The sequence below is a fragment of the Mesoplodon mirus genome, assembly GCF_964341445.2.
Source record: "Mesoplodon mirus genome assembly, chromosome: X".
Taxonomy (NCBI): Eukaryota; Metazoa; Chordata; class Mammalia; order Artiodactyla; family Ziphiidae; genus Mesoplodon; species Mesoplodon mirus.
In genome coordinates this window covers 47,227,699-47,371,877 of record NC_138981.1, presented here as the reverse complement: position 1 = coordinate 47,371,877, position 144,179 = coordinate 47,227,699, and the positions used below count along the sequence as shown (strand labels likewise).

Here is a 144,179-nt window from a genome sequence, read left to right as displayed (position 1 = left end):
CAGAAGTCTCTGAGACTGTCCTCAATTCTTTTGATTCTTTGTTCTTTATTCTGCTCTGCAGTAGTTATTTCCACTTTTTAATCTTCCAGGTCACTTATCCGGTCTTCTGCTTCAGTTATTCTGCCTTCTAGAGAATTTTAAATTTAATTTATGGTGTTGTTCATCACTGTTTGTTTGTTCTTTAGTTCTTATAGGTCCTTGTTAAAGATTTCTTTTATTTTCTCCATTCTATTTCCAAGATTTTGTATCACTTTTACTCTCATTATTCTGAATTCTTTTTTAGGTAAACTGCCTATTTCCTCTTCATTTGTTAGGTCTGGTTGGTTTTTGCCTTGCTCCTTCTTCTGCTGTGTGTTTCTCTGTTTTCTCATTTTGCTTAACTTACTGTGTTTGGGGTCTCCTTTTTGAAAGCTGAAGGTTCGTAGTTTCCGTTGTTTTTGCTGTCTTCCCCCAGTGGCTAAGGTTGGTTCAGTGGGTTGTGTAGGCTTCTGGGTGGAGGGAACTGGTGCCTGTATTCTGGTGGATGAGGCTGGATCTTGTCTTTCTGGTGGGCAGGACGGCATCCATTGGTGTGTTTTGTGCTGTCTGTGACCTTACTATGATTTTAGGCAGCCTCTCTGCTAATGGGTGGGGTTGTGTTCTTGTCTTACTGGTTGTTTGGCTTAGGGTGTCCAGCACTGTAGCTTGCTGGTTGTTGAGTGGAGCTGGGTCTTAGCATTGAGATGGAGATCTCCGGGAGAGCTCTTGCCATTTGATGTTATGTGGAACCGGGAAGTCTCTCTTAGATCAATGTCCTGAACTTGGCTCTCCCACCTCAGAGGCACAGGCCTGACACCTGCCAGACCACCAAGTCCCTGTCAGCTACAGGGCTTTTTGGAAGTCTGAGGTCTTTTTCCAGGGGTAAGTAAGTGTTCTGTAGGAGTCGTGCCACATGTAGATGTATTTTGATGTATTTGTGGGGAGGAAGGTGATCTCCATGTCTTACTCCTCCACCATCTTGAAGGTCTTCACCATATTAAAATTTTAAGAAACCAAGAAAAAATGTTTGACAGCAACATTTCCCCCTAAATCATTTGGAGCATCCAGTGTCTCAATTTGTCAGGTTCTTGTTTAGCAGTTCTTTGCCTTCACCTTAGATTGAGCTGATCTATTTATGATCTAGGGTTGGTGGAAGGGGTTAGCAAGAAGCTCTCTGGAATTCTAACAGCTGAATTTCTGCCAAAAAGGGTGTACTGTACACCCTCAGTAGCAACTGAAATAAACTGCCCTGTCCTCCAGGACTCTTTTCAGTACCTCACAAACTTGATATTTGGATTGTCCTGACTTGCTCTGCCCAAAATGGTAGCTATTCAAACTTCAGTCAGCCATGTTATTTAATTAAGCCAGTTACTGTACTTGAAAAGTATTTAAAATTATATCTCCACTTAGGCTTTGGAGTTTTCCATGGAGAAAAGAAACACTCTGAAGCCAGGTCCTGAAGCACTGCTCATGGTCTTCTTTGCTCTCGGGGCGGAGGGGAAGGGGAGATTCAGCAGTTGGGTCTTGATTTCTTATCTTGTCTAATAATCTCTGTCTTTTATTGGAGTGTTTACTCTATTGTTTGCTTTTTTGTTTTTAATTTTGCTCTGCCTGTACTTCATTGCAGCAGGCAGGATCTTCATTGCATCATGCAGGATCTAGTTCACTGACCAAGGATCAAAACTGGGCCCTTTGCAATAGGAGCACAGAGTTGTTGTTTTTTTTTACATTTTTATTGGAGTATAATTGCTTTACAATGGTGTGTTAGTTTCTGCTTTATAGCAAAGTGAATCAGTTATACATATACATATGTTCCCATATCTCTTCCCTCTTGCGTCTCCCTCCCTCCCACCCTCCCTATCCCACCCCTCCCGGCGGTCACAAAGCACCGAGCTGATCTCCCTGTGCTATGCGGCCGCTTCCCACTAGCTATCTACCTTACATTTGGTAGTGTATATATGGACATGCCTATTTCTCGCTTTGTCACATCTTACCCTTCCTTCTCCCCATATCCTCAAATCCATTCACTAGTAGGTCTGTGTTTTTATTCCTGTTTTACCCCTAGGTTCTTCATGACATTTTTTTTTACTTAAACTCCATATATATCTGTTAGCATACAGTATTTGTCTTTCTCTTTCTGACTTACTTCACTCTGTATGACAGACTCTAGGTCTATCCACCTCATTACAAATAACTCAGTTTCGTTTCTTTTTATGGCTGAGTAATATTCCATTGTATATATGTGCCACATCTTCTTTATCCATTCATCTGATGATGGACACTTAGGTTGTTTCCATCTCCGGGCTGTAGTAAATAGAGCTGCAATGGATATTTTGGTACAAGACTCTTTTTGAATTATGGTTTTCTCAGGGTATATGCCCAGTAGTGGGATTGCTGGGTCATATGGTAGTTCTATTTGTAGTTTTTTAAGGAACCTCCATACTGTTCTCCATAGTGGCTGTACCAATTCACATTCCCACCAGCAGTGCAAGAGTGTTCCCTTTTCTCCACACCCTCTTCAGGATTTATTGTTTGTAGATTTTTTGATGATGGCCATTCTGACTGGTGTGAGATGATATCTCATTGTAGTTTTGATTTGCATTTCTCTAATGATTAATGATGCTGAGCATTCTTTCATATGTTTGTTGGCAGTCTGTATATCTTCTTTGGAGAAATGTCTGTTTAGGTCTTCTGCCCATTTTTGGATTGGGTTGTTTGTGTTTTTGTTATTGAGCTGCATGAGCTGCTTATAAATTTTGGAGATTAATCCTTTGTCAGCTGCTTCATTTGCAAATATTTTCTACCATTCTGAGGATTGTCTTTTGGTCTTGTTTATGGTTTCCTTTGCTGTGAAAAAGCTTTGAGGTTTCATTAGGTGCCACTTGTTTATTTTTGTTTTTATTTCCGTTTCTCTAGGAGGTGGTCCAAAAGGATCTTGCTGTGATTTATGTTGTAGAGTGTTCTGCCTATGTTTTCCTCTAAGAGTTTGATAGTGTCTGGCCTTACATTTAGGTCCTTAATCCATTTTGAGCTTATTTTTCTGTATGGTGTTAGGAAGTCATCTAATCTTATACTTTTACATGTACTTGTCCAATTTTCCCAGCACCACTTATTGAGGAGGCAATCCTTTCTTCACTGTACATTCCTGCCTCCTTTATCAAAGATAAGGTGACCATATGTGCCTGGGTTTATCTCTGGGCTTTCTATCCTGTTCCATTGATCTATATTTCTGCTTTTGTGCCAGTACCATACTGTCTTGATTACTGTAGCTTTATAGTATAGTCTGAAGTCAGGGAGCCTCATGCCTCCAGCTCCGTTTTTCGTTCTCAAAATTGCTTTGGCTATTCGGGGTCTTTTGTGTTTCCATACAAATTGTGAAATTTTTTGTTCTATTTCTGTGAAAAATGCCAGTGGTAGCTTAATAGGGATTGCATTGAATCTGCAGATTGCTTTGGGTAGTAGAATCATTTTCACAAAGTTAATTCTTCCAATCCAAGTGCATGGTATATCTTTCCATCTATTTGTATCATCTTTAATTTCTTTCATCAGTGTCATAATTTTCCACATACAGATCTTTTGTCTCCTTAGGTAGGTTTATTCCTAGATATTTTATTCTTTTTGTTGCAGTGGTAAATGGTTGTGTTTTCCTGATTTCACTTTCAGATTATTCATCATTAGTGTATAGGAATGCCAGAGATTTCTGTGCATTAATTTTGTATCCTGCTACTTTACCAAATTCATTCATTAGCTCTAGTAGTTTTCTGGTAGCATGTTTAGGATTCTCTATGTATAGTATCATGTCATCTGCAAACAGTGACAGCTTTACTTCTTCTTTTCCGAATTGGATTCTTTTATTTCCTTTTCTTCTCTGATTGCTGTGGCTAAGTCTTTCAAAGCTATGTTAAATAAGAGTGGTGAGAGTGGGCAACCTTGTCTTGTACCTGATCTTCGTGGAAATGGTTTCAGTTTTTCACCATTGAGGACGATGTTGGCTGTGGGTGTGTCATATGTGGCCTTTATTATGTTGAGGAAAGTTCCCTCTATGCCTACTTTCTGCAGGGTTTTTATCATAAATGGGTGTTGAATTTTTTCGAAAGCTTTCTCTGCATCTATTGAGATGATCATATGGTTTTTCTCCTTCAGTTTGTTAATATGGTGTATCACATTGATTGATTTGCGTATACTGAAGAAACCTTGCTTTCCTAGAATCAACCCCCTTGATCGTGGTGTATGATCCTTTTAATGTGCTGTTGGATTCCCTTTGCTAATATTTTGTTGAGGATTTTTGCATTTATGTTCATCCGTGATATTGGCCTTTAGTTTTCTTTCTTTGTGACATCCTTGTCTGGTTTCGGTATCAAGGTGATGGTGGCCTCGTAGAATGAGTTTGGAAGTTTTCCTCCCTCTTCTATATTTTGGAAGAGTTTGAGAAGGATAGGTGTTAGCTCTTCTCTAAATGTTTGATAGAATTCTCCTGTGAATCCATCTAGTCCTGGGCTTTTGTGTGTTGGAAGACTTTTTATCACAGTTTCAATTTCAGTGCTTGTGATTGGTCTGTTCATATTTTATATTTCTTCCTGATTCAGTCTTGGCAGTTTGTGCATTTCTAAGAATTTGTCCGTTTCTTCCAGGTTGTCCATTTTATTGGCATAGAGTTGCTTGCAGTAATCTCTCATGATCTTTTGTATTTCTGTAGTGTCAGTTGTTACTTCTCCTTTTTCATTTCTAATTCTATTGATTTGAGTCTTCTCCCTTTTTTTCTTGATGAATCTGGCTAATGGTTTATCAATTTTGTTTATCTTCTCAAAGAACCAGATTTTCGTTTTATTGATCTTCACTGTTGTTTCTTTCATTTCTTTTTCATTTATTTCTGATCTGATCTTCATGATTTCTTTTATTCCGCTAACTTTGGTGTATTTTTGTTCTTCTTTCTCTAATTGCTTTATGTGCAAGGTTTGGTTGTTTATTCGAGATGTTTCCTGTTTCTTAAGGTAGGATTGTACTGCTATAAACTTCCCTCTTAGAACTGCTTTTGCTGCATCCCACAGGTTTTGCGTCATCGTGTCACCATTGTCATTTGTTTCTAGGTATTTTTTATTTCCTCTTTGATTTCTTCAGTGATCACTTCGTTATTGAGTTGTGTATTGTTTAGCCTCCATGTGTTTGTATTTTTTACAGATCTTTTCCTGTAATTGTTATGTAGTCTCATAGAGTTGTGGTCAGAAAAGATACTTGATACAGTTTCAATTTTCCTAAATTGGCCAAGCCTTGATTTTTGACCCATGATATGATCTATCCTTGAGAATGTTCTATGAGCACTTGAGAAAAATGTGTATTCTCTTGTTTATGAATGGAATGTGCTATAAATATCAATTAAGTCCATCTTGTTTAATGTATCATTTAAAGCTTGTTTTTCCATATTTATTTTCATTTTGGATGAACTGTCCATTGGTGAAAGTGGGGTGTTAAAGTCCCCTACTACGAATGTGTTACTGTCCATTTCCACTTTTATGGCTGTTAGTATTTGCCTTATGTATTGAGGTGTTCCTATGTTGGGTGCATAAATATTTACAATTGTTATATCTTCTTCTTGGATCGATCCCTTGATCATTATGTAGTGTCCTTCTTTGTCTGTCCTAATAGTCTTTATTTTAAAGTCTATTTTTTTGTGATATGAGAATTGCTATTCCAGCTTTCTTTTGGTTTCCAATTGCATGGAATATCTGTTTCCATCCCCTTACTTTCAGTCTGTATGTGTCTCTAGTTCTGAAGTGGGTCTCATGTAGACAGCATATATATGGATCTTGTTTTTGTATCCATTCAGCCAATCTGTATCTTTGCTGGGAGCATTTAGTCCATTTATATTTAAGATAATTATCAATATATACATTCCTATTCCCATTTTCTTAATTGTTTTGAGTTTGTTATTGTAGGTCTTTTCTTTCTCTTATGTTTCTTGCCTAGAGAAGTTCCTTTAGCATTTGTTGTAAAGCTGGTTTGGTGGTGCTGAACTCTCTCAGCTTTTGCTTGTCTGTAAACGTTTTAATTTCTCCATCAAATCTGAATGAGATCCTTGCTGGGTAGAGTAATCTTGGTTGCAGGTTTTTCTCCTTCATCATTTTAAATATGTCCTGCTAGTCCCTTCTGGCTTGCAGAGTTTCTGCTGAAAGTTCAGCTGTTAACCTTATGGGGATTTCCTTGTGTGTTATTTGTCATTTTTCCTTTGCTGCTTTTAATATGTTTTCTATGTAGTTAATTTTTGACAGTTTGATTAATATGTGTCTTGGCGTATTTCTCCTTGGATTTGTCCTGTATGGGACTCTGTGCTTCCTTGACTTGATTAACTATTTCCTTTCCCATATTAGGGAAGTTTTCAACTATAATCTCTTCAAATATTTTCTCAGTTCCTTTCTTTTTCTCTTCTTCTTTTGGAATCCCTATAATTCAAATGTTGCTGTGTTTAATGTTGTCACAGATGTCTCTGGGACAGTCCTCAGGTCTTTTCATTCTGTTTTCTTTATTCTGCTCTGCAGTAGTTATTTCCACTATTTTATATTCCAAGTCCCTTATCCGTTCTTCTGCCTGAGTTATTCTGCTATTGATCCCATCTAGAGTATTTTTAATTTCAGTTATTGTGTTGTTCATCATTGCTTGTTGCATCTTTAGTTCTTCTAGGTCCTTGCTAACTGTTTCTTGCAATTTGTCTATTCTATTTCCAAGATTTTGGATCATCTTTACTATCATTAATCTGAATTCTTTTTCAGGTAGAGTGCCTATTTCCTCTTCATTTGTTAGGTCTGGTGGGCTTTTATCTTGCTCCTTCCTCTGCTGTGTGTTTTTCTGTTTTCTCATTTTGTTTATCTTACTGTGTTTGGGGTCTCCTTTTTGCAGGCTGCTGGTTCGTAGTTCTCGTTGTTTTTGTTGTCTGTCCCCAGTGGCTAAGGTTGGTTCAGTGGGTTGTGTAGGCTTCCTGGTTGAGGGGACTAGTGCCTGTGTTCTGGTGGATGAGGCTGGATCTTCTCTTTCTGGTTGGCAGGTCCACGTGTGGTGGTGTGTTTTAGGGTGTCTGTGGACTTATTATATTTTTAGGCAGCCTCTCTGCTAATGGGTGGGTTTGTGTTCCTGTCTTGCTAGTTGTTTGGCATAGGGTGTCTGGCACTGTAGCTTGCTGTTCGGTGAGTGGAGCTGGGTGCTGGTTTTGAGATGGAGATGTCTGCGAGATTTTTGCCATTTGATATTATGTGGAGCTGGGAGGTGTCTTGTGGACCAGTGTCCTGAAGTTGGCTCTCCCACCTCAGAGGCACAGAACTGACTCCTGGCTGCAGCACCAAGAACCTTTCATCCACAAGGCTCAGAATAAAAGGGAGAAAATGTAGAAAGAAATAATTAGTAGAATTAGAGAGAAAGAAAGAAAGAAAGAAGGAAGAAAGAAGGAAGAAAAAAGGGAGGGAGGGAGTGAAGGAGGGAGGGAAGGATGACGGAAGGAAGAAAGGAGGTATATGAAAGAAAGAAAAAGTAAAATAAAATAAAGTAAGATAAAATAAAATAAAGTTATTGAAATAAAAAATAATTATTAAGAAAAAATATTTAAGAAAAGAAAAAAAATGAACAGATAGAACCCTACGACAAATGGTGGAAGCAAAGCTATACAGGCAAAATCTTCCACAGAAGCATACACATACACACTCACAAAAAGAGGAAAGGGGGAAAAAATCATAAATCTTGCTCTCAAAGTCCACCTCCTCAATTTGGGATGATTCATTGCCTATTCATGTATTCCACAGATGCAGGGTACATCAAGTTGATTGTGAAGCTTTAATCTGCTGCTTCTGAGGCTGCTGAGTGAGATTTCCCTTTCTCTTCTTTGTTCTCACAGCTCCCGTGGCTCAACTTTGGATTTGGCCCCGCCTCTGCATGTAGGTAGCCTGAGGACATCTGTTCTTCGCTCAGACAGGACGGGGTTAAAGGAGCAGCTGCTTCAGGAGCTCTGGCTCACTCAGGCCGGGGGGAGGGAGGGGTACAGAATGCAGGGCGAGCCTGCAGCGGCAGAGGCCGGCGTGACCTTGCACCAGCCTGAGGTGCACAGTGCGTTCCCCCGGGGAAGTTGTCCCTGGATCCCGGGACCCTGGCAGTGGCAGGCTGCACAGGCTCCCCGGAAGAGGGGTGTGGATAGTGACCTGTGCTTGCACACAGGCTTCTTGGTGGCGGCAGCAGCAGCTTTAGCATCTAATGCCCGTCTCTGGGGTCAGGAGCACAGAGTCTTAACTACTGGACCACCAGGGAAGTCCCTAGTCTATTTTTATTTAATGTAATTTTGCACGTGGTTGAATCTATAATTTGCTAATTGTTTTCTCTTTGTCTTATTTGTATATTATTCCTCTATATCACATTCCTAATTCATTAAGGATAATCAATATTTTTGTATTTTATTTAATACCTCTATTTTATTTAAATATATAGATAAATCTATAACTTTTCACATGAGTTTTAGTAGTTGCTCAAGGATTACAGTATGCATCTTTAACTTATCACAGTCTGTTAGAGTTAATATTTACCACATCTCATAAATGTAATAAATTTAAAACATTATAATTCTATTCTCCCCTCTCCATTGTGTGATCATGGTCATATATTTTATTTCAACAATTATTATAGACCCCATAATTAATTTTTTGCTTTAAATAATTAGTATTTTTATAATTATTGGAAAATAAAAGATAGTCTTGATGGGATTAAAAACTGAAGCATTAGTGGTTGTGCAGAACAATAGGTCACCAAAAACTAGGGGTTCAAGTAACCCTGAGGCAGCCTTGGGGCCTCTCCTGTCATTCAATTACAGATTAAAAAGTAGCTTAGATTATCTAAGAGCCAGGTGCAATGGAGATGGAAAGAGATGAGGACATGGACTCACTCCTCATCTATTACATACACTGTTCTGCAGGGAACTGATGTCACCTGCCTGGTACCTTGACTTATTTTTGTTTACTCCTTTGTATACCAACACCACTCACAGAGGATTTAGGAGCTTCAAGGAAACACAAAAGATTAGAAATACAGCAAGGCCAGAAGAAATTCACATGAGAACTGTCAAAGGGAATGTTGTTTGCCATTTCAATAAACAAAGGATGTTTCCTATCATTTCAGTTCTACAAGGATCAAGTCATCAGTCACTGCAGCTGCCTCCTCACCAGTGACTGTAGGCCTTGAGGGGAATTCAGGATCTGGCCCTAGATATTCAAGATGCATATCTAAGGAATAACGTCAATGAGCCCAGGCTTTTGCATCTTCTCATACATAGAAAAGTGTTAAAATCATTAATTTGAGATGTCTGTTTTTGTGATTAGCAGTAATCTTTTGATGTTTGACTACATGGGATTTGTTTGTTTGTTTGTTTGTTTTTAGCAAAATATCCTATATATTCTGGTTCCTCACTTACCTCTTTGGGGAAGTTCCTCAGAGATATCTAAGAGGCTGTCTCCCAGGCTATAGTCCTCAGTAAGGTCCACAAATAAAACTTAACTCATAGCTTTTAGGTTGTGGGTTTTCTTCAATGGATAGAATAGAAGAATCAGCCTGGGAGGCTTTTATCTTGGAAGGTTCCTGATAAAGTCTTCCATTATTGGGGATGTTCCAATGTATACAGTTTCTCCAAAGTGAGAACATTTAAGACAAGAGATATAATGTTTCTGAAGAGAAGGTTTACTTACACAATAAAGTAAGGAAAAGTTCTATTGCTATGAAATAAAATTCATATTTTATGGCAAGACAAGAAAAATTTACACATAAAAAAATGTTCTCTGCCCTTTGGCCTCCTCTCTCCCCTCTACTGTTCACTGTGTATCTGCATTATGCATCGACCAAACTTTCCCCAACGGCAGAAATATCTGTTCAGCCTTAAAGAGCAACATTCTCCTAGTACCAAGAAGTCAACTCCTTAAAAGATAACATTCTTTTCTGATCTTGTAAGGGGTCACAATGACCCACCACTTTGTACTTGCAGATCTGGATTGTGTAAACTGTCAATAATATGTCATTTGATGTACAGTTGTTCATCTCAAAAAAAAACCTTATATAACTGTGCTTTGACTTCTAATGGGCAGAACAGTTTTCAGAGCTTTCTGAGAGGCTTTTCCTAGGTTATAATCCTCAATTTAGCTCAAATAAAATTTTCCATTTCTTTCTTAGATTGATTGATTAATCAATCATGTGTACATGATTGATCAATTCGTTGACGTGTACTTGATACAGCTGGCAGGATATCAGAGACACCCACCAGAGCACACCAAGCATGGGTCCATTGAGCCATCGGCTTCTTGGTATTCCTCAGGTGTTCTGGTGAGTTCTGATATCCAGACTGCATCGTCTTAGTGATGATCCTGAAAATTTTATTCCAGCTGCTTTACTCAAGACTTGGAGTCTTAAGGGACATTGGTATATTTACTATTCAGGGAACTAGAGAGATCTGGGCAAGAGGCCCAGGGAAACATAGATGGCTGGGTTTTTGTTAAATTATACTTAAATTTAAAAAAATGAGTTGATATATGCTCTGAACAAAACTTTTGCTAGTGAAATGAGAGACTGAATTATTCAGCTCTGAAGAATAAAGGAGACCCACTACAACAATTAGGTAAATACTGCTCGTCCAGTGAGCACAACAGAGGCTGATAACCTAGTGCTCTGAGCACTTGTGGTGGTTTTAGATTGTTGCAGGGAAAAACCAAGACACGTTAAAGAGTTGAACCAACCCAAGGGTAACTCCTTGGGGTGCTAGACTCAGAAGCAGAACATATTTGATCCACCACTCTGCCTTCAGAAAGTTGTTCAGATCATATCTTATATCTCATATTTGAATTAGGCTATGAAGTTAATCATGGAAAACTGTTCCTCAAAGACGAAATAGCTCCTGTGCAAACAGCCACCTGTGGGAATACCAGCTGGGTTTGTGTATACTTGCAAGTCCCTAATTGGGAATTAAAGGAAATCAGTCACGGAAATGGTCAAGATGGTGTTCTTTTGGCACTCCAAAACTGATTTTTTGTGTGTAAAGCCAGCAGCCTTCTGGATCTGTGCTTGCAGGGTCTATTGGAAACAACATTGGTAAGTTTTCCTCTTTTCTAAAATTAGATTAGCAGGGAAAATATTTGTAGGGCTAGCTCCTTGGATCCTTTGAATTAGAAAACTTTTAAATTGTTAAAATTTTAGAGATCTCTCATCTTAAACTATTGTATCTATTTTAATTGATATGCAGAAGTCCCAAAAGGCTTCAAAATTTCCTAAATAACCTCATTGAAAGATTTGCTGTAGAAGGCTAATTAAAGATTAGTCATATAAAAGGTACCTGAAACTTGAACTACTGCTCCCCTCTATCCTCCTTTATTTGAGTATTCTAGTAATCTTCCGCCTGAATTGCCTTTCCACTCTGAATACATTATTAGATGGTTACCTTTAGAAATGGGAGCATCTGAAGCTGTAGGTGAGCCTCTTCAGATCAAAGGCTGAACTGAGGACCGTAATTAAAGAATTTCTTAAGCCCAGGGAGGATCCACAAAAATGTTTGTAAATGGATTACCAAGATGGGAGGGCACTGGTCTGACTAACCTGACCATAGCTGATACTTGGAGCCTGAGAGGAATATTGGGCGGGGGGGAGGCTTCTGCCCTAAGCTAAATGAGGGAAAGTAAAACATTCCAACATAGGCAAATGGGTATGTCAGTCCTTTGATATCATTGAGGTGGCCACCCAATTCTTCAAGGAAAAAACCAACTGTCCTTGTTTTATAAATCTAGGCTTTACAGGATGATTTCTGTGGCTCCAGAAATAATCAAAATCCACCAATCCTTTTACCACTCCCCAAACCTCCCCTATTTATCTTAAGAGGCTTGTAAATATTGAGGGAAAAAAATTCTGGCCTTAAGGGAACAAAGTTCTCTTAGAAGGAACTTGCCTTTCTTCTATGCCTTTGAGATGCAAATATTCTACCTAGTATTCTCCAGAAAACTTTATGTCTGCCATCTTTTTAAAATGCAAATTTCAGGAAAGGGGATAAGTAATTTGGCACTTGACTTGTCAAAGACAAATAGAAATCATAAGGGTCTTCATAAATATTAGTAAAAATGGTTTAGCCATCTAGACAGGTGATCTTGATTTGTTCCATCTGCCAGAAACCCAATTTGAATCCAACTTCTTTTGTAACTGACGGGGTTTATATTATTGAACCTGATTCATGGCTGAAATTTTGGAATGGGAACTATGGGGTGTCTGTGTGTTTGTATGTATCTATATATGTGTGTTGTAGATGTGTGGTATTTGCAAAATTAATTTGTAAAACTCTATGAATTGGCTTAAAGAAAATTAACTGCTCTAAAAAAATGGTACTGATGAACCTAGTTGCAGGGCAGGAATAATGAGATAGACATAGAAAATGGACTTGAGGACATGGGGTTGGAGGCGAAGTGAGAGTAGCATCGACATACATACACTATCGAATGTAAAATATTTGGCTGGTGGGAAGCAGCAGCATAGCACAGGGAGATCAGCTCGATGCTTTGCAATGACCTAGAGGAGTGGGACAGGGAGGATGGGAGGCTCAACAGGGAGGGGATATGGGGACATGTGTATGCATATGGCTGATTCACTTTGCTGTGCAACAGAAACTAACACAGTATTGTGAAGCAACTATACTCCAATAAAGATCTGTTTTTAAAAAATAAGCACTTATATAAATACTCAGAAATATGGGAGAAACTGGCCAGAATGAATATTGGGTTCACGTGATCTGGGAAATATTCAGTATTGAATTAATCTCTGGTATTAAATTTAGCCTAAGCTTGTTGATTTAATTAATACAGACATGTCTTTAGAGTCATCAACTTTAAGTATAATACTTTTATTGTACCTAGGTTTACTAGAAATCAAATGACTTTATTATTCCTGTTACAAAGATTGTCAGCAAGAAAAGAATGATATGATGAAATTTTAAGTAAGTAAAATAGAGGTAAATGACATAAGAGCTTTTAGGGAAACTCTTTAGGAATAATTATGCTTGGGGAATGTCTATCTAAAATAGTCTCTCCGGATTTTAGTAACTTGAAACTTTAGAGTTTTGCTAAATTAAGCTAAATGATGGGAATCCACTGAATATCCAGATCATTTCCAAATAGGATACTGGAACATTAATTACTGAACATAGGCTTTCTTTTACAGAGAAGATATTTAGGACTATTAATGTTTTGTGCCATACTAAGACATTTTCTGCAAGAAAGCACCTGTTTTCTAGAAACCATAAATAGTATTTATAAGCTTGCCAAGCTACAGAATGCTAATGTGAAGTACAGTTAACAAGTACTTACTTCCTAGTTTTTGCTAGAAACTAGGTTTTAAGATTAATAATTATAATATATGTAACTAAAGCTACTAAGTAATAAAGGAAACATTTCAGTATGCAAGGAAAACAAGAAGCGTGTTTTCAGTGAAAGAATGTATGAGGAATGGAAATGCATTTTGCTAAAGGGGAGAAAAAGGGTGGTTTTATAGTAGAGTTGATAGTTTCTGAATGGAAAAGAAAGTGAGGGACAGAATAATATAGATATGGAAAGTTATGGAAGGTTTTTAGAGGAGGGAAACAGAGAAGAGTTTTATGCATGGGCAGGATTGGCTAAAATTAGGTTGAATTTAATTAAGTAAATAAATCTCATTATTAAGAGTAGGCTGATGCAAGCCTGGAGTTTGTTTTTCTCTCTCTGCTGGGAAAACAGCCTCCTTAAAATATTGAGCTGCTTTTGGTAGTAGATTGTGTGATGCTCTTCACCTTTAAGTGATTTATTACAACCTTTGAGATCTTTTATTGTCACATTGATTAAGTGAATGGGTATTATTTCACAGTGACCTGATATTATTTGACCAGGTGTTTTAAAACTTTTTGATATTTTTTACAAACTTTCCAAAGATCAAATTCTGAGTGAAGTTCATTTGACCTCTAGCTAACTTTGAGGTTTTCCAAAGGGTCCACGGAACACCTCAAAATATTTGTTTTCTCTCCATCTCAGAGAGAGAAATATTAAACCAGTTAGGCTTATTTGTCATGTCATTATCAATACATGGGAAGCATTTTCAAATGAGTGGTGATAAAACTTAGGTTGTATCATATGGGTAAATGTTATTAATATAGATAGTCTAGAAATTATATGGAACTCCTAAAAATCTGGTATGTCCTGGTAAATTGTTATCAGTCATAATTCTAGTAATTATCTTAAATTGTTGTATGTCACATCAGTAACAAAATTTATTTGTCAATCGCATTGTAATTGACAAAGGTCTTTAACCTTGCATTTTTAAGTCTTTTGTTATTTATAGACAGTTATTGTTGTACTCTGATGCTTTTTTCAAAAAATGCTTCATCTTCAAGAAGATTCATAGAAAGGACTTTTTGATAAGTATAGGTTTCTGATAACTCAGATCATACAGCTGAACTGTATAAGAAATTAAAGAATTCTAATGGAAAACCTGATAGCTTTATAAAACTGTTAACAGAAGATTAAGACCAAGGATTAGCCACATAGGACTGAGCAAACTGATGAGTATGGTTATAATTTTGGGGTTTTGTCTGAAATATTATTAGATTTTAATCTGTGTTTTCCAGATATAAGGAAACCTTTCCCCTGCAGCTAATTATGACTTGTAGGAATTTGGTAAATTATACCTTTGTAAGTAAAATTGAGCATTTATTTTTTCTTTTTACCTGATCCCTCCAGAGTTTGGAAACTCTTAGGTTTCCCATTGCTTTATCAGGTAAATAAGGAAGGCCACCTCCTAACATGTGCATGAGTCTAAAGGTGTTTTGGGGGCCACAAGAAGAGAGGAATTCACCCAAACCTAGAGATATCACAGGTGGAATCTGTGACACACCCTTGGCGTGGCCTTCCTGGGCTTGAGAGGTCTTAAAAGTTCAATCTGAGATTCCTTATGAAGGGTTCCAGCACAGACAATTTAAAAGAGCCTATGTGATCAATTAACCAGATTTATTTTGCAAACAAATTAGTCTTAATTTGGTTATATTTGGTAGAAACTAGTGTAATTTTAGACAGAAAAAGATTATGTTTCTGTGGATATAAATTCTAATTTTGTTAATTGAGGTCTGTATTTACTGCCTAATACTTCCCAGATAGGCCCTTGTTGTTATGCTATTATTGTAAAATTTAATTAAATTATTAAAGGGACATTCTATGTTTGTTTCCGAAGTTTATCACAGTAATCTATCTTTAGATGAAGATCAGATTCACCATGACCTGCAACCAGGAGATTATGCGTACTGGAAACAACATCAAATAAAGGACTTTTTACAGACACATTGGAAGGGACCATATCAGGCCTCACCTGGATGGACTGCAACTCCTGCTTCTGACACCTTACTATGACTAAATAAGGTCAGCGCTACCAGAGTGGGACAAGAAAACAACAAACATCTGAAGTAGACAGATGACCCAAGATACTGGACCAGGCTTATATACTGATTACTTTGACAATTTGCTCACACTTTTGCTTATGAACCAAATGTATTGCTTCCTTGGGCTCAAACATTTCCAAGTTTCAAAAATCAATCCAATTGCTGGGTTTGTGGCCAATTACCTATGTCCAGTACTCCCAGGTTACCTTGGTAGATTTTTCCTCTCCAAGGAGAAATCTCTTAGGAAATTTATTTTAAAAGAAAGAAACTTTAGCAGTGTGCAAGCTAATGTTACCACCAATATCACAAAGTGAGACCCCCTTACCCAGCCAATTAATGATGCCTGCTCTGAACCTATTCATAAATACTTCCTTTTCGCTAAATGTTAAATATTGAGTAGCTCTTAATGGGGCCCAATGGATTTGTGCAAGAAATCTGTGGCCTTAGCTTCCCCCAGATTGGTTAGGGAGATGCACAATTGGTTTCCCTTGGGTCCAGGGTCATGTTTTTAAATTTTTATTTTATTTTATTTTATTTTTACCCTTTAAATATTGCTGAATCCAAGGTTAACACACCAAAATCAATACCAGTCTGTAGTAGGCTTAATAAGGGCCCCCAGTTATATCAGGTCCTAATCCCTGGAATCTAATAAAGGTTGCCTTATTGGAAAAAATGATCTTTGCAGATGCAATTAAGTTAAGGATCTTGTGATGAGGGGACGATCCTGAATTATCCAGGTGGATCTTTTTTTTTTAATGTTTACTTTTTATTTATTTATTTTTCCTTATTAGTCATCCATTTTATACACATCAGTGTATACATGTCAATGCCAATCTCCCAATTCATCACACCACAACCCCCACCCCCGCCACTTTCCCCTCCTTGGTGTCCACATTTTTTCTCTACTTCTGTGTCTCAATTTCTACTCTGCAAACCAGTTCATCTGTACCATTTTCTAGGTTCCACATATATGCGTTAATATACGATATTTGGTTTTCTCTTTCTGACTTACTTCACTCTGTATGACAGTCTCTAGATGTATCCACGTCTCTACAAGTGACTCAATTTCTTACTTTGTATGGCTGAGTAATATTCCATTGTATATATGTACCACATCTTCTTTATCCATGCATCTGTCGATGGGCATTTAGGTTGCTTCCATGACCTGACTATTGCAAATAGTGCTGCAGTGAACGTCAGGGTACATGTGCCTTTTTGAATTATGGTTTTCTCTGGGTATATGCCCAGTAGTGGGATTGCTGGGTCATATGGTAATTCTATTTTTAGCTCTTTAAGGAACCTCCATACTGTTCTCCATAGTGGCTGTATCTATTTACATTCCCACCAACAGTGCAAGAGGGTTCCCTTTTCTCCACACCCTCTCCAGCATTTGTTGTTTGTAGATTTTCTGATGATGCCCATTCTAACTGGTGTGAGGTGATACCTCATTGTAGTTTTGATTTGCATTTCTCTAATAATTAGTGATGTTGAGCAGCTTTTTATATGCTTCTTGGCCATCTCTATGTCTTCTTTGGGAAAATGTCTATTTAGGTCTTCTGCCCATTTTTGGAATGGGTTGCTTGTTTTTTTTAATATTGAGCTGCCTGAGCTGTGTATATATTCTGGAGATTAATCCTTCTGAGGGTTACCTTTTGTCTTGTTTATGGTTTCCTTTGCTCTGCAAAAGCTTTTACGTTTCATTAGGTCCCATTTGTTTATTTTTGTTTTTATTTCCATTACTCTAGGAGGTGGATCGAAAAATATCTTGCTGTGATTTATGTCAAAGAGTGTTCTTCCTATGTTTTCCTCTAAGAGTTTTATAGTGTCCAGTCTTACATTTAGGTCTCTAATCCATTTTGAGTTTATTTTTGTGTATGATGTTAGGGAGTGTTCTAATTTCATTCCTTTCCATGTAGCTGTCCAGTTTTCCCAGCACCACTTATTGAAGAGACTGTCTTTTCTCCATTGTATATCCTTGCCTCCTTTGTCATAGATTAGTTGACCATAGGTGTGTGGGTTTATCTCTGGGCTTTCTATCCTGTTCCATGGAGCTCTATTTCTGTTTTTGTGCCAGTACCATATTGTCTTGATTACTGTAGCTTTGTAGTATAGTCTGGAGTCAGGAAGCCTGATTCCTCCAGCTCCATATTTTTCTCTCACTACTGCTTTGGCTATTCGGGGTCTTTTGTGTTTCCATACAAATTGTGAAATTTTTTGTTCTATTTCTGTGAAAAATGCCAGTGGTAGCTTAATAGGGATTGCATTGAATCTGCAGATTGCTTTGGGTAGTAGAATCATTTTCACAAAGTTAATTCTTCCAATCCAAGTGCATGGTATATCTTTCCATCTATTTGTATCATCTTTAATTTCTTTCATCAGTGTCATAATTTTCCACATACAGGTCTTTTTTCTCCTTAGGTAGGTTTATTCCTAGATATTTTATTCTTTTTGTTGCAGTGGTAAATGGTTGTGTTTTCCTGATTTCACTTTCAGATTATTCATCATTAGTGTATAGGAATGCCAGAGATTTCTGTGCATTAATTTTGTATCCTGCTACTTTACCAAATTCATTGATTAGCTCTAGTAGTTTTCTGGTAGCATCTTTAGGATTCTCTATGTCTAGTATCACGTCATCTGCAAACAGTGACAGTTTTACTTCTTCTTTTCCAATTTGTATCCTTTTTATTTCTTTTTCTTCTCTGATTGCCGTGTCTAGGACTTCCAAAACTATGTTGAATAATAGTGGTGAGAGTGGACATCCTGTCTTGTTCCTGATCTTAGAGGAACTGCTTTCAGTTTTTCACCATTGAGAATGATGTTTGCTGTGGGTTTGTCATATATGGCCTTTATTATGTTGAAATAACTTCCCTCTATGCCCACTTTCTGGACAGTTTTTAACGTAAATGAGTGTTGAATTTTGTCAAAAGCCTTTTCTGCATCTATTGAGATGAACATATGGTTTTTCTTCTTCAATTTGTTAATATCGTGTATCACATTGATTGATTTGCGTATATTGAAGAATCCTTGCATCTCTGGGGTAAATCCCACTTGATCATGGTGTATGATCCTTGTAATGTATTGTTGGATTCTGTTTGCTAGTATTTTGTTAAGTAGTTTTGCATCTATATTCATCAGTGATATTGGTCTGTAATTTTCTTTCTTTGTGACATCTTTTTCTGGTTTTGGTATCAGGGTGATTGTGGCCTCATAGAATGAGTTTGGGAGTATTCCTCCCTCTGGTATATTTTGGAAGAGTTTGAGAAGGATAGGTTTTACCTCTTCTCTAAATGTTTGACAGAATTCACCTGTGAAACCATCTGGTTCTGGACTTTCGTTTGTTGGAAGATTTTTAATCACAGTTTCAATTTCATTACTTGTGAGTTGTCTGTTTATATTTTCTATTTCTTCCTGGTTCGGTCTTGGAAGGTTATACCTTTCTAAGAATTTGTCCATTTCTTCCAGGTTGTCCATTTTATTGGCATAGAGTTGCTTGTAGTAGTCTCTTAGGATGCTTTGTGTTTGTGCTGTGTCTGTTGTAACTTGTTTTTCATTTCTAATTTTATTAATTTGAGTCCTCCCCTTTTTCTTGATGAGTCTGGCTAATGGTTTATCAATTTTGTTTATCTTCTCAAAGAACCAGCTTTTAGTTTTATTGATCTTTGCTACTGTTTTCTTTGTTTCTATTTGATTTATTTCTGCTCTGATCTTTATTATTTCTTTCCTTCTGCTAACTTTGGGTTTTGTTTATTCTTCTTTCTCTACTTCCTTTAGGTGTAACGTTAGATTTTTTATTTGAGATTTTTCTTGTTTCTTGAGGTAGGCTTGTATAACTCTAAACTTCTGTCTTAGAACTGCTTTTGCTGCATCCCATAGGTTTTGAATCATCATGTTTTCATTGTCATTTGCTTCTAGGTATTTTTTAATTTTTTCTTTGATTTCTTCAGTGATCTCTTGGTTATTTAGTAACGTATTGTTTAGCTTCCCTGTGTTTGTGTTTTTTATGTTTTTTTCCCTGTAATTGATTTCTAATCTCATAGCGTGTGGTAAGAAAAGATGCTTGATATGATTTCAATTTTCTTAAGTTTACTGAGGCTTGATTTGTGACCCAAGATGTGATCTACCCTGGAGAATGTTCTGTGCACACTTGAGAAGAAAGTGTAATCTCCTGTTTTTGGATGGAATGTCCTGTAAATATCACTTAGATCTATCTTGTCTATTGTGTCATTTAGACGTGTTTCCTTATTAATTTTCTGTTTGGATGATCTGTCCATTGGTGTAAGTGAGGTATAAATTCCCCCACTCTTATTGTATTACTGTCAATTTCCCCTTTAAGATCTGTTAGCAGTTGCCTTATGTATTGAGGTGCTCCTATGATAGGTGCATATATATTTATAATTGTTATATCATCTTCTTGGATTGATCCCTTGATCATTATGTAGTGTCTTTCCTTGTCTCTTGTAACATTCTTTATTTTAAAGTCTATTTTATCTGATATGAGTATTGCTACTCCAGCTTTCTTTTCATTTCTATTTGCATGGAATATCTTTTTCCATCCCCTCACTTTTAGTCTGTATGTGTCCCTAGGTCTGAAGTGGGTCTCTTGTAGACAGCATATATATGGGTCTTGTTTTTGTATCCATTCAGCCAGTCTATGTCTTTTGGTTGGAGCATTTAATGCATTCACGTTTAAGGTAATTATCAATATATATGTTCCTATTTCCATTTTCTTAATTGTTTTTGGATTGGTTTTGTATGCCGTTTTATTCTCTTGTGTTTCCCACTTAGAGAAGTTCCTTTATCATTTGTTGTAGAGCTGGTTTGGTGTTGCTGAATTCTCTTAGCTTTTGCTTGTCTGTAAAGCTTTTGATTTCTCCATTGAATCTGAATGAGATCCTTGCTGTGTAGAGTAATCTTGGTTGTAGGTTATTCCCTTTCATCTCTTTAAGTATATCATGCCACTCCCTTATGGCTTGTAGAGTTTCTGCTGACAAATCAGCTGTTAACCTTACGGGCATTCCCTTATGTTATTTGTAATTTCTCCCTTGCTGCTTTCAATAATTTTTCTTTGTTTTTAATTTTTGCCAATTTGATTACTATGTGTCTTGGCATGTTTCTCCTTGGGTTTATCCTGTATGGGACTCACTGCACTTCTTGGACTTGGGTGGCTATTTCCTTTCCCATGTTAGGGAGCTTTTCGACTATAATCTCTTCAAATATTTTCTTGGGTCCTTTCTCTCTCTCTCTCTTCTCCATCTGGGACCTCTATTATGAGAATGTTGTTGCATTTAATGTTGTCCCAGATGTCTCTTAGACTGTCTTCATTTCTTTTCATTCTGTTTTGTGTATTCTGTTCCGCAGCAGTGAATTCCACCATTCTGCCTTCCAGGTCACTTATCTGTTCTTCTGTCTCAGTTATTCTGTGATTGATTCCTTCTAGTGTATTTTTCTTTTCAGTTATTGTATTGTTCATCTCTGTTTGTTTGTTCTTTAATTCTTCTAGATCTTTGTTAAACATTTCTTGCATCTTCTTGATCTTTGCCTCCATTCTTTTTCTGAGGTCTTGGATCATCTTCACTATCATTATTCTGAATTCTTTTTCTGGAAGATTGCCCATCTCCATGTCATTTAGTTGTTTTTCTGGGGTTTTATCTTGTTCCTTTTTCTGGTACATCGCCCTCTGCTTTTTCATCTTGCCTATCTTTCTTTCTTTGAAAGTGGATTTTTTCCCCACAGGCTGCAAGATTGTAGTTCTTCTTGCTTCTCCTGTCTGCTCTCTCCCCAAGGTCACTTTTTAGTGATCTTGGAAACAGCCCCTGCCAAACTGCCTTTATGTGGGCACCTTGGGTTTGATCAGTTTTCCAATGCTATGATCAGTTGATCTCAATATCTGTTCCTCCACTTGGAAAAAAAGATTATTACTCACATAGAGGGTTTAACAAAATTCACTCAGCAAGATTTAAATGATAGTAAGCCAGTAGCTTGCACAATTCAGAAGTCTCCATGATGTGAAAACCATTCCTACAGAATCGCATGGCTCTCAATATTTTAACGGCTTCCCAAGGGGAACCTTTGCTGTAATATGTACTTAATGTTATGTCTTTATACCTAATGAGTTTTCAAGTGTAATCAATCTTATGACCAATGAGAAGAGTCAAATTATTGTTCTGAACAATCCTTTTCCCAGTTTAGGGGAAATACTAGGAAAATTATTTGGTTTAGTAGGATCTTGGCTTAAGTCTTTGCTGATGACATTGTTGGTCCTACTAGCAATTTTAATTAGTTTTTGGAACTTTTAAGGTGATAGTTTCTTGCCTTTAGTGCTGTGTGTCACCTGCTTGTACTAAGATAATTATGTCTTAATGACTTGAAACTATAGATCAGATCTATAGCTCTCTAGAAGATAATGGGCACACACAATGCACATGCATGGAAAATTGTCCTATGTATCTTACTGGATAACCTAGAATTGACTGTCAGTTCTTGCCAAGCATTCTGCTAATATAATCCACCCCAAAAGGGAGACCTTGGGTATTAGGACCCAGCATTGAGAGTCATGATTGTCCTAGAGGATGCAAGCAACCACCCTGGCATTGGGGGATCAAATATTTGATTTCTTAATGCTTTCTATAGAAAGATTAATAATCAAAAGTAGGAAATCATGGAATAAAATTCATATTTTATGGAAAAACAAGAAAAATTTAAACATAAAAAAATTTCTCTGCCCTTTGGCCTCTTCTCTTCCCTCTACTGTGCTTTGTATATCTGCACTGTGCATCCACCAAACCTCCCCCATCAGCAGAAATATCTGCTCAACCATAAAAAGCAACATTCTCCAAACATCAACAAGATAACTGCTTAAAAGATTACATTCTTTCTTGATCTTGTAAGAGGTCACAATTACCCACCACTTTGTACTTGCAGATCTGGATTGTGTAAACTCTCAATAATACATCATTTAATGTACAACCCTCTGTCTCAAAAATACATACACAGTTGTGCTTTGACTTCTAATGGGTGGAAGAGTTTTCAGAGCTTTTTGAGAGGCTGTTCCCAAGTTATAACCCTCAATTTGGCTCAAATAAAATTATCCATTTCTTTCTTAGAGTGACTGATTAATTTTTTCATAAACATTGCTTAGCCCTAAACCCTGCCCAGAGCAGCACTACTTAGAGGGCTACCTTTCCTTCCTGACTCAAGAACAGCATCATTCTTCCCCACATGTTCCAGAGCAAATAACCATGGAGCACTGACAATTTAGCATAGACAAGCACCAAACTGTAGCAGCTGCAGGGAAGACAGAGCCATAAAGTATAAGGCATGGCCCAGGACACTTAGGGGAGAAAGCATCAGTGACTTAGAGAAGGACAGGGAGTTCTGTGTTGCTGTGGGTGCCAAGTAAGAGGGGGTGGTGACTCTCAGGAGAATGGTGAGAGAGGTGGGGCTGCTAGCGCAGTTTGGTTAAAACATAGAGTGTTAAAAGTCACATGCCAAGGAGTTTTAACTTTATCCTGCAGGTGATCATTGAAAGAATTTTAACAGCAGTGTATTTTTACAAACCTCATGCTAATAGCAATTGTAGGGAATGGGCAAGAATGGTGGATGCCTCATCTCTCACATAGTGAGTAGCAAAAACTGCTGCATTTGTTATTGCTAAATTCTCTCTTAAGAATCTTTTGAATATTTCAGGATGAAGTATCCATATCCCTTTCTGAGACACTGGGATGTTATCTAGACCTTTCTATTAGCAAAAGACTCACACTGGTATTCTTAATTCATTAGATAAAAATAAATCTACTAAATAGGGAACTTACATTCAAGAGCCATGAACATGTTAGTTCTCTGGTGTATATAAATATTATCAACTATGGCAATTAAACACCAACGCAATCTTGGTGCAAAGCTGTAAGATTGTGTTATATATTTCTTAAGTTATATGTTGGTTATAATTCAGTATGAGCCAGTATTATTTTTTTACTGGAGTATAGTTGCTTTACAATGTTGTAAAGTTTAGTTAGTTAGTTTCTACTCTACAACGAAGTGGATCAACTACATGTATACGTATATCCCCTTCCTCTTGGACCTCCCTCCCACTCCTCTCCATCCCACCCATCTAGGTCATCATAGAGCACTGAGCTGAGCTCCCTGTTGCTGTACAGCAGGTTCCCACTAGTTATTTTACACATGGTAGTGCATATATGTCAATCAATTAACACAGGATAATAAGAAGTCTTTTAGCCAAGATTTTCAGTATGCAGATAAACTGAAATGTAAAAGTGCCTCCCATTCTGAAACCACTTTACTGTGTCGAGCTTAGCTTCATCATGACATGTTCCATTCCTTTTCCTGAACATGTGTTAGGGAACACTTAGTTGATGATCATTCCACTAGGGCTGAATTTGAGTGATGGCACCATGTGATATGGGTGTGATCTCAGTGGTGGATTTATTTTGGGACACAGGGGAATGCAACTTTACCAGAGCCTATGGGAACAGAGAATTGATTTTCTAGTGGTGGGGAAACTGTTGTGTAACAGCAGTTTAGGGTGGATTATAGGGACTATACAGTAGACTCCACCTGCTCATGAGAAGGCTTATTTGAAACCTGATCACCAAAGAAAATTTTATCTTATGATAAAATAAGCATATGATAAAATATGACTATATTAATAGCTGGTATCGGCCTGTAAGTGTGAGATTTTTGTTCAAGGGAAATATATATGTGAAAGTGGTAGTGATGCTGCAGGACAAAATTTAAAATATATAATAGTGATAGCTGAAATGCATTTCTCATTATGTGTTATCTATTTCAAGGCAGTTGTAAAATGTGAGGTACATAAAGCAATAATTAGTTAGCTATGTGGACATAGTTACTGAAGATGAGCTGATGTGTCTAATTTTCACTGTAATTAAGACAACTGAGAAAGAGCAGAAACTAGTAAGTTGGCCTGGGATATGTTTTGCCAGTTTGAACAACTTAAATGTCAAGGTCAAACTACTGAGAGATGAAATGGTGTCCAAATAAGGACAATCTGCTTATTGTGAAAACAGTTTAAGAACAAGAAATCTGGAGGCCTTGACCAGTCTTCCTATCAACAGTCCTCCCACTCAGGTTATTGGTAGGCCTGTCTTTATATTACCATCAGCCCTAGGAAGGCAGAAGGGTACTGAAGACATCCTGATATGAACCCAGAAAATGAAAGCAGGTGACAAAAAGGCCAAATAGAATAGAATCACCAAAGGCATGAATGGGTAAGAAGCAGAAGAGCAGGGAGAAAATAATGACTCTGCAAATCATTGAAACAACTAAGAATTGCAGAAACTTACGTTGTCTTTTTATACATGGAGTCCACCAGCCATATCTGCAAACACCAAGTGCTGGCCTCTGGATGAGAGCATGGCAACACCTGAGGGCATGTCTATTTGAATGGGTACCTGTGACATTTCAATGTGGGTTATGATTTTTGGGTGGATGTTTTCATGATCTGCAATAGAGTGTGAGGTTTCTAGTGAGAATCTGACTACATGAGGCTAGTATTTGTCCAGGGGACACAAGAATGCCTCACTCCCACCCTACATTGCCACTGTGCCCTCTCCCAGGCCTTTACCTACAGGAGACATACACACAAGAACCTGGAATATCAGTCACTAGGCCAGTTCCCAGTACCCTTCAATGTAGAGCCTTCTGCACAGCTAGAAAATTAAGTAAGAACTCAAACCACATGATTCTTTCATTAAATCACATTTTATAACAGACTGTAGAGTAATGTGTGACAACTTTTAAAAGTAGCAACCAATATAAAATAGCATATAATATGTCAAACACTAAGAAAATTTGGTAAAGTGCAGCATGGATGAAATGTATGAATATAATGGAGTGCTAATTGTGTCTTCTGGACATCAATGCTGGAGCTGGGCAGAAAAGACAGGGATCAAAGAGGGCAGAATTAATCAAGAAAATCAGTGGGAAAAAGGGTAACTGCCTAGAAAGGGAACATAATGTGCAGATAGGTAACTGAGCATGGCCATTCACAGGGGAGTTAAAAAAAAGAGTCTTCTGGTCGAATTGGGTTGAAGCACTGCACTGCTTGGGCTCACAAATGAAGCAGAATCTCTTTGGCTCTAATTCTGCATCTTACCACCATCTGCTCCCTAATGTGCAAGGTTGACAGAGCCCCAAATCTCCAGTGAGAAGAAAGGAGGAGAGAGTGATGTGGCAGCACCCAGTCTTTGCCAGTAGGCACTGGCTCAGCTTACCTACTGCTTAGTGTCACGAGAGAGAGAAGGGCATAGACATGTCCTCCATGTATAGGTGTCCCCTCGCAGTGCACGGTGATACTGCTCACAGTGCTCCGGAATCTAGCGCATCACATCAGTATTCCCTCTAAGCGAGGAGTGAGGAAAGGGCTTGAGAGAAGTGGAGTTTTCCTGAGCTAGGGAGCAGTTGTAAGAGAAATTCACCCCAACCCAGGGACATAGATCACTAATGCTTGGATAGAAAATAATCCGATCATAAACATATTAGGATATGCATAAAAATTGATTGTGCTGTTAAAATTTCAAATGTACCAAACCTGGAAACTGTTAAAATGTGGATCTATTTACAAAAACAAATGTGAATTCTCAAAAGTAGAGACAAAGTGGGACACTACATAATGATAAAGTGTCAATCACCTGGAAGAAATTGTGATCTTAAATATGTGTGTATCAAACAGAGCTTCAAAATATATGAAGGAAAAACTGATATAAATGAAAAGAGAAGTAGACAAATCCAAAAATATAAAACTTCAACAGCACACTCTCAGCAATTGATAAAACTATGAGACAGAATATCTGTAAGGATATAGAAGAACTGAATAATATAATCAACAAAAATAATGTAATTGATGCATATACAGAGAACTTTCCACTTAACAGCAGCAGAAAAAACGTTCTTTTCAATTACCCGTGGAATTTTCAACAAGATAGCTCATACCTTGGAGACAAACCTCAGCAACATTAAAAGAATTGACCTTATACAGAGTATGTTCACCAACCATAAAGGAATAAAATAATAATCAATAAAAGAAAAAGCAACAGAAAATGTATGCACACTTAGAAATCAAACAATATACTTCTACATAATCTGTGGATAAAAGAAGTCTCAAAGGAAATTTTTTAAATACACAGAAGTAAAAGAAAATAAAAATGCAGCATATCAACATTGTGTGGGATACAACTAAAGTGATGATGAGAGGGAAATTTATAGCACTAAATGCTTACATTAAAAAGAGTGACGGTCTAAAATCAGTGACCTAAGTTTCTATTTCCAGAAACTACAAAAAGAAGAACAAATTTAACACAAATAAGTGGAAGGAAGGAAAAATAAAGAAGAAAGTAGAAAACAGTAACAGTGAAAAGAGGGAAATTATACAGAAAATCAATGCAACAAGAAGTTGATTCATTGAAAATATCAATAAAATTGACAAAACTTTAGCAAAACTGACACATATAAAAGGAGAGAATATATAAATTTCTTATATCAAGAATAAAATAAGGGATAACACTATAGATCCTGCAAGCTTTATAAGGATAAGAGGGAATGTGACAACTTAACACTTATAAAATCCACAACTTAGAAGAAATAGATCAATTCCTCAAAACTACAAGATGTCAAAATTAAACCAAGATTACAGAGATATATAACTATTAAAGAACATTATTTGTAATGTAAAAGCTCCTGAAGAAGAAAACTATAAGCCCAGAGGGCTTCACATAAGAACATAACCAAATATTTAAACAATTAATATTGATTTTATACAATCTCTTACAGAAAATGGAAGAAACAGTTCCAAACTAATTTTATGAAGCCAGTATTACTCTGGTACTAAATTCAGGCAAAAATGGTACAAAAACAGAAAACTCTACATAAATAACTTTCATGAGAGTAGATGTAAAAATTTTCCATGAAATAGTAGCAAGTCAATTTCAGAGATGTATAAAGAGAATTCTACATTATAACCAAGTAGGATTTATCTCAAGTATGCAAGGTTGGTGCAGCATTCTGAAATCAATCAATAAAACCCATCATATCAAAAACCTAAAGAAGATAGAGTGATGTCAGGAAGAAGATTAACTAAGAAGCTCTAGGCATTCAGTCTTCCACAGAAACACTGAATAAACCAAAATATATGAACCACAATAACTTTGAGAACTCTAGGAACCAGGTGAGAAGCAGCAGCAACCAAACAAACATCTAAATAAGGAAAAGCCACAATTAAGATGGTAAGAAATTTCATGACATTTTGTTCACTCTTGCCCCACCTCCTCCTTAGATCAGCACAGCATGGTCAGGAAGAAACTTCCCAATTCCCAATTCCTCCCTCAGGAGGGAAGGAAAAGAGGTGTAACTTACTTGCAGTGGTCTCTGTTCAGAGATGTCGAAGAGACTAGTTTTTGTGTCCTGTGACTCAGGGCACTAATATGTATTATGACATGGCTTGGATAGTAATTTGGGAGACAGAGAGCAGTGGTGTATGCAACAGAGCTCAGGGGACCTGCAGACCCACAGGCACCAGGGAGTAGATGTTACGAGCAGAGGAATACAATAGAAAACCAAGGCTTCTGATTCTGAAAAGAAGCAGGGGTGAGACTCTTAAGGAAATGAAGCCATTTAAAAGCAGCTGTATACACTGAGAACTGGAATAAAAATAAAACATAAGCCAAGTGAAGGAACATATCAAAAAAGGCTTATCCCGGACTTCAGACTATACTACAAAGCTACAGTAATCAAGACAGTATGATACTGGCACAAAAACAGAAATAGAGATCAACGGAAGAGGATAGAAAGCCCAGAGATAAGCCCATGCACATATGGTCACCTTATCTTTGATAAAGGAGGCAAGAATATACAGTGGAGAAAAGACAGCATCTTCAATAAGTGCTGCTGGGAAAACTGGACAGCTACATGTAAAAGAATGAAATTAGAACACTCCCTAACACCATACAAAAAAATAAACTCAAAATGGATTAAAGACCTAAATGTAAGGCCAGACACTATCAAACTCTTGGAGGAAAATATAGGCAGAACACTCTATGACATAAATCACAGCAAGATCCTTTTTGACCCAATTCCTAGAGAAATGGATATAAAAAAAATAAACAAATGGGACCTAATGAAACTTAAAAGCTCTTGCACAGCAAAGGAAACCATAAACAAGACCAAAATACAACCTTCAGAATGGGAGAAAATATATGCAAATGAAGCAACTGACAAAGGATTAACCTCCAAAATTTACAAGCAGCTCATGCAGCTCAATATCTAAAAAACAAAAAACCCAGTCCAAAAATGGGCAGAAGACCTAAATAGACATTTCTCAAAAGAAGATATACAGATTGCCAACAAACACATGAAAGAATGCTCAGCATCATTAATCATTGGAGAAATGCAAATCAAAACTAATATGAGGGCCTCCCTGGTGGCGCGGTGGTTGGGAGTCCGCCTGCCGGTGCGGGGGATGCGGGTTCGTGCCCCGGTCTGGGAGGATCCCATATGCCGCGGAGCAGCTGGGCCCGTGAGCCATGGCCGCTGGGCCTGCGCATCCGGAGCCTGTGCTCCGCAACGGGAGGGGCCACAGCAGTGAGAGGCCCGCATACCGCAAAGAAGGAAAAAAAAAAAAAAAAACTAATATGAGATATCATCTCACACCAGTCAGAATGGCCATCATCAAAAAATCTACAAACAATAAATCCTGAAGAGGGTGTGGAGAAAAGGGAACCCTCATACACTGTTGGTGGGAATGTAACTTGATACAGCCACTATGGAGAACAGTATGGACATTCCTTAAAAAACTAAAAATAGAACTACCATTCGACCCAGCAATCCCACTACTGGGCATATACCTTGAGAAAACCATAATTCAAAAAGAGTCAGGTACCACAATGTTCATTGCAGCACTATTTACAATAGCCAGGGCATGGAAGCAACCTAAGGTGTCCATCGACAGATGAATGGATAAAGAAGATGTGGCACATATATACAATGGAATATTACTCAGCCATACAAAGAAACGAAATTGAGTTATTTGTAGTGAGGTGGATGGACCTAGAGTCTGTGATACAGCATGAAGTAAGTCGGAAAGAGAAAAACAAATACCGTATGCTAACACATATATATGGAATCTAAAAAAAAAAGGTCATGAAGAACCTAGGGTCAAGATGGGAATAAAGACACAGTCTTACTAGAGAATGGACCTGAGGACATGGGGAGGGGGAAAGGTAAGCTGGGACAAAGTGAGACAGTGATAGTGTAGACATATATACACTACCAAATGTAAAATAGATAGCTAGTGGGAAGCAGCTGGATAGCACAGGGAGATCAGCTCAGTGCTTTGTGACCAGCTAGAAGGGTGGGATATGGAAGGTGGAAGGGAGGGAGACTCAAGAGGCAAGAGATATGGGGACATATGTATATGTATAACTGATTCACTTTGTTATAAAGCATAAACTAACACACCATTGTAAAGCAATTATACTCCAATAAGAATGTTTAAGAAAAAAAAGGCTTAAAAGAACAATGAGCCTTTAAGATGGACTGGTCAGTGAAGCTCTTCCCCTCCACAAAGCTAGTCCATAAATATTTGGAGCAGCGGCTATTTTTTCAAATGCCAAAATCTCAACAAAATATCACAAAGCATTCAAAGAAACAGAAAAAGTTGGCGCATTCAAAGAAACAGAAAAAGTTGGCCCATTCAAAGGAACAAAGTCTCTAGAAATCAACCTAAAGAAATGCAGGCCTCTGACTTACTTGACAAAAAGTTTAAAACAACTGTTTAAAATATACTCAATGAGGTAAAAGAGAACTCAGACAGATAACTAAACAAAATCAGGAAAATGACAGCAACAAAATGAGAATATCTATAAGGAGGTTAAAATTATTAAGAAGTATGAAACAGAAAATTTAAAAGGAAAAGAAGAATACAATAACTGTGTTGAAAAATCCACTAGAGGGGTTCAACAGCAGATTTCATCAGGTAGGAAAAAAAATCAGTGAAGACAGGTCATTTGAAACTATTGAGTCAGAAGAGCAAAAGAAAAAAGAGTGACGAAAAGCAAATAGAGCCTAAAAAACTTATAAGAAACTATTGAATGGATCAGTATATGCTTTATGTGAATCCCAGCAGGAGAAGAGAGAGAAAAAGGAGCTGTGAGCTTTTTTAAAAAATAATTTGTTAAAAACTTTCCAAATCTCAGGAAGGAAAGGGATATCCAAATACAAGAAGCTAAGTGAACTCTAAGTAAGATAAACTCAAAAAGACCCAACTGAGTCATATTATAATTAAACAGTCAAAATTCAAAGACAAAGAGAGAATCTTAAAAACAGCAAGAAAAAACTGACTCATCACATACAATGAAGTCTCTGTAAGATTATCAATGGAAATCTCAGCAGAAGCCTTGCAGACTAGAAGGAAGTGAGTTAATACATTCAAAGTGCTGAAAGGAAAAAACTATCAACCAAGAATACTATATACAGCAAATCCATCCTTCAAAAATGAAGGACAAATTAAGGCTTTCTCACATAAACAAAAACTGAGGGAGTTCATTACCACTAGAAATGACCTACAAGAAATGCTGAAAGGAGTCCTTTAAAGTAGAAATGAAAGGAGGCTAGACAGTAACCTGAAGCCATACAAAAATATAAAGTGCTCCATCAAGGATATATATATATATATATATATATATATATATACACACACACACACACACAAATACAAAAATGCATATATATGCAAATATAAAAATCTGTAATGCTGTAATTTTCATTCATAACTCCAGTATTAATTCTTTTATAAGATTTAAAAGATAAAAGTATAAAAAGCAACTATATATCTATGTTAATGGGTTCCCAACATGTACAGATGTAAATTTTGAAATGAAAAACATAAAGTGGGGGTGGAGCTGTAAAAGAGTAGAGTTTTTTATACCACTGAAGTTAAGTTGTTATCAGTTTAAATAGATAGTTATAACTTTAAGATGTTTATATAAGCCCTACGGTAATCACAAAGAAAATATCTGTAGAATATACACAAACGGAAATGAAGGTAATGCAAGCATGTCAGTACAAAAACAGAAACTAGTCAAGTGGTTGCCAGGGTACAAAGGAGAGGGGGAATGGGAAATGACTGCTGATGGCTTTCTTTTTGGGATGATGAAAATATTTTGGAAAAGTTAGTGGTGATGAATACATAACTTTGTGAATATACTGAAAACTACTCAACTGTACACTATAAAATGATGAAATCTATTATATGTGAGTATAACTCAGTGAAATATATCTAAATCTGCAACTATCATATGATTCAGAAATTCCACTATTGGGCATTTATCCAAGAGAATTGGAAATTTAGTATAATGCAAAAACCTGTACATGCATGTTCATAGAAACTTTATTCATAGTAGCTAAAAACTGGACATGACTCTGATGTCCTTCAATGGGTGAATGGGTAAACAAATGGTGGTACATCCATACCATGGAATACTACTCAGCAATAAAAATGAGCTAACAATTTAATAAGCAATGTCATGCATGAATCTTAAAAGCATTATGCTGAAAGAAAAAAAAGCATTATGCTGAATTTTTTAGAAGCAAATCTAAAAATCTTACTTTATGAGCATCTACAGTCACCTCAAAATTAAAAGGTTAATTTAAAAAATTCACTGATACATATTTCTTTTCATGTGTGAAATGAAAGTATAGATTAATATGTGGATAGCTAGAGAGAAAGATAACTTGACAGAAATGAATTTGACAACAATAGGCTTATAGCCTACATAGCTTACATTCTATTTAGAATCAAATGTATTAAAGTAACATTTTAAGACTATAATAAAATAAATGGAAGTGAAACAAGAAAGAGAAGAACTTTGTTTAAATATTTTTTAACTTGGGAGATATTAGATCCTGAAAGAACCCTCTAATTTTTTAAAACAATAGATTTTCAGAAACATTATGGGTTTGGAGTCATTGGATATGAATTTGTATGCGAGCGTTCAAAGTTTCTCAACTTATTGTGCATAAAAATCTTGGACTTGGGCTATAGAACATTGTGCATACTTTGACAGCATTTTGCACCTTCTGGTTTGCCCCTCTGATTATTGCTATTATATATTTAGACCAGTATTGAATAGCTCCCATCTGCTTTATTTGGGGCTACAACTCAGGTGGTATAACATTTTTAATTTATTTTATTTTTAAAATCGTCATACATTGAAATTGATCTCTTCCCTTTGTCCTATGAATTTTAAAACACGCACTCATTTATGTAACCACTGCCACAGTCAGAATAGAGAGAACCATGCCATCATTTCCAAAACTCCCTTGTGCCATTTCTTCATAGCAGAATTTCTCAATCTTGGCACTATTGATATATTGGGCTGGATACTTCTTTGTTGTGGAGAGTTTTTCTGTGCACTGTAGGATGCTTAGAAGCATCCTTGGCCTATGCCCACGAGGTGCGAGTAACAGCCATCACCTCCCCCATGCACCCGGTTGTGACAATCAAAATTGTATGGAGTCATTGCCAAATAAATGTTCCCTTGGGAGGAGAAAAATAATCTCCTGTAGTTATGTACCACTGCCTTATAGTCACACCCTCTCCCCAGTCCTTGTCCTGACAATAATCACAATGTGTTCTACATTACATTTATCTTTTTGAGAATATCATCTAAATAGAACAATATGTTATGTAACTCTTTGAGATTGACTTCCTTGACTAAGCATACTTTTGAGATTCATCCAAGTTATCACATCTATCCATAGTTCACTCTTTTTACTGCTGAGGTATGTTCCATTTATTGGCTGTATCCAGATTTTTTTTTTTTTTTTTTTTTTTTTGCGGTACACGGGCCTCTCACTGTTGTGGCCTCTCTTGTTGTGGAGCACAGGCTCCGGATGCGCAGGCTCAGCGGCCACGGCTCACGGGCCCAGCCGCTCCACGGCATGTGGGATCTTCCCGGACCAGGGCATGAACCCGTGTCCCCTGCATCGGCAGGCGGACTCCCAACCACTGCGCCACCAGGGAAGCCCAGCTTTATCCAGATTTTTAATCCATTTACCTGTTGAAGGACATTTGTCTGTTTTTCAGAATTGTGAAGATTTTGAATAGAGCAAGTAGAAACATTCATATACAGGTTTATGTTTAATTGTAAATTTGTTTGTCAAGGGTAAATACCCACGAGTGATTGCTGGGTCATATAGCAAATGTATGTTTAACTTTGTAAAAATCCTCCAAACCATATCCTAAATTGTTTTTACTACTTTGCATTCCTATCAGCAATGTATGAGATTTCCACTTGCTCCACAGTCTCTCTAGCACCTGGTAGTTTCATTAACTTAAAAAAATTTTTTTAGTTTGAAATAATTATAGATTCACAGGAAGTTGAAAAAATAGTACAGGTACTGTGTACCTCTTACCCAATTTCCCCAATTACATTTTACACACCCATGGTATAATAGAATACCAGGAAATTGACACATAAAATGTGTGTACAGTTATATGCCATTTTATCACATGTATAAATTCTTGTAACAACCATGGCAGTCGAGATACAAAACTATTCCATCACCACAGAAATCTCTATCATACAGTGTATGAGAGAACCATTTTCTCCACATCCTTGACATTTAGGCAAGTAGTAGTAGTTCATCACGGTTTTAATTTGCATTTACCTAACGATGTTGTATATCTTTTCACATTCTTATTTGTCTTTGTTGAAGTGTCTGTTCAAGTCTCTTGCCCATTTTCAAATGTTCTTGTTTGTTTTAGTATCGAATTTTGAGGGTTTAAAAAATATATTCTGGATACAAGCCCTTTGTTAAATATGTGATTTGTATATTTTCTCTCAGTCTGTAGCCTGTCTTTTAATTCTCTTAACAGTGACTTTTGCAAAGCAAATATTTAAAATTTTAATGAAATTCAATTTATCAAATGATGCTTTTGCTGTTATATCTAGGAACTCTTTGCCTAATTCAAGCAACAATTTATTCTATGTTCTCTCCTTTTTATAATATTACATTGATATTTAGATTTATAATCTATATTAACCTAAATATTGTATAAGGTGAGTGGTTTAATTCAAGGTTCATTTTTTTTTTTTTGCACATGGATGTCTAATTGCTCCAACAACATTTGTTGAAAATACTGTCCTCTCTTATTTATTTGTTTTGCACTGTTGTTAAAATGCCGGGGCTTCCCTGGTGACACAGTGGTTGAGAGTCCGCCTGCCGATACAGGGGACACGGGTTCATGCCCCAGTCCAGGAGGATCCCACATGCCGCAGAGCGGCTGGGCCTGTGAGCCATGGCCACTGAGCCTGCGCGTCCGGAGCCTGTGCTCCGCAACGGGAGAAGCCGCAACAGTTAGAGGCCCGCGTACCGCAAAAACAAAACAAAACAAAACAAAAATCAAATGCCCATATTTGTGTGGATCTGTTTCTCAGTTTATCAAATCTCTATTCTGTTCCATTGGTCTATATGTCTATATATTTGCCAGTACCACACTGTCTTTATTACTATACTAAGTGGTTCTTGATGAGAGATAATATTGCTCCTAAGAGACATTTAGCAATAGCTGGAGATATTTTGGTTGTCACGATTGGAGGTGGTGGTGGGGTTGCCAAATGTCAGTTGGCCTAAATGTCAATGGTACTGAGATTGAGAAACACTTCATAGTCATTCTTAAAATCAGATTGTCTTATTCCTCAAACTTTATTCTTTGTTCAAAATTATTTTTGATATTCTAATGCCTTTCCATATTAATTTAGAATCTGCTTGTCTATATCTACAAAATATCCTGCTGAGATTTTTATAGGAATTGCCTTAAACCTATAGACTGACATGAGAAGAAATGCTATCTTTATCATATTGAGTCTTTGTTGGCATATAACTGTTCATAGTATTCTCTTATGAGTTTTTGTATCTCTGTAGTATCAGTTGTTATTTCTTCTCTTTCCTTTCTTATTTTGTTTATTTGGGTGCTCTCTTTTCTTCTTGGTGATCCTGGCTAGAAGTTTGTTGATTTTGTTTATCCTTTCAAAAAAATAACTCTTGGCAGTTGGGGTGGTGGTGGTGTGATGAATTGGGAGATTGGGATTGACATATATACACTAATATGTATAAAATGGATAACTAATAAGAACCTGCTGTATAAAAAATTAATTATATTAAATTTAAAAAATACCCTTAAATCCATTGTAGTTGAAGAACCCCTCCTGTTCAATATAAACCTTTGGAAATGTGTTGAAATTTCTCTAATAGACAAGTTGTTTGCAATTGTTATGTATATGCATCATGGAAGAATATGTGTTTTGCATTTGTTGGATGCAAGATTTAGAGACATCCATTAGTACAAAATTTAAAACAAGTTTATAAAATGTTTATTAAAAATACCTCTTGGTTTCATCAATCTTTTCTATTTTTTAAATTTCTATTGTATTTATTTTGTCTCTGAGCTTTATTATTTCCTTCCTTCTGCTGACTTTGGGGTTTGTTTGTTCTTCTTTTTCTAATTCTTTTAGGTGGTAGTTTAGGCTTTTTATTTGAGATTTTTCTTGTTTCTTGAGGAAGGCCTATATCTCTGTGAACTTCCCTTTTAGAACTGCTTTTGCTGCATACCAGAGATTTTGGAAAGTTGTGTTTCAATTTTCATTTGTCCTGAGGTACTTTCTGATTTCTTCTTTGATTTCATCATTGACTGTTGGTTTTTTAGTAGCGTGTATTTTAGTCTCCATATGTTTGTTCGTTTCCCATTTTTCTTTCTGTAATTGATTTCTAGTTTTATACTGTCATGGTCAGAAATAATGCTTGATATAATTTCTATCCTCTTAAATTTGTTGAGGCTTCTTTTGAGACCTAGTATGTGATCTATCTCGGAGAACATTCCATGTACGTTTGAAAAGATTATGTATTCTGCCTTTTGTTTTTAGATGTAATGTCTTATAGATATAAATTAAGTCCAAATGGTCTATTGTATCATTTAAGACCACTGTTGCCTTATGGATTTTCTGTCTGGGCGATCTGTCCATTAGTGTCAGTGGGATGTTCAATTTTCCTACTATTATTGTCAGTTTCTCCCTTTATATCTGTTAGTATTTGCTTTATATATTTAGGTGCTCCTGTATTGGGTGTGTATATGTTAACAAGTGTAATATTCTCTTCTTGTATTTATCCCTTTATCATTATATAATGCCCATCTTTGTCTTTCATTATAGCCTTTGTTTTAAAGTCTATTTTGTCTGAGTATTGCTACCTCTGCTTCCTTGTCATTTGTTTGCATAAAATATGTTTTTTCCATCCACTTTTAGTCTGTGTGTCTTTCACTTGAAGTGAGTCTCTTGTAGGCAGCATATTGAAGGGTCTTGTTTTCTTATCCAATCAGCCCACTCTATGTCTTTTTTTTTTTGCGGTTCGCGGGCCTCTCACCGCTGTGGCCTCTCCCGTTGCGGAGCACAGGCTCCGGACGCACAGACTCAGCAGCCATGGCTCACGGGCCCAGCCGCTCTGTGGCATGTGGGATCCTCCCGGACCGGGCCACGAACCCCTGTCCCCTGCATCGGCAAGTGGACTCTCAACCACTGCGCCACCAGGGAAGCCCCCACTCTATGTCTTTTGATCAGAGTATTTAGTCCACTGACATTTAAAGTAGTTATTGATAGTTATGTACTTACTGCCATTTTATTACTTGTTTTCCAGTTGTTTTTGTAGTTCCTCTCTGTTCATTTCTTCATCTTTTTCTCCTCCAATTGTGGTTTAATGCTTTTCTTTTGTAGTATTCTTGAGTTTCTTTCTTTGTGGTTATTGTGTATCTATTGTAAGTTTTTGATTTGTGGTTACCATGTGGTTCACATATGTTGACCCATAATTATAGGTACTTGCTTTAAACTGATAGCATTTAAGTTCACAGTCTAAAAGATCTACACTTCTTACTCCCCTCCACCACATTTTGTGTTTTTGATGTCATATTTTACATCTTCATGCTTATACCTTTACTTTTTGTTATAGTTATATTTACTTTTGCAATTTTTTTGTCTTTTAATCTATGTTCTGGTTTAAGTGATCTTCTATTCTTACTATATATTTGCCTTTCCTACTGGGATTTTCCCTTTTCTATAGATTCTTTTCCATTTAGAGAAGATCCTGCAATATTTATTTTAGGGTAGGTTTAGTATTGCTGAATTCTTTAATTGTTGCTTGTCTGAGAAGTTCTTTATCTCTCCTTCTATTCTAACTGATCATCTTGCTAGGTAGAGTATCCTAGGTTGCAAGTTTTTCCATTTCAGGACTTTGAATATATCATGCCACTCCCTTCTGGCCTGCAAAGTTTCTTCAGAGAAATCAGCTGATAGCCTTATGGGGATTCCCTTGTATATGACTCTTTGTTCTTCTATTGCTACCTTCAGAACCTCTCTTTATCTTTAAATTTTGCCATTCTAATTATGATATGTCTTGGTGTAGGTTTGTTTTGGTTCACATTTTTTTTTGGAACCCTCTGTGCTTCCTGTATCTGTTTCCTTCTTTAAGTTTGGGAAGTTTTCAGCCATAATTTCTTCAAATACATTTTTTTTGTGGTACATGGGCCTCTCACTGTTGTGGCCTCTCCTGTTGTGGAGCACAGGCTCCAGACGCACAGGCTCAGTGGCCATGGCTCACAGGCCCAGCTGCTCCGTGGCATGTGGGATCTTCCCGGACCGGGGCACGAACCCGTGTCTCCTGCATCAGCAGGTGGACTCTCAACTACTGCACCACCACAGAAGCCCTCAAATACATTTTTGATCCCCTTCTCTCTTCTCCTTTGGAACTGTTATGATGCAAATGTTGGCACATTTTATGTTATCCCATAGATGTCATATGTTGCTTTCATTTTTTTAAATTTGTCTTTCTGTCTGCTGTTCTGATTGGGTGATTTCCATTATTCTATCTTCCAGATCACTTATGCATTCTTCTGTGTCATTTAGTTTGCCATTCATTGCTTCTAGTGTGCTTTTTATCTCAGAAATTGAATTATCTATTTTTGATTGGGTCTTCTTTATAGTTTCTAGTTGTTTGTTAAAATGACCTGTGCTCAGATCAATTCTCTTTCTTAATTCACTTAGCATTTTTATTATCAGTGTTTTCAATTTATTGTCTGGTAGACAGATTATCTCTATTTCACTATTTTTTTCAAGGATTTTCTCTCGCTCTTTAAATTGAGAGTAGTTCCTCTGACATTTTATTCTACTTAACTTTCTCTGTCTCTAAGAATTTAGCTGAAAGAGTTATCTATTGTGGTCTTGAAGGGTTGTTCTTAGGTGGACATGTCCCTATGTAGACTGCATATGCCCAAAGGTGTGAGGGATGGATTTGATGTGGACACCAGTCATGTCTTTCCTCATCATGTCCTGGCCACCATCACTTTGGTAGGGGGTGTGGCTTTTGATGGAGGAGCTAGAGTCTGTGCAGGGTGTGAGGCATGATTTCCTCTCTGCTCAGTGGCCATTACCACCCTGTCAGGGGCAGGGTCTTCTCCCAAATTGCTAGAGTGGAAGCATTGAAGATCAGGCTCAAACTGGCTCTGTTTCCCTTGTGTGTTTTTTCTTCTTCCTGCACTGTGGTCTTTGCTCCAAAGGAGGGGAATTCTTACTGAGGTCTGATGGTCTGCCTGTGTAGGCATCTGTAGCTATGCTCAGACACAGCTTTCTCCCCTGTTGTGGTCATCCTAGCTGTAGTGTTAGGTTGCGGCATGGAGTGGCCTTGACTGGAGCACTTGCTTGGCTGGGGCTGGGGAATGGGCATGGTGATTTTGGGAATTCAAGTGGCAGTCAGAAGTCTGGGCTGCTTCTGTAATGCTGTCTGAGCTAGTGCCAACAATGGCCACTGATGCCTCACTTGGACCACACCTTGGTCTCCCAGGTTACCTCTGTTCCTAGATTATTTTCCCAGGTCCTGGCCACAGTAGATTCAGTTCCAAGTTATGGCATGGAGTGAGTTTGGATTGAGAAGTGCAGTAAGGTGGCAGCCACTAGGACACACCTCTCTCCATCCTGTCTGGTGGCAAGCCAGCACCTACACACTCCTCATAAGTGGAGTCTATGCATCTCCAGCTTTTCTACCTGTCCCAGTGATTCTACAAACAGCGAAGAGGGCTTGTCTCCTATGCATAGGTCCCCAGAACTGGGGCACCCAGCCTGTGGCTTAACCCACTCACTCTCCAGGGTGAATGTCCACCTGTGAAATCTCCCTTTTCTTCTTAGTCCCCTCCCAGGGGCATAGGTCCTGACTCAATGCTTTTCTTTTCATCCTACTCAATTACGTGTGTATCTTTCTTATAGCCTTGGTTGTATAAGAGTTATTTTTCCAGTTTCCAGTTAGTTTCTCATAAGAATTGTTACACATATAAATGTATTTTTGATGTGTTCATGGAGGAAGGTGAGTCCCACATCCTCTTACTCTGTCATCTTAATCCCCCTCTTAGTGTCCAGTTTTTAAGTCTGCAACTCAAATCACCTAGCTCTGAGAGCCAAAAGAGCTCAGCATTTATGAGTCTCATAGGATCATAGCAAAGAAAAAAGCAGTTGTTAAATGGGCATATGAACACATCCTGCAGCTATCGCCTCCCCAAACTCAGTGCAGATGGAGCAGGAAAAAAATGCCAATCTCCTAGTTTTTCCCTGGACGAGTTATGACTGCGTCTTTTCCCAGCTGCAGCCTGAGGATGCAGCTTCTTCTCAGCCTGTATCTGAGAGCTGACTGAGATCCTCCCTGAAGCCTGAAAGAAGCTCGTGAGCATATCTGCTACCTTGTCTCTCCAGCTCATTCCAACAAAACTAAGTCACTAGCTTTTTCCTGGAAGGAGCTTGTGCACACAGCAAGCATCCCAACTTTTATAGCTTCCACCCAATGGATGAGTCTTCCTAGCTTTGATAGCCAATGGGTCTTGGCACTTGTTAGTGCCACAGGATGATATTAATCATATTAAACAAAGAATCCGTTTTTAAGTGGGTGCATAAGCACTTCCTGAAGCTATATTCCCAGGCTCAACAGAGAGGGAACAGCAAAAGCACCCATTTCCCAAGTTCTCCCTGGAAGAAGTTTGACTGCATACTTTCCCAGCTGTTGCCTGAAGGTCTGGCTTCTAATCAGCCTGCATGTGAGAGCTGACTGTGATCCTCCCAGGAGCCAGAAAGAGCTGGTGGCCATGTTCCCCACTTTCTCCCACTGGCTCACTCCAACAGTACAATCAAATATCCAGCTCCTTTTTGGAAGGAAGTTTTCCATAAATCTAGCACCCTAACTGTTATGGCTGCCACCTGGGGAATGAGCTCCCAAATTACTTAGTTCTGGGAGATGATGTGGCTTGGCATTCATGAATCCCCTAGGAATACACACAAAAAAGAGGTGGTTCTATAAGAGTGCATAAGCACTCCAATGTCTATTCCCTCTGGCTCAAGACTAAGTGAGTAGGTACAAACACCTAGCTCTTGGTTTCTCCCCGACAGAGGTTCTGACATTCCCACCTGCATCCTAAAAGTTGAACTTCTAATTAGTCTGCATCAGGAAGCTGAAGGCATTACCAAGCATTTCGGACACTGAAAGGTCTTGGTAATCTTAATCTACTGGGAGCCACTAAGAACAAAGATGGCAGCTTGGACAAACAGAAAGGTTTGAAAAGCAACCAGGAGCTCAGGCTGGGCTGACTGATGAAGTTCATCACCTACATGAGGCCAGTGTGTCAAAACTAGGCGATATCTCTGTTTCACCTAATGTGCAAAAACCAACAGTCAAGTAATATAAAGAAGTGTGAGAATAATTTCCAAACAAAAGAACAAGATAAATCTCCAGAAACCAACCTTAATGAAATGGAAATAAGCAATTTACTTGACAGAGAGTTCAAAATAATGGTCATAAATATACTCACCAGGTCAGGAGAACAACGCATGAACAAAGTGAGAATTTCAACAGAGAGAAAATATTAAAAAGTACCAAACAGAAATCATAGAGTTGAAAACAGTAACTAAACTGAAATTTCAACTGAAGGATTCAACATCAGGTTAGATCAAGTGGAAGAAAGGATCAGAGAACTAAAAGACAGGCCAGGAGAAATCTTCCAATCAGAGGAGCAAAAAGAAAAAAGAATGAAAATAGTGAAGATAGTTTAAGGGACTTATGAGACACTATCAAGTGGATCAATATATGAATTATAAGTGTCTCAGAAGAGAAGAGAGAGAGAGAAAGGGTTATGAAGCTTATTCAAACCTGGGGAAAGAAACAAAAATCCAGATGCAGGAAACCCAAATGATAACAAAAATATAAATAAAAAGAGACCTGGGCTTCCCTGGTGGCACAGTGATTGAGAGTCCGTCTGCTGATGCAGGGGACACGGGTTTGTGCCCCGGTCCGGGAAGATCCCACATGCCATGGAGCGGCTGGGCCCGTGAGCCATGGCCGCTGAGCCTGCGTGTCCGGAGCCTGTGCTCTGCAACGGGAGAGGCCACAACAGTGAGAGGCCCGCGTACAGAAAAAAAAAAAAAAAAAAAAAAGAGACCCATGCTGAGACATATTGAAATTGTCCAAAGTTAAAGACACAGGTAATCTTAGAAGCAACTAAAGAAAACTGACTTGTTATATACAAGGGAACCCCCTAAAGGACACCAGTGGATTTTTCAGCAGAAACCTTGTAGGTCAAAAGGGAGTATTGAAAGAAAAAGAAATGCCAAACAAGAATACGTTACCCGGCAAAGCTGTCTTTGGAATTCAAAAAGAGATAAAAATTTTGCCAAACAAAGGATGAAATAGTTCACCATAACTAGACCAGCCTTATAAGAAAGGATAAAGGGAGTTTTTCAAGCTGAAATGAAAGGAAGTTAATTAGTGTCATGAAAATATATGAAAGTATAAACTCACTGGTAAAGGTAGATGTATAGTGAAATTCAGAATACTCTAATATTCTAATGGTGGTGCGTAAATTAGATATAACTGTAGTATAAAAGTTATAAGACAAAAGTATTCAATACAGGTTAATAATTTCTTAATGAATATACTATATTAAAGATGTAAATGCTGACATCAAATACAGAAAATGTGGGGAGGGAGAGTAAAATGTAGAACTTTAGGGTGTGTTCAAATTTAAGATTTTTGTTTTGTTTTTCTGGGTTTTTTTAACATCTTTATTGGAGTATAATTGCTTTAAAATGGTGTGTTAATTTCTGCTTTATAACAAAGTGAATCAGCTATACATATACATATATTTCCATATCTCGTCCCTCTTGCATTTCCCTCCAACCCTCCTTATCCCACCCCTCTATGTGGTCACAAAGCCTTGAGCTGATCTCCCTGTGCTATCCAGCTGCTTCCCACTAGCCAGTTATTTTATATTTGGTAATACATATAAGTCCATGCCACTCTCTCACTTCGTCCCAGCTTAACCTTCCCCCTCCCTGTGTCCACAGCCCATTCTCTAGGTCTGGGTCTTTATTCCTATCCCTCACCTAGGTTCTTCAGAAACTTTTTTTTTTTTAAGATTCCATATATATGTGTCAGAATATGGTATTTGATTTTCTCTTTCTGACTTACTTCACTCTGTATGGCAAACCCTAGGTTCATCCACCTCATTACAAATAAATCAATTTCGTTTCTTTGTATGGCTGAGTAATATTCCATCGTATATATGTGCCATATCTTCTTTATCCACTCATCTGTCAATGGACACATAGTTTGCTTCCATGTCCTGGCTATCGTAAATAGAGCTGCAGTGAACATTTTGGTACATGATTCCTTCTGAATTATGGTTTTCTCAAGGTGTATGCCCAGTAGTGGGACTGCTGTGTCATATAGTAGTTCTATTTCTAGATTTTAAGGAACCTCCATACTGTTCTCCATAGTGGCTGTATCAATTTACATTCCCACCAACAGTGCAAGAGTGTTCCCTTTTCTCCACACCCTCTCCAGCATTTACTGTTTCTACATTTTTTGGTGATGGCCATTCTGACGGGTGTGAGATGATATCTCATATTAGTTTTGATTTGCATTTCTCTAATGATTAATGATGCTGAGCATTCTTTCATGTGTTTGTTCACAATCTGTATATCTTCTTTGGAGAAATGTCTATTTAGGTCTTCTGCCCATTTTTGGATCGGGTTGTTTCTATTTTTGATATTGAGCTGCATGAGTTGCTTGTATGTTTTGGAGATAAATCCTTTGTCAGTTGCTTCATGTGCAAATAGTTTCTCCCATTCTGAGGGCTGTCTTTTGGTCTTGTTTATGGTTTTCTTTGCTATGCAAAAGTTTTGAAGTTTCATTAGGTCCCATTTGTTTATTTTTGTTTTTATTTCCATTTCTCTAGGAGGTGGGTGAAAAAGGATCTTGCTCTGATTTATGTCATAGAGTGTTCTATGTTTTCCTCTAATACTTTTATAGTGTCTGGCCTTACATTTATGTCTTTAATCCATTTTGAATTTATTTTTTGTATGGTGTTAGTGAGTGTTCTAATTTCATTCTTTTCCATATAGCTGTCCAGCTTTCCCAGCACCAAGTATTGAAGAGACTGTCTTTTCTCCATTGTATATTCTTGCCTCCTTTATCATACATAAGGTGACCATACGTGCGTGGGCTTATCTCTGGGCTTTGTATCCTGTTCCTTTGATCTATATTTCTGTTTTTGTGCCAGTACCATACTGTGTTGATTACTGTAGCTTTGTCGTATAGTCTGAAGTCCAGGAACCTGATTCCTCCAGCTCCATTTCTCGTTCTCAAGATTGCTTTGGCTATTCAGAGGCTTTTGTGTTTCCATACAAATTGTGAAATTTTTTGTTCTAGGTCTGTGAAAAATGTCATTGGTAGCTTTATAGGGATTGCATTGCATCCATAGATTGCTTTGGGTAGTATAGTCATTTTCACAATGTTGATTATTCCAATCCATGAGCATGGTAAGTCTCTCAATCTGTTTGTTTCATCTTTAATTTCTTTCATCAGTGTCTTATACTTTTCTGCATACAGGTATTTGGTCTCCTTAGGTAGGTTTATTCCTAGATTTTTTATTCTTTTTGTTGAAATGGTAAATGGAAGTGTTTCCTTAATATCTGTTTCAGATTTTTAATCATTGGGCTATAGCAATGCAAGAGGTTTCTGTGCATTAATTTTGTATCCTGCAATTTTACCAAACTCATTGATTAGCTCTAGCAGTTTTCTGGTAGCATCTTTAGGATTCTCTGTGTATAGTATCATGACATATGCAAACAGTGACAGCTTTACTCCTTCTTTTCCGATTTGGATTACATTTATTTCTTTTTTTCTCTGATTTCTGCAGCTAATACTTCCAAGAGTATGTTGAATAATAGTGGTGAGAGTGCACAATTTTGTCTTGTTCCTGATCTTAGTGGAAATGGTTTCAGTTTTTCACCATTGAGAATGATGTGGTCTCTGGGTTTGTCATATATGGCCTTTATTATGTTGAGGTAAGTTCCCTGTATCCCTACTTCCTGGAGGTTTTTTTTTTTTTTTTTTTTTTTTTTTTTAATAAATCCGTGTTGAATATTGTCCAAAGCTTTTTCTGTATCTTTTGAGAAGATCATATGGTTTTTATCCTTCAATTTGTTAATATGGTGTATCATATTGATTGATTTGCATTTATTGAAGATTCCTTGCATTCCTGGGATAAACCCCACGTGATCATGGTGCATAATCCTTTTAATGTGTTATTGGATTCTGTTTGCTAGTATTTTGTTGAGGATTTTTGCATCTATGTTCATCAGTTATATTGGTCTGTAATTTTCTTTCTTTGTGACATCTTTTTCTGGTTGTGGCATCAGGGTGATGGAGGCCTTATAAAATGTGTTTGGAAGTGTTCCTCCCTCTGCTAGGTTTTGGAAGAGATTAAGAAGGATAGGTGTTAGCTCTTTTCTAAATGATTGAAAGAATTCACCTGTGAAGCCATCTGGTCCTGGGCTTTTTGTTGGAAGATTTAAAATCACAGTCTCAATTTCAGTGCTTGTGATTGGTCTGTGTATTTTTTCTATTTCTTCCTGGTTCAGTCTTGGAAGGTTGTGCTTTTCAAGAATTTGTCCATTTCTTACAATTTGCCCATTTTCTGACATATAGTTGCTTGTAGTAAACTCTCGTGATCCTTTGTACTTCTGCAGTGTCAGTTGTTACATCTCCCTTTTCATTTCTACTACTATTGATTTGTGTCTCCTCCCTTTTTTTCCTGATGAGGCTGGTTAATGTTTTATCAATTTTGTTTATCTTCTCGAAGAATCACCTTTTAGTGTTACTGATCTTTGTTTCCTTCATTTTTTTTCATTTATTTCTGATCTGGTCTTTATGATTTCTTGCTTTCTCCTAACTTTGGTGTTTTTTTCTTCTTCTGTCTGTAATTGCTGTACGTGTAAGTTTCAGTTGTTTGTTTGAGATGTTTCTTGTGTCTTGAGGTAGGATTGTATTACAATAAACTTCCCTCTTAGAAGTGCTTCTGCTGCATCCCAAAGGTTTTGGGTCATCGTATTTTCATTGTCTTTTATCTCTAGGTATTTTTTGATTTCTTCAGTGATCTCTTGGTTATTTTTTTAACATCTTTATTGGACTATAATTGCTTTACAGTGGTGTGTTAGTTTCTGCTTTATAATAAAGTGAATCAGTTATACATATACATATGTTCCCATATCTCTTCCCTCTTGTGTCTCCTTGCTTCCCACTCTTCCTATCCCACCCCTCTAGGTGGTCACAAACCACCAAGCTGATCTCCCTGTGGTATGTGGCTGTTTTGCACTAGCTATCTATGTTAGGTTTGGTAGTGTATATATGTCCATGCCACTATCTCACTTTGTCACACCTTACCCTTCCCCCTCCTCATATCCTCAAGTCCATTCTCTAGTAGGTCTGTGTCTTTGTTCCCGTCTTACCCCTAGGTTCTTCATGACCTTTTTTTCCCTTAGATTCCATATATATGTATTAGCATACAGTATTTGTTTTTCTCTTTCTGACTTACTTCACTCTGTATGACAGACTCTATGTCCATCCACCTCACTACAAATATCTCAATTTCGTTTCTTTTTATGGGTGAGTAATACTCCATTGTATATATGTGCCACATCTTCTTTATCCATTCATACAATGATGGACAGTTAGGTTGCTTCCATGTCCTGGCTATTGTAAATAGAGCTGCAATGAACATTTTGGTACATGACTCTTTTTGAATTATGGTTTTCTGAGAGTATATGCCCGGTAGTGGAATTGCTAGGTTGTATGCTAGTTCTATTTTTAGTTTTATAAGGAACCTCCATACTGTTCTCCATAGTGGCTGTATCAATTTACATTCCCCAAAACAGTGCAAGAGTGTTCCCTTTTCTCTACACCCTCTCCAGTATTTATTGTTTCTAGATATTTTTTTTTACATCTTTTTTGGAGTATAATTGTTTCAAAATGATGTGCTAGTTTCTGCTTTATAACAAAGTGAATCAGTTATATGTATACATATGTTCCCATATCTCTTCCCTCTTGCATCTCCCTCTCTCCCACCCTCCTTAATGGCCATTCTGACCGGTGTGAAATGATATCGCATTGTAGTTTTGATTTGCATTTCTCCAATGATTAATGATTTTGAGCATTCTTTCACATGTTTCTTGGCAATCTGTATATACTCTTGGAGAAATGTCTATTTAGGTCATCTGTCCATTTTCAGATTAGGTTGTTTGTTTTTTTGTTATTGAGCTGCATGAGCTGCTTGTAAATCTTGGAGATTAATTCTTTGTGAGCTGCTCCATTTGCAAATATTTTCTCCCATTCTGAGGGTTGTCTTTTGTTCTTGTTTATGGTTTCCTTTGCTGTGCAAAAGCTTTTAAGTTTCATTAGGTCCTATTTGTTTATTTTTGTTTTTATTTCCATTTCTCTAGGAATTGTGTCAAAAAGGATCTTGCTGTGACTTATGTCATAGAGTGTTCTGCCTATGTTTTCCTCTAAGAGTTTGATAGTTTCTTGCCTTACATTTAGGTCTTTAATCCATTTTAGGTTTATTTTTGTGTATGGTGTTAGGGAGTGTTCTAATTTCATACTTTTACATGTACCTGTCCAGTTTATGCAGCACCACATATTGAAGAGGATGTCTGTTCTCTACTGTACATTCTTGCTTCCTTTATCAAAGATAAGGTGATCAGGGCTTCCCTGGTGGCACAGTGGTTGAGAGTCCACCTGCCAATTCAGGGGACGAGGGTTCGTGCCCCGGTAAGGGAGGATCCCACATGCCACGGAGCGGCTGGGCCCATGAGCAATGGCCACTGAGCCTGCACGTCCAGAGCCTGTGCTCCACAACGGGAGAGGCCACAACAGTGAGAGGCCCGCGTATTGCAAAAAAAAAAAAAAAAAAAAGAAGATAAGGTGACCATATGTGCGTGGGATTATCTCTGGGCTTTCCATCCTGTTACATTGATCTATATTTCTGTTTTTGTGCCAGTACCATACTGTCTTGATTACTGTAACTTTGTAATATAGTCTGAAGTCAGGGAGCCTGATTCCTCCAGCTCCATTTTTCATTCTCAAGATTGCTTTGGCTATTTGGGGTCTTTTGTGTTTCCATACAAATTGTGAAATTTTTTGTTCTAGTTCTGTGAAATATGCCATTGGTAGTTTGATAGGGATTGCATTGAATCTGTAGATTGCTTTGGGTAGCAGAGTCATTTTAACAATGTTGATTCTTCCAATCCAAGAACATAGTATATCTCTCCATCTATTTGTATCATCTTTAATTTGTTTCATCAGTGTCATACTTTTCTGCATACAGGTCATTTGTCTCCTTAGATAGGTTTATTCCTAGATATTTTATTCTTTTTGTTGCAATGGTAAATGGGAGTATTTTCTTAATTTCACTTTCAGATTTTTCACCATAAATGTATAGGAATGCCAGAGATTTCTGTGCATTAATTTTGTATTCTGTTACTTTACCAAGTTCATGGATTAGCTCTGATAGTTTTCTGGTAGCATCTTTAGGATTCTCTATGTAGAATTTCATGTCATCTGAAAACAGTGACAATTTTACTTCTTCTTTTCCAATTGGGATTCATTTTATTTGTTTATCTTCTCTGATTGCTGTGGCTGAAACTTTGAAAACTATGTTGAATAATATTGGTGAGATCGGGAACCTTTTCTTACTCCTGATCTTAGTGGAAATGGTTTCAATTTTTCACCATTGAGGACAACGTTGGCTGTGGGTTTTCCATATATGGCCTTTATTATGTTGAGGAAAGCTCCCTCTGTGCCTATTTTCTGGAGGGTTTTTATCATAAATGTGTGTTGAATTTTGTCAAAAGCTTTCTCTGCATCTATTGAGATGATCATATGGTTTTTCTTCTTCAATTTGTTAATATGGTGTATCACGTTGATTGATTTGTTTATACTGAAGAATCCTTGCATTCCTGGAATAAACCCTTCTTGATCATGGTGTATGATCCTTTTAATGTGCTGTTGGATTCTATGTGCTAGTATTTTGTTGACGATTTTTGCATCTATGTTCATCAGTGATATTGGCCTGTAGATTTGTTTCTTTGTGACATCTTTGCCTGATTTTGGTGTCAGGGTGATGGTGGCCTCATAGAATGAGTTTGGGAGTGTTCCTCCCTCTGCTATATTTTGGAAGAGTTTGAGGAGGATAGGTGTTATCTCTTCTGTAAATGTTTGATAGAATTCGGCTGTGAAGCCACCTGGCCCTGGGCTTTTGTTTGTTTGAAGGTTTTTAATCACAGTTTCAATTTCAGTGCTTGTGATTTGCCTGTTCATATTTTCTATTTCTTCCTGATTCAGTCTCGGCAGTTTGTGTATTTCTAAGAATTTGTCCATTTCTTCCATGTTGTCCATTTTATTGGCATAGTAGTGTTGCTTGTAGTAACCTCTCGTGATCCTTTGAATTTCTGCAGTGTCAGTTGTTACTTCCTTTTCATTTCTAATTCTATTGATTTGAGTCTTCTCTCTTTTTTTCTTGATGAGTCTGGCTAATGGTTTATCAGTTTTATTTATCTTCTCAAAGAACCAGCTTTTCGTTTTATTGATATTTGCTCTCATTTCCTTCATTTCTTTTTCATGTATTTCTGATCTGATCTTTATGATTTCTTTCCTTCTGATAACTTTGGGGTTTTTTGTTCTTCTTCCTCTAATTGCTTTAGGTGCAAGTTTAGGTTGTTTATTTGAGATGTTTCCTGTTTCTTAAGGTAGGATTGTATTGCTATAAACTTCCCTCTTAGAACTGCTTTTGCTGCATCCCATAGGTTTTGGGTCATTGTGTCTCCACTGTCATTTGTTTCTAAGCATTTTTTGATTTCCTCTTTCATTTCTTCAGTGACCACTTGGTTATTAAGTAGTGTATAGTTTAGCCTCCCTGTGTTTTTATATTTTACAGATATTTTCTTGTAGTTGATATCTAGTCTCATAGTGTTGTATTTGGAAAAGTTACCTGATATGATTTCAAATTTTTAAACATACCAAGGCTTGATTTGTGACCCAAGATGTGCTATATCCTGGAGAATATCCATGAGCACTTGAGAAGAATGCATATTCTGTTGTTTTTGGATGGAATGTCCTATAAATATCAATTAAATCCATCTTGTTTAATGTATCTCTTAAATGCTGAATTCTCTTAGCTTTTGCTTGGCATCCAAGGTTTTAACTTCTCTGTCGAATCTGAATGAGATCCTTGCTGTGTAGAGTAATCTTGGTTGTAGCTTTTTCCCTTTCATCACTTTAAATATGTCCTGCTACTCCCTTCTGGCTTGCAGAGTTTCTGCTGAAAGATGAGCTGTTAAGCTTATGGGGATTCCCTTGTATGTTATTTTCTGTTTTTCTGTTTTTTAAAAAATATTTTTTGTTTTTAAAAAATTTTTGATAGTTTGATTAATATGTGTCTTGGCTTGTTTCTCCTTAGATTTATCCTGTATGGGACTCTCTGCACTTCCTGGAGTTGATAGACTATTTCCTTTCACATGTGAGGGAAGTTTTCAACTATAACCTCTTCAAATATTTTCTCAGACCCTTTGTTTTTCTCTTCTTTTCCTGGGACCCCTATAATCCGAATGTTGGTGTGTTTAATATTGCTCCAGATGTCTCTGAGACTGTCCTCAATTATTTTCATTCTTTTTTCTTTATTCTTCCCTGTGGTAGTTATTTCCACTGTTTTATCTTCTATGTCACTTACCCGTTCTTCTGCCTCAGTTATTCTGCTATTGATTACTTTGAGAGAATTTTTAATTTCAGTTATTGTGTTGTTCATCATTGCTTCTTTGCGTTTTAGTTCTTCTAGGTCCCGGTTAAACATTTCTTGTATTTTCTCCATTCTATTTTGAAGATTTTGTATCATCTTTACTATCATTGCTCTGAATTCTTTTTCAGGTAGACTGCCTACTTCCTCTTCATTTGTTTGGTCTGGTGGGTTTTTACCTTGCTCCCTCATCTGCTGTGTGTTTCTCTGTCTTCTCATTTTGCTTAGCTTACTGTGTTAACTTAGTATGACTTTAGACAGCCTCTCTGCTAATGGGTGGGATTGTGTTCATATCTTGCTCGTTGTTTGGCATGGGGCATCCAGTATTTGAGCTTGCTGGCCGTTGGGTGTAGCTGGGTCCTAGTGTTGAGATGGAGCTCTCTGGGAGAGCTCTCGCTAATTGATATTATGTGTGGCTGGGACATCTCTGGTGGGCCAATGTCCTGGACTCGGCTCTCCCACCTCCGAGGCTCAGGCCTAGCACCAGGCTGGAGCACCAAGACCCTGCCAGCCACCATTCTCAGAAGAAAAGACAGAAAGTAAAGGCAAAACTGTAACAATAAAATTTAAAAATTTTTAGAAAAGCAGAGAGTAACCAAACCAATAAACAAATCCACCAATGATAACAAGCACTAAAAACTAAACTAAGAAAAATGTAAAACTCAGAAACAAATCCGTTGCAGAAAGCAAACCCCAAGTCTACAGTTGCTCCCAAAGTCCACTGCTTCAATTTTTGAAACGTTCATTGTCTCTTCAAGTATTCCCAGATGCAGGTTTTTTCAAGTTGATTTCAGGGATTTTATCCACTGTTCCTGAGTCTGCATGGAGAAATATCCCTTTATCGTCTTTGTTTGCCCAGCTCCTGGGGTTCAGCTTCGATTTTGGCCCTGCCTGTGTATGTAGGTCCCCTTCAGGCATCTGTTCCATACCCAGACAGGAAGGGGTTAAGGCAGCATCTAATTAGGGCTTTCTTGCTCACTCAGGCTGTGGAGAGGGGGGGTAGAGTAGTCATAATTCAGATGCAGGGCAAGCCTGCGGTGATACAGGCCAGAGTGACATTGCCACAGCCTGAGGTGTGCCGTGTATTCTCCCAGGGAAATTGTCCCTGGATCTCGGGACCTGGGCGGTGGTGTGCTACACAGGCTCCTGGAGGGGGTGTGGGTAGTGACCTGTGCTTGCACACAGGATTATTGGTGGCATTGGCAGCAGCATTAGCGTTTCATGCCTGTTTCTGTGATCTGAGCTTATAGCTGCAGCTCACGCCTGTCTCTGAAACTCACTTAGGCGGTGCTCTGCCTTCTGTGGGCACAAGTGGAAGGAATCCCTTTTCTTTGTGCACCCCAGAATAATGGTCTCTTGCCTCTACAGCAGGTCCAGACATTTTTTCGGACACCCTCCCAGCTAGTTGTGGCACACTGGCCCCCTTCAGTGAACCCCAGTAGTCTCCCTGGGATCTGACTTCCAAAGCGTGAGCCTCAGCACCCATTGCCCACCCACCATGGTGGGTGAGCAGACAAGTGTCTCAGGTTGGTGAGTGCTGGTTGACCCTGATCCTCTGTGCAGGAATCTCTCAGCTTTGCCCTCTGCACCCCTGTTGCTGAGTCCCAGTGAGACTACTGTCGTTGGCTGTGTGATGACAGCCTGAAGGGGGCTAGTGTGCCACAACTACCTGGGAGGGAGTCCCGAGATCCAGGGACAACTTCCCTGGGGGAATACACGGCACACCTCAGGCTGTGGCAACGTCATGCCGGCCTCTGTCACCGCAGGCTTGCCCCACGTTTCAATTATGACTACTGTACCCCTCCGTCTCCACAGCCTGATTGAGCAAGAGAACCCTAATTAGATGCTGCTTTAAACCCTTCCTGTCTGGGTGTGGAACAGATGCCTGAAGGGGACCTACATGCAGAGGCAGGGCCAAAATTGAAGCTGAACCCCAGGAGCTGGGCGAACAAAGAAGAGAAAGAGATATTTCTCTGTGAAGCCTCAGGAGCAGTGGATTAAATCTCCACAATCAACTTGATGAACCCTGCATCTGTGGAATAACTGAATAGACAAGGAATGTTTCAAAAATTGAAGCAGTGGACTTTGGGGGCAACTGTAGACTTGGGGCTTGCTTTCTGAGATGGATTTGTTTCTGAGTTTTACATTTATCTTAGTTTAGTTTTTAGTGCTTGTTATCATTGGTGGATTTGTTTATTGGTTTGGTTGCTCTCTTTTTAAAAATTTTATTATTACTATTTTGCCATTTCTTTCTTCCTTTTCTTCTGAGACTGGTGGCTGGCAGGGTCTTGGTGCTCCAGCCAGGTGTCAGCCCTGAACCTCGGAAGTGGGAGAGCTGAGTCCAGGACATTGTACCACCAGAGACCTCCCCGCCACACATAATATCAATTGGTGACAGCTCTCCCAGAGATCTCCATCTCAACACTAAGACCCAGCTCCACCCAGCGGCCAACAAGTTCCAATGTTATAAGCCCCATGCCAAAAAACTAGCAAGATATGAACACAATCCCACCCATTAGCAGAGAGGCTGCCTAAGGTCATACTAAGTTCACAGACACCCCAAAACACCACTGGACACGGCCTTGCCCACCAGAAAGACAAGATCCAGCCCCACCTACCAGAACACAGGCACCAGTCCCCTCCACCAGGAAGCCTACACAACCCACTGAACCAACCTAAGCCACTGGGTGCAGATGCCTAAAACAACAGGAACTACGAACCTGCAGCCTGTGAAAAGGAGACCCCAAACACAGTAAGTTAAGCAAAATGAGAAGATAGAGAAACACACAGAGATGAAGGAGCAAGGTAAAAGCCCACCAGACCAAACAAATGAAGAGGAAATTAATTGGAAGTCTACCTGAAAATAATTCAGAGTAATGGTAGTAAAGATGATCCAAAATCTTCGAAATAGAATGGAGAAAATACAAGAATCGATTAACCAGGACCTAGAAGAACTAAAGCACAAACAAACAGTGATGAACAACACCATAAATAAAATTAAAAATTCTCTAGAAGGAATCAATAGCAGAATAACTGAGGCAGAAGAACGGATAAGTTACATGTAAGAAAAATAGTGGAAATAACCACCTCAGAGCAGAATAAAGAAAAAAGAATGAAAAGAATTGAGGACAGTCTCTGAGATATCTGGGACCATATTAAACACTCCAACATTCGAATTATATATGTCCCAGAAGAAGAAGAGAAAAAGAAAGGGTCTGAGAAAATATTTGAAGAGGTTATAGTTGAAAACTTCCCTAACTTGGGAAAGGAAATAGTCTACCAAGTCCGGAAAGTGCAGAGAGTCCGATAGAACATAAATCCAAGGAGAAACACGCCAAGACACATATCAGTCAAACTATCAAAAATTAAATACAAAGAAAAAATATTAAAAGCAGCAAGGGAAAAACAACAAATAATATACAAGGGAATCCCCATAAGGTTAACAGCTGATCTATCAGCAAAAACTCTGCAAGCCAGAAGGGAGTGACAGGACATATTTAAAGTGATGAAAGGGAAAAAGGTACAACCAAGATTACTCTACCCAGGAAGGATCTCATTCAGATTCAACAGAGATATTAAAACCTTGGAAGACAAGCAAAAGCTAAGAGAATTCAGCATTTAAGAGATACATTAAACAAGATGGATTTAATTGATATTTATAGGACATTCCATCCAAAATCAACAGAATACACTTTCTTCTCAAGTGCTCATGGTACATTCTCCAGGATATATCACATCTTGGGTCACAAATCAAGCCTTGGTATATTTAAGAAAATTGAAATCATATCAAGTATCTTTTCCGACCCCAACACTATGAGACTAGATGTCAATTACAGGAAGAAATCTGTAAAAAATACAAACACATTGAGGCTAAACAATACATTACTTGCTAATCAAGAGATCACTGAAGAAATCAAAGAGGAAATCAAAAAATGCCTAGAAACAAATGACAATGAAACCATGACAACCCAAAACCTATGGGATGCAGCAAAAGCAATTCTAAGAGGGAAGTATATAACAATAGAATCCTACATTGAGAAACAAGAAACATCTGAAATAAACAACCTAACGTTACACCTAAAACAATAAGAGAAAGAAGAACAAAATACCCCCAAATTTAGGAGAAGACAAGAAACCATAAATATCATATCAGAAGTAAATGAAAAAGAAATGAAGGAAACAAGAGCAAAGGTCAATAAAACTAAAAGGTGATTCTTTGAGAATATAAACAAAATTGATAAACCATTAGCCAGACTTATCAAGAAAAAAAGGGACAAGACTCAAATCAATAGGATTAGAAATGAAAAAGGAGAAGTAACAACTGATACTTCAGAAATATAAAGGATCATGAGAGATTACTACAAGCAAGTACATGCCAATAAAATGGGCAACCTGGAAGAAATGGACAAATTCTTAGAAAAGCAAAACCTTCTGAGACTGAACCAGAAAGAAATAGAAAAAAAAAATTCCCATCACAAACAGTGAAATTGAGACTGTGATTAACAATTTTCCAACAAACAAAAACCCAGGACCAGATGGTTTCACAGGCGAATTCTATCAAGCATTTAAAGAAGAGCTAACAGGGGCTTCTCTGGTGGCGCAGTGGTTGAGAGTCTGTCTGCCAATGCAGGGGACACGGGTTCGTGCCCTGGTCCGGGAAGATCCCACATGCCATGGAGCGGCTGGGCCCGTGAGCCATGGCCACTGAGGCTGTGCGTCCGGAGCCTGTGCTCCGCAACGAGAGAGGCCACAGCAGTGCGAGGCCCGTGTATAGCAAAAAAAAAAAAAAAAAAAAAAGAAGAAGAGCTAACACCTATCCTTCTCAAACTCTTGCCAATTATAGCACAGGGAGGAACACTCCCAAACTCATTCTACAAGGCCACTATCAGCCTGATACCAAAACCAGACAAAGATATCACAAAGAGAGAAAGCTACAGGTCAATATCACTGATGAACATAGATGCAAAAATCCTCAGCAAAATACTAGCAAACAGAATCCAACAACACATTGAAAGGATCATGTGCCATGATCAAGTGTCGTTTATCCCAGGAGTGCAAGGATTCTTCAATATATGCAAATCAATCAATGTGTTACACCATATTAACCAGTTGAAGGATAAAAAACATATGATCTTCTCAATAGATGTAGAAAAAGTTTTCAACAAAATTCAATACCTATTTATGAAAAAAAAACCCTCCAGAAAGTAGGTGTAGAGGGAACTTACCTCAACATAATAAAGACCATATATGACAAACTCACAGCCAACATCATTCTCTATGGTGAAATATTGAAACCATTTCCACTGAGATCAGGAAAAAAAGAAGGTTTCCCACACTCACCACTATTATTCAACATAGTTTTGGAAGTTTTAGCCACAGAAATCAGAGAAGAAAAAGACATAAAATGAATCCAAATTGGAAAAGAAGGACTAAAATTGTCACTATTTGCAGATGACATGATAACTATACATAGAGAATCCTAAAGATGTTACCAGAAAACAACTAAAGCTAATCAGTGAGTTTGGTAAAGTTGCAGGATACAACTTTAATGCATACAAATCTCTTGCGTTCATATATACTATTAACAAAAAATCTGAAAGTGAAATTAAGAAAACACTCCCATTTATCATTGTAGCAAAAAGAATAGAATACCTAGGAATAAATCTACCAAAGGAGACAAAAGACCTGTATGCATAAAACTATAAGACACTGATGAAAGAAATTAAAGATGATACAAACAGATAGAGAGATATACCATGTTCTTGGATTTGAAGAATCAGCATTGTGAAAATGACAATAATATCTAAAGCAATTGACAGATTCAATGCAATACCTATCAAACTACCAATGGTATTTTCACAGAACTAGAACAAAATATTTCACAATTTGTTTGGAAACACAAAAGACCCAGAATAGCCAAAGCAATCTTGAGAAAGAAAAATGGAGCTGGAGGAATCAGGCTCCCTGACATCAGACTATACTACAAAGCTACAGTAATCAAGACAGAGTGGCACTGGCACAAAAACAGAAATATAGATAAATGTAACAGGATAGAAAGCCCAGAGATAAACCCATACACATATGGTCACCTTATCTTTGATAAAGGAGGCAAGAATATACAATGGAGAAAAGACAACCTCTTCAGTAAGTGGTGCTGGAAAATTTGGATAGCTACCTGTAAAGGAATGAAATTAGAATACTTCCTAACACCATACACAAAAATAAACTTGAAATGGATTAAAGCACTAAATGAAAGGTTAGACACTATAAAACTCTTAGAGGAAAACATAGTCACAACACTCTATGACATAAATCACAGCAAGATCCCTTTTGACTCACCTCCTAGAGAAATGGAAATAAATACAAAAATAAACAAATGGGACCTAATGAAACTTAAAAGTTTTTACACAGCAAAGGAATCCATAAACAAGATGAAAATACCACCCTCAGAATGGTGGAAAATATTTGCACATGAAGCAACTGACAAAGGATTAATCTCCAAAATATAGAAGCAGCTCATGCAGCTCAAAATCAGGAAAAGATTCCAATCCAAAAATGGGCAGAAGACCTAAATAACATTTCTCCAATGAAGATATACAGATTGCCAACACACACACAAAAGGATGCTCAACATCTCTGATCATTAGAGAAATACAAATCAAATCAACAGTAAGGTATCACCTCACACTGGTCAGAATGGCCATCGTCAAAATATCTACGAATTTGGAACGTGTATATTCAGTCTCACTTAAGTCAAATAAAGCTTATGGAAATATCTCAAAAAAAAATATCTACGAATAGTAACTGCTGGAGAGAGTGTGGAGAAAAGGGAACCCTCTTGCACTGTTGGTGGGAATGTAAATTGATACAGCCACTATGGAGAACATTATGGATGTTCCTTAAAAATCTAAAAATAGAACTACCATATGACCCAGAAATCCCGTTACTGGGCATATACCCTGAGAAAACCATAGTTCAAAAATAGACATGTACCACAATGTTCATTGCAGCAGTATTTACAGTAGCCAGGACTTGGAATCAACCTAAGTGTCCATCGACAGATAAATGGATAAAGAAGATCTGGCACATATATACAATGGAAGATTACTCAGCCATAAAAACCAAAATTGAGTTATTTGTAGTGAGGTGGATGGACCTAGAGTCTGTCATACAGAGTGAAGTATCTCAGAAAGAGAAAAACAAATACCATATGCTAACACATATATATGGAATCTAAGAAAAAAAGAAGTTCATGAAGAACCTAGGGGTAAGACAAGAATAAAGACACAGATCTACTAGAGAATGGACTTGAGGATATGGGGAGGGGGAAATGTAAGTACTTCACTCTGTATGGCAGACTCTAGGTCCATCCACCTCACTACAAATAACTCAATTTTGGTTTTTATGGCATATATGGAATCTTAAAAAAAATTGTTCTGATGAACCTATGGGCAGGATAGGAATAAAGTTGCAGACGTAGAAAATGGACTTGAGGACACAGGGAGGGGTAAGTGTAAGCTGGGACAAAGAGAGAGAGTAGTATTCACATACATACACTACCAAATATAAAACTGATAGCTAGTGGGAAGCAGCTGCATAGCACAGGGAGATCATCTCGGTGCTTTAGACCACCTAGAAGGGTGGCATAGGAAGGGTGGGAGGGAGGTGCAAGAGGGAGTGGATATGGGGATATATGTGTACATATAGCTGATTCAATTTGTTATACAGCAGAAACAACATTGTAAAGCAATTATACTCCAATAAAGATGTTTAAAAAAAAAAGATGAATGAGGTACTTCCCTGGTGGTCCAGTGGGTAGGACTATGCACTCCCTATGCTGCAGGCCTGGGTTCGATCCCTCTTCAGGGAACTAGATACTGCATTCATGCTGCAACTGAGAGTTCACATGCTGCAACTAAAGTTCCTGCATGTCGCAATGGATATCCTGTGTGCCACAACTATGACCCAGCAGAGCCTAAGTGAATAGATAAATAAATAAATAAATATTTTTAAAAAACTTAAGATGAATGAATTCATATCATGTATTTTTTCAGACCAGTTGTATGACACTAAATAACAGGAGGAAAACCGAAAAATTTAAAAATATGTAGAGATTAAACAACTTGTTTATGAACAACCAATAGATCAAAGAAGAAATTAAAAGCAAATAAAAATATGTTTTAAAAATACAATAATGGAAGCACAACATTCCAAAATTTATGGGATGCAGCAAAAGCAGTTCTAAGAGGGACTTAGGAAAAAAGAAAATTTGAAATAAACAACCTAACTTTACACCTCAGTGAAATAGAAAAAGAACAAACTAAGCCCAAAGTTATCAGAAGGAAGAAGATAACAAAGATCAGAATACAAATAAATGAAAAAGAGACCAAAAAACACAATATAAAAGATGAATGAAACTGAGTGGGTTTTTTTTCACACCTCCTGTTCTTTTCCAGCAATACATAAGTTAACACTGATTTACCATCATCTTTAGCTGTGTTCATGATGAGTCTCATTGTAGTCCAGGACACAGAGACGTCCAACACTGTCCAGGTGTGGGGGAGATGGGTGCAGGCTATCTAGATTCAGGGGAGTCTTGGTTTCCATACCTGAATCTTTGCCCAGCTCTGTCTTTAGGGTCTCAGAAAGGCTACTGATAATCATGCGATCCTCATTGCACTGGCTCTCACTCTTATTATGAAATAACTCTCGAGCCTTCATGCCCAGGAAGCTTTCTGAACTGGGACCAAGAGTTGGTTCTTTTTGAAAACATAAACAAAATTAACAAACTTTTAATTATACTAAGAAAAAAAGAGAGAACACTTTTATGCCATAATATTAGATATTCTAAAAGAAATGGATAAATTTATGGAAACATACAACCTACCAAGTCTGCATCATGAAGAAATAAAAAAGCTGAACAGGCTAATGACTAAGAAGATTGAATCAGTAATTTAAAAAAAAAAACTCCCAACAAAGAAAAGCCCACAATCAGATGACTTCACAGGTGAATTCTACCAAACATTCAATGAAGAATTAATACCAATCCTTCTCAAGCTCTTCCAAAAAATTTGAAGAGAAGGAAACACTCCCAAACTCACTTTATGAGGCCAGCATTACCCTAATAGTAAAGCCAGATAAAGACATACAAGAAAAGCAAACCATAGGCCAATATCCCTGATGAATATATTTATAAAAATTCCCAACAAAATACTAGCAAACCAAATTTAACAGCAGATTCAAAGGATCATACACCACGATCAAGTGGGATTTATCCCTGTGATGCAAGGATGGGTCTAAATATGCAAATCAAGAAATGTAACATACATTAATAAATGAAATACAAAAATCATATCATAATCTCAAGGTATGCAGAAGAAGCATTTAACAAGATTCAGCATCCTTTCATAATAAAAACTTTCAACAACTTGGCTGTAGTAGGAATGTACCTTAACATAATAAAGGCCATATATGAAAAATTCACAGCTAACATCATAATGGTGAAACTATGAAAGCTTTTCTGTTAAGGTCAGGAATAAGAAAATGTTGCGCACTCTCACCACTCCCATTAAACATAGTACTGGAAGTTCTAGTAGTAATTAGGCAAGAAAAAAGAAAAAAAGGCACACAAATCAGAATGGAAGAATAAAATTGTCTCCATTTGCAGATGACATGATAGAAAACCCTAAAGACTCCACAAGAAATCTGTTAGAACTGATAAACAAACTCACTAAATTTGCAGGATACAAAGTCAACATACAAAAATCACTTATGTTTCTACTCACTAACAACAAATTATCTGAAAAGATGAAGAAAACAATCCCATTTACAATACCATAAAAATAATAAAATATTTAGGAATAAATGTAACCAAAGAGGTGAAAGATGTGTACACTGAATACTATGAAACATTGATGAAAGACATTGAGGAAGACACAAACAAGTGGAAAGATATTCCATGTTCATGTATGGGAAGAATTTATATTGTTAAAATATCCATACTACCCAAAACCGTCTATAGATTCAGTGAAATCCATATCAATACTCCAATGGTATTTTTCACAGATGTAGAAAAAATAACCCTAAAACTTGTATGGAACCACAAAAGACCCTGAATAGTCAAAGCAACCCCTGAGATAGAAGAACAAAGCAGAGGCATCACACTTCCTGAATTCAAATTTTATTACAAAATTTATAGTAATCAGAACCATACGGTACTGGCATAAAAACAGACACATAGCCCAAAGGAATAGAATCAAGAGCCCAGAAATAAACCCATGCATATATGGTCAACTAATATTTGATAAGAGAGCCAAGAATATTCAATGGGGAAAAGATAGTCTCTTCAGCAAATGGTGTTGGGAAAACTGTATATTCACAGGCAAAAGAATGAAATCAGACCTTTATCTTACACCACTCACAAAAAGTTTACTCAAAGTGGATAAAGACTTAAACATAGGACTCAAAACTGTAAACTTACTAAAAGAAAACATAGGTAAAAACCTCCTTGAAATTGGTCTTAGCAATGATTTTTTTTGGATATGACAACAAAAGCACAAGTAAGAAAAGCAAAAGTAAACAAGTGTCATTGCATGAAACAAAAAACGCTTCTGCACAGAAAAAGAAGAAATCCATACAATAAAAAGGTACACTACAGACTGGGGGAAAATACTTACAAACCATCTATCTTATAAGAGGTTAATATCCAAACGTATGAAGAATGCATACAACTGAATAGCGAAAAAATAAACAATCCTATTAAAAAATGGGCAAAGGACTTGAACAGACATTTCCCCAAAGACATACAAATGGCCCACAGGCACATGAAAAGATGCTCGACTTCACTAATTATCAAGGAAATACAAATCAAAACTACAATGTGCTATCACCTCACACCTGTTTGAATGGCTATTATAAAAAAGACAAGCAACAACAAGTGTTGGAGAGACTGTGAAGAAAAGGGAACTTTTATGCACTCTTGGTGGGAAAGTAAACTGGTACAGCCACTATGGAAAACAGTATGAACATTCCTCAAGAAACTAAAAATAGAACTAACATATGATTCACCAATCCCACTTCTAGGTATATATCTGAAGAAAATGCAATCAACTATCTCAAAGAGATCAGCACCCCCATGTTCATTACAGCATTATTCACAATAGCCAATTATATATGATGGAATATTATTGTCATAAAAAGAAGGTAATCTTGCCATTTGTGACAATATGGATGGACCTTAAGGGCGTTATGCTAAGTGAAATAAGTCAGAGAAAGACAAATACTACATGATTTCACTTATATGTAGAGTATAATAATAACAAACAAACAAAAAACCTGAACTTGTAGTAACAAAGAGTAGAGTGGTGGTTACCAGAGGCTGGGTCATGGGGAGTTATCATTTAATGGTACAGAGTTTCAGTTTTGCAAGATGAAGAATTCTGGAGATGGATGATGGTGGTGGTTGCACAATATGGATGTACTTAATACCACTGAACTGTACACTTTAAAATGCTTAAGACAGTAAGTTTTATGTTATGTGTATTTTGCCATAATAAAAAAAATTGAACTAAAATATTTAAAACACAAATTGAGTTTTACTATGATGAGTGATTTCATACTGAAATTTGGAAATTTGGTGTATTTTGTGATGGGACTCGATATCTTACTTAAATTTTATGTTTTAGCAAGCATCTTCTGACACTGCTCCAGCTGTTGAAAGTTGGCATTGCCTCATTCCTGTTAGGTAGGAGTTGAAGTGCAAGTTCTCCACTTGGCCTCTGTTGATACCCAGAGTGCAAAAGGGACTCCTTATTACCACTGTGCAGGGTCAGGCATTCAGGCTCCTCTTTAGGCTTCTGCTGATATCACCCTGGCTGCTAGAGGCAGAAATGTTTTCTTACTGCACCCCATATGGTTTCTACTGACACAGTGGTATGGTGGCCTTGTTAAGGATAAGGGGTAGTGATAGTCCTGGCTCTCTACAGACCTTCTCTGACACCATCCCAGTGGGGATGGAGGAGTGCTTCATTATTTCTGGGTAGATGTAGAAGCCCAGGCTCCTCACATTGCCTTCACTGACACTTCCAGAGATGATGGTAGACTCCTTACCCTAGAGGTGGTGAAATTTCTGACTCTCTACTTAGGTATTCTCTGACATCACCACAATCAGAAGGGGGAAGGACTACTCATTACTACTGCACATGGTCTTGACATCTGAGGTGAGGAGTGGAACTACTTGCCACCCAGACAGGACAAAAGTTCTGGATCCCCATTTACCTTTCTCTGACACCATCCTGGCAAGGTCAGAGTCTGGAGTGCTTGTCTACACCCATGCGAGGGTAGAAATCTAGGCTCTCCATTTGACCTTCACTGGGGGTGAGGGTGTTGGAGTGCACTGCAGTTTTTTCATGATGTTTTGCAGTTACTGTCTAAAGGTTTTATTTCTGGAAGGAATTTTTTTAAAGTACATCTATGCCATATTTCTGGAAGCAAGAGTCCCCCAAAGTGACTTTTGAAAAGTGCATTGTATGCCTTAGGACTAACAACGAAACCAACTTAAATATTGAACTCTAAGTAATAGTTTCATTGTCGTTTTTGTTGTTGATTTGATTTTTCTTTAAGAAGTATGGGTTAAAAATTCTGAAACTAAATTTTGTGTAGACTAGCATTGAACAAATAAATAAATTAGTGGATAATGAAAGCCAGGTTTCTCACTGTTGGAGAAGGGGATTACAATTATTGAAAGGGAGAAAGTTGAAATGAATCCTGTGTTGGACTGGAAGTGGGGTAACAGTATGAACTCATTGTTTTTAAAATGGATGTAAAATATCAATAGATTAAAATGTGGATGCACACACACACACACACACACACACACACACACTTCCCCTAGATCTGTCTTCTGAGATGGCCTGTAGCAATGATACCTCAATAACAGTGAACACACTTAGCACACAGGTCTTGGTTTATAAACACCATTTCCCACTGAAGAAAAAAAAGCAAGAGCTCCATGGTGAAATGTATGATGGCTGAGGCAGGAAACATACAAAATGAGTCTGTATTATCTTGCTGTGCCAAATGTAAGAAATGCTCAATAAATTATGGGGATGCATCAAATGAACTGAAGAGTCAACTAGAAGGGATTCCTACTGATCAAATCTGTAAGTAGTTGCATATCTAAATAAATCATCTTAGTAAAGGATTATACTGTATTGAATAGAATAATAATCAGAGTCAACACTGATATACATACACACACATACATACATACATACATACATATATACATTCTTACATGAGAAGAGAAAGAAATATCTTTATAGCAGAGAATTCAATAGTAGAAATCCAACTTTTAAAAAGTAGAAAAAGTGATGGAAATAGAAAGTCATCTCTGGACAATAAGCATGGTAATAACTGAATGAGGCAAGAATCATCAATGATACTAAAATTAATGGGTGAAAAAATTGGCATCATGTGTGTGGATGACTAATACCCCAGAAGAGAGTCTAAGCTGCCCAGGCTGGTCTTTGGGGATTTTCTTTAATCTGGCCCCAGCTTACACTTGTTCCTCTGTTTCCCTTTGGACTGGGACCCCCCCAATCCAGTCTGTCTATGTCATTCACTTGCACCTCTGCATAACAAACCAAATTACTAAAATCAACTACTTCTGCATGTGAACTTTTTGGACTTCAGTGCTCTGGCAAAGATATAGAAAGTTGGGGCCAGACCCCGGATTTAGAGGCCACCCCAGTCCTTCCATGTTCTCATTCTACTACTATCAGTCTCACTTCCACCATGACATCAACTACCCATGCAGGGAACCTCCTCCAGGAGTCTGCTGGGCACACATTATTTCAAAGATACATGGGCTCTTAGGTGTTGTCCTGGAAATGCACATATTACTTCTATCCATTGGCTAGAAATAGTCAGATGATCCCAACAAAATTGCAAAGGTGCCTGGGAAAAGTAAGCACTAAGTGGTTTTGTTTGTTGGTTTGTTTGTTTTTTGCTTTGTTGCCAAATACTGAATTTTCCTCATATACTTTCTTTTTTTTAAATTAATTTTTTATTGGAGTATAGCTAATTTACAATGCTGTGTTAGTTTCTGCTGTACAGCAAAGTGAATCAGCCATACATATACATATATCCACTCTCTTCTAGACTCCATTCCCATATAGGTCATTACAGAACACCGAATAGAGTTCCCTGTGCTATGCAGTAGGTTTTAATTAGTTATCTTTTATATATAGTAGCGTCTATATGTCAATATCCCCTCCCCGTTTCCCCCTTGGTAACCATAAGTTTGTTTTCTACATGTGTGACTCAATTTCCATTCTGTAAATAAGTTCATTTGTACCATTTTTTTTAGATTCCATATATAAAGGATATCATATGATACTTGTCTTTCTCTGTCTGACTTACTTCACTCAGTATGACCATCTCTAGGTCCATCCATGTTGCTGTAAATGGCATTATTTTATTCTTTTTATGGCTGAGTAATATTCCATGGTATATATGTACCACATCTTCTTCATCCATTCCTCCATCAATGGACATTTAGGTTGTTTCCATGTCCTGGGTATTGTAAATAGGGTTGCAATGAACATTGGGGTGCATGTATCCTTCCGAATTATGGTTTTCTTTGGGTATATGCCCAGGAGTGGGATTGCTGAATCATATGGTAGCTCTATTTTTACTTTTTAAGGAATCTCCATACTGTTCTGCATAGTGGCTGTACCAATTTACATTCCCACCAACTGTATAGGAGTGTTCCCTTTTCTCCACACCCTCTCCAGCATTTCTTGTTTGTAGAATTTTTTAAATGATGGCCATTCTAACCGGTGTGAGGTGATATCTCATTGTAGTTTTGATTTGAATTTCTCTAATAATTAGTGATGCTGAACATCTTTTCATGTGCCTCTTGGCCATCTGTATGTCTTCTTTGGAGAAATGTCTATTTAGACCTTCTGCCCAATTTTTTAAATTGGGTTGTTTGTTTTTTTGATATTGAGCTGCATAAGCTGTTTGTATATTTTGGAGATTAATCCCTGTCGATTGCTTCATTCTCAAATGTTTTCTCCCATTTTGTGGGTTTTCTTTTCATTTTGCTGATGGTTTCCTTTGCTGTGCAAAAGCTTTTAAGTTTCATTAGGTCCCATTTGTTTATTTTTGTTTTTATTTTCATTACTCTCAGAGGTGGATCAAAAAAGATCAGGCAGAGAGTGTCCTGCCTATGTTTTCCTCTAAGAGTTTTATAGTATCTGGTCTTACACTTAGATCTTTAATCCATTTTGAGTTTACTTTTGTGTATAGTGTTAGAGAATGTTCTAATTTCATTCTTTTACATGTAGCTGTCCAGTTTTCCCAGCACCTCTTATTGAAGAGAGTGTCTTTTCTCCATGTATATTCTTTCCTCCTTTGTCATAGATTAGGTGACCATAAGTGTGTGGGTTTATTTGGGCTTTCTATTGTGTTCCATTGATCTATATTTCTGTTTTTGTGCCAGTACCATACTGTCCTGATTACTGTAGCTTTGTAGTATAGTCTGAAGTCAGGGAGCCTGATTCCTCTGGCTCCATTTTTCTTTCTCAAGATTGCCTTGGCTGCAGAAATAGAGACACAGATGTAGACAGCAAACGTATGGACACCAAGGGGGAAAAGAGTGGAGGGAAGGGGTGTGGTGGAATGAACTGGGAAGTTGGGATTGACATATATACACTACTATGTATAAAATAGATAACTAATAAGAACCTGCTGTATAAAAAATAAAATTAAATTTAAAAATAAACAAAAAAATTGATTGCCTTGGCTATTCCAGGTCTTTTGTGTTTCCATACAAATTGTAAAAGTTTTTGTTCTAATTCTGTGAAAAATGTTATTGCTAATTTGATAGGTATTGCATTGAATCTGTAGATTACTTTGGGTTGTAGAGTCATTTTGACAATATTGATTCTTTCAATGCAAGAACATGGTCTATCTCTCCATCTGTTTGAGACATCTTTGATTTCTTTCATCAGTGTCTTGTGGTTTTCTGAGTACAGGTCTTTTGCTTCCTTAGGTAGGTTTATTCCTAGGTATTTTATTCTTTTTGATGCGATGGTAAATGGGATTGTTTCCTTGATTCCTCTTTCTGATCTTTCATTGTTAGCATATAGGAATGCAAGAGATTTCTGTGTATTAATTTTGTATCTTAAAACTTTACCAAATTCATTGATTAGCTCTAGTAGTTTTCTGGTAGCATCTTTAGGATTCTCTATGTATAGTGTCATGTCATCTGCAAACAGTAACAGTTTTACTTCTTCTCCAATTTGGATTCCTTTTATTTCTTTTTCTTCTCTGATTGCCATGGCTAGGACTTCCAAAACCATGTTGAATAAAAGTGGCAAGAGTGGACATCCTTGTCTTGTTCCTGATCTTAGAGGAAATGCTTTCAATTTTTCACCATTGAAAGTGATGTTTGCTGTGGGTTTGTTTTATATGGGCTTTCTCATATACTTTCATAGATAAGTAAGATAAAACACAGAGAAGAGAAAATACTTGCCCCAAGTGACACCACTGGGGGAGGCAGAATTAGAAGCTAGGGCTCTCTGATGGCAAAGTCCAAGTTCTTTCTACAGCATCCTGCTGTCTCAGCCCTCCTAGAGCTCACAGTATCCCAGCCCTTTTCCATGCACTCACATGTTCCATCACTTAAGATTTTTATTGTAAGCAATGGTATGCTGGTAAATGGTTAACAACTGGTTCTCAAAACAAAACAAAAATATCCCTGATTGGTAGTCTTTGCCACTTTTCATAGAGTACATAATCTCACCATGGTCAACTTCAAGTTACCAGTTTCACTGAATGTAAAGGCAGGATGAAGTGCACAGAGGGGCAAGCTGGCCCCAGCACATCACTGCTTATAAGCAATAGGAAGTCTTTCTTGCCAAAGTAAATAAGTAGGCTTTATTAGAAAGATATCAGAGACTCACAGAACTGGAGGGAGACTGGAGAAATGAACTTAAGAACTGGATAGGGAGCACAAAGACAGAAATAGTCTGATCAGAATGCTGCCCTGGGGATAAAAATCCCATAAACCATTTTTTTTTACTCTTGTGTCAATCATTTAAGTTTCAAAGTCCAAGGAAAGGACATGTGATTGAGAAGAGTAGGTTGCATGCCTGTCCCTTGACAATACCAGGACAGGGAGAGGAAGAATCTGGCTTATAACATTTCAGTGGGAGAAGGCACACATCTGAACATGTCATCCCACAAAGACTATGTATCAGTTTTCTATTAATGAAAAACAAATGACCACAATTTGAGTGGAAAACAACATCCATTTGTTATCTCATAGTAATTGTAGGTCAGAAGTCCAGGCATGGCTTGCCTGGGTTCTCTGTTCAGGCAAGCCCGAAATCAAGGTGTCAGCAGGCTACATTCCTTTCTGGAACCTGTGGGGGAAGAATCCACTTCTGTGTACATTCAGATTATTGGCAGAACTCCTGTCTTTGAGCTGTAGGTCTGAGGTCCTCGTTTCTTTGCTGGCTATCAGCTGAAGGCCTAACTTAATTCATAGAGGCCACCCATTCTCTTTGCCATATAGCCCCTCAATCTTCAAATCCAGGAATGGATAATTTCCATGTATTAAATCTCTCTCAGTCTTTAAATATCTCTTAACAGGAAGAGTGCAGGCCCCACTAAGACCTCACCTGATTAGGTCCAGCCCACCCAGGATGATCACCCTGTTTTAAGGTCAACTGATTTTGGACCTTATTACATGTGGAAAATCCCTTCACAGCAGTGTCTAGATTAGTGTTTTATTGAATAATGGTGAGAAGGTGTATGTACACCAGGGGTGGGGATCTTGTGAGTCATCCTAGAATTATTTCTACCACGAAAATGGGGGAATTCTATTATCTTAAAAGGAAATTGAGTGCCATTAAGAGAATGAATGTATACCAACAAGATAGATATTCTCTACAGCCCATTTCTCCAACATCTACACATACTTTTTGCCATCTTATACTTTGGAAAATGGCAACATGTAACTATTCTTCATACAAGAAGAAATGTATTCACCCATCCCCAAAGGGAGCCAAACTTGAAGTGTTATCAGTCATAGAATCCATGTGCAAGTTCAGGGTCTTCAGATGGCATCCATTCTTCCTCTAGTTCAATACATACTGCATCAACATTCTGTAATAAGATGGATAAATAAAAAATAAAACTACCACCAACTCACCATGTATAAAATAGTAAAAAAAGAGAGTTAATAGTAAAAAGAAAGTAATACAAAGGGGCACACTAAAAAAAAAAAATATATATATATATATGCACATTTTTGCAAAGAATCAAATATGGTAACTACTGCAGCCTTCATTTCTAAAACTGGTTATAAGGTCAAAGTTGATATAAACTTTCTTTCTTCATTCTTCCTGTTATGTTTCTTTTCATCCAGTCAGCATGGGTTGACTGGGTTGGATGGGTTATCTAGAAGAATGATTCAAACATTTATTTATGTGCAGTCTGAGAGATTGGTAGCATTTCCTGTATGGGATTGCTGTAGCTGTCTAATAATTTTAACCATGTTGGGACATGACAAGGCACACTAGAAGATCTCCTGGTCTCCAGACACACTCCTTTCTGTGCCCATTATGTAGCAGCAACCCTACTTCCCCTTGAAGATTGAAATCAGTCATCTTAGCACTTGACAGCACCATTTGTCACTAACTTTATCCAGTAATTGGGGTGACCATCTGCCTCAGCTAATTGGCTTTATACAGAGGGAAAGCAAACTTCTCATCTCTTTATGACTGAAGGTAGCTATACAGCTTGGAGCCAGGTGCCTACTAAAAATTCTAAACCAGTAGAGTCCAAAGTTGCAGGGACCAGAAACATTTTGTGAATAGGCCTTTAGGAGCAAGTCTAAATTCCATTCTTCAGTTATTAGACCTAGGAATTCTGGTTGTTGACTAGATGACATTATATATTGTATATAGTGGCTAGTTCAAGACACATAGCATATATTGTAGGACAGCACCTCTAACACATAAGGTGTTGTCTCTCAACTTGTGGCATAACTGTCTTCAATAGAGTCATTATTCCACTGTATAAGGACAACTTTTTTTTATGAGTAATGGAGTGCATGATAAAACAATGAATTCCATAGGTATAAGCCAATCACCACACTTTTTTGGTTTTAAAATGTCCCTTGATCAGAAGCAAGTCTGCATAAAATTTCATAACTATGGATAAAACATTCTGTAAGATCACAGATGGTGGTTCTGACAGAAGTACTTCAGGCAGCGAAGGCAAATCCATGTCTAGAATACTCACTTATTCCAGATAAATTATAAAGCCAACTAACTCCTCCATGATATAATGGCTCCAAATTAATTAACTTACCCCCAGGTAACTGGCTGGTCCCCTTGAGATTGATATGTAACAGGAATTCAGTACAGTGTTGACAAGTTGGGCATTCAGCAGTGGGGGTGGTCACATCAGCCTTTGTAAAGTGAAACCATATTGCTGAGGTCATGTATAGCCTCTGTTCATGCCACCATGACCACTTTCTACAGGTGCCCATTAAGGAAGCACAGGAGTGGCTGAGAAAAGAGGTTTACTGACCTCCACTGAATGGGTCATATTGCCCACCTGATTACTGAAAGCATATTGATGTGAGCGGTCACATCTAACACTAATAGTCTCATGCTCCTGACTGGTTCCAAGAAGTCCATATACCACTTCCCTAGATCTGTTTTGTGTCCATTTTCCCAAATGTCCTCATTCAAAATCTCTGCTAATTAGGATGAACCATTATCCCCGGACTTAGATCTGGATGCAATATCCTATATATTCATATTATATATATACATATATATATATATATATATATGTTTCCAAAGGGTGCAATGGCAAGGAGTGTGTGTAGATGTTGGATAAGTGAACTTCAGTAAATATTAGTTAAAATAAAAATAATTTTTTAACTTTTTATTCTGATAAGACTTACAAAAAAGTTGCAAGGATAGTAAAAAGAATTCCCGTATACACCTAACCTAGATTCTCCAATGTAAATATTTTACTATATTTGTATTATTCTCCTTGTCTCTCACACTCTATACACACATACATGAGGAGACAAATTTTAAAATATTTTGAGAGTAAGTTACAAACACATTCTCTTACAGAAAACAGTACAATAATCAAAATCAGACCACTAACATTGATACTAACAGACCACTAACTGATCTTATTCAGATTTTGCCAACTGTCCAAATTGCACCAGAATTTCATGAGCAGTGAAGGGAAAGAATCAAATCTCTTCTGGGGTATGAACAGGGCAGATGGTGTACTAAAACCTGGATTAGGGATCAATCCACAGGGATGGAGCTAAGGGGGCTTCTATAGGCATTGGGCCTCCTCTGCCAGCTCCAGGCTCCAATGATACCACCCTCCTCTTTCTTCAGGCTCCCTAGAACTCCCTTGTGACCTTCCACACCTCTGATGTTGCCATAACCGCACAGTTCTGGAAATAAACTTTACCTGGGACTGGTCGCCGCAAGGCAGAGGCCCCAGGACTCTTCCACCACCTTAGTACCTAACACAGCTGGGAGGATCCACAGAGCTCCATTGTTATTATTAGGTTTCTGTCTCACAGACAAGAGCTGGGGAGGGGTGAAAAAATCATCTCGTCATCTCTCATTCCCATTGACAACTGGGCAAGGGAGGCTCAGAGAAGTCTGGGACTATTAGGGGCAGAGCTGGGGGGATGCCCCGTTCCTGTCTCTTAGGCCTAGTGTCTTCCCCTGACATCACACAAGTGGTCTAAATTCCTCTCCCTAAAGGGCAGTCACAGTCTGCACACAGCGTGGAGCTGGGGGTGTGGGTGGTGATGGGTGGAGGAGGGAATGACACCTCAGGGAAGACCTGTGCTTACCCGGGTGGCTTATGGATGAATGGGTTGTTCTTTTCTGAGGCTGCAAAGTGGAGTCCATCTACCTGAACGTGGAGGCTGTAAACACACATCGGGAGAAGCCTGAGGTAGGTGAGGGACTCTGTGGCCTAAGCTGGCATGTGGTGAAAGCACCCTCCCCTGCAGAAAGGCAGCCCCAGTCCCACAGAGCTTGGGTGTTTCTACCAACAGGTAGAATAACCAGCACCCAGAAATGCAGGAACCGCACCATAGAAACGCACAGCTAGAGCAACCCTGCCTAAAAGGCCTCTGGCTGAGGTTCCCCCAGGCTTGCCTGAGAAGAGGGTCAGGATCCGGGCTTGGCTGAAAGAGGGGAGCCTGGCAGTGAGGACAAGAGGCAGGGAGGGGCGGGGGCTCCACACTGCTGGCTGCTTCCTGCTAATACTGGGTTCTCTCCTCTCAGAATGTGGACGTCAGCCGGGAACCTGAGGAAGCCCCGGACACCGTCCCTGCCCACTACTGAGCCCTTCCCAGGTTAAATTGCCTTTGCTCCTGCTTTCTTCTACCCCAGGAGCTCCTGCGTCTGCCCTTGCCCATATGCTTAGGTAACAATAAGCCTCTGAGGAAGTTATGGCCTCTAAGTTGATCCTCAGCGAGAGCTCTGCTTCCAGCAAGACCTCAGCAGCTCAAGCCATCCCCGTTCACAGTCACAGCCAAAAGACTGTCTGGCTCTGCATGGTGCTTTGTCTTACTTTCTCAATTCTTGTTCCCTGAGCAACAAAGGTTCCTCTTTCTCCCTGCAGGAGGGGGAGAAGTGGCCATTGTGAGGCCTCCTTCACTATGCATAAGACCTTGTCTCTGCGATGAGGCCCTGCTCCTGTGGGGGTGGGGATTGTGAAGGCTTTTTAGAGGCAGATTCCTGGGCAGCATTTCCAGAGGTAAGGGGCGCCAGTGGGACCACCCCTTTATGAGCAATGTGACTAGGGGTATGAGATCTTCCTTCTCACACAGGAAGCTCTGGCACCTGGCTCATCATGTTCTCTGCCCCTATTCCTGCCCCCATCCTGGGGTCATTTCACTTTCCACATGGATAATACAACCAACACCCTGGAGTCCCCAGAACATTATCTCCAGGAACAGTTATCTTTCCTCACCTTCAACTACCCACTCTCCGAACTTTATTATTATTACCTGGAGTTCTACCTCCTCCGTCTTCTTAAATGCAACTGTCTGACCACCTACACCCTCTCTCATTATTTCATCTTTCAATGTCACTTCAAAACACCTAGCAGCATATCTATCACATATGAGTCACTTCAGTGATATTTAATACCACACTTTTTTTTAGACCTCATTAACATTCGTGTTCATCAATCCCTCCTTTGTTTCCCTATCCATTAGTCAGAAAGCTGATCCGCCCTTCGGGCTAGAACTGAGGCCCCATCTCTCCCATATAAACATGTTGATCCCTCCCTAAACACAGAAAAAACAGGGAGCACATCTAATTCACTTTGCAGTTTCAACGTTTATTTCTGATACCAAAACTTGACAGCACACAAGGGGGGAAGAAAGCAATAGACAAGGAACAGCAAATAAATTTATCTTGCATGCCACTTTCAGTCAACAGGATGTGGCTCTCTAGATAGCTGTGTTTAGAAGGATTCTGAGGCTTCAGCCTCACTCAGGGGAAAGACTATTGCAACTGATTAGCAATATCTGTGAACATAAAAAAGAAAAAAAATGTAAAAATCAATGCTATATACCAAATAGTAAGGAACATAAATAACAAATACTGCTTCCCCATACTTCCCTCTGCTCCCCACCACGTGTTTCCTAGGACTCCCAGCTAGAGCACATAAATACATTCCCATGGATTCTGTATCTCCCAATGACCCTAAGTGCCCAATCCAAAGTGATATACCTACCCAACATCTCACTCAACCCAGAAGAAACCGATGGCACCAAAGTTGGCAGCAAAGTTGGCACTGGCTGTACCACCAGGGCCAATAATGGGGCCGGCGAAGGTCTGAGGAAATCTGGAGCGAGCATTCTGGTGGTATCTGGCCCAGAAGGTAAATGGGATTCTGGACCAGGGATCTCCAAAATCTCCTTCCTCGTCCCAGGTCAGCAGCTCAAACTCAATGTCATCCCAGCTCCAGGGCCCAGAAACGGCCTCATCTCCAATCCCCATGCGGGTTCTTGCCTCAGCCCGGGCCTCGGCCTCAGCTGCAGCAGCATCCAGAGCATCCAAGGCCTCATCTGCGGCCTCCATGAACTGCGCAGTCCAGTCACGAGGGTCTCTCTTCTGAACCTGAGATAAGGAGTAGAAAATAAAACCCGTAATAGTATTAGTTAATATTTATGAAGCACCTACTATATATTTAGCACCCTACTTTGTGCTATTGTTTATGTAGTAACAACAAATACCACCAATAATGTGGTACCTACCGTGTGCGATACCTAAAATCTCTTTCCTGTTCTGGACTTTTCCCAGCCAGTCATACTTCATCCCTTAACCTATCGAGTCTTGCAGTTCCTCTATTACCTCTGCAATGAATCGCAGCACTTTCATCTTGCTAGTCTCATGGTAGGAACGGAGGCCCCAGAGGAACTCATACTCAGGAGGGTTGCTGTTGGGCACTCGTCTGTAATCTAGGTACCTTAGAAAGAGGAGAAAGGCCTTTGTTTCTACCCAGGCAGAATAATAGTCCATCAATGCATAATAATCTGACCTTCTCACTTCCCAGATTTCAGGTAGCAACTCCCCCCAGTCTCATTCCTAAACACAGATTTACCCTCTAATAATCAGGCCTTTGAATTCCTGTGCCAGTGCTTCTACACAAAGCAGTCACCTAGGCCTGGAGGGTGGCTTGAGTAGGGTCATAGAAAGGACAACACTTAATTTCATCTCCTCTGTCACAGCTCTAGCTCTAAATTCTTATAATCTTGTCATTGAACCACAGATAGGCCCATTGCAAAGCCTCAGCTAAGCCCAGCCTTTGGAATATCTACTGTGGGCGTGGTGGACAGGCTCCACTTGCAAGATCACTATACTGCAGGAAAATCCAACCACAAGGAGCATACTCAATAAATACTCCTGCGTACATATGTGTGTGTATATGCATAGGTAAGGTATAGTTAGTATAAGAAATGAGCATGGAAAGGGCTTTCTGAGGCTGACCAGCACACAGAATTCATGAAGACCAGACAAAGCTGCTTAGGCATCACTTACTTTTGCTTTACAAACTCGTAAGTGAGAAGTTTCCTCAGATCTCCAAGGAGGGGATGTCTTACCCTGATAGTAAGAAAGAAAAAAAAAAGGGGATCCATAATCAGACACTATGACATTGCCCCAAGGAAAGAAAAGAGTTTTCCAGCACAGAGGTCAGAGACAAGAGAAGAGGCAGAGAGGTCAGGACTATTTCCCCATCTACCCAGGTCACATCCTTGGGCTCTGTACCTCCCCAAACCAATTCCCTTAGACCACCAGGCTGATGCAATCCTGGGACCATCCTCTGTTGCCAAAGGATGATATAAACAGGCAAGAGATGAGAGAGCCCAATCATACCCAGGACGCAGTCCCATCTTGCGTAGTGCCTCCCAGAGGACAGCTGCAATGGGAGGCAAGGGGAGACAAGGGACGGAAAATGAGCATGGAAAACAGGCGGTAGCCAACCCCCAGCTGCTGGCCCAGCCACTCACCTTCACTGGCACGGTTGCCATTCATGAAGATGACACCCAAAATCACTAAGAGGAGACCCAGCTTGGGTGTGTCTTTGGTCCTAAAGAAGTACAAAAAGAATATATTTTCAGCAGTCATTTGCATGAGACACCCCAGGCAGCTTACCCATCTAGCTTCCCCAGTATTCCTCAGCTAGGGGATAATTCTACCCCAGGTCTGCCCATGACCTGCTATGTGACCCTGAATCCTGGACCCTGGCCTACTCGAAACTCCAGGAAAAAAGCATCACTGAGAAAGGCAATGTTCCACCTCCTTTCCCATCTTACGTTCCCAGTATGCCAGCCAGGGACTCAGGGGTACTGATGAGAATATACAGGTGTTCTTCCTTGTCAATTTCCTTCAGCTGAATTCCAAATTTCTACAGGGACAAGAAAACAGACTATGAAATTACAAAATCTAGCATAAGCTACCCCCACTCAGTACTACCCACACTCAGCCACTCCTTCGCCTCCCTGTGAGATTTGCCCTAAACTCCCAGTAGGAATCCCATGAATATTTTAAATCAAGACTTTCCCATGATATCTCTCAAAAACAAAACCCAAGAAACCTTTCCCCATCATTCTGTTCCTCAGGGCTGCCTTCTCACCTTCTCCAGGACAAAGCACGCGCGTTCAATGATTTCTGGATACACATCAGTGTATTCACGGATGATATCCCTCAGCATTTCTGTAGGAGAGAGGAGGGAGCACCTGAGCTGAGCAGGGGCCATAGAGCTGTGACCTCTTTGCCAGCCCTGCCCAGGGCAGCACAGTCAGTGAAAAAGGAAGACCCGACCATGGAAGGAGGGGATTGAAGAGGAGGGGACATTTAAGCAAAGAGATGTCCATAGAGCACGGGGTGCGGGGAAGAGCAGAGCTCCGGGAGAGGGCACTGGATACCTACCTGAGCGCTTGATGGGCACCTTTGTGTAATCTTTAAGCATCAGGTACTTGACCAACTTATTCGCCTGGGAGGGAAAAAGGAAATCATTAAAGTTATAAGATATTTACAGAACACTTGGTTGAATTACGGATGGAAAGACAACAATGAAAAGAGCAAGGGGTGGGGGGAGAAGTGACTGGGGAGTTACAGTTCTTACTCTTTCCTGAAGAAGGGCCACATCTCGGGGCTGTGAGGCACCCAGGTTCTGTGAGGCACGCGAGTTGGGAGAGGGGCGCAGGTTTGGTGAGGGGCGCAGGTTCTGCCAGTCAGGTGGAACTGGCCAATCGGTGGGGATCCAGTCAGGTGGGAGCGGCCAGTCAGTGGGAAGCGGCCAATCGGGTGGCAGCGGCCAATCGGGGGGTAGTGGCCAGTCGGGAGGGCCTTGCCAATCTGGAGGACCCTGCCAGCCTGGTGGGGTCTGCCATCCAGGTGGAGTCTGCCATCCAGGTGGATTCTGCCAGGCCAATGGGTTCGGCCAGACAACTGGACCAGGCCAGACAATGGGGTTTGGCCAGATCACAGGGTTCTGCCAGATCACTGGGTTTGGCCAGATCACTGGGTTCTGCCAAGCAACTGGGTTTTGCCAGGCTGGTGGGGTCTGCCTAGCTGGGGGGCTCTGACGTGCTGGTGGGGTCTGCCTGGCTGGCTGGTTTTGCCAGCTTGATGGGTTCTGCCAAGCCAATGGAGTCTGCCAGAGCACATTGGGGGGTGCGCCAGGTGGGCTCTGAGTGGTAACTGGAACCGGTGCAGACCTCCAGGTCCCTGGAGCCAGTGGGGCCCGCCTCTGATCCCCACTGCTGCTCTCTTCCACATTCAAGTTATTAATCTGCATCATCAGAGAAAAGGAAGGTCAGGGTCACCAACTGTTTCTATGTCCTCACCATATTTATTCCAGGAAGGCCCCCTAAAACCCTCACCTGTAGTGACAGCCTGACCCACTAGCCAATGGTCACCCTGAGTCCTGGGCTTCTCTTTCACTGTCTTCCAGGCAGGAGTTTCATCTCTGAACCAGGCCAGGAGCAACCCAAGGGTGGGGCCTGAGGCTTCTCCTCTTCCCATGTCCACCACTGGCTCTGCTTGTACCACCCTGGACAAATCACTCAAGTCACTTCACCTCTCTGGGACTTAGTTTCCTTCTCGTAAAACTGAAACTATGATCCCTAGCTGGTATGAGGTACCCTGAAGATTTAGTGAGATAACCTGTGTGAATGTGCCTAGGCCAAGACCTAACACATGGTGGCTACTTTCAAAATGTAAAGTGAATTACATACAGGCTGTATATATTATGTGTCCATGTCTCGTCTCCCCATTAGTCTGTGGACACTCAGAGAACAGGAATTAACACTTTCACCTTTATCATCCCCTACAACCTAGTCAAATACAGACAGTTATATATATTCAGTTTTGTTTTGTTTAGAACAAATGAACAACATCAGAGAAGAAAAGAGAGCGCCCAAAGCAAAGTGGAACTAGCAGGGATCTCACCTTGCGGGTCCTCTTGCCCCGAATTATAGTCCTGGACTCCAGATTCTGAGCCTGGGAACCATCTGCTGATGTCTGTGCAGCTGCACCATCAGATTCACAGATACCTGGGCATGGGTCAGCCTCTATGTCAGCCTGGGAAGTGGCTATCTTGGCTTGGTTAACATTCTGGGTCTGGGTATCAGCTACTAGGGCCTTAGTGGTGTCATTCCAAGCCTTGAAGGCTGTTTTGGGCTGAGTGCTGACCATCTCACTGGCACTGAGAGACTGAGAGAAATTGTAGGTGGCATTTGGGCCCACCGTAATAGTGGTATTCTGGGCTTTAAAGGCCATCTCCGACTTGTTGGCAGTTAACTCACTGGTGGTTGCTGCCTGGGAAAAATCATAGGCAGCATTTGGGCCCTTTGGGGGGGCATTCTGGGACTTAAAGGCTGCTGTAGGCGGCGTGTTGGGAGTCTCCTTGGCATTAAGAGCCTGAGAGAAATCATAGGCAGCATTTGGGCCTTTTGTGGTGGCATTCTGGGCCTTAAAAGCTGTCTTAGGCTTAGTGGCAGCTGCTAAAGCCTTCATATCAGCCATCTCACTGGCTGTTGGGGACTGTGAACTCTGAGGACTAGCATTCGGCGCGCTGGCAGCTGCTGTGGCCTGGTTGGTAGGCGGAGCCTCTGAGATCTGGATGGCCTCCATCAGGGTCTGCATAAGCAAGGTGCTGTCTTCCACGGAGGCCTCAGCCTGCAAATACAGGGGAAAAAAATTAAATCTCTGGGTCTGCGAAGTGGGGTTGGGAGGATAGGGGAGAGAACACGCAGGGGAGGTGCAGGCGAGCGGTTGGTGCAAAAAGAGGAAGGCTGAGAAAGAGATCTAGCGGCCTGTGTGGGTTAAGGGATAACAAAACTTGTGGTAGGGGCTGAGTGGGGCAGGGGCTAAACAAGGGGTGGGGCCAAATGAGGAGAGGGGGCAAAGTGGAAGGGGGATGCTGATCTAGGAGTGAGGTTAGAACAGGGCAATGCAGAGTGAGGTAGGAGCTCAGGAGGAGGAGGCAGAGCAAGAGTGCCGCCTTGAGGAGTTGAGGAGAATAAGGGGGTCGCAGGGGGTGGGGAATGCTGGAGAAAGGGAGGGTGGAGGCGGGAGGTTGGGGGAGGGGGCGGCAGAGAGCTCTACAAGCCTCAGGACTACGGAAAAAAAAGGTTCCTTACCCAACCAGGATTCTCTGGGCAGATTGCCCTGACTACTAACAGGGTCTCCCCTTTCTCTGAGCAGGGACTGATGGCTGAAAAGGGACGACCCCCCCAACCCCGCGCCCTTAAACCATGGGAATTTGAAAAATGACGGAATCTAGGCACCAAGAAGGCAAAATCGGATCCAGGCGTCTGGACAGCCAAAGGGGCCCGGGGGGAACTGTCGGCTAGGGAAATGGTGGGGAGGGGAGTGGAGATCTCACCTGGAAGCCGAGGAGGCCCGCACCACAGTCCATTTTCTGAGACATGGTTCTTGTCCCTCTGGCAAGAGCAGAGCCTGGGGGGTGTGGAGGAGGAGCTGGGCGTTATACTACAGAGGGCAAATGCGAAGGAACAAATTTGGGGAGATGGTGGTGTTTGAGGTTTGATTGTGGGGGCGGATGAGGTGCTGAATGTGAGGGGAATGGGCCAGATCGGAGTGCGAAAAGTGAATGGGTGTCTGGATGGAGGTTCTGAATCCCGAGAAGCTACGACGGGGAGAAGCTTCAAATCGGGGTTCAGATAAGAGTTCTGAATCCAGGCAGATTGCGTTGGGATTCGCATTTGGGAATTGAATGGAGTTTTCGAATCAGGAGGAATCGTATAACAGTACAGATCGAGGTCGAGAAATCTGTAGAGATTCTGAACGATGGGAGGGGTTCAAAGAGCGAACAGAGATTCTGAATAAGGGAGGATCAGGTGAGGGGTGTGTGAATCGGGGTTCGGGGAGTGGAAGAGGGATCAGAATCCGGGGTAAAGGGATCGGGATGAAGAATGGGGCGCCCGCACCAGGGGGCAAGATGCCCTGTCTGGGGGCTAATTCTCACCTTGCCTCAGGCCCCAACCCCAACCCCCTCGTTGCCTCCCTTCTTCACGACTCAGAGGATCGGGATTGCAGTGTTCTGCTCTCAGCAGCCGCACCCTCTCCTTGTCCAGGAGAAAATGCCAGCGCGGCAGCTAGGACGACCCCGCCTCTTCGCCTAATATACCACCCACCGCCTCACATGGTTGTACGCATGCGCAAGAACTGACCGACCAAATAAGAGTCCCGCCCGTTTCCCCAACAAAAGCTTCGCCCTGAAGACTATGCTGCGCATGTGCAGCGGGAAGCAGTCCCGCCCCTTTGCCAACACACCACCCCACCACCAACCAGGTGGACAGTTTACAGCGGTCCCTCCCCTTCCTCTATATCCCCTCCCCCAAACAGATGCGCTGTGCCTCTAGATCCCACCCCCTTGCCCCACACACCGGCCCCCTACCTTTTCCGCAATGCGTCTCTGTCCCTCTCAAGGCCCCTCCTGTCAGGTGGGCATGCAACTCCACCCTCTAGTCTAGCAGCACTTAGGTCACTACTAAGGAGGTCTCTGTGTGGGGTCTCTAATTGCAACAAGTGCTAGGCTCCTGCTAAAAATAAGCTCATCCACTTAGGGGGCCCAGGAAAAGGAATGGCCAGAGAGGAGGATACATTAATGGAGGTAGAAAAAGGTCTGTGCCTGCCACGTGACTCTACATGATCTCCCCCCCCACCCACCCAACAGCTTCCAGACTCATAAACATTAGCTTCTTTCCTGCCCTTTTGCAGCTCCAGCTATTTATTTTGTGTGTGGAGGCGGGGAGGAGGGGAGGGAAGGGCACAACGTGTACTTCACAGCACGATCTACGCTGGAGCTTGTTTTCCTCTCACAGCAGCCTTGGGAGGTGGATATCAGCATCTCCATTGTACAGATAAAGACGCTGAGCTACAGATATTACATGAACTAGACAAGGACACTGAGCCCAGTAAACAGAAAATGCAAAATGTGGGCCTTGGTCTTCCAGACCCTAAAAACCCCTATTGCACCATCGCTGGCCCCGGGGACTGAGGCACCCTCCCTTCTTCAGTTTGAGCAACAGATCCGCCCCACCTCCCCTGCTCTGTCAACACCTGTCCCAAGCAAGCAAGTGTTCTGTTCTCTGAGACCTAAGCTCACGCTCTGCATCCCGGGGGGCACAGGTGGACGTCCCCCGCGCCCCGCCCCTGCTCTACGTGGGTCCATCCCGGCGTGCAAATTGCTCCTTGGGGTCCACTCCCTGCTCCGTCAGGCCTCTTTGCTATGAGTGGCACAAACGCTGTCCCTGAGGCTTTCCTGGTGCCTGCTGGAGCAGCCAGGACAATCAGGCACCTGTATGTCTGAGCCATGGCAAGCCTTGATTAAGAGTAAACGTTTGCCCTGCTTCCTTCCAGGGCTGGGCCTCAATTCGTGGGATGGAGTGCTGGACCAGTGTGTCACTAGCTGCATGAGCCCACTCAGGCCACTGGAATTCTCTGAGCCCGGCTTCTCAACGGGAAGCACGAGTAGCACTTACTGGGGTCCCCTACCCAACAACAAACATGCTGCACTTCCAGAATGACCGGAGAGGCTCAAAAAGGCAGAAAATGATATACAGATGTGAAGTGACTCAAATTGAACTGATACTCTCCAAAAATCCAGGGTAGATCTTTGTACACTTCACATTTGTTCTTGCATCAGCTCCTGCCAGGAGCCAACATATGAAAGGAAGCTAATGCTGGGAAGAACTGCAGCATTTGGTCCCCAAGGGCCAACATCAATTCTGCCTGGCTGGATGACTTTCCTCATCTGTTGCATAGCAACCTCCCCTGTCAAGCTGCCTGTTTTTCCTCAGCACTTCCTCTGTAAAGTGTCTGCAGTGGGACGTGATCAGACTCAGGAAAGGTCTGAAACACCATGTTATATGCTTTCTGCTCCCAAATCTGTATCTCCAGTTCTTGACTTGGCTTATGAGTTCTAGATCTATAATCCAACAGCCTACCTCACTTCTGCAATTGTCTCGGTATTTTTACAGTTAACAGGTCCCATATATCCTCCTCCTCAGCACACTGTGTTTCTCCTTTAGTCATGCCCTTCTCTCTCTTTTAGAGAGACGGATTTTTGTTTGTTTTATTCATTGCTGTATCCCTAGCACCTAAAATGATGCCTGGCATATTTTATATGCTCAAAAAATATCTGTTTAATGAATGAATGAATCCCACCATCCACCCTACTGCTAACGCAAGAAACCTGAGAGGCACTCTTTTTCCTTTCCTGTGATGAATTCACTTACTTTTACTCATTACACAAATAATGCATATTCATCATTAAAAATTCAAACATTACCTAAATATTTTAGAAATTAAGTAGCCATCACTCCAAATCTCACCACCTTGAGATAACTGCTATTAAGATTTTGATGCTACCTTTTCATACAACACTTTATGCATATATATTCTTACATAAATGGGATTACATTATATATGCCATACTTTAAATTGCATTCTTTTACTTACTGCCTCCCACTTTCTTTCACCTCTATACCCTCATCTGAGACATGCTTTTTTTTTTTTTTTTGCGGTACGCGGGCCTCTCACTGTTGTGGCCTCTCCCGTTGTGGAGCACTGGCTCCGGACGCGCAGGCTCAGCGGCCATGGCTCACGGGCCTAGCCGCTCCGCAGCATGTGGGATCTTCCCGGACCGGGGCACGAACCCGTGTCCCCTGCATCGGCAGGCGGACTCTCAACCACTGTGCCACCAGGGAAGCCCTGAGATATGCATTTTTAACAGCCATTTTTATATCCTTTCATGTTCAAACATGTTCCATGCTTTTTGTTTTACAAAAATTAAGATCATATTATATACACTTTAATGCATCTGATTTATCTTAGTTAATGCTAATCTACCTTTGATTCATTCTTTTACATTGCTGCATAATATTCCATAATAGGGATGGACCACAATGTATTCAACCATTTCCTCACTGATGGTAATTCACTTTGGTTTCAGGTGTTTTGGTGGAGGGAGGGAGCACATACCAACAACATTGCAATAAAATACTTGTACATATAACCTTATATTTTAATGCTCAATATTTATTCCTATGACATCAGATGCCCAGGAGTAAGACTGATATACTCTCCATTTGGTGTCATAAGACTTTTCCATTTTTTTCCCAATCTGATGTGTATTTTATTGGTATCTCCTTGTGGTTTTAATTTACATTTCTGATAAGTAAGTAGTGGACCACATATCCACATAAGAATGGACCTACTGGATTTCTTTTGGAAAGTACTTATGCAAGTCTTTTACCTATTTTTCTTGTGTTGTCTTTGTCTTAATTATTTTGGGGACTTCTTTGTACAGTCCTACAGATGCTTATTGAAATCCCTTAGAGCTAGATGTATTGCAAATGTTTTTTTCACATTTTAGTAAGTGTGTATACTCTATACTATGTAACAGTTCCAACTGCAAGAATATATCTGCCACAAAGGCCAGATATATTCACTTTTGCACATTCCCTTAGCAGCTAAGAGAATGTGATCTAGGATTTACCAGTGTGGTGGGGTCCTGAAGACTACCATCAGGTTCAATGATTCACTAGAAGCACTCACAGAACTCAGGATAGGTGCTACATTCATGGCTATGGTTTATTACAATGAAAGGATACCGATTTAAATCCACAAAGCTAAAAGCTGCATAAGTCAAAGTCCAGGAGAGAACAGGGATGAGCTTCCAGTTGTCCTCTCTCAGTGGAGTTGTATGGCAGTGCTTAATTCTCCCAGCAAGATGTGTGATAACCAGGGAAGCTCACCTGAGCCTTGGCGCCTGGGATTTTACTGGAGGTCAGTCACGTAGGCATGGAACACCTGGGTGGCTAACCTTAGTTTACTCAGTCTTCAGCCTGTGCAGAGGTCAAACTAATGCCGCAAGGCTCAAGGTCCCACTATAAATCATACTCTTAACATAAACCATCTGTTGGCCCAAAGCCCCGGGTGAACAAAGAGACTCTAATCAGGCATGATATTCCAAAGGCTTAGAGGTTATCTCCCAGGGGTTTGTCAAGAGCTGGACCTTTCTTTGGAATGTGCATTTTTCGGAATGCACAGGGTTTGAACACCCCAGACCTGCCGAGTCAAGTCTTCTACTGCACAGTCATAATTCCAAACTAACACTTGATCTGAAAGGAGTGATTCAAAGATTCAATGATGGAATTCAATGCCATATCTGTGACGGTGGGAGCAGGAACCCCAAGAAAATCCAGTTTCTAGGCGCAGCATTGGTAGCAGGGCCAAGGGCAGCATCCAGTATACGGTATTCAGTGGTGACAGTAATAGTATCCAACCATGCCAATATTTATGGCATGATTTTTGAAATACAGCTGCGCCAGCTGCTCTTAGCAAATTATTTTATTAATTCTACCACTTTAACATACTTAAGAATATTTAAAAAATTTTAATTACTTATGGATACACTGAAAATTACAAAGATAGTACAGAGAGGTCTTATGTACCCTTTAGCTGCTTCCCACAGTGAGCACATCTATATACATATAATACAATACCAAAACCAGGAAATTGACATTGGAATCACATGTGTGTATAGTTCTATGTCACTTTATCACATGTGGAGGTTTCCACAGTAATCACCTCCACAACCAAGATGCAGAACTATTCTGTCACCACAAAGATTTCCCTGTACTACCCCTTTATAGTCACACTTACCTCCATTACTGCCACTATCCCTAACCCTTGGAAGCCATTAATATGTTCTCCATCTCTGTAATCTTAACATTTCAAGAAGGTTATAAAATTGGAATCATACAGTATGTCACATTTTGAGTGACTTTTTTCACTCAGCATAATGCCTGTGAGATACATCTAAGTTGTGTGTTTTTCTCCTTTTTATTGATGAGTACTATTCAATGGTATAGATGTGCCACAGTTGGTTTAACCATTCACCCACTGAAGTACATCTGTGTGGTTTCCAGTTTGGGCTATTAGAATAAAGCTGCTATAAACATTTTTGTACAGTTTTTTCTGTGAACGTAAGTTCTCATTGCTCTGGGATAAATGCCCAAGAGGGCAATTGCTGGATTGTGTAATAAGAGTATGTTAGGTTTATAAGAAACTTGCCAAACTTTCCCAGAGTGATTGTATCATTTTACATTCCCACCAACAATATGTGAGTGGATCTATTTTCTCCAAATCCTTGGCAGCATGTGTTGCATATTTTTAGGAATTCTGATAAATGTGAAATAATAACTCATTGTGGTTATAATTTACATTTCCCTAATGGCTAACGATGTTGAACATTTTTAACATGTGCCTATTTGCCATCAATATATCCTCTTTGGAGAAATGTTTCTTCATGTGTTTTGTCCATTTTTCAATTGATTGTTTTCTTTCTTTTTTTCAAAGTGTTGAACCTTGAGAATTTATATATTTTATGTATGAGTCCTTTGTCAGATATATGGTTCGCAAACTGGTTTCTCCCAGTTTGTAGCTTGTGTTTTCATCCTCTTAACAGAGACACATGGCAAATTTTTTAGAAGTCCAATTTATTGATTTTTTTCCTTTCAAAGACTGTGGTTTTTGTGTCATTTCTAAGAACTCTTCAACAAGCCCTAAGGATCTGAAGGTTTTATCCTGTATTATATTGTAAGTCTTATGGTTTTAACTTTTTTTTTTTTTTTTTAGGTATGCAGGCCTCTCACTGTTGTGGCCTCTCCCATTGTGGAGTACAGGCTCCGGACGTGCAGGCTCAGCGGCCATGGCTCACGGGCCCAGCTGCTCTGCGGCATGTGGGATCTTCCCGGACCGGGGTATGAACCCATGTCCCCTGCATCTGCAGGTGGACTCTCAACCACTGCGCCACCAGAGAAGCCCAGGTTTTAACTTTTATATGGGAGTCTATCACCCATTTGGATTTAAATTTTGAATGAGATGTGAGGTCTAGGTCGAGTTTTATTTGGGGGGATGGGAGAGGCAGAGCTACAGAAATCCATCTGATCATTCCACCACAATTAGTTTAAAAGATAATCCTTCCATTGAGTTATCTTTGCACCTTTGTCAAAAATCAGTTGGCCATACTTGCATGAGGCTATTTCTGAGTTCTCTATTCTGTTCCATTGGTCTATGTGTCTACTCATCCATCAATACTGCAACAGTCTTGATTACTGTAGTTATACAATAGTTTTGAAGTTGGATAGAATTTTATTCTTCTTTTTCAGAATTATTTTATCTATTATTCTAGTTCTTCTGTTTTTCCATACATTTTGGAATAATTTATATCCACAAAGCATCTTACTGTAATTTTGATAGCAACTGCATTCAACCTGTATATCAATTTAGGGAGAATTAACATCTTTCCTATGTTGATTGTTCTAATCCATGAATACAGTATATCTCTCCTTTTACTTTGATCTTCTTTGACTTTTTCATCAGAGTTTTGTGTATTCTGCTGTTGTTGGGTGGAATGTTCTATAAATATCAATTAGATTCTGTTGGTTGATGATGTTGAGTCTATCTGATTATGCTTTTTTCCAAATTTGGGAAGTTTTCAGCCGCTTTTTCGGCCCTTCCTCCTTCTCTCCTTCTGTGACTATGATGACACCTATGTTAGATCTTTTGCAATAGTCCAACAAATACCTGAAGGCTCTATTTATTTTTTCAGTCTATTTTTCTCTGTCAGGTATAATTTCTATCACTTCACCTTCAAGTTCACTAATTCATTCTTCTGTCATCTTATTCTGCTGTTGAGTTCATCTATTGATTAAGTTAATTTATTGGATTTTTCAGTTCCTAAATTTTTTTAATGCTTCTTTATATCTTCTATTCTTTTGGAGATTTTCTATTTCTTTGCTGAGACTTTCTATTCTTTCACGTGCCCTATGAACAATTGCTCATTGAAACATTTTTATCAAGGCTGTTTAAAAACACTTGTAGATGATTCTAATATCTGTCATCTTCGTGTTGGTGTGTGATGACTGTCTTTTCTCATTCCAGTTGTGATTATCATAGTTCTTGATATGAAAATTGATTTTCAATTGCATCCAGGATATTTTGCATCTTATAAGGATCTGAATCTTACTTAAATCTTCTGGCTTACCACATGTGGGTGGAAGTCCACATTCCTACTCAGCCTCCACTGATACCTGGGAGAGAGGGGCTTCTTGTTACTGAGGGCTAAGTGAGAGTTCCAGCTCCATATTAAGCTTTTACTGATACCACCCTGATTGGGAGAGACCAGGTGCCTAATTACATAGCCAGGGAACTCACCACCACGTCATTGCTTGGGATCCAAGTTCCCTAGAGAGCATGCCATCTTATCTCCTACTTTCAGGGTCATCTCACGTTTGGTTTATATATAATGCTCAGGGACAAATAGAGAAGAGTACATCTATACCATTTACCTCTTCCTGCTGGAAGCAGAAGTCCCCAATTCTAATTGGGGACTTTTAAAAAAATTATAACTATTGAGATTTCTAATGTAAAATCATACTATAAGAAAAAAATAATTTGATCACTTAATTAACAATATATATTACAGTCATTTTGATGTCTTATATGATTTGCTGAAATAACAAAAACAATATTGGGCAATAATCTGAAAAAGTAACATCCCTTTCTTTTTCTTGAAATGATTTTACCATTTCACCATTTAGAATGTTTGTTGCTTTTTTATAAGTAGCGTTCAAACAACATATTTAGTAGTTTATTTCTCTTCCTATTTTACTTAGTTACTCATGTTTCTTTCTGCCTTGTTCCCAAATCTAATCCATCACCTATTCTTGTTGATTCTACCATTTTAAGTACACCTTGATTCCATTCTATTCTCTCACTTTTCATCATCCTGTTGCTAGAAGGACGCATGAAGAGAGGGAGAAATGGAGAGAAAAAAGTTGAAAAGAGAGGGGATGAAGAGAAAGAGAAAGGAGGAAGGAAAGAAGAAAAAAGAAAATGGTAATAAAAGAAAGAATGAGTGACAATAGCAGTTGCAAGTAAATGGAATTATTAAGATAAGGAGAAATAACAGAATGGAGAAGGAATGGATACTAAGTTGAAATAGACAAAGCAGGAGGAAAGGGAATGAGGAAGTAGAATGCATAAGGGAAAAGAGATGTAGGATGGAAGAGTGTGAAAGGGAAGTGGAAGGAGATAGAGAGATTAAGGGGTAAATGAAAAAGAAAGGAAAATAAACAAGGGGAAGGAAGAAAAAGAGGAAAGAGGGTGTAGAGAAAATAACTAGGGAGGAAAGAGAAGTGTCTGAAGTAAGAGGGGCAGGGTGGAGGGGGAAAAGGAAGGGGGATGGGGGGAGAGGGAGAAGGAGGAATGATGTGGAATCACACCTCACTATTGGCAGATTTCAGTCTGCAGACAGAAGAATGCTTAATGTTAGAACTTCTTTTTTTTTCTCCTCAAATACCTAGTTCCCTTTATATTTGGCACCCATCAAAGTGCCAGAGGTCATTTCTCACAGGACGTCACTCTTGCCTGGAGGTAAGACCGCTGTGGTTTTCAACCAGTAAGTGCCACGTGCCCCACGTTTTGAATAAATTTGAGTGTGATACTCAGCATTTATCACATACTTTCTGCTGCTCGTTATTCATCAGGTATGGATATTATCTGACAAATTTAGGTATGCAGGAAATATAAGTTTTCTTTTTCTCTGCAACTCAACTTGAATTCTGTCAAGTTCCCAATCTACTGAGTGGTTGAAACTCAACTCCAGCGGTGTGAAATTCTCCTCACCCCATTCTTTGGGATTGTAAGTTATGGTATCTTAGTGTCAAAACATCAGGATGGGTGATATATGTTGAGTATCACATGTCCATGCCAGCATGACATGGTGTCATATCTGGTTTACCAATGTTTGTCCAAGCAGGTAGCTGTTGAGTTGAGCCTCATTCTTTACCACAAAGCCCCTTTTGGGGTCTGACTCTCTCTGAGGATGTCATATCCTGCTCATATACATGGGAAATATTCTGCTACTCTTATCATATGCTGAGGCTTGTTCATCTCTGTGAGGCTGTCTTTGATTAACATATTCTTCTTATACTCCCATGATATCCTGAGCTGAGAGAAACTACGTGAGGAAGCCCAAAGCTCAGAAAGCATATAGATACCACAGAACCATTTTTATTTTGTAGTCTTCTCCTTGTCCTCTTCCTGGCCTTACCCAAGAAGTGAGGCACAAGGCCATATTGCTAGAGGATCTTACAAACCTATCTTGGGTTTCTTCCCATCCCTGGAACACAGGGTCTAGGTTTCTCCTTTTCTCAGTAACCCACAATATCTACTGACTTCTTACTTCTTCTTTGCTTTTCTTCCCAAAAGAATGAATATGAGGCTAGAGATACAGTCTTGAAAAGAAGTGCTAACAAGAACAAAAAGCTAAACAAACTAAAAGTCAATGACTTTTCTTGGACTCGAAAGAGAAACAAGGTTTCACAGCAAACCACCATCCTGAAATATTGAGGGACAGGCAAATCAAGAGTCACAGACAAGATCTGCTTACCTAAGGCAGAAGCCACTAGAGCCATAAACTTGTAGGAACTCTTAAATGAAAATTTTGACAAACTGCTAGAGGCTGAATATGGACTAGATTGAGAGTGAGAAACTCCTGGGAGTGGTAGTCTTGTTGAGAAAGCACACTTTCATGGGCTTTATTTCCAGGAATCTCACCAGGTTCTCACAGTAAAGATCCGAGAAAGACACCTTGGCAGCCCCAGCAGGAGGAGGGTAAGAGTCTTTGTGACTATCCTTGTGAAATATGCCCAGAGCCTTATCCATAACAACATCCTGCTTTCCAGGAGGAAGGACTACCAGAGCACTGTCCCAGAGCCACGAAGGTAGGACATTATTTTTCTCACTCCAGCCCCCCTCTAACTTTCTTGTCTCACCTAAGGTGTGTGTGTGGCAGAGGGGGAGTTGTGTGGGTGGAGATGTGGGGACTATACAAGAAGAAGTACTTGTAAGGGTCACAGGCCCACTAAAACACTGAAATTTAATTGGAATATTACAAAACACTCCCTTTCCCCCACACCATACCACCATACCAACAGGGCTCCACTACATTATAGTGGATTATAGCTGAATGAGCTGCAAAACAGAGACTTCCTAAGGAAGCCCAAAGTCAAGAGAGGAGACAAAATCAAGGATGCTAGAGGAATATGAAGCCTCTGCCACCTGCTGCTAAAGTAAATTTTAAACAAAGCCCAACTCCTAGCAAGATTAACATAAATCTTCACAATAGAGGCCTCTCTCTCTCTCAGTTCCTATTACCTGTCCAGCTTTCAACAAAAAATTACAAGGCACACAAAAAGGCAGGAAGAAAAAGTCTGAAGAGACCAAGCAAGCATCAGACTCAAATATGACAGAGCTATTGGAATTATTAGGGAATTTAACATACTATAATTAATATGTTAAAGACTCTAATGAAAAAAGCAAACAACATGCAAGAACAGATGGGTAATGTAAGCAGAGAGATGGAAATCCTAAGAAAGAATCAAAAGGAAATGCTAGAAATAAAAAATCTCATGACAGAAATAAAGACTGCATTTGATGGGCTCATTAGTAGACTGGACTCAGCTGAGGAAAGAGTTTGTGAACTTGAAGACAGGGCAAGAGATACTTGCCAAACTGATATAAATAGAAAGAAGAATGAAGAAACAGAACAGAACATTCCAGAATTGTGAGACAATTTCAAAGGATACAACTATGTCATAACTGGAACACTAGAAGGAGAAAAAAGAGAGAATGGAACAGAAGAATATTGCAAATAATAATGGCTAAGACTTTTCCAAAATTAATGAAGACAACAAATCACAGGTCCAAGAAACTCAGAGAACACCAAGCAGGTAAATACTAAAAAATTTACACTGAGGAACATCATATTGTAACTGCAGAAAACCAAAAACAAAGAAAAATATTGGAACAAGACGGAGGAAAAAAAATTCTAAGTATACTTTTATCAGAACAAGGATAAGAATTACAGAAGACTTATCAGAAACCATGCATGCAAGAAGAGGAGGGGAGTGAAATATTTAAAATGTTAAAAGAATAAAATCCAGTGACCTAGATCTCTATGTCTAGCAAAAGTATCATTTAAAAGTGAAGGAGATATAAAGACTTTCTCAGACAAACAAAGACTTAAGGAATTCATCACCAGTAGATCTGCCCTGCAAGAAGTGTCAAAAGATTTTTCAGGCACAAGGAAAATGATATAGGGCAGAAGTGTAGAACTACATAAAGACAGGAAAAGCATCAGAGAGGGAATAAATGAAGCTTTCCTTCAAAGAGGAAATCAAAACTACAATTATAGATATTCTTGGATGCTTTAATCAAAGGAAATTTATGCAATACATTTTTCCATTATTAAACTACATGCAATTCACAATAGAAATATTTCAACCATAAACATATAGCAAGGATAAAATAAAAGGATGAATTAAGTTATGACACACAATTAATAAACAAAAGAAGATATATTAATATTAGACATAGTACTTTAAGGCAAAACATTCTAGATTAAAAGTTCACTGCATAATGTAAACAGAATAATATACAAATCATAATTTAATAGATGTGCAAGAAGGAATAATAAAACCAAAATCATATCATGCTATTATAACACCCTTTTCTAAGTGAATGATAGACTAAATCATACAAAATATGATTCTTAAAACTCTTACAAAGATACTGTTCATTGAGGCCCAAACATAAAACATTATGCTGCCTCAAAATGAGCATTATGGAATTCTTAAATCCTTCTTCCATGTTTTCTGGAATGGAGGTAACTTGTTTTCATCTGTTTCATTTACATATGTATAAGAATGTAGAAAGAAATTTTAAAGTACTGTATGCTTAAGAGGTGCTATGTATTGTGGTAAGCGCTGGGGAAATAATGATGAGCAAAAACACACATATTACCTGCTTTCAAGGACTAATAGATCTCAGTCTAATGTAAACAAACTGAGCCCAGTCACACACACACAATTTTAAGAAACCTTACTGAGTTTTTCATGCCAATTTGTATCATGGGACCAGCCAAACAGACATCTCGAGGTTACATCAAATGATTTTTTTATAAACTTACGTAGGTTACACCTTCCTTCATACTCCACATTTCCCTTCCAGTTAATTCCTCCCTCCCACCACCTAGCAATTAATATTCCATTAATAAGCAGAAGGTTACCAGAAGAGACAAGAGGAAGAAGCCTGCAAGTAGAACTTCCACACAGTTTGAGGATGTTTGATATTTTATCAGATGATCTTGCCATAAGGGCTCTTGGTACCTTGTGACACACAGGCCCTCTATCATTTGCATTGGCAAATCCAGAGGTATATCTGAATGTTCTCATATACCTAGGATATGATTTAGCTCCATATGTGTCTTTTAATGTTCAGCATCAATATAAAACTTCTAAACCGCCTAATTTGAGAATCACAAAGCTTTAATGACAACTATAACAGGGAGCTGGGCTTAGACAAGTCATCACATACTTCAGCTTTACGGCATTTCCTGATTCATTTTATGAAACAAGGATAATCTGAAAAGCACTGGGATACCATACCAACTCCAACATTGTACACACACACGCACATGCACAATGGTAAATGATATATTCCACCTGAGACTGTTTTTTAGTACATGATGTTACATCACAATTATTTTGACATAACATTTCCATGACATTAAAAAGCCTTTGCAAACTTCCTTTATAATAACTATGCAATATCCAATGATATGAATTTACCTATGACTAATTAACAAAAGTATTATTTCTATTTATTTTTGTTTATTAAATTATCATTGTGGTGATTTTTTCCCCACAAACTTCGGTGCATATTTCAAATTATTTTCTCATGGTATATTATTAGAAATGGAATTACTAGGTCAAAGGTGTATGAACTATTTTAAGGTTGCTATTCAATAATACTGAAACACTTTCCAGAAAGATTTTGATCAATACTAGTAATGTAGAAGAGGTCACATGTACCTCTGATAGTGCTGAGTGTTTGCTTGAAAAATATTTTCCAGTTTGATAGACAAAATGATATTTAATTGATTTAAATTGCATTTCTTTCATGAGTAATGAAGTGGAACACACTTTCAGTGTTTATTAGACATTTGTACTTCTGCTGTGAGAGTTCTTTAAATATTAAGATTATTAACCTTATTATCTAGCTCATTTGCTGCAATTTATTTTTTAGTTTGTGGCTTGCCTCTTAATTTTGTTTATGAATTCTTGATCTAGGAAAAAATGTAAACCATACTTTCTTTTCCATTGTCATTTCCTCTATATTTTTAATGCTACAGATGTCCTTCCCAATCCAAAAGCCAAATAAGTATTCATTTTTCTGGAAATTAATTTGGAAATGTGTATTTAGGGCCTAAAAATACTTTCTCAGTAACTTACCTTTCAAGACTATGCTCTAAGTGGGAAATGATAAAAATCTGAATTATTTTGATGATTTTCATGACAGAAGCATGAAATATAAAGTAAGAAAACACAATACAAATTCAGCAGGATATTCATTGGGACTTTTACAGTTGCCTCAGAATTTTGGTTAAAGCCACATAGCTTAAAAAAAAAAAAGATGCCAAGTATCCCCATATTCTAAAGAGAGCCACCAAGGAGTCCTGAACACAATCCAATAGGAATTAGGCAGGGGTGGCAGACTACTCATGCTACTGATACTTATTCCATTCCTTCTCAGCCCAAATGTACTTAGAGACTAGAAAGAATTAGAGAACAATTTACAGTGTTGTGAGTCCTTGGCTTGGGAAAGAGTGTCTTTCCCTTGAGGAAGGGAAGGGCATGCGACTCCCTTGCCAAAGCCATGTGAAGAGGGATCCAAATAACCACTTATAGAGATTGGGGGAATCTGCATGAGCTAAGAAGAGAGGGGAGTATTTTATCACATTTTGGATAGTCAACAGTTTCCCTCCAGATTGGAATTTCTGATGATTACTAAGGTTTGACTTGCTCCTAAAGACCTCTCTACGTTGAGTGCATTCCTATGGCTTCTCTTCACCATGTATTCAACTACACTTAATAACTTTTTTTTATATTGAAGTATAGTTGATTTACAATATTATATTAGTTTAAGGTATACAACATAGTGGTTCAATATTTTTATAGATTATATTCATTTAAAGTTATTATAAAATAATAGCTATATTTCCCTGTGCTGTAGAATATATCCTTGTGGTTTATTTATTTTATACATGGTAGTTCATACCTCTTAATCCCCTACCCCTTCCTCCTTCCCTCTCCCCACTGGTAACCACTAGCTTGTTCTCTGTATCTGGGAGTATGTTTCTGTTTTGTTATATTCATTTGTTTTATTTTTTAGATTCCACATATAAGTGATAACATACAGTATTTGTCTTTCTCTGTCTGACATTTCAATAAGCATAATACCTTCTAGGTCCATCCATGTTGTTGCAAATGGCAGACTTTCATTTGTTTTTATGGTTAATATTCCATTGTATTTATATAGCACATCTTTATGCATTTATCTGTTGATGGACACTTAGGTTGCTTCCTTATCTTGACTATTGTAAATAATGCTGCTATGAACACTGGGGTGCATGTATCTTTTTGAATTAGTATTTTTTGTTTTTTTTCGAATATATACCCAGGAATAGAATTGCTGGATCACATGGTAGTTCTATTTTTAGTTTTTTGAGGAGCCTCCATACTATTTTCCATAGTGGCTGCACCAATTTACATTCCCACCAACAGTGTAGAGGGTTCCTTCTCCTCCACATCCTTGCCAACATTTGTTATTTGTGTTCTTTCTGATGATAGCCATTCTGTCAGGTGTAAGGTGATACCTCACTATGGTTTTGATTTGCATTTCTCTGATGATTAGCGATGTTGAGTAACTTGAACTCTGGCTGAAAGATCATCCATGATCACTACATACATGGGCTTATCTCTGCTGATGAATTTTCTGATGTTAACAAGATCTGAAGCCTGGTTAAAGGCTCTTCAATACTCTTTGCACATGTTTTCTCACCATCATGACCTTCTTGGTGACTTATGATCTCTGAAGTTGGACTGAAGCTATGATCATGTGACCCACATTGTGGGCTGTCTGTCCTATGTATAGATTCATCCTAATGTAGGACAGTGTCTAAGATTAGAGCACAGTTACTCTAATACTTACTATAGTCTTGGAAGCTCCCTGGCTGGGAGCCAATTCTGTGAGTATCTATCCTAAGGCTTAAACATCTATCCTTTGAAGGGAGGTTAATCTGTCTCTTTAACCTGTCTTTACACTCAGAAGTTTCTTAAACTCAGTCATGAAGAGTTATCCTTGGAATATGTGGTCACATTCCCCGTGATCCAAAATCTTCCTCAAATCCTTGATTTTGAATACATTTCTTGTTCTTTTTCAGGCTCTTTCTCCTCATCTGATAACATAAATTTTTAAAGTACAGCTATCACTTATATCTGATACTTGGCAGTAGTGAGGAAACCAACCAGCTCAAAGGAGAGGAGAGGAAGAGTAAAGAAGAAGAGAAAAAGGAAATGGAAATGAAAATGGAAAGAAAAGAAAGGAAATTATTCTTAAACAAGTCTCCACCATATAGCTGCCTAAGAGGCAAGCTGGAGACTCAATTTACCCTCCAACCTGAAAAAAATACTAAAAAGAGGGAGGACAAAAAATGTGAAATAATTGTTTTCAAGACACTGGACATCCAGGAATGAAAACCAGTGATCCCTGAGACATGAGGGAAAATGAGGTGAACCTTTACAACTTGGGGGAGTTTCCAGTTTGTGGTGCAATGAGGGAGAATGCAGTCAAAGTCCAGAGGATTCACTCAGTTTAGGTGACAGAGATGAGACCAGGAAGACCAAGGTGGCTGGAGTTCAGAGAACAGAATACCAAAAAGGAGAGCGCTGCACTTAGGGAGAACTCCAGAGACCTTTGAAGGATTGCCATAAAATATTCAGGAGAGTACTGATTAGTGAATGCATATAAAGAAATTATCCAAGGCTTGGAAAAGAACCACCTGAAAGTGTTAGAGGGAACAAGTGTCAGAAGCTCAGACAGGTCTGGGGATCATGCCTGTTCCCACCATCCAGAGCAGAAAAACTCAATTCCTGAGGCATGGGGTATTCAGATGGGCTTGCCTCAGTAGGCTGGGATAATTTAGCAGAACAATGCTGTGGTCCTGCCTAATAAATCTTAAAAGGAAGGCCTGAAAAAGATTTAACTGCTTCCGAGTAACTGCTTCTCATAATAAAGCTCAAGAAGATGTATAATAATACAATAATAGCACCAAAAGGTAAACCTTTATACCAAAATTTTACCAAAAAGCAAAGTTCATAATGCCTGGCATGCAATTAAAAAAAAAACTCAGGCATATGAAGAAACAGAAAAATGGGACCCATCGTGAGGAAAAAAATAGTCAATCAATCCAAACTGACCCAGAACTTACACAGATGCTATATTTAGCAGACAAGCACATTAAAAAAGTTATTATAACTATGTTCCATATGTCCAAAAGGCTAGAAAAAAGAATGGTCATGTTAAGTAGAGAAATGAGATATATTTAATAAGGTGCAAATCACAGGCTTAGTGATAAAAAGCAGAATAATTGAAATAAAAAATACACCGGATGGAATTAACTAGGAAAGATTAGTGAACTTGAAGACATAACAATAGCAAATATTCTAAATTAAATAAAAATAAAAATTTAAAAACAAACAGCACAGAAATGCCCTTGTTTACGCTGTTTCCTCTTTTGGGAATACTTTCCCCCCATCCCAACCATCCATCCATCCTTCATCCAGTTAACTCTGAATCTGCCTTCAAGTCTCAGCTCAATCATCACTTCCTACGTCTTTCACCTCCCTGAGTAGATCAAATCCTCTTTAAACGTACTCACAAAACCCCGTACTTCCCCTCCACAGCAGTGTCAACTTCACAAAAATTTGGTCTGTGATTAATGTCTGTCTTCTTCACAAGACAGTAAGTTCCATGAGGGCAGAGAAAACATGTTTATTTTTGCCTACTATGATATCCCCAGCAACTCAAACTGTGCCAATCATATAGTGTTCCTGTACCCTGAATACTGTGTCTCTCACCTCTGGGATTTTAATCTATTAATTATATACCCTCTCTCCCATATCTTCAACCTCTTTCTCTACTGGCTGTATCCTACCCAACATCCCTTTTTCTTACTAAATAAACCTTGATTTTTATTATGGGTGATAATGTTCCCAATTGTAAACATATTTCCCAGACACCCTTGCAGACAGTGGTGGTCATGTGTCACAGTTCTGTCGACTGGATGTAGATGGAAATTGTTGGGCAGGATTTGGGGGAAAGCTCTGTATAAAGGAGATAAATTCTACTGACAAGGTATTTTGCCCTCTCCTCTTCCTCATTTTCCTACCTGGAACATGTAAATGATGGCAAGAGTTGCAGCAGCCATCCTGCAACCATGATGGGAGCCACATGCTAAGGATCATGGAATAACAACAAAAAAATATGTGGTACCTGAGACACTGATGAAATCATGGAAGTCCTGGGCTTTATACCATTGGATTTGTTTTAGTAAGATAAAGATATCCCCTAGTCATTTTAAGCAACTTACTTTTCAGATCTCTGTTACTCATATCCAAATGCAATTCCAAATGCCTGTCACAAAGCGTGAAATCTCTCTCTCTCTCTGACAAACACACACACAGAATCTTTAATATACTATCTCATTCACACATGATTCCCTCTATGACTTATATGATAATGACTATGATTTATGATCTCCACACACTGTCCCAATTCTCCAAACTATCACACTAACCCACACACTGTCTTTATTACTCCCACTTCTGCACATACATTATCCTATCCTGTACTATCATACACACGTGTCCATACAGTACCATGACACCCACTGTCAAATACAAGTACCTCTAATCAACCTCTATTATCACACACACCATCTCCATCACTCAGTCACATCTACCATTACTCAATCCCTACACTATCACACAGTGCCTATCCATACCCACTATCATACATACAGTCCACATCCCCACTATAAAACCTCCATCATCCTCCAAAATTCCTTTCCCACGTGCTCATGCCATCTCCATATCATACACACTCACAATCAATAACCACATCACCTCCATTCTCACACATTCTTTTGCCATTCCTCACTGACACTCAGAAACTGCATTTACCCATCACACACTTTATTCAACAACTCCACTCAGACACTCATGATTTCCATGCTCTAAGTTATCATAAGTATTACCATTCCCCATTGTCATGCATGCTCACTGTACCTATCTGCCCCCACTAATTGATATACTTCTTATTGCCCCCAGCATCACACACTCAAACATACAAACACATGAACCCTATCACTTCCACCACGTACCTATCTTCTACCATCACACTACATTTTCCCCATTCTACCCACTGTCTACGTCCTCCTATTATTGCTTGAAATGCCCCATCCACATTTTCAAACACACAAGCATCCTAGTGTCTCATTAACATTGTGTCCTTTCTCACTATTTTCTCTCCCTCCCTACTCTTTCACACAACCATACATATGCACAATTCTCATCTTCCACAGTATGACATGCACTGCATCCCTATCATTATCACATACTTTCTGATCTTGTCCTGTCACTATCATTCACATTGCCCCTGACTTCATTTTCAGTGATTTCATACCATCCTCCACTATTATTCACACCATCCCCATTGCCACCATGATCACACATACCTTGCTCACATCACCCCCCACTGTCCCACTGTCACTCAATACTCTCCCCATCTCTGCATCAAATACACAGCTCAGATCATCCACAGTTTTACACATGGTGCCCATCCCCTGCAATCTTTCTCATTTTCTCTTTTTTCCCTTCCCTTCTCTTCTCTCCTGCCCCCATACCATATACTTTCTCAATATGTGGGCATTACATGAATGCAGATATAGTAGGGAAATTTCTTACTTGAAGCTTCATTTCAGAGCTTTAGTAAGCAGAGGAACAGACCATGCTCAAAAGTTACAATATTTTGTGTTCCCACTTTAGCTAGTTGTAAATGGATTCCTTTTGGTACATTTGCCTTTAAGAAACATTTCTTCATGTTTTGTTACTGCATTTAGATGAAGTTTTTAAATATTCCATTGATATGACTTTAATATGAAACTATGCAGTTATTTGCACTATACTTACGTCTTCCTAAAATATCCCAGCAGTTTTTTTGTGAAGCTAAAAGCAAAATTGTGATATTTTTGGTACTGAAGAGGATAGACAGGTTCAAGCAAATGGCAATACTGAAGATATCACTGAGCTATGTTAGATGGAACGCTTAATCTTTACTTCTCATGTTTCCATGTGGAAGAACTTCAACTAGACTAACACTCCTGCTTTTCTGTCCATGGGAAAAGAGATGAGTTATATGACTAGTATGTTTAGGAGAAATATCTGAGTAGGCTTGGCTTGGGCCCTTGCTCTCTGCTTCCCTTTCAGGAATCTGTGTGCCTATAGTGAACATGCACTCTGACTGGCTCCCTGCCATACAATAAGGGGCCTACTTTGGCCTGGAGTCTCGTGGTTTTGCAGTTGTCTCGGTAAATCTGCCTAATTCTGGGGTCCACACTAATTGGAACTCCACACTAAAACGATATTCTCCAACCAGCTTTATTAGTAATGAAGATGATGTTTTGATCTCCATCTATCTGATTCCTACATTTATATTTCAATTGGTTTTGAACCTAGGCAGGGAAGACAAGTGTTATTTATTGATCCCTTACAATTCCCACACGATGTAGACCACGAAATCATGTAAATTCTCTTTACTGGCTTTATCTGTCTTTAACACAAACAAGTTTCTAGGTGGAGTTTGTTTTTGATTAGCACTTAAGATTGCTTAGAACTCTTTCATGGGATAGGGTGGCAAAGCTTTATGTGAAATACTAGAAAAGGAGTTAGATATTCATCCAGATGTACGGAAAGCCTTACTAGAGAAAGACAAGATTATACATCGGTGAACCATTTCTGAAGGGGTAAAAAACCCTTTTAATAAAAAACTAGAATTTAGTCTGATAGGATGTTCTTGTTAACAAGTTTTCTGGAAATTTATACTCTAACAGTCATTTTGGCTATTTCTTTTTTTTTCTTTTTGCTAGCTAGCTTTGTGCTAGCTTTTGAGCCCTTGCATACAAACTTAAATACTGTGCTTGTCTGCTTATTAGTGAAATAACACCATTTCAGAGTACAATTTGTGTCCAAGGTAACTAGGCCCAAATATTGGAATTTTCAGTTTTTACCCTAGGACAATTTGTGTTGTACAGAAATGCCAACTGTTCTCTGGAAATAAAGCAGTGTGAGAACTGGACTTCACATGTGACCTCTTTTGCACAGGAACATTTTTCACACTTGCACATAGTTGGGTGTTCTAGTGGTACTGACCCAAATACAACAAGGTCAATACTGCTAATCCATTAGCAGTACTATTTACAATTACCAAGATATGGAAGCAACCTACGTGTTCATCAACAGACGAATGGATAAAGAAGATGTGACATATATATTCAATGAAACACTGCTCAGCCATAAAAAAAGAATGAAATTTTGCCATTTGCAGCAACATGGATGGACTTGGAGGGTATTATGCTAAGTGAAATAAGTTAGACAGAGGAAGACAAATACTCTATGATATCACTTATACGTGGAATCTGAAAGATAAAACAAACTTGTGAATACAGCAAAAAAGAAACAGACTCACAGATATAGAAAACAAATTAGTGGTTACCGGTGGGGAGAGGGAAAGGGGGAGGGGCGAGACAGAGGTAGGCGTTTAAGAGGCAGAAACTACTAGGTATAAAGTGAATAAGCTACAAGGATACACTGTACAACACAGGGAATATAGCCAATATTTTATAATAACTATAAATAGAATATAACCTTTAAAAATTGTGAATTAGCATATTGTACATCTGAAACATATATTGTACAGCAACTCTACCTCAATTAAAAAAAAAACCACAATGAGATATCACCTCACACCTGTCAGAATGGCTATCATCAAAAAGTCTACAGATAACAAATGTTGGCAACGATGTGGAGAAAAGAGAACCCTTGTACACTGTTGGTGGGGATGTAAATTGCCACTGTGGAAAACAGTATGGAAGCTCTTCAAAAAACTAAAAATGGAACTACCATATGATCCCTCTGAATTCCGGACAAGATTGATTCACTGACTAATTCATTTATCCACTCACCTATCCATTCATTACTTTATGGTGCTATATGTTAATCTAATCAATACATTTAATAAGGACCTGTTATGTGTCTGGCACTGCTCTAAGGCCCTTGAGATATATCAGTGAACAAAACAGACAAAAATCCCTGCCTACATGAAGCTTACATTATAAAACATACTTAGGCATACCCTGATCAAACTCCTGAACTCAAAGAATAAAGAAAACACCTTACAAGCTTACAGATAGAAAGAAAAAATTATCTACAATAGAAAAATTAAAGCCAGACAGGCAAAGAACTTTACACGAAACTTCATGATCTCAATCCCTAATTTTCCCAGAAATGGCTTTACTAAATTCTCAGGAACGCTGAAGTCAGTCTTTGACTCAGAACCTATGTTTTCCTAGGACACATTATCTAACAGGGGCAATACTACCCTTTTCTCATGCAACTAGATGTGTGCTGTTCAATTTTTTTTAATTAACAATATATTGTTTAGGGACATACATATAAGGTGATAAAACTATAAGAAAACCAAGGGGATTGTTAATATAAAAGTCAGGGAGAAGTGTTATCTCTAGATGGAGGTAGACAGGAGGGGTGATTGGAGAAGGGCACATGGTGGGGGGGGCACTAAGGTATGGCTAATGTTCTATTTCTTGTCCTGGTTGGTGGGTTTACTGGCATTATTTTATTTTATTATTATTATTATTTTTTTTTTTTGTAGTATGCGGGCCTCTCACTGTTGTGGCCTCTCCCGTTGCGGAGCACAGGCTCTGGACGCGCAGGCTCAGTGGCCATGGCTCACGGGCCTAGCCACTCCGTGGCATGTGGGATCTTCCCAGACCGGGGCATGAACCCCTGTCCCCTGCATCGGCAGGCGGACTCTCAACCACTGTGCCACCAGGGAAGCCCTCATATTATTATTATTATTATTTTTTGCGGTACGCGGGCCTCTCCCGTTGCGGAGCACAGGCTCCGGACGCGCAGGCTCAGCGGCCATGGCTCACGGGCCCAGCCGCTCCGCGGCATGTGGGATCTTCCCGGACCGGGGCACGAACCCGTGTCCCCTGCATCGGCAGGCGGACTCTCAACCACTGCGCCACCAGGGAAGCCCCCTCATATTATTTTAAATGTAAATAATAATTCATTCATTCAACAAATAATAAGTGCCCATCATGTATCAGGCATTATTCTAGGCATCGTGGACACAGAAGTAAATTAGATAAAAATCTCTGTCCTTACGAAGCTTGCAATAAAATTCTCCAGAGCTTAAGCACAAGAACATACACACTGAAAGAGTCTACCAAGTGTCCAGTACAATAGATACACAAATATCCACACATCACCATGAAATTTCAGAATATCAGTGACAAAGTAGAAATTCTAAAAGCTTCCAGGAGTTGGGGGTAGAAATAGTCCAGACTGGAACAGGACAGAAAGCTCTAGAAAGGAGATTTCCAGAAAATAAAATTTCTGGATAACCTAACTTACTTGAGCATGTTGCAAAAACCCAAACAAAGAAAAACAAAAACAACAGACATACAGATTAGATAGAAAGATAGTAATATATAAAAAATGCAGGTGAAAAGCAATTATTAAATCTAGAATTGATAAAAATGTGTACAAGAAAAATGTAATCACAATTCACTACTGGTCTCTTTAGTGAACAATGCACACACAATAATGTAAACGTTATCATTAAAAATGTATGCTATAACTATATTAAAAGGATGGAGAAGGGAAGTAGGAGAGGAAAAGTGAAAGTTTAATCTTCATCTACCACAACAGGAAGTCAACAGCTAATACCTGAAATAAGTAACTCAAGAAATAATAGTATAGCCGTATTGTTTAGAATTACTGAGATAAAAACCAAAATATATAGCTAACACATTTCAAAGTTGGTTACTTCAGGCACTTGAGCCTGGTGAGTGTGGGGAGGTGAAGCTAAATACTGCTATTTTTTGTTATGACTATATATTTTTAAGCCATATATAGGCCTTATTATAATATAGAATATATTGTATCTAAATATTATACTTACTATAATAAAAATACAAAATAGAATATACTTTCATTATAAAGGGAGCTAGTTAATTATAAAGGAAAGGGATATGATGAGAACTGGGATTTACTGAAATTAATATGGTCAACAGAATAGATCAAGAGGTGAGGAGCATATAAATGTAGAAAGTGAAGGGCCCCCAATGTTTGCCTTTTATTCTTTTGCAACTTAGGGAAGTGGGTGTTCCAAATTGTTCTTAAATTGTAGCAATAGTCAAAGGGAGTTTTACCCTTGAGAAGTGACCACCAGAGGACCTGGTAGCCCCAGTCTCACAGGTAGAGTGGAATTGGAAATTATGGGTCCAAGATAGTCAGAGACAGGGGAGACTGAAGACAGAAGAGGCGAAATTTATTCTGGGAAAGAAACTCAGACTGCCACAAGAGGGCACAACAAGAGTGTAGTATTTCCCCTGGTTCCCCTCCTACCTTTCCTGCTCCCCATTCTCAGCTTTTTTGCCCCCATCCCCACTCCCAAATGCCCGTATTTCTGAGATTCTGCCCCGCCCCCACCTCTTCTCACTCCACACACTCTCCTGGGGCAAGCTCATTCATACCTTAATTAAAACCACCACCTCTACGCTTGATGACCTCCAAATCTATCTGTAACCCTACTTGCTTCACAGCAGAATAAATTCCTGACTGCCTACTGGATACTTCCTCTTGGACATTCCAAAGGTGCTTCAGACTTTGACTGTTCAAAATTGAACTCATCATTTTTTCCCCTCAAACCTGTTCTTCATTCTGAGTTCTCCAGCTCATGGAATGGCTTTTACATTTCAACCACCCAAGGCAGAAAGAAAACTGAAGAACATCCTAGATTCCTTCCTCTCATCGGCCTCCCTATATCCTCGAGTCAGCCACTAAGTTCTTAATTTTTCATACATGTATTCTAATTTCATTCCCACTGCCTTAACTCAGGCTTCAACATCTCTCCTCTTTTGTAACAGCCTCTGAACTCGTCTCCCTGTACCCAGTTCTGTCTTCTCCAGTCTATCCATCAAAATCTCATCCACTAGACAACTGATGAGGACATACTGTATAGCACAGGGAACTCTACTTAATGCACTGTGGTGACCTAAATGGGAAAGAAATCCAAAAAAGAGGGGATATATGTATGTGTGTGGCTGATTCATTTTGCTGTACAGTAGAAATGGACACAACATTGTAAAGCAACTATACTCCAATAAAAATTAATTTAAAAAAACTCATCCACTGGATATTTCTAAAATGCAAATCTGATCCTGTTAATCCCTTGAATCCCAATATCTCCCCACTGTTCTTAGTATAGCATTCAAGGCTCTCAATGATCTGGCCACTATCTTCTTCTCATTAAATACCCTCTCACTTTCTATGTTCTAAGTATACTAACTATCTTGAACATACCATAAATATACTGAAAACATTGAATTATTTCATATAATGTGTCTTTGCTCATACCACCACTGCTTGGAATGACTCTTCTATTTCTCAGCCCCCACAGTTAAAACTGACAACATCTACACACCTTTCAGGACTTAGGCATTAATTTCTTTCTGGAACCCTCTCCCACCCAACAGAATTAACTATGTCCCCCTCTGTGTCTCTAATGTATTCTATATAGACTTTTATCAAGCATCTGTGATATTTTGCTGTGTAGATTTGTTTATGTGTCTCTTCTACTAATATCAGCTTCTCTAGGACTAGGAACATACCTTTTTCATCTCTCTATTCAAAATATATACCACAGTGCCTGGTATAAAGAAGATGCTTAACAAATGTTTCTGAATAAATAAAAGAATCATCATAAGGATGTAATATATGAGGCCAGCCTGATGCCAATCTCCTATCTATGGCAGACATCAGTAATCTACTATAGAATTGTCCCCTTGCACCTCAGAATCATTGTCAAGCCAGCATATTATGAAAACCGATTTCAATCAATTGGAATTGGCACAAGATATAAAATTTATTTCTTATCCTGGAATGTAGGCTGTCACAATGGAGTGCCTCAGTAATTACTGGAGTTGATCTAAGAGAATTAACATGGGAGAATTAACATAACTAATGGCAGAGTATCTCCTAAACACTCTTTGCAACAGTATGTTGTAGCAAAAATTGGCATCAGGAGGTAAATTCTGTCTGTATACATCCAGCACTACCCATTGAAGAGACATCTTGTCATCAGAAGAGACAAAACCCCGTATACTGGTATTCTGATTTATACTTCAATTTCGTCTCAATTGATTAGAAAATATTCCTCTCTAAGGATCAGAAATCTGATAACAAGCAAAGTACTGCATCTGAGCTACCAGGCATATCACACTTGGAGAAACAATGGATCAACTTATCTTCATTCCTTCTGCATCCAGAACCCCTGGGAAAGTACAGAAGAGAAAAACTCCTTTCTCAAATGGAACAACAATCTATTGGAGCACTGTTTCCAAATCTTAAGACCATAACACATATACAAAATGATAACATATGTACAGACATGGGGCTATACTGGACAAGACTGTTCATTGCCAGAAGTAACCGGCCTGGAAGCTCCAGGCAAATTGGGCTGCCTGTACAGTGTATTAGTTTCCTATTGTCACTACAAATTACCACAAACTTAGAGGCTTAAAGCAACATAAGTTTATTCTTTTACAGTTCTAGAAGTCGAAAGTCTAAAATGGGTTCACAAGGTTGCATTCCTTCTGGAAGCTCTAGGGGAGAATCCATTTCCTTGCTTTTTCTAGCTTCTAGAGAGTCTACATTTTTTGGCTCATGGTCCCTTTCTTCATCATCAAAGTCATCAGCTTAGCATCTTCTTTCCTCTCTGACCCCTGCTTCTGCCCACATATCTTCTCTCTATAACTCTGACCCTCTTGCCTATCTCTTATAAAGAGCCTTGTGATTATACTGGGCGCACCCTAATCATCTAGGACAATCTCCATATCTCAAAATCCTTAAGCTTTTACCGTTTCAATTAACATATCAGGTTCACATTCAGGTTCTGGGCATTAAGACAGACATCTTTGGAGGTCCACTATTTAGCCTACCATTTGCAGATTGTGCAAGCTGTGCATCACATGATTCTGCACGGTATCATTCATACTGTGTACATCATAGATATTTGCATTTATTATGACAATTTTCTGGCAGGTAGTAATAAAATGTTTTGAGGAAGAGATACCATATTCCAGTTCACACAAAGGTACCATATGACTTAGCAGAAGCTCATGGTCTAAAGTGATTAATATCTCAACACAGCTGTAAAACACTGGGGTTGGGGAGCTCTGTATTATAGAGGGTTGAGGCCCTGGCAGCACTAAAAAATTATAGCAAACATTCATTAAGTGTGTACTATGTGCCAGGCACTACACTAGACACTTTATAACCCTTAAAATCCCTTCAATCTTTACAACTTGTTGTGGTATTAATATTCTGACCTAAAAAATGAGCAACATGAGACTCAGAGAGATTTATTAAATATAACCAAGGTCACACAGCTAGAAGGTGGTTAAGCTGGTAAATAAACCCAGGTATAGCTGATTCTAGAACACAAATACTTTTCTGCTGTACCATGCTGCCTCTTGTTTTTTATATATACTTTTGGCCGTGCCACACGGCATGTGGGATCTTATTTCCCCAACCAGAGATTGAACCCATGCCCCCTGCAGTGGAAGCGCAGAGTCTTAACCACTGGACCAACAGGGAAATCCCCATGCTGCCTTCTTAAAGTGAGAGGATATAAAAATCAATGTATTAGAGTTCTTATACCTTGAGCTTCTGGAAGGCACACTGATCTGTGAATGCTAAGGCACTGAATATTCCTATGGCAATTTCAAGCAGTAGTTCCTCTGAATACTGGGTGATAGACAAGCAACCTATGTCTATACCCATACCGGGAGGAAAATCATTCCATATACTCTAGTTTCTCCACTTCTTATCGGCTAGATTTTCTCAGTTTATTTTGGCTTTTCTGGTTATAATTCCTAAAATGATCTGGAACCTTTCCTGAAGCTTCCAGCACACTCATCTGTCTGGCCTCCATTCCTACTCAGTCTTTTTTTAGAACTGGACAATTCTCCCTTATTTTGTGATGATGAAACTGACCTAGCCAATTTCAGAGCCTACACCATGAGAAGTGGTTATGGTGAACATCTGAGAAGAGAATCCAGTTATTAATGAAATCTTTCAAGTTTGGAGGTGATCCCTATTCAAAGCAATAAACTCTTTATAACCTTTACTCCATTTCCTGGAGCTCAATGTGGAGTTTCTGGGAGTATTTACCAGATTCCAAAACTGACTGAAGGCTACCAAAACTCACTGCACCGAAGAGTGAATTGTGACTTCTGGAATGAATCACTTAATGATGAATAAAGGCTAACAAATCTCTGAAGATTTACACATTGCCAGTATAAACCCAGAATAATTAAACTGTCTAGGATTCAAACCCTGGCTCTTCCAGTGATAGCTGTGTGATGACCTTGGGAAAATTCTTCCATCTCCTTTTCTTGGTTTCCTCACACGTAAAACAAAGATGAGAGTTCCTATATTATACGATTGTTCCAAGAATTAAATGATTAAACAAACTATGTAAAGTTCTTATAGTAGTAGTATACATGGTAGGTGTATAATTATATGCAATAAATGGAAAATATTTTAATTAACTTTTATTATTAATCTTTTTTTCATTTTTACCAAGATCTGATTTTTCTCACAAAGACCTTTCCACAGCATTACATTAATCAGATTCCTGTACTGTCTGATGCTGAGCAAGATTACACTTCAAATTGAAGGCCTTTCTACATTCACTGCACTATGAACTCACTGATACCAAATAAGGCTAAATCCTAAGGAAAGCATACTCATATTTTTTTTTTTTTTGCGGTACGCGGGCCTCTCTCACTGTTGTGGCCTCTCCCGTTGCGGAGCACAGGCTCCGGACGCGCAGGCCCAGTGGCCATGGCTCACGGGCCTAGCTGCTCCGCGGCATGTGGGATCTTCCCAGACCGGGGCACGAACCCACGTCCCCTGCATCAGCAGGCGGACTCTCAACCACTGCTCCACCAGGGAAGTCCACTCATATTTTTTACATACATTGAGGGTCTTGTCTTTATGAATCACTTAATGATAGATAAGACTTAACCTCTAATTGAAGGTTTATTCATTCTAGTAGTTTCTCTCCACTATGAATTTGCAGATGATAAACAAGGATCTCCTTCCATCTCTACTATGAATTTTCTGATATTCTGTAAGGACTGATATCACCAAAACCCCTTACCCACATTCATTACATGCATAAGCTTTCTTTGCACCATGAATTCTTTTTTGCCTTAATAAGATCTGAGCTAGATTTGAAAAGCCTTCCACACAGGCGTTGCAACCATAGAGGTTTTTCTTCCCTTGGAACTCTCTCATGTTTCAAAAGAAAATGTCTGAGCTTGTCCTGAAGTCTTTCCCAGTTAATACCCTCATAGGGTTTCTCTTCACTATGCATTTTCATATGGTGAAAAAACCTTGATTATTCACTGCAATTTCTTTCACATTGGGAAAGTTTCCCCACCCTATGAAACTTCTGGTGTTGAAAGAGAACCGAGTTCTTCCTGAAGGCCTTGCCACATTTTTACAGCCATATTAATTAATAAGTTCTCAGGTGTGAATCCTCAGATGTCAAATTAAGATTGGCCTCATGACTAAAAATTCCTTTATATTCATTACCTTCACAGGATTTCCCTCTACTAGAGTACTCTGAGGCATCAACCTTGAACACTAACAAAAGACTTTTAGACACTAATCATACATGTAGGGCTTCTGTGCATCAAAAATTTCCCAGTGTCTCACACATTCTAAAAACTGTGCAGAGTCATAGTCCTATGAACCATATCTCTATGCTGTTTCTCCTAGGGGCTTTCCTCATATAACAGACATGTAGCTCAGCCTTTTCTCAGCCAATGCACTCTCAGCCTTTCTCTTCAGTAGGATTATTTTTATAAGTGGCAGTATTGTGCCCACAATAGACTTCCCTGGAGAAAGGAATATGTTAGATTCTTCCCTGCCAAGCTTTCTTGCAGCCTATGTCATCACATGCCAAGTCTTCTCCACAGAAGAGACTCTGACCAATTGGTCTTGGATTCTGGATCCATAATATTCTTCGGAATTTGGCTTTTTCTGAGATTTCCCTCATTGAAATAGATCCTACTCTTAGCCATAAGCTTATCATCTAAAATGATAGATCCTCAAACATAAATGGGCAAAAAACATAAGTAAATCAGTCACAAAAAAGGAAATATAAAAAATAAATACATGAAATATTTTACCTTATCAGTCATCAATAACTGTAAACTGAAAGAACCATGTGGGATTAACTGTTCCTCTCTCACTCTCACCAAGCAGTTTATATGAGTGCATGTTTGACTGCTGTCCTTGCTGGTATGAATGTAAACTGGTAAAAACTTCTAGAAAACAACTTTCCAGTGTGTAATTATGAGCCAGAGAATAGTCGTACCTTTTGAGCCAGTAATTACTCTTTAAACAATCTACTGAAAAAAATGGTCAGATATGCAAATAAAGACTCATGTACAAAACGATTCATTGAAGCATTTATATAAGTGAAAAAATGGAAACACACAAAATATCCAAAAACATGGAAATGGTCAAATAAATTGCAGTATACTTTTATGATGGGATATTACGCAGCCAACAAAAATGTTGCCCCAAATTGTTACTGACAAGGGAGATTCTCAAGTGAGATAATTTTTAAAGAAAGCAGGTTTTAGAGGAGAAAGCATGGGTTGAATTGTGTCCCTTTAAAATTCACATGTTGAAGTCCTAACCTCCAGTACCTCAGAATGTGACTGTATCTGGATATAGGACCTTTAAAGAGGTAATTTAGTTAAGATGAGATCATTAGGGTAGGCCTTTATTCAATATGACTGGTGTCCTTATAAGAAGAAGTTAGAACACAGAGACACATAGAGGGAAGACCATATGAAGACACAGGGAGGAAAAGATAGCCATCTACGAGCCAAGGAGAGAGGACTGAGAAGAAACCAACCCAGTCAACACCTTGATCTTAGACTTCTAGGCCTCAGAATTCTGAGGAAATAAATTTCTGCCATTTAAGATACCCAGCCTGTGGTACTTTGTTATGGCAGTCCTAGCAAACTAATATAGCAGGATACAAAATTGTATATACTGAAAGGAAATATATCAATTAGTTAATAGGATTTATATCTGGCTAATGAAATGGACAATTTTTATTTCCTTCCTTATAAAGTTTTGTTGTTCTCCAAAATCCTCACGATGAGCATGTGTCTACCTTTATAATACAAAGTATGTAAAAAAAAAAGATAAAGAGATCCATAAGCAAACACAGAATAGACAGAAAAAAGACATATAACTTTTACTTGATGAAATGAAGCTGTCAAAATGAGGTAGAAAGAAAATTAGTCAGAAAACTAAGGTCTAGGGACTTCATGGCTTTGTCTCATTTTTAGGTGGCCTCCCAACTCAGGGAGAGAGGGACTTGGAGAAACAAAGTGATGTGAGGATGACTAGTTTGTTTGGAGGCTAATGGCAGAGACAACGGAAGAGATTCAACTGAGTGGAAATGGGAAGATGACCTGAACAAAGGAGGTGTTGAATGTGTAGAACTAAGAGAGAAAAGCAAGGATTTGGAAGAAGGGAGACAGCAAAAGATTCATTTCCAGGGCACTGCAGAAGGGGAAGCAATAGAGAAGGGAGAAGTAACTGGGCATGCTAACAAAAAGGTAACCAAAAAGGAAATAGGAAAAGAAAGATTCTCTTTTGCCTGATTTTATGGCACCCACCAGATGGAGAGTTTGAGAGGGGTAGAGGGGTTTAGAATATGTCACCCCAAAATATGCCATGTTGGCATATTGATTATTTTGAATTAAAGGTACTTGAGAACCAGCTGGTGCAAGAACAATACTCTGACCCTCCTTTGTCCCCCTGAAAGCAGGAGAAAACTTTCTCAAGAGAAAGATATCCTCCCTGAACCAGAAGGGTAGAAGGCATCCTTATCACCAGAGACAGGGAATTTAGGGCCCAAGAAGGCTGCACAAACAAACCTTGTTAATTCTTTACTATTTACTATTTCTAGGCCAAACCCCTTTGCCTTGTCGATTCTTCATAAATACATTGTTTGTTTTAATCTACAAGGTATAACAGCTCCCTGCTCTGATCACTTGAGTCTCACATTTTTGTGGGACTCCTGTACATACAAAATTAAATTTGTTTTTCTCCTGTTAATCTGTCTTATGTCAGTTTAATTGTTAGACCAGTCAAGGGACCTATAAAGGAAGAAGGGAAAGTTTTCCCACCCCTACAGTTGCAACAATAAAGACAACAACTACTACAACGGTTTAGTAAGCATATACCAAGCACAAACACTCACTGAAATACTGTATTTCACATGGAAACATTCAGAGATAGGTATTATTATTACAAATGTATAGATGAAGAAACTGATGGTCAGAGAGGGAAACTGAGTTACTCAATATTTTAGAATTAGTAAGTAGGGGAACTGACAGCCAATTCAAGTATGCCTGGCTCTTAAGCTCCTGTGTTTTCCACCATGCCAAGGGGCCTTGTGGGCATTCACCAACCAAAATTCCAAAACTATCCTAACACTATCTAATAAAGCTGTAAGTTCACAAGTCCCTCCCTACCTCATTTTCCTTCCTTTGCTCACCTAAGAGGATTTCTTTCTGGGTTCTTTTGTCCTTAGCTCTTTCCAAATTCAGCTGGGAATTTATTTTGGTCTTTTGATGTGGAAAATCCTGCAGTTGAAAAGGGAATAAAAGTTTGTGGTTAGAGGTGGGGTACTGCATGTCCTTAAATTCAGTTCTGAAGGGTACAGGGGGGGTGATGGAAGGGGGTTTCTCACTTATTACATGTTTTAGAACCAGGCAAAGGTCTTGTGAAAGAGGCATAGAAATGCTTGTGTTCCCAAGAGCCACGGAGAGGGTGCCGACCTTGAGGGATGAAAACCTGATAAGAAAAACACAAGTCATTTACTCTTCATGGATTTGTTCCATAATCCAGGAACAGAAAACATTGGAATCCAAAGGTTACAGTGCACTGAACTGGTTAAGCACATAGGCTTCAGGGTTGAACAGAGCAAGGCTAAAATCACAATATTACTTCTTACTTGTTATTGGACCTTGGGCAAATATCCTTACTTTTCTGAGCACTGGATGTGTGCAAGGGGAGTGTTGCCTGCTGTTCCAGTAAACAACAAATGTTGCCAGCCATCAAGTCAGCAGCCACTGCAGCTGCCCCCCACCCCTCCCGCATGGTGCGCCCTGAAAGGAATTCACGATGGAGAAAAACAGGAAGCATTCTGTGCTGGGGATACTGGCCCTACACAGTTATAAGATGCATATCTAAGGAATAATTTGAGCCCGGACTCTTGCATCTTCCCATACATAGAAAAGTACTAAAATCGTTAACTTGAGATGTCTATTTTTGTGATTAGCAGTAATATTTTGATGTTCGACTACATTTTTTTCCAGCAAAGAACTCCTATATACCCTGTCTCCTCCCTCAGTACAGTCCCCGAATCAAACTTAACTCCCTACTTTTAGGTTGTACATATTTCCTCAGCCAACAGATATTTCCTCTATAAAATAAAGAAGATAAAAACCCAAAAGGTAATGAGACGTTCTGAGCCTAAACCTAATCTCTAAAGAAAATGAAAGAGTTCTAGGAAAATTTGCTAGTTCTGCCCCCCAGCTTGTTTGGACAAACCCTCATGATAAAACAACTAAAAAATATCTTGGTGAAAAAGAAGTAACAACTACTTGAAAACAACAAAAAGACAGGGCAATAAAAATATGGAAATATCAGAGCAACATCATGGGAAAAGGGGAACCTAGAGAAGTAAATATAAGCAGAGAGGCAATCCCCCCAAAATTTAACTTTCTATATTTCAGTTGCCTTGAAAGGCAAAGGAAACAGATAAAGCCCAGAACTAGTAGGAAAACTATCAGGAGACCCTCCCTACAATAAGCTGGGACCCCAAAGACTACCATCTCGGGGTAGGATGAATGGGAAGCAGGTCATTTTGCAGCTCAGGTTGAACGACAGGACTTGCCCTGGGATCCTTGAACCTTGAATTAGACAAAGAAGCAAGTCAGCAGGATCAGCTGATAACAGAAAAGACTTCAAACACTGGGATTAGCAAACACAAACCATAAAATCAGTATTTTACCATGGATAAAGAAATAAGTAACAAACTTAAAGATATTTCCAAGCAACAGGAAACTGTAACAAGTGGTATATCATAATTAAACCTAATCAACTTAAAAAAAATACAATACCCCAAATGAAAAACTCAAGGTATAGCTTTAATCAGGAGATTAGGAAAATAATTTGTGAAAATTTAAGACAAGTCAGAGGAAATTAATGAGACAAAAGATGGAAAGTACAGAAGAGTGTAAGAGGCTCAAACTGCTCTCACTCACTGAAGCAAGTGTCAGGACTTTGTAAAGGTGATCACACTGAATCTTAACAACCACTTTACGAGGCACAAAATATATAATTTCACTGATAATACAGAAAATCCTTTTCAGCCCTTTCTCCATTTCTACAAGCAAAATTGGGCTCCAGACCTGCTTTTTCTTTAAAAATAGCTAGTGAAATTCCAGAGCCTAACTTTACAAATGCAAATGTTCACAATCAACAAAAGGAAACTCAAAAGGAGATGTGGGCTCTGTACTCTCTCCCTACAGCCTTGGAGGGGTGGAAACCATTTTGCTTCACAATTATTTCAAATAATCTAAATTTGAAAGATGTTAAATTGAGAATTTTAATGAGAATGTCAATCTTGTTCTCTTTTACAATATGGAGACTTATGAATATTCATAACTGCTACCAACTAATTCTATTCTGTTAATACATATCTTTCCTTAGAAGTATTATTTAAAGAAAGGCATTTTATAAGACTCTTGCAACTTTAGAAATTGATGCTTTTTTCTATGAAAATAACCCACAAAAGAAATGTGTAATTCTAATTAAGTATCTTATTTGGTAATTCATTAACCTGGTGTGGTAGACAGAATAATGGCTTTCCCAAGATGTCCACATCCTGATCCTGTGAGTATGTCACCTTACACGGCAAATGGGACTTTGCATGTGTGATTAAGGATCTTGAGATGGAGAGATTATCCTGAATTATACTGGTGGGCTCAATGTAATTACAAGAGTCTATAAGAAGGAAGCGGGAGGATGAGAGTCAGAGAAGGAGATATGATCATGAAAGTAGAAGGTCAGAGTCAGAGAGTTGAAGAGGATATACTGGTAGATCTGAAGATAGGGAAAAGGACCGTGAACCAAGGGAACGCTGGCAGCCTTTAAGAAGCTGGAAAAAGCAAGGAAACCGATTTCCCCCTAGAGCCTCTGGAGGGAGCTTGGCCCTGCCAACACCTTGATTTTAGGACTGCTGACCTCCAGAACTACAAGATAATAAACGTGTGTTTATTATCTATGTTTGCCACAATTTATTACAGCAGCAATAGGAAACTAATACATCTGGTGATAAAGCTGAAATTGCCATCTCTGTATTTAAAAACAGATTAATACTTCTAAGACCATTCTGACAAATTAGGAAAAGATCATTAGCACTTTCCTCTCTACCCATAAGCATGGATAAACAAATATAAATCCATGATTCTGCTGGATTTACTATATAACAAATACTTTGAGAGGATATATTTCTTTTAAATGAACAGTGTCATGATTTCTATTTCACCAGTGAGAAAAATGAAACCCCGAAGGTCAGTACACTATAAGCTAGGATTTAGATCCCTGTCTACTGGCTACAAAGTTCAGTATTATTTCACTACATCTTGCTGCCTCTCAAACTGCTTGGGGTGATGAAGACAGGGTAGAACATCTAAATGTATTCCTCAAACAACTCACAGCTGCACAAAAGACTCCATGTCTGTGAGATACTCTACCTTTTTTGCTTTAACTCGATGCTCTCACAGTAAGCAACATGCTGTTTTCTTAGTTTGACTTCCCAAGTACCCCAAATGACATACCCTAGAGAGAGGACCTGAGTGTTCTCGCCACAAGAAAATATTAGTGTGAGACGTGTGTGCTTTTCTCTCTGAATCTATCTTAGTATCAGTAAATTAATTTGTATTTGTTTATCACCAAGTTTCATTTTAGCATTTCACAAATGCTAAAGACCAAATCCTGGACAGTAGTCAATTAACTGAAATACTACCACCTTGTAGGCTCTTTAATTAAGTACTGTTAAAATTTCCAAATAAAGGTAACTTCCTTTCTTTGATGACTTCTAAAGTATTTACACGTCAAACACAGCTCATTAGAGCATGAGGCCTCAGAGATGCTCAAGTGAAATTGTTTCAGAAAAGAATTCTACTTTACTTTATACACAATGATATCAACTTACAGAGGTATAAGGACTGAAAGGGAAAAATAATTACAGTTATTCACAAAATACATTAACAAACCAAAACCACTTCGTGATAATTCACTGAGCTGTACAGGTATAATTCATGTACTTTTAAGTATGATTTACATAAATGTTATATAAAAACTCAATAAAATCTACAAACAAACAATTGGATCTAGAGAAAGAGGTTAGTAAGGTGAATGGATCTAAAAACTATACACCAGAAACAAGCATTCCCATATACCAGTCACAATGTATTACAAAATGTAACTTAAAAATATTAGTGAGAGCAACAAAAACTATCAGTACACAGAAATATACCTAACAAAATATGCATGGGTCCCTTGCAGAGAAAATTATAATAAACTTTTTTCAAAGACGTTAAAAATATCTAGATAAAAGGAGAGATAAACCATGTTCATTGTTGTAAAGATGCCATTTCTGTATCTATAATCTATAACTAAAATGCAGTTCTAATCAAAATGTCAGTTTCTTAGAGACCATATTAAGCTTATCTCAGAATTCATATGGAAAAGTAAAAGGCAAAGAATATACTTTTGAGGAAGAGTTAAGGAAGGAGTCTTTCCCTACCAAATATTAAGATGCATTACAAAACTATAGTAATTAACAGTGTAATACTAGTATAGAAATAGACAGACCAGTGGAAGAGAACAGAAAGCCTAGAAACAGATATATACATACATTACAACTTGGTATATTATAGAGACAGCACTATAAATCTGTGGAGAAAGAACAGACAACTCAGTAAATAGTCCTTGAACCACCGATTAATCATTCAGAAAAAAAAATTAAGATCTCTACATCATACAGTACCTAAAAATAAATTCCAAGTGAATCATAAACCTAATTGTGAAAAGAAAATTATAAAAATTTTACAGGAAGAGACCGTAAAACACCTTTATGAAATCAAGGTGAGAAAGAATTCCCTAAACAAGATGCAAAAAAACATGTCATAAAGGGAAACTGATAATTTCATGGGGAAATGGAAGTAGCTGATCTTCCATGAAGGCTAAGGTGTTCAATATTATAGCATAAACTGAACCATTTATGAAACTATTTCTATTTGCCCCCTTTCCCTAGATCTTCTAGACCAGAGTGGCCTCTCAACTGCTCATTTCTTCAGGTACTTCCCAAGCTCAAGGCTAGATGACATACCCAGGTAGCTACCGTACATGGTCTAAATGACCACCTGCTCTCTGGTCCCCACACTCAGAGGATTCTCAGCCACTGCCAGATTAACTGCTACTTCTATGGAAAATTAAGTTCTTACCATGGTGCCTTCCAGGAGGCCTTCTCTGAGCCCCGGGGTTAGAGATACCCTCCTCCATATTTCTACTGAAAGCACCACACCCTGGTCTCTCTGTCATAATACTCCCTGTTGTAATGTCTGTGTCTATCTCACCCACCAGACTCAGTAGAAAATATATCTAATTCAACAACATGTCCTCATTATGCAGCAAAGAGTCTATATCACTATATTTTTTACTTATTTTCTTGATTGATTAATTAATTAATGGTCTAGCTAACTTTTCTAAGGCTTGAAATCAATCTATCTTCCCCACGGGTATCCTAGCACTTCTGACATTCTCAGACTGTGTATGTTTTCCTCTCTCACCTTCTATAACTTCCCTCTTTCTTCACTCATACTTCGTGTCTACTAGGGCCATGGGAAAATATTTTTCTGATAACCAAGAAAATACAGGGAATGAAAAGTAGCAAGCCACGTTCATTGCCTCTTGAAGCTATCAGTTCACTATTCTCCTTCCCACCTAGAGTCTTTCCCTTGTGGCCTCCAGGATCCCCCTCCTTGAAAAATAAGCTTACCACACCCTTCAGTGATGTATAGAACACCTCCTTCACCTTCTAGCCATAAATGAAATAGTTCTCTCCTGAGCCTGCTGGTTCTCCCACATCCCTGGTCCCAAAATTCCCAACTGGTAAACCACACACACTGGTCTGTGAAACCTCTGCATAACATGCTACTCAAGCAGTATCTGTCAGATGGACATCCTCAGGTGGCTTGCCCTGTGATATAGAGCAGAGTCCAGCATGTCGTAAAAGATAACTGGGTCCTATACTAACTGTATTGTAGGACTACACTGTAGTGTTCAACTGGTAGTAAAGAAGAATGATGTTTTCTAGAATAACTCTGCCTTGTGAGTATGTATGGAAATGCAGCCAAGAGCATTAAACAGATTGACACAAATAGAAGTCAAAGGATGAAAGGACATCAAGTGGAGAACCACAATAAATATGCCACTGTTTTCACTATCTTGAAAATTCAAATTCTCAACATGCATAGAGAAAGCAAAAATAATAACAACAGTAAAAAGTAAAGAAACAGCGAACTAAAATATGAAATAAGCATCTCCTAATTTTAAATATGCTCTAATATTAGTGAAGTAAATCAGGTCCAAGAAGTACATTAAATACTAATTTTAATTAAGGTTTGGAATTATTTATTATTCCATTACTAGTTTTAAAATTAAAAAACAATACATATGTATAATATTTCACACCTTCATATAAAACATTTTGTCAATTTTCTAAAAGTTGATAAACTCTCATGCAATTTTTGATCACTACAAGTGTATTTCTACAAAATTCAGGTAATTAAAGGTGTGCCATAAACAAACAAACATAAGATGAGACTCTAGGAGGCAATCCAAATGCTTCCCCAGCCATCTTCACTTCTAACTGGCCAGAAATAAACCAACCAAGGTTCTCAATCTTTGAGATTTCGGGAAAGAAACAAACAAGCCAGGGCCCTCCCTAAGGAAAAGGCTCCCTAAGGGACAGACTGTGGAAAAGAAAGGAACAAGCCAGCTCCCTCCTTGGAGATGGCTAAAGATGGTTGTTCAAGGATCCTCCAAAGACACAGGGTCATCTAAGCCACTACCCCAGTCTTCATATTCTGCTATCCATAGATGCTAATTATCTCTGATCACTTCCTGGTTCTGGTTCTTGACCCTTGAGTTTGAGGAAGAGTTAACTCAGTCAGAGCCCACCCACAGAACCCTTGGCTAATTGCTAAGATCCATTGTTTGGACCGTCCAAGAAAGAGGAGCATTGTAGGATGCTAACCCAGCTGTCTTCATTCTCAAATGGCCTCAAAGGCTGAGCAACCACACTCAATTCTAGGGCCCAATTCTTGGGCCTAGAAATTCTGGAAAAGATAGGACCAAACCAAGGTTCTCCTACTGAAGCAGCTAAGGGCAACCGTTCCAGGAGAAATGTGAAATAGTAACCAAGACCCCCATATCCACAGCAAATCACAAGTCCTGGCTATCCCTGATCATCTCTGAGCCATAGTTTTCTGGCCTCAAGACTGGGGGAGAAAAGAACCAAGGTATGTATCCTCATATACTTTTAGTGGGAGTTAAAATTGATGTAATCCTTTAGAAAATCAATTTTCCATTATCTAGTAAAGCTGAAAATATGCATAAACTAATACCAGATAATCCCTCTCCCAGATATATATCTTAGAGAAACTCAAGCACATGTGGAACAGGAGACATATGTAAGAACAGCAGTACCGTTCACAATACCCAAAAACTGAAAGCAATCCAAATGTCCATAAACAGTAGAATGTATAGACAGATGTGTGTGTGTACATGTATCTGTATACACAGGCAAAGAAATGATTACCATAAAAGGCAAGTCAGGATAAATAGTTACCTCTGGGAGAGAAACAGGGATAAGATGAGGCTTCTAGATAACTTGCAATGTTCTATATTTGGTCCTGGAAGGTTCTTTTATGGGTGTTTACTTTATAATTATTCATTTTAGTGTACACTTACATTCTATGCAACTTTTGGTATTTTTGTTATATTGCATAATTCGAAAAACATTTTAAAAAAAAGAAGAAAAGAAAGAATTTGGGCCTCCCTATGGAACTCCCTTAAAGCATCCCCTAAGTGCATGTGTTCTCAACCTTTCTGAGATAAGGAATGACATAAAAAGCATCCACCCCTCTGTAAAAGCTATGGGGACTGGTTATCCACATTCATTTACAATAGAATTTTTGGGAAGGGAAGCCTGGGCAGGCCAGGGTCCTACCAGCAGTGCCATTTCCCTTAAAGTTGCTAAGGGCAGTTGTTCAAGTCCCTCCCCGTACAGGAATCAGTGAATAGAATGCTATCTTAGCTCCCCTTACATTCAAGATTTTACCACCAGTCCTTTCTTGGCCCTGGTTATTGGCAAAAATAAAATAAGGTTTGTGAAGTAACGACAAAGTTGAAACAAAGCCAGGACTACCCAAGGGATCTGCTGCAAAGCTGGTTAAGAGCAACTACTCATGCTGGCCATTGCTGCTTCCATTCCCTAACTCTTCCTCCCTTCTGTAAAAATCCCCACTCCTTTGTCATGCCATGCGCCTCTTAGCTACACTCACCCCTTCTTCCACAAAAGAGCATCTTTCTCACCTTCCTCTCTACTCTTACACCCTAAACTTTTCCTACTATCTTTGATGATCCCATGGCTAACTTGTCCATCACCCCAGCTTCACAGTTCCTTGACCTCCTCTACTCCAACTCACCCACCCCACTTCTCATCATCCAGAACTACTTTCCCTCTGAAATCTTAAGCTCCTATATCCTACTCTGACCATGATTTCTTGTCTGACATTCCACCTCTATCTAACATCCACTCTTTAAGCTTTGAAATCTCCACACAGCTTCACTGACACCCACCCACATATTCACACAGCTTCTCCTTCTCTGGTTCTACAGAATCCTCTTGAGAACACACTTTTTCCTGATGAGACTAAATCCCATGGTCTATAACCTGAACTAATCTCATCGGTAACCTCAACAATCTACTTAGCCCCTCAAACCTCCCACCACCCAAAATCATCATCACACATTCAGAAGTCTAAAATCAAACCCAATGTTCACCTTCCTTGCTCCCACTTTTTGGCAGCCGAACACACCTGGAAAAAAGGACAAGACTAAAACCATTTTATTTCCAGCTCAGAGAGGTGTTCATTACTGCCCATCAATCTTCTCTCATTCCCTAAAGAAGGGTGCAACCTTCTTCCTCTTTCCTCTGGCTCCCGGTTATTCCCTCTCACACTCAAGAATGCCCTTACTGCCTTATTCAGAGAGAATATATTGGGGCAAGAAAGAAACTCCCTCAACCTCCTGCCTTTCCAAAACCTCACAAACAAGGCTTTCTGACCCTCTTTAACTCCGATATCAGAAGTGATGCCCTTTCTCTTGTTCATGGCCAGTCCTTCCACGTGTTCTCTATACCACATCTTTTCCTCATTTGCTTCTCCAGTTGCCCCATTTCTCTCCTGTATTTTCAATAACCTGTTTTTATTAGCTCCTCCTCTGCAGAACATATAAACATGCTCAGATCTCTCATCCTAAAAATATACATATACCATTTGTTATCTATTCTACTTTTCACAGACAAGAGTCTTGACACAGACACAGTAGTCTACATTCACTTCATCAACACTTTTGCCAATTACACTACTGGCTTGCTGTATTTTAGCCTTCATCAATGCACTGATCCATACACGCTCACTGCCCTGGTTTCCCCTAAATCCTTAACCTAACAGAACCCTCTCAAATCCACATGTTATATATACATGTAGATAAATTTCACATTTTATATTTTTAAAAGTTTAAGATAGTAGTTTTAAAAAAGAAGTGCAACACATGTTCATTAGTGTACAACACTGTTCGGCACAGAGAAACACATGAAAAGAGATAAGCATCTTCAATCATTATTCCACCCTCCCAGAAACAACTTTTAAAGCTACATTCTAACCTCTGGGAGAAGCTGAAAAAAAAATCACCTCACTCCCCCTCATACTCTTAAATCCCAGAAAGGAGAGGAGGAAGAGGAATTCTCAGATTACTCAAGGATACACAACTGGGCCTCGGTGTCAACTGGTGGAGCTTTGAAGAGGAAGAGCACAATAGGCACAAGTTTTGGTGTAGCCTGTTAAAGAAAAAATTATTCTGACACTTGTTAAAATGGTAAGAAAGACTTTATTGAGGACTATTGTGATAGGTGTCAAGACTATTGCTATAGGGGAGAGAGACTGGACTCAACTCTGAGTACAGTAAAGGCAGCTGGGGATCTATAGCCAAGAAGCTATAGAAAATTACTAAAAGGAAACGTCAAGACCAAGGTGATTGTTGCTAAACTAACTTGGGATTCTCGCTGAAGGCAGACCAGAGTGTTGAAATATCAAGCAAGGGTTGGGGGATCCTGGCTAAATTGAATTAGCAGGATCCTTTCTAAAACTGGGCTAAGCAGGCCAAAGACAATGCCTAAGGATGACGTTTAGTTGAAAAGAGGGCTCAAAGGAACATGACTAAAGTTTGGTCAAGGAGACAGTCTTTGTTAGCCCTTTCCCACTCTTCAGCTTTCCTTGGGGGATGTTTCTCCACTGAAATATTCTCTATTTTAGACCTGTGTCAATGAGACGGCCCCTGGATATACATGAGCAAACAGAATTACAGACACACAACACTACATCCATGTGTATGGACAGATCTATTTTGTATATATTATATATTATTCTATACATGTGTGTGGTGTGTGGGAAAGTTATGTGTATGTATATATGTACATACATTATATATTATGTGTTTTATATATAACCTGTTGTATACAACTGTATATATAACATATATAACCTATTGTGTGTGTATATATAACCTATGGTATGTATATTATAATCTATTGTAACACACACACACAATTCTCCCACATATCACACACACATCTAAAGTGCACTGTAACATGACATTATCTCTCTCCTGGCAGTTACACCTCTCTCCTCACCATTCTCATACTGCCCCACTCCCATCCACCACTCAATGCATCATCAGTACATCACAGGGATGATTATATATCTCATCTGCTTAAGACAACTGCATTACTTCTCCCTCATACCCTTCAGAGTGAAATCCCAGTTCTCTGACCTGACCTCTGGGGCTCTCAATGTCCTGGCCCCCATCCATGTCTCCAGTTTTGTCTCTCCTCCCCTACATAAAATTTATGTTCCACTTATAACTAACTACATACATACCTCTCCTTGAATACATCAAGATGCCACTGCCTTTTCCAGCTTCCTCTGACTGGAACACCCTTCATGGCTCTTCCACCTTCATACTTCTTCTACTCATCCAATATCAACCATTATCTCCCCACTCCAAAGCATTTTCAGGTGCCCAATCTGTGCTCCCACAGACTGTCAATCCCACTTGCCTATGTCCACCATAGTACTGATCACAGTCTTTAGACATTGCCTGCTTATTTACTCATATCCCCACAATAATGAATCTTCACCAAGGACCAGAAACCAGTCAGGTTTAACTTCACATCTCCTGCACTGAACATAAGACCATACACCTGGTTGTAAGTGTTCCATACATTTTTGCTGAATGAATGAGTACATAAACAAATAAAAGTCATGCTCAGCAAACTTTCATTGCAATGCTGATGGAGTCATTCAAATGTGTTCAAAATAATGAGGAAAATGGCATAACAAAAGATCAGGCAGCAGGACTAAAAAAAAAAAATCCCCTGAGAATTCACATCTTGTTTTCTAAGTACCAATCCCTACTGAAAGAATACACAATTCCTTGTAAAATAACTGATTCCAGGGCTGGAGTAGGGAGTATACATGATGAGCTGAAAATATATCAGAGAGCAGTGAAGTCAAGATCTAATGAAATCATGTGAAAATGATATAGGAACCAAACAAAAAGGACTCCTAATTTCTAGAAAGGCACAATTTCTACAACCAAGATTACACAGCAAGGATCTCATTAAGATTCGATGGATAAATTAAAACCTTTACAGACAAACAAAAGCTAACAGAATTCAGCACCACCAAACCAGCTTTACAACAAATGCTAAAGGAACTTCCCTAGGTGTGAAACACAAGAGAAGAAAAAAGACCTGTAAAATCAAACCCAAAACAATTAAGAAAATGGTAATAAGAATATACATATTGATAATTACCTTAAATGTAAATGGATTAAATGCTCCAACCAAAAGACACAGACGGGCTGAATGGATACAAAAACAAGACCCGTATGTATGCTGTCTAGAAGAGACCCACCTCAGACCTAGGGACACATACAGAGTGAAACTAAGGGGAGGGAAAAAGATATTCCATGCAAATGGAAATCAAAAGAAAGCTGGAGTAGCAATATTCATATCAGACAAAATAGATTTTAAAATGAAGACTGTTACAAGAGACAAGGAAGGGCACTACATAATGGTCACAGGATCAATCCAAAAAGAATATATAAAAATTGTAAATATTTATGCACCCAACATAGGAGGACCTCAATACATAAGGCAAATGCTAACAACCATAAAAGGGGAAATCAACAGTAACACATCAATAGTGGGAGACTTTAACACCCCACTTACACCAATGGACAGATCATCCAGACAGAAAATTAATAAGGAGGCCTCCCATGGGGACCCGGCCTGAGGAGGAGGGGCGGGAGCTTTGAGACTAGGGTGGCGTGAAAGGTTGCATCCTTTGCTCTCCAACAATCATTGGAGTACTGTTTTCAATATGTCCACACAGGGATTCAAAATAACAAAAATGCTTTTGAAAAATACTGTCATAGGATGACAGAGTGGTTTATAAATTATAGCATACAGGGACTCTGGGCTGAAGGGCCATGTGAGGCCTCTGCACGAGGCACCCTGTGAGCAAGTGAAACTCGACCCGGCTACAGATTTGTTCGGCCAGGTTAGGCACCCTGGTTTCTGCAGCCAAGCATCTTTCCCAGTGGTCTGTCTGTGCTTTCTTCTGGATACAAGCCGTGTGGATAAAAGGCTCTTGGTGCTCCAGCCAGGAGTCAGTGCTGTGCCTCTGAGGTGGGAGAGCCAACTTCAGGACACTGGGCCACAAGAGACCTCCCAGCTCCACGTAATATCAAATGGCGAAAATCTCCCAGAGATCTCCATCTCAACACCAAGACGGAGCTTCACTCAACGACCAGCAAGCTACAGTGCTGGACACCCTTTGCCAAACAACTAGCAAGACAGGAACACAACCCCACCCATTAGCACAGAGGATGCCTAAAATCCTAATAAGGGCACAGACACTCCAGAACACACCACCAGACAAGGACCTCCCCACCCATTAGCACACAGGATGCCTAAAATCATAATAAGGCCACAGACGCTCCAGAACACACCACCAGACAAGGACCTCCCCACCCATTAGCACAGAGGATGCCTAAAATCATAATAAGGCCACAGACGCTCCAGAACACACCACCAGACAAGGACCTCCCCACCCATTAGCACAGAGGATGCCTAAAATCATAATAAGGCCACAGACACTCCAGAACACACCACCAGACAAGGACCTCCCCACCAGAAAGACAAGATCCAGCCTCATCCACCAGAACACAGGCACTAGTCCCCTCCACCAGGAAGCCTACACAACCCACTGAACCAACTTTAGCCACTGGGGACAGACACTAAAAACAATGGGAACTACGAACCTGCAGCCTGCAAAAAGGAGACCCCAAACACAGTAAGATAAGCAAAATGAGAAGACAGAAAAACACACAGCAGATGAAGGAGCAAGGTAAAAACCCACCAGACCTAACAAATGAAGAGGAAGTAGGCAGTCTACCTGAAAAAGAATTCAGAATAATGATAGTAAAGATGATCCAAAATCTTGGAAATAGAATAGAGAAAATACAAGAAACATTTAACAAGGACCTAGAAGAACTAAAGAGGAAACAAGCAACGATGAACAACACAATAAATGAAATGAAAAATACTCTAGACGGGATCAATAGCAGAATAACTGAGGCAGAAGAACGGATAAGTGACCTGGAAGATAAAATAGTGGAAATAACTACTGCAGAGCAGAATAAGGAAAAAAGAATGAAAAGAACTGAAGACAGCCTCAGAGACCTCTGGGACAACATTAAATGCAGCAACGTTCGAATTACAGGGGTCCCAGAAGAAGAAGAGAAAAAGAAAGGGACTGAGAAAATATTTGAAGAGATTATAGTTGAAAACTTCCCTAAAATGGGAAAAGAAATACTTAATCAAGTCCAGGAAGCACAGAGTGTCCCATACAGGATAAATCCAAGGAGAAACACGACAAGACACATATTAACCAAACTATCAAAAATTAAATACAAAGAAAACATATTAAAAGCAGCAAGGGAAAAACAACAAATAACACAAAAGGGGAATCCCCATAAGGTTAACAGCTGATCTTTCAGCAGAAACTCTGCAGGCCAGAAGGGAGTGGCAGGACATATTTAAAGTGATGAAAGGGAAAAACTTACAACCAAGATAACTAGACCCAGCAAGGATCTGATTCAGATTTGACGGAGAAATTTAAAACTTTACAGGCAAGCAAAAATTAAGAGAAATAAGCACCACCAAACCAGATTTAAAACAAATGCTAAAGGAACTTCTCTAGGCAGGAAACAATACAGAAAGAAAAGACCTACAATAACAAACGCAAAACAAGTAAGAAAATGGTAAGAGGAACATACATATTGATGATTTCCTTAAATGTAAATGGATTAAATGCTCCCACCAAAAGACATAGACTGGCTGAAAGGATAAAAAACAAGACCCATATATATGCTGTCTACAAGAGACCCGCTTCAGAACTAGGGACACATACAGACTGAAAGTGAGGGGATGGAACAAGATATTCCGTGCAAATGGAAATCAAAAGAAAGCTGGAGTAGCAATTCTCATATCAGACAAAACAGACTTTAAAATAAAGACTATTACAAGAGACAAAGAAGTACACTACATAAAGATCAAGGGATCGATCCAAGAAGATATAACAATTGTAAATATTTCTGCACCCAACGTAGGAGGACCTCAAAACATAAGGCAAATACTAACAGCCATAAAAGGGGATATCGACAGTAACACAATCATAGTAGGGGACTTTAACACCCCACTTTCTCCAATGGACAGATCATCCAAAATGAAAATAAATAAGGAAACACAAGCTTTAAATCATACACTAAACAAGATGGACTTAACTGATATTTATAGGACATTCCAACCAAAAACAACAGAATACACATTTTTCTCAAGTGCTCATGGAACATTCTCTAGGATAGATCATATCTTGGGTCACAAATGAAGCCTTGGTAAATTTAAGAAAACTGAATTTGTATCAAGTATCTTTTCCGACCACAACGCTATGAGACTAGATATCAATTACAAGAAAAGATCTGTAAAAATTAGAAACACAAGGAGGCTAAACAATACACTACTTTGTAAGGAAGTGATCACTGAGGAAACCAAAGGGGAAGTCAAACAATACCTAGAAACAAATGACAATGGAGACACGACGACCCAAAACCTATGGGATGCAGCAAAAGCAGTTCTAAGAGGGAACTTTATAGCAATACAATCCTACCTTAAGAAACCGGAAACATTTCAAATAAACAACCTAACCTTGCACCTAAAGCAATTACAGAAAGAAGAAAAAAAAAAACCCAAAGTTAGCAGAAGGAAAGAAATCATAAAGCTCAGATCAGAAATAAATGAAAAAGAAATGAAAGAAACAACAGCAAAGATCAATAAAACTAAAGGCTGGTTCTTCGAGAAAATAAACAAAATTGATAAACCATTAGCCAGACTCATCAAGAGAAAAAGGGAGAAGACTCAAATCAACAGAATTAGAAATGAAAAAGGAGAAGTAACAACTGACACTGCAGAAATACAAAGGATCATGAGAGATTACTACAAGCAACTCTATGCCAATAAAATGGACAACCTGGAAGAAATGGACAAATTCTTAGGAATGCACAACCAGCGGAGACTGAACCAGGAAGAAATAGAAAATATGAAGAGACAAATCACAAGCACTGAAATTGAAACTGTGATTAAAAATCTTCCAACAAACAAAAGCCCAGGACCAGATGGCTTCACAGGCGAATTCTATCAAACATTTAGAGAAGAGCTAACACCTATCCTTCTCAAACTCTTCCAAAATGTAGCAGAGGGAGGAACACTGCCAAACTCATTCTATGAGGACACCATCACCCTGATACCAAAACCAGACAAAGATGTCACAAAGAAAGAAAACTGCAGGCCAATATCACTGATGAACACAGATGCAAAAATCCTCAACAAAATACTAGCAAACAGAATCCAACAGCACATTAAAAGGATCATACACCAGGACCAAGTGGGGTTTATTCCAGGAATGCAAGGATTGTTCAATACACGGAAATCAATCAACATGATACCCTATATTAACAAATAAAAGCCATATGATCATCTCAATAGATGAAGAAAAAGCTTTTGAGAAAATTCAACACCCATTTATTATAAAAAGCCCTCAGAAAGTAGGCATAAAGGGAACGTACCTCAACATAATAAAGGCCATATAATACAAACCCACAGCCAATATCGTTCTCAATGGTGAAAAACTGAAACCATTTCCTCTAAGATCAGAAACAAGACAAGGTTGTCCACACTCACCACTATTATCCAGCATAGATTTGGAAGTTTTAGCCACAGCAATCAGAGAAGAAAAAGAAATAAAAGGAATCCAAATCAGAAAAGAAGTAGTAAAGCTGTCACTGTTTGCAGATGACATGATACTATACATAGAGAATCCTAAAGATGCTACCAGAAAACTGCTAAAGCTAATCAATGAATTTGGTAAAGCAGCAGGTTACAAAACTAATGCACAGAAACTCTTGCATTTCTATACACTAATGATGAAAAATCTGAAAGAGAAATTAAGGAAACACTCCCATTTACCACTGCAACAAAAAGAATAAAATATCTAGGAATAAACCTACCTAAGGAGACAAAAGACCTATATGCAGAAAACTATAAGACACTGGTGAAACAAATTAAAGACGATACAAACAGATGGAGAGATATACCATGTTTTTGGATTGGAAGAATCAACATTGTGAAACTGATTATACTACCCAAAGCAATCTATAGAATCAATGAAATCCCTATCAAACTACCAATGGCATTTTTCACAGAACTAGAACAAAAAATTTCACAATTTGTATGGAAACACAAAAGACCTCTAATAGACAAAGCAAGCTGGAGAAAGAAAAACAGAGCTGGAGAAGTCGGCTCCCTGACTTCAGAGTATACTACAAAGATACAGTAATCAAGACAGTATGGTACTGGCACAAAAACAGAAATATAGATCAATGGAACAGGATAGAAAGCCTACACATAAAACCACACACATATGGTCACCTCATTTTTGACAAAGGAGGCAAGAATATACCATGGAGAGAAGACACCCTCTTCAGTAAGTGGTGCTGGGAAAACTGGACAGCTACATGTGAAAGAATGGAATTAGAATACTCCCTAGCACCATATACAAAAATAAACTCAAAATGGATTAAAGACCTAAATGTAAGGCCAGACACTATAAAACTCTTAGAGGAAAACACAGGCAGAACACTCTATGACATAAATCACAGCAAGATCCTTTTTGACCCACCTCCTAGAGAAATGGAAATAAAAACAAAAATAAACAAATACGACCTAATGAAACTTAAAAGCTTTTGCACAGCAAAGGAAACCATAAACAAGAAGAAAAGACAACCCTCAGAATGGGAGCAAATATTTGCAAACGAAGCAACTGACAAAAGATTAATCTCCAAAATTTATAAGCAGCTCATGCAGCTCAATATCAAAAAAACAAACAAGCCAATCCAAAAATGGGTGGAAAACCTAAATAGACATTTCTCCAAAGAAGATATACAGATTGCCAACAAACACATGAAAGGATGCTCAACATTACTAATCATTAGAGAAATGCAAATCAAAACTCCAGTGAGGTATCACCTCACACCAGTCAGAATGGCCATCATCAAAAAACCTACAAACAATAAATGCTGGAGAGGGTGTGGAGAAAAGGGAGCCCTCTTGCAGTGTTGGTGGGAATGTAAATTGATACAGCCACTATGGAGAACAGTATTGATGTTCCTTAAAAATCTAAAACTAGAACTACCATACGACCCAATCCCACTACATAGGGCATGTACCCTGAGAAAACCATAATTCAAAAAGAGTCATGTACCACAACGTTCATTGCAGCTCTACTTACAATAGCCAGGACATGGAAGCAACCTACGTGTCCATCATCGGATGAATGGATAAAGAAGATGTGGCACATATATACAATGGAATATTACTCAGCCATAAAAAGAAACGATATTGAGTTATTTGTAGTGAGGTGGATGGACGTAGCATCTGTCATACAGAGTGAAGTAAGTCAGAAAGAAAAAACAAATACCGTATGCTAACACATGTATATGGAATCTAAAAAAAAATGGTTCTCATGAACCTAGGGGCAGGACAGGAATAAAGACGCAGAAGTACAGAATAGACCTGATGACACGGGGAGGGGGAAGGGTAAGCTGGGACGAAGTGAGAGAGCAGCACTGACATATATACACTACCAAATGTAAAATAGATAGCTAGTGGGAAGCAGCTGCATAGCACAGGGAGATCAGCTTGCTGTTTTGTGACAGCCTAGAGGGGTGGGATAGGGAAGGTGGGAGGGAGATGCAAGCGGGAACAGATATGTTGATATATGTATACATATAGCTGATTCACTTTGTTATATAGCAGAAACGCACCAACATTGTAAAGCAATTATACTCCAATAAAGATGTTAAAACACACACACACACATTATGTTTGCTGATGGTTTTAAATACCAAGTATAAAATAGTTGTGGGGAAAAAATTAATTTGAAAATGGAGTAGGTAGGTATTAGATATTAGGGAATTACTGTTAATTTTTCTTAGTGAGATAATGGCAATTAAATTATTTACAAAATGTTCCTATTATTAGGAGATGAACCCTGAGATATTTATGGGGAAAGTGCCATATGTGCTCTTCAAACTGATCTATTAAAGTGGTATCTCAATCATAATGCCAAGAAGGATTTTTGTGAAAATTGACAAGCTGATTCTACAATGTATATTGGAATTCAAAAGGCCAAGAATAGGGCTTCCCTGGTGGCGCAGTGGTGGAGAGTCTGCCTGCTGATGCAGGGGACACGGGTTCGTGCCCCGGTCCGGGAAGCTCCCACATGCTGCGAAGCGGCTAGGCCCGTGAGCCTTGGCCGCTGAGCCTGCGTGTCCGGAGCCTGTGCTCTGCAACGGGAGAGGCCACAACAGTGAGAGGCCTGCATACCGCAAAAAAAAAAAAAAAAAAAAAAAAAAAAGGCCAAGAACAACCAAAGCATTATTGAAGAAAAAGAGCTGAACTGTAGGACATACTGACCATAAATAAGATACATTATAAGGTTACATTAATTATGACAGTGGTACTCATACAAGAATAGAGAAACCAAAATGAACAGAATCCAGAAACAAACCCTCATATATAACCTAACCATTGGATTTATGAAAAAGATGATGACACTATAGAAGAGAAAGGATGATCTTTTCAATAAGTGGTATTGGATTGACTGTATGTCTGTTTCAACAACAACAACAAAACAGTGGGCCTTTACCCATATCCATAACTCATACTGGCAACATACAATAAAATGAATATCAAATGAATTGGAAATATAAATGAGATTAAACAATAACCCCACAACTAAACAATAACCCCATCTTCATGACCTTGGGAAAGGCAAAGATTTCTTAACCAGGGCAAACAAGCACTACTCATGAAGGGGAAAATTTATAAATTGAACAATATTAAAATTGAGATACAGGCATATCTTGTTTTAGTGCGCTTCACAGATATTGCATTTTTTTACAAATTAAAGGTTTGTGGCAACCCTGTGTTGTCAGATGACAGTTAACTTTTTTTTAGTAATAAAGTATCTTTTAATTAAGGTATGTACATTGTTTTTTAGACAATGCTATTGCACACTTACTATACTACAGCATAGTGTAAAATTAACTTTTATATGTACTTGGGAACCAAAAATTTCATATGACTTGCCTTATTGTGATATTCACTTTATTGCAATGGTCTAGAACCAAACCAAGGTGTGCCTGTATTCAGTTCATCAAAAGAAACAATAAATGCTGGAGAGGGTGTGGAGAAAAGGGAACACTCTTGCACTGCTGGTGGGAATGTGAATTGGTACAGCCACTATGGAGAACAGTATGGAGGTTCCTTAAAAAACTAAAAATAGAACTACCATATGATCCAGCAATCCCACTACTAGGCATATACCCTGAGAAAACCATAATTCAAAAACAGACATGTACCAAAATGTTCATTGCAGCTCTATTCACAATAGCCCGGAGCTGGAAACAACCTAAGTGTCCATCATCGGATGAATGGATAAAGAAGATGTGGCACATATATACAATGGAATATTACTCAGCCATAAAAAGCAACGAAACTGAGCTATTTGTAATGAGGTGGATAGACCTAGAGTCTGTCATACAGAGTGAAGTAAGTCAGAAAGAGAAAGACAAATACCGTATGCTAATACATATATATGGAATTAAAAAAAAATGTCATGAAGAACCTAGGGGTAAAACGGGAATAAAGACACAGACCTACTTGAGAATGGACTTGAGGATATGGGGAGGGGGAAGGGTAAGCTGTGACAAAACGAAAGAGAGGCATGGACATATATACACTACCAAACGTAAGGTAGATAGATAGTGGGAAGCAGCCGCAGAGCAGAGGGAGATCAGCTCGGTGCTTTGTGACTGCCTGGAGGGGTGGGATGGGGAGGGTGGGAGGGAGGGAGATGCATGAGGGAAGGGATGTGGGAACAGATGTATATGTATGACTGATTCACTTTGTTATAAAGCAGAAACTAAAAAAAAGACACCATTAAGAGATTGAAAATGCAAGCAACTGAGATTTGCAAATAAATAGATCTAACAAGTATTCACATCCTTAATTTAGAAAGATCTCCTACAAATCAATAAGAAAAGGATAGTCAAAGAGAAAAGTGGTCAAAAGACTTGAACAGGCACCTCAAAAAAAAGATACCCAGGCCAACAACCATGAAAAGGCAAACATTTATCACCAGAGATATGCAAATTAAAACCACAACGAGGTACCATTAATAACCACTAGAATGGCTACTTTTTTTTTTCTTAGAAAGACAACACAATGACAAGTGTTGGCAATATTCTAGAGCAAATGGAACTCTTAAAATTTTCTATTAGGAGTTTTTTAGTACAACCAATTTGGAAAACCAATTGGCAGTATCTACTAAACCTAATCTTATCCATAACCTGTGATTCATCAATTCTACTCTTAGGTGTATGCTCAACAGAAAGCTGTGCATATTATCACCAAAAGACATGTCCTAGAATGTTTACAGTACTATTTGCAGGCCAAAGGTGTAAAAAACCAAAATGCCCATCAATTGTGGTATATTCACACAATGGAATACACAGCAATAAGAATGAAGGAATTACTACTACGTCCAATAACTTGGATCAATCTCAAAAACAAAATCTTAAGCCAAAGAAGTGAAACACCAAAAAATACATACTATACTATTATATTTTTATAGAGTCCAAAAACAGGCAAAATTATTATACAGTGATAGAAGCCAAGATGTGATTAATTTGGAGTTTAGTTTGTGACTGGTAGGGAATACATTCAAGGGATTTCAAATACTGATCATTTTCTATTTTTTTTAAATGAAGTATAGTTGACTTACAATATTATATTAGTTTCAGGTGTACAGCACAGTGATAATATTTTTATAGATTATACTGCATTAAAAATTATTACAAGATTATGGCTATAATTCCCTGTGCTACACAACATATCCTCCTTGCTTATCTATTTTATACATAGTCGTTTGTATCTGTTAATCCCATACCTGTAATTTGCCCCTCTCCCTTCTGGTAACCACTAGTTTGTTTTCTATATCTCTGAGTCTGTTTTCTGTTTGGCTATATACATTCATTTGTATTATTTTTTAGATTCCACATATAAGTGATACCATAATGTATTCATCTTTCTGTCTCACTTATTTCACTAAGCATAATATTCTCCAGGTCCATACACATTGCTGCAAATGGCAGAATTTCATTCTTTTTTATGGCTGGGTAATATTCCATTGTATATATACACCCCATCTTTATCCATTCACCTGTTGATGGATACTTGAGTTGCTTCCATATCCTGGCTATTGTAATTAGTGGTGCTATGGACACTGGGGTGCATGCATCTTTTCGAACTAGTGTTTTCATTTTTTCTGGATATATACCCAAGAGTGGAATTGATAGATCATATGGTAGGTTACACAGAGGTGAAAATGCTTTGAGCTGTACACTTATATGTGCACCTTTCTGCATGTATTTAAGTTTACTTAAAAATAATGCCTGCAAATCTCAAATGGTTCAGCCAAAATAGATCAAAAAATAGATAAAACATTATACTTCAATTTTTAAAAATTGGATGGATGAATAGATAGTGAGCAAGTCAGTGAATAAGTGAGCTAATATGGCAAAAGTTAACAACTGTTGAATCTAGGTTCAGAGTATAAAAGTATTCATTGTACTCTTCTTTCAACTTATGCTTGTTTAAATATTTTATTAAAACATATTCAAGTAAAAAAAGTAATCACACCTCTCAGTTCTTAATATTTATAACTAGGAAGTAAATCAAGCACCTGATATAATCTGACTTGTGAAAGGAAACTTACAAAATGAAATTTTTATACCCAGACTCTTTCTAATAAAATAAAGTATTCTGTGTATTTTCTATTTCTCATTAATGAAAAGAGACAGAGAAAGAGAGGACCAGGCCAGGACTGAGTGTCTGACAGACTTTAACTCCATTAACTCCATTACCAAGTTACTATCCACCTGAGTCCTGGTTTTATTAGTTAGCAAATTACTAACTTGGTTTTATTAGTTAGCAAGTTACTATCCACCTGAGTCTTGGTTTTATCATCAGGAAAATGACAATGATGATACTGACTTTAGAGAGTGGTTTTGAACATTAACTAGGGAGCCACTAAATTCATTTCAATTGACCATACAGAACATTTATGGGCAACGTATTATGAACACGCAGTGATAAGAGCAGTGAGAGAGGAAAGTAAGTATGCTGTAGGACAGCATACAATGCACCACAAATAAACAGACTGAGGAAGAGGTGAGGATAGAGACAGAGATACGGCTTCCTAGAGGGGCTGGTAACTGACAGTTCACTTAAATGGTAGCAAGAAGCTAGCCAAGCAGAAGAGAATATGGGGAATTTACATGGACATATTAGATCATCTGAGTATGCAGAGTGGTTCAATAATGCTATGCAGTAAAGTGACCACAAGCAGAAGGGAGGAGAGGGAATGTTGGAAGCAGAGTGACCAACAAATGCAGAGACACTGTCATAGATATACCCTATTTTTCCACTAATAACTGTATAGTTTGTGCTCTCTCTTCCTTTAGGTTTCTGCTCAAATGTCATGATACCAGGGAGGCCTTCCTGACCATCCTATCTAACATAGTACAGCCTCCCCATCACAACCTATTATATATTTATTATATATTCACTTATTGTCTCTCGAGTAGTTTAAAGGACTTTGTTCTTGTTTTTACTTTCCACTGTTGTATACTCAGTGCTTAAAACACTGTCTGGCATATAAAAGCTATTCAATAAAAAAACTCTTGAATGAATGGATGGATGGATGCACATGCAGTGGGTTTATTAAAGCCAGTGTGATATTTAAATGCTGTGTAATTATGATTTGAATAGAGAATAAATAGACATCAGCAATACCCTTGGAAAAAGTTCCTAAGTGTTTTGGTGTCATGAAACCTCAGTCTCCTCATTAAAGAACTGAAAATTATACCTGGCCTAGAAAAAAGAATCATCTCTTATTTTGGCAAGCCTAACACATTAGCTACAGGAGGAAGAGGGAATAAGTTGCTTGTTCAAGGAGATCTCTGGTTACATTCCTCTTTAGAGCCTGAAAGATCCCTGACACTCATTATAAATTTAATGATCATTTCCTCTCCCTTGGGTAAAGAATTGAAATAATAAATTGTGATAATTAATGAATATTCTCGCAAGACAAATTACACATGATAAATGGAGCAGAAAAATACATTTCACATTGCAACAAATGTAAAAAAAAAGACAAAGTTCATATTGCACCAAATAGATAATACATGTGAAGCTCCTAGAAAAAAATCTTTGCCTCAAAATTCTGCCAACTTGCTCTTCAATGTTGCTACTGGACACCAGAAAAAGATTTACATAATAAACCGAACTCATATGAAACGATAAATTTGTGATTGGATGTCATATCTGTCAACCATTTCTGCTCTGTGAGAAATTCTAAAGGGGATGGGAAAGCTTCCACCCTCTAAAGCTGACACCAAATTATAGGCAAAATCCACTATGTTTGCCACTCTAAAAACTTGGGGATTCAATTGTATACCAAAATGTTTTTTTAATGTCATGAGTGGAGAGCTGAAACCAGTGCAATACCTGGTATGTGACTTCGTTTTGGGTAAAAAATAAATAAATAAAAGGACATAATTTGAACAAGTTCCTACGTCTCTGAGAGCTCTAAAATTTCTGCTCCTTTTCTTATTTTTAAAAAGAACAAAAAACAGCCTTGCCCTTGAAATTGAAGTCACATCTGATTTCAGAAAGTATATAATTCACCGGCCTCTGCAGGAGTGGGACCGAAGAGATCAGAAGTCTTCAGGGGGAGTAAAATACTGGGGTCGAAAGTAAAAAGAAGGAAGAATGTAGGTTTAGCGTGGGGGAAGGATGTAGCAAAAGTTCTGAGGCTAAGAGGGGGGCGGGGTGGAAGGTGGGAGTAAGAGGTAGGAAAGAAATCGGTGGTAGAGGGAATGACCCAAACTCAGAAAGATTGTTTAGAGGATTCGGGATAAAGAGGAGAAGTGAAGAATAATCAGGGATAAAAGGACCACGAGAGTCAGAAGGGGGAGGGGATGACGGCCAGCCATCTCCCGAGGCGAAAGAGAGAGGAGAGAGTGAGCGATCGGAACCACAAGCGTCAGAAACATCCTTCAATGTACCCTGGGGATGAATTCTTTCCACCTCGTGTTGAAGAAAGGAGGAAACCGTCCCTGAGGTGTCTGCGGACTCACTTGTGAAAATTACCAGTCCCTTTCTTTACACTCACCTTGATGAAGAACGCCGCGACACGACGATGGCGTGACCGGAAGTGCTATTTTCTTTTGTTTGGAGGAAGCTTTAGCCCGGGCCGCCACACCCTCCCCCCGCCTTCACTCCAGACAACTTCCTGTGCCTCTCTAGCAAGCTCTTGAAATACTGTATCTCGGTGGCTCTCTCACCAGATGGGAACCCGGATAGTGACGTAAAATGTCTGGAAGAGGGAATCGGTAACTTTTTACAAATCCTAGCCCTAGTCATCCCAGGAACTGCAGCATCTCCGCCAAACTCTACGTATCCAATTTGTCACCTCGCCTTCCTGATTCTGACTTTCAAATACCTCCCTTACCTTTAGTCCCTTAACTCTCGGATGTCTACAGTTACGTATTTACGATACTGATTTACTGCTTCCTGGCATTAAAAAAATAATAATAAATTCATGTTTATTAGTGGCATACTTCGATTTCAATATTTTTAAAACTTCTTAATCTGAATCATTTTTGTCTTGGAATGGTATCCAGAGAGTTACGTGCCATACTCAAATTTCCAAATAAATAAAAGTGAACTCATTTAGAAAGCGTTCTTGTATACTTGTATACTCCCTCCGAAAATGAAGACAATGTTAATTTGACAAAAAGTTTCAATAATAAGAATAATCCTTATTCTTGTTAAAAGTTCAATATTGAGTTAACTATTGTCATTACCTCCAGAAAGCTCTTCTGGGCCCAAAATCTGTACCCCAGGCCTCCTCTTTTGTGGTTATTTTCAATAAATCCACGAGTGTACCAAACACTATTCTATACCCAGAGGCATCGCACTAGAAGCCCACATCCTAGGGGCTAAAGGCGACATTTAAACACATAAGAGTATAGCATAAAATAGGTGATTATAAATGTTTGTGGAATGAGTAAATGACCAAAATGTTGTCAAGGCAATGACGGGGGCTGGCACAAGGTCCTTACTTTTGCTAGTATTTGTATAGTTCATTTCAACATTTGACTCATATTTTGTCATTCAGCCAACAGATTTTGAACAACCACTCAGTGTAAGGTTCTGCTCCTGATATTGTCCATATAAAGAAGAATAAGACATAGTCCTGGATTTCAAGACCCTCCAACCAGTGGGGGAAATGAACACATAAACAACTAGCAGCACTATAACGTGACAATAATAATTGGTAAAGAGAAGACAGTGTTGCAACTATGGCTATCCAATTGACTGGTGAATACTAAAAACCTAAAATAGACCTTATCTCCTAGAAGGTGCTCAATAAAGGCTGGTTTCATGTTGAATAAGTGATTGAATGGATGAATGAACAGGAAGAATGACAGTGGATTTGAAGTGTGGTGTGAAAGAAGCAGTGATGAGAGATGAAGCCTGGATGTAAGAAGAGGCCAGACAAAGAAGGAGCTTGCATTCCATGTTACGGAGTTTGAGCTTATTATGAAGAAAACAGAAAGCCAAAAATGAATTTTAAGCAAGAAAGCATCTAGTCAAGATGGTTTTCTGGGGACTCTAGTCTGCCATCTTCTCCATCTGCTGGCTTTCCACATAAAGTCTCTATCTCTTGCCTCAACAACAACAACAACAACAAGCATGTAGTAATGTTTCAAACCAAAATATAGAAAATGGGTTGTACCAGTGCAACCTGGAGGCAGAGAGTTTGGTTTAGAGGCTATTGTGGTAATCGATGACCAAATACAGAAAATGAGGGGTTTACGCTATTAAGAATTAATTGTATTTGGAACCGGCTGGAAAAAAGAGTCAGTGGATTATCAGAAATCCAGAGGCAGTGAAACCTGAGCATTTTCCTTGATGCCCTCCACAATCAAAATTTTGATTATTTCATGCAACAAATATTTATTGAGCAGTTTAATATGCACCAGGCCCTGAGGATAGAACCATGACCAAAATGGACAAAAATTTCTGCCCTCACAGAACTTACATTCTTGTTTCACGGATAATAAAATATTTAAGAAAACACATGCTAAGTGGTGACAAGCGCTACATAGAAATAAACCAGGTAAATGGGATAGCAATGTACTATGGGGGTTACACTATGTGGGGGACAGGAAGAGGGTTGCCATTATAGAAGAGCTCACTGAACATTTGTAAACTTTATCCACTTCTCTCAGTAACCAGGGTCACTATCTTAGTTCAGACCTTCTATATTACTCCCCAAATGCCAACGATGGTATACAAAAGCCTTGGTTGTCTAACTCTGTCTCTTTCTCTCATCCCATCTCTCATCACCCAACCTCTCCCACCCTAAATCCAAGTCTTACACAACTGTTTATAATTTGGAAAGTGCACCAAGATCTCAAATCTCTGTGCATTCACACTCTGCTAACTCATATTCATCTTTCAAAGGTCAGCTCACATTTTATCTCTCATGAAACCTTGCTGATGTTTCTTTTCACTCCTTAACCAAAACCAGACAACTGCTCCCCTTCTCTGCCATGTTTAGCATTCTTAGCACTTTGTTTCGTTCATTCAACAAACATTTGTTCGTCAACTTCTGTGTAATTGTCACTGTTCAAGGCAGTAGAGATACATGCATAAATAAAAGAGTGAAAAAAATCCCTGCACTTTTGTAACTTACATCTTAGTTAGGAAGACAAGCAATAAACAAAATAACATAAATATGGACCTTATAAAACAGTAGTTCTCAACTCTGGGTGCCCATTAGAATCACTAGGAGAGCTTTCGTCTTTCTTCTTTTTTTAAATACCAATGCCTGATCCCCATCCAGCCAAAATTAATCTAAAGCTTAGGAGTGAGGTCAGGCATTTACATATATTTTTAAACCTCCTTTAAAGCTCCTTTCTGATGAACAGAGAAGATTGAAAATTACTGCACTACAGGCTATGGAAAATGATACCAGAAGGACAGTCAGAAAAGCTAAGGAATTAAGAGCAAATAAAATGATAAAAATGTATGTCAATCTAAAAAAACATGGTGTGTATAAAAACATAATAATCATACTGATTGCTGGGGTTGAAAAAATGGTGATTCAAAGATTCTGAACAAAAATATCATACAACTCAGGAGGAGACGGACATCAGAATTCATTTGTTTGGGAGAGAGGTTAATATATTTTTAAAGTTCAGACGTTGTTAATTTAAATAATTATAAGAAATATTCAAAAGTTACCGCTAAAATAACAGATTCACCGTGAGAGTAAAAAGTAGAATAAGGAAAAATGCATACATTTAAACCTGTAGAGGGATTAAATGGAATAGGATAAAATTTTCAATAAATTTTTAAAAAGGAAACACATGCCTATATGAACAGAAAGACACGGATTGATGGACAGGGTAGGTGATGAGAGGCAGAGGAGGATTGCATAGCCCAAGGAAATTTATTAATAATTATCTTGGTTGAGAGATGGTTCAGATCCCAAAACTCCCAAAAGTCCCTATGATATCCTGTTTTAGTCACACAGTCTTCCCTATCCCTAATGTTCTCTTTCAATCTAGTTTCTTCTTTTCTAAAATGTCGCATAAGTGGAAACATAGAATATGTAACCTTTTGAGCCAGGCTTCTTTTACCTAGGATAACACCTTTGAGATTCATCCAAGTTGATGCATATATCAACCATTCATTAGTCTTTATTTATGAAGTGTATTTCATCATATGGATGTGTTGCAAATTGTTTATCAATTCACCAGTTGAAAAACATTTGGGTGGTTTCCACTTTTGAAGACGATGAATTAAGCAGCTATAGCATTCACATGCAGTCTTCTGTGTGAACATCAATTTAAATTTCTCAAAAGAAATGCCTAGAAATAGGACTGCTCATAAGTGGTTATGATGTGTAGATGTTTAACTTTATAAGAAACTGCCAAAATGTTTTCCAAAGTGACTATACCATTTTGTGTTCCCACCATCAATGTGTGAGAATTATAGTTGCTCTACATCCTTGCCAGCACTTGGTATTCTTTACACTATTTTTATGTTAGCCTTCTAATAGATATGTAGTAGAATCTCTTTGTGATTTTAGTATGCACACACTTTGTTAAAAGGACAATTATTTCTCCATTGAATCTGTACCTTTGTTAAAAAAATCAATTCACTATATTTGTATTGGTCTATTTCTGAATGCTCAATTCTTTTCCACTGATCTCTATGTTGTCCCTTCACCAATACCATGCTATCCCGATAACTGTAGTTTTAAAGTAAATCTTAATCTCAAGTAGTGTGATTCCTTCAAATATATTCTTCTTTTTCAAAGTTAGCTTGGTGATTCTAATTCTTTTGACTTTCCCTATAAATTAAGGAATCAGGTTTCCTATAACTACCAAAAATCCTGTTGTGATTTGATTGAAATTGTGTTAAATCTATAGATTAACTTGAGATAATTGTCATCTTTTTTTAACATCTTTATTGGAGTATAATTGCTTTACAATGGTGTGTTAGTTTCTGATTTATAACAAAGTGAATCAGTTATACATATACATATGTTCCCATATCTCTTCCCTCTTGCATCTCCCTCCCTCCCACCCTCCCTTCCCCACCCCTCTAGGTGGTCACAAAGCACCGAGCTGATCTCCCTGTGCTATGCGGCTACTTCCCACTAGCTATCTATTTTACGTTTGGTAGTGTATATACGTCCATGCCACTCTCTCACTTTGTCACAGCTTCCCCTTCCCCCTCCCCATATCCTCAAGTCCATTCTCTAGTAGGTCTGTGTCTTTATTCCCATCTTACCCCTAGGTTCTTCATGACCTTTTTTTTTTCTTAAATTCCATATATATGTGTTAGCATACGGTATTTGTTTTTCTCTTTCTGACTTACTTCACTCTGTATGACAGACTCTAGGTCCATCCACCTCACTACAAATAACTCAATTTCGTTTCTTTTTATGGCTGAGTAATATTCCATTGTATATATGTGCCACATCTTCTTTATCCATTCATCCGATGATGGACACTTAGGTTGTTTCCATGTCCTGGCTATTGTAAATAGAGCTGCAATGAACATTTTGGTACATGACTCTTTTTGAATTATGGTTTTCTCAGGGTATATGCCCAGTAGTGGGATTGCTGGGTCGTATGGTAGTTCTATTTGTAGTTTTTTAAGGAACCTCCATACTGTTCTCCATAGTGCCTGTATCAATTTACATAGGGAGGGAGAATTGAGAAGAAGACTGATGGACTCCTTGCATTGAGAACATGGGGCTGAGTGTCCAGAGAGACCTAGGTGGCTAGAACTTTCAGGAGAGAGTACTAAAGAAAAGAAACTGCACAGAGGTCAAACTTCAGATATCTACTGAGGTTCCTCTTCAGCATTCAGTTGATGACTGATCAGAACATGCATGTGAGGAAAGTACCCAAGGCCAGATATAGAATCACCCCAAAGGATTAGAACTAACAGTATATGCTGGGAAGACAGATCCAGAAATAATGCCTGTTCCCACCAGCCACACTAAAACACCTCAAAATTCATGGAGCATGAGGTAGAGTACACAGCAGGGTAGCTTCAGTAGCAGGGAATCATTAGGCCTAGAATGAGCACTACTCCAGTACTGTAATAAAACAAAAGCACGACCCAATAGTATCAAACCATTTCCAGGTACCTTAATTATTTCCCAGAACTATGTCAAGAATATTTATAGGAATAGAGACATATTTAGCATTGAACAAGGTAAAATCTATAATATCTAGGTAGTATTCAATTAAAAATTACAAAGAATGCAGAAAGCATAAAAATATAAACAAAAATTATTGAGGAGAAAATTCAGTTAGAACTGATTCAAAGCTGAGATGTTAGAATTAGCAGACATAGACATTTAAATAGACATTATAACTGTATTCCAAATGTTCAAAAAGTTAAGTAGAGATGTGGAATATATGAATAAGACCCAAATAGACATTCTTGAAATGAAAAATAAAATTTTTATGATGAAAAATGTGATGGATAGAATTAATGGCTGATTAGCCGTTGCATAAGAAAAGATTAATGTACTTGATGGCATAAACTATCTGAAATGAAACAGGAGAAAAATGAGTTATAAAAAATGAACAGAGTATCAGTGGCCTATGGACCGGCAACTAATGAAAGGATAATTGGAGTCTGAAAGAGAGGAGAAGGGAAGGAGACAGAAAATAAATTGAAGAAATAATGGCTGAAAATGTATAAATTTGATAAAAACTATAAACTCACAGAACCTAGAAGATAAATGAAGTCCAAGCACAAGAAAAATGAAGAAAACTACACCTATTACATTATGATCAAAGTGTTTAAAACCAGTGAAAAAGATAAAATCTTAAAAGCACCCAGAGATAAAAGGCTAGTTATGTACAGAGGAAGAAAGAAAATGATGACATCAGATTTCTCCTGGGAAACGATGCAAGTAAGAAGACAGTGGAGAAAAATCTTTAAAATACTGAAAGGAAATAAAATGGTAAGGTAAAATTCTGTATCTGGCAAGAATATCTTTAAAAAATAAAGGCAAAAAAAAGACATTTTTCAGACATATAAAAGCTGAAATAATTTATTACTGGCAGACTTGTACTACAAGAAATACTAAAAGTGCTTCATGAAAAAGAAAAATGATACCAGATGGAGATTTGTATCTACAGAAAGGAATAAAGAGGACCAGAAATAGTGTGATGTTGTTATTAATAATAAGAAATATATATTTGGTCTTCGTCTGCTGTTCTTGGCACATAGCTCCTAAAATTCTTGCAGTTTCCTGCATAAGAGCCATAAGGGCATCTTTTGTTATAATATTTGGTCTTTTGTCCTCAGTTCCTGAAATAGTTTTAAGGCATAAAGGTGAAATGGGTGTCTTGTTATTTATTCATAACAAGCCCCTTTCAACCACGTCTGAGATTATGTTAATGTGGTGATTTTTGGAAAGCCACTAAGGATGGGGGCTGGTTGCCAGGGGAAAACAACCTTGATTAGAGGGTTGGAACTTTCAGCTTACCCCCTAAACACACACACACACACACACAACCTCCAGCAAAAGGAGAGGGGCTGAAGATTGAGTTCAATCATCAACAGCCAAATATTTAATTCATCATGCCTATGTAATAAAGCCTCCATGAAAACCCAAATGGACGTGTTCAGAGAGCTTCCAGGTTGCTGAACATCCTGAGATGCAAGAAGAGTGGGGTGTGCCCAGAGAGAGCATGGAAACTCTGCCCCTTCCCACATACCTTGCCCTATGCAACTCTTTCACCTGACTATTCCTTTTATAATAAACCAGTAATGTAGTAAATAAATGTTTTCCTGTGTTCTGTGAGCTGCTGTAGCAAGTTAATTGAATCTGAGGAGGGGGTCATGGAAATCTCTGATTTATAGTCAGCAGGTCAGAAGCACAGGGAACAACTTGGACTTGCGATTGACATCTGAAGTGAGGGGGCCGGTTTTGTGGGACTGAATCCTTAACCTTTGGTATCTGACGCTATCTCCAGGTAGATAGTGTCAGAATTAAGTTGTAGGACACCCAGTTGGTGCAGAATTGTGTGGTGTGGGGAAACTCCCTGCCACCCTGACACATCTGATGTCATAAGTGAAGTAATGTTAGAGTACTGAAAATGGAGGAGACACACAGTAATGTGTTTTTCCTCTG

At 38.8% G+C, this 144,179-nt stretch overlaps 1 protein-coding gene across 2 annotated transcripts; it reads right to left on the bottom strand.

Moving 5' to 3' along the window:
- Window positions 1-73,097: 73,097 nt before the first annotated feature.
- MAGED1 (MAGE family member D1) lies at window positions 73,098-136,683 on the bottom strand. 2 transcript variants are annotated; one of them, XM_082609019.1, is made up of 13 exons: window positions 136,608-136,683; window positions 79,179-79,252; window positions 77,741-78,469; window positions 76,413-77,081; window positions 76,217-76,280; window positions 75,921-76,000; window positions 75,601-75,692; window positions 75,295-75,374; window positions 75,161-75,203; window positions 74,825-74,887; window positions 74,138-74,252; window positions 73,518-73,903; window positions 73,098-73,308 (listed from the first exon to the last, which is right to left on the bottom strand). In XM_082609019.1, the coding sequence occupies exons 2-12, from the start codon at window positions 79,221-79,223 to the stop codon at window positions 73,526-73,528; spliced, it is 2,358 nt and encodes a 785-aa protein (XP_082465145.1). In that variant the 5' UTR covers window positions 79,224-79,252; window positions 136,608-136,683; the 3' UTR covers window positions 73,098-73,308; window positions 73,518-73,525. The 2 variants fall into 2 exon arrangements, with proteins under 2 accessions (XP_082465145.1, XP_082465144.1); XM_082609018.1 differs by lacking the exon at window positions 136,608-136,683 and adding an exon at window positions 79,782-79,927.
- Between the last annotated feature and the right edge of the window lie 7,496 nt (window positions 136,684-144,179).

Coding starts and splice junctions, on each gene's coding strand:
- MAGED1 (XM_082609019.1), bottom strand. CDS start 79,223: ATGTCTCAGAAAATGGACTGTGGTGCGGGCCTCCTCGGCTTCCAG. Junction 77,082..77,740: donor GGGGCAAGAGGACCCGCAAG/GTGAGATCCCTG, acceptor CTGATGATGCAG/ATTAATAACTTGAATGTGGA. Junction 75,204..75,294: donor TGGCAACCGTGCCAGTGAAG/GTGAGTGGCTGG, acceptor CTCCCATTGCAG/CTGTCCTCTGGGAGGCACTA.